The following is a 102,165-nucleotide window of genomic DNA, read 5'->3' as shown; positions in this document are numbered from 1 at the left end:
ATCTAGGATGATCGGGGGCCTGAGCGGGTAACTCCTCGACGAGAGGGCAGCACGGTGGTGAAAGTGGTTAGCATTGCAGCCTCACGGGGCCGAGGTCCCAGGTTCGATCCCGGCTCTCGGTCACTGTCCGTGTGGAGTTTGCACATTCTCCCCGTGTTTGCGTGGGTTTCGCCCCCACAACCCAAAGATGTGCAGGCTAGGCAGATTGGCTGTGCTAAATTGCCCCTTAAATTGGAAAAAATGAATTGGGTACGCTAAATTTATTTTAAAAAGTTCTGAAGTTTAGACGGTTTGGAGCATAATTAGGCCAGTTGGCCCATCGAGTCTACTCCTCCATTCAATTACGGCTGATCTCATCCTGGCCTCAATGCCACCGACCTGCCACTTTCTCATTACCCTCCAACCCATTACTAATTAAAAATCTGTCTAACTCCTCCTTAAATTTATTCACTGTCCCAGCATCCACCACACTCCTTTTGCCCTTTTATTGGACATCATGCTTTCAGTGGTCTAGGCCTAGGCTCTGGCATTTCCACTTCAAATCTTTGTTTCCCCGACTTGGCTTGTCTCCATTAAGATGTTCTTTAAAACCTACCTCCACGACCAGATATTTGGTCACCTGTCTTAATGTCATCTCCTTTGATTCAATGTCAGTGTTTCTCTGATTACCTTCTTGTCAATTGCCTTGGGGATATTTTTCTACATTAAAAGTACTATATAAATGCATTTGTTGCTGCTACCTGCTAGTGCAGTTTTGCGTGGGTTTTGCCCCCACAACCCAAAGATGTGCAGGCTAGGCAGATTGGCCATGCTAAACTGCCCCATAATTGGAAAAAATGAATTGGGTACTCTAAATATTTAATTTTTTTAAAACAAAAAAAAACTCCTCAACGAGGCCACTCTTAGCCCCATTTTCTGCACGAGGAGCTCCGCCCACCAGAACTCCTCAGTGCAGTGAGATCGGGACACTATTTTTAAATGGCCTCTCGTGCTCCCGATGCAACCCTGGAACCACCCCCCCCCCCCCCATCCCCCCCAAGTCTCAACTCAGTATATGGAGGTCCCCAGACTCTCCTGCACCCCACCACCCCCCTTCCACACACACACGCGCAGGGCACACCCTGGCCCGATCATTACCACGCAAAGAATGTCAGCTTGGCACCCTGACATTGCCCCTGCCAGCTGGCAGCAGCACCTGGGCACCTTGTATCCCATGTCCGAAATAAAGTGTAGTGTCTGCAGTCTGGCATACATTTCAATTGCAAGACTTTTATACCTTTTCATATGCATTAAAACGTCCTGTATCAAATTGGTTCCGTTTGTAGCGCTGTTTGCCTTTCGGGCAAAAGGTTGTAGAACTTGACATGAAAAGCAAAACCAGCTTAACAGCATAGTACAAATCATGTGCCGCATTGTTGAAGATGCGGTTTTTTTGGATGACTTTGTTAGTCAAATTAATAGCTTTTGGGTACCGTAATCATCTATAAATTGATGCAACTCTGCATCATGGGCACCTGGGTTTTAGAATTTAATCATACAGATGGATAATCCTTTTTTCATTGCTGTGGTATAAAATGCAGTCACATGGGTTTAGAAAAATCTATTTTTTTTTAAATCACCAGACGTGGTTTAAGACCTTTTTATTTTGTTGTACCCTGCTTTGCACATTGGAAATTACTGTGCAACTCGATTCAATACTTTGTGCCTACACATTTGTTTAATTAAAGAGAGCTATATACTGACAATATTATTCATCAGGTCTTTGATTAGAGAGTAGTTATTGATATTACACTACCTATTTTCTCTTGCTTTTTGTGCCATTTTAATCCTGCTGTCTTGCACTTTTCTGTAAATTAAACGGTTCAGTAGATTTTTTGATAAAATTATGAAATGAAAATAGCTTATTGTCACAAGTAGGCTTCAAATGAAGTTACTGTGAAAAGCCCCTAGTCACCACATTCCACCGCCTGTTCGGGGAGGCTGTTACGGGAATTGAACCCGTGCTGCTGGCCTGCCTTGGTCTGCTTGAAAAGCCAGCTATTTAGCCCTCTGCTAAACCAGCCCTTTAACGATTAAGCTATAGTATTTACTGATAAACTGACTTCTGTGTTAACATTTGCGGTCTGCACTAGCAGGTAGCAGCAACAAGTGCATTTATATAGCACTTTTAATGTAGGAAAATATCCCCAAGGCAATTGACAAGAAGGTAATCGGAGAAACACCGACATTGAACCAAAGGAGATGACATTAAGACAGGTGACCAAATATCTGGTCCTGAAGGTAGGTTTTAAAGAACATCTTAATGGAGACAAGCCAAGTCGGGGAAACAAAGATTTGAAGTGGAAATGCCAGAGCCTAGGCCTAGACCACTGAAAGCATGATGTCCAATAAAAGGGCAAAAGGAGTGTGGTGGATGCTGGGACAGTGAATAAATTTAAGGAGGAGTTAGACAGATTTTTAATTAGTAAATGGTTGGAGGGTAATGAGAAAGTGGCAGGTCGGTGGCATTGAGGCCAGGATGAGATCAGCCGTAATTGAATGGAGGAGTAGACTCGATGGGCCAACTGGCCTAATTATGCTCCAAACCGTCTAAACTTCAGAACTTTTTAAAATAAATTTAGCGTACCCAATTCATTTTTTCCAATTTAAGGGGCAATTTAGCACAGCCAATCTGCCTAGCCTGCACATCTTTGGGTTGTGGGGGCGAAACCCACGCAAACACGGGGAGAATGTGCAAACTCCACACGGACAGTGACCGAGAGCCGGGATCGAACCTGGGACCTCGGCGCCATGAGGCAACAGGGCTAACCCACTGCACCACCGTGTTGCCCTCTAACGTCTGAACTATGGAAGCGGGGAAACAGGCCAGGTTTGGATAAATGAGGTGTTCTCGGAGAGTTGTAAGGTTGACGGAGGTTACAGAGATGGGAGTGGGTGAAGCCATGAGGTGGGGGGGGGGGGGGTTTACGAGGGTGAAAATTTTAAAATTGAGTCTTTGTTGCATCTGGAGCCAATGTATGTTAATGAGCAGAGGGGTAATTGATGGGTGAGTGAAAATTAATGCGATTTAGGATTTTAAATTCAATTTTGCTGGTCAGTGCTGTTTGTTCTACAGCTTAGATACTGTACCAGAAAAATGTCCACACCCAGTTCTCATGCTATTGGAAAGTAAATGAGTAACAGGTTTAGCGCAGATGCTTATTAAACTTTAAATCCACCTATTGTCCTCTTGCAATTTCTCCCCAGCAAGCTGACAGGCAAAGCCTTGCCACAAAAAAGGATTTTGCTTTCAATTCGGGTAAGATTAGCTCCACTGAACAGCTGGTTTGACAGGCAATGTGTCACTTCTGAGTTTCCACCGTCTACATTCTGTGACTCGACTGCCCCCAACGCAAGCTCAAAATGGGTAATTCTAGAAGACAATATAAGCTACTTGAAATAACATTTGTCTCAGTTTATCTACCTGCTTGCTTCTCAGTTAAGATAGGGAGTGTTGGTTTGCCATTAACTCCATTGCCAGTTTTGCTGAGATTTAACACAGGAAAAGGCATTATAATGTAAACTAAGGATAGAAAGTTAGATAGAAAGTAAGAACTTGCATTTACACAGTATTGTTCAAGACCATACAACATCCCCAAGCCATTCAGTTAATTAAGTATTTTTAAGTCACCTTGGGAAAGGGAGCAGTCAGTTTGTGCATGTCATGTCACACAAACAACATTGCAATCAATGACAAGATAGTCTTTTATAATTATTTCTTTTGGGGATAAAGAAGACTGTCTTTGTAGTTCAATTTTCTTCTTATTTGAAAGCATTGGATGTTTGGCTATATGGGTTAGTGCTTCCACACCCATCTTTGTAATATAATTTGGCATGTTTCTCTGAAAGAATTTGCTGCAGTACGTTACTTGCCTTAAAGTTAGTTCCAGCCGCACTGCCGAATCTGTGTAGCTATTACTGGGCAGCAAACCGGTCAATGATTTGGAAGTGGATGATGGAAAAGACTAGAGGTGGTGTCTTGTGTAGGTACTTGTCTGTGGGCGGCACCGTTGCCGCCTCCGCCTCCGCGGTATACCATGAGCCCGGTGGTGACGGCGACGCTGAAGAATTTGGGGCAATGGAGGCAGCACACGGTGGAGACGAGGGTCTCAGTCTGGTCCCCGATACAGAATAACCATAGGTTTGCCCCGGGCAGGATAGATGGTGGGTTCCGAAGCTGGCACCAGGCGGGAATTAGAAGGCTGGGGGGATCTATTCATTGACGGGACTTTTGCCAGTTTAAAGGCACTGGAGGAGAAATTTGGGACACCCCGGGAAATGCCTTCAGGTACATGCTGGTTCGGGCATTTGTCAGGAAGCAGGTAGGAGAATTCCCGTTGCTGCCTGCCCGAAGGATACGGGACAGGGTGATTTCGGGTGTGTGGGCCGGAGAGGGTAAGATCTCAGAGATATACCAGGAGCTGCAGGAGGCGGAGAAACCTTTGGTGGAGGAGTTGAAGGGCAAATGGAAGGAGGAGCTTGGTGAGGGCCTGTGGGCTGAAGCCCTGGGCAGGGTCAATTCCTCCTCGTCTTGTGCCAGGCTCAGCCTGATCCAGTTTAAAGTGTTACACAGGGCGCATATGACAGGGGCGAGGATGAGTAAGTTTTTTGGGGTGGAGGACAGATGTGTGAGGTGTTTGGGGAGCCCAGCAAACAGCGCCCATATGTTCTGGGCGTGCCCGGCGCTTGCAGAGTTTTGGAAGGGCTTTGCAAAGATCATGTCCAAGGTCTTGGACAATCGGGTAAAACCAAGTTGGGGGATAGCATTATTTGGGGTATCGGAGGATACGGGAGTGCAGGAGTCGAAAGAGGCCGGAGTTCTGGCCTTTGCCTCCTTGGTAGCCTGGAGAAGGCTCTTGTTATTGTGGAGGGACGCGAAAGCCCCCAAGTGTGGAGGCTTGGATCAATGACGTGGCGGGGTTTCTTAGGTTGGAGAAGATAAAGTTTGCCTTGCGAGGGTCCTTGCAGGGGTTCTCCGGGCAGTGGCAACCGTTCCTTGACTTTCTCGCGGGACGTTAGGTGGAGGCCAACAGCAGCAGCAACCCGGGGGAGGGGGGGCTGACTTCTCTTCCTTTTTGAAAGGGGCGCTTGTCCTATTTTGTTTTGAGTTGGGTGTTACAGAGTGTTCTGTAAAACTTTTTGAAAAACTTTGAATAAATACATTTTTTAAAAAAAAGTTAGTTCCAGCCACCGCGTTTCCCACTTTTGGTTCTTGTATCTCTAATTTGGCTTGTCTCTTAACCTGAACAAATTAAATGGGCTTTCTGATAGAAAAGTTAAGATGCAGAAAGTGGCCACTCAGCCCATGTTTATTCGGACAAAAAAAGAGAAAAAATAAACTCGCCATTCATTTGAATCCAATTTTCCGGCACCTGGTCAGATCCAGGTACTTTTTAAATGGGTTGAGCATTTTGGCCTTAAACACCAACTTGGTCAGTGAATCCTAGATGCCCACCACCCTCTGGGTTCAAAGTTTTTTTCCTCAAGTTCCCTCTAATTCTACTTTGTCTCCTCTCTTCTAAGGAAAACCAATTTCCTCGCTATGGTGTTATCATAAATGTAAGGACTGCAAGGGCTAATGAAATGACTAGATTTAGAGCTGCAAGTATATAAGACATTGATGCTAAGCCTTGTGGGGAGAGAAGTTAAGGAGTTAGCTAGAGTACAGACTGAAGGAAAGATAGTGTGAGTGAGAGCAGATCATAAGTTTATTATAGTGTAGAGATTAGCTATAGGTGAGTGCAGAGTATATGTTAATTATCAACTGTGTATTATTTAGGAGTATGTGTCAAATCCAGATTAATAGTGTTCATAAATTTATAGCTTTGTTCAAGTTCAAGCTATTTTATGGTCTTTGTGAACACCATGCCAACCATCCTGAATTTAGCAACACCACACCCACCAAAAAAAAAGTCTATTGGTGAGTATACCTGATGCACATGGGAGAAAAGGACAACTCCCTTTCTCTCAGGTGACTAAACCTCCACAGGTCCACACCCCTCCCCCCACTATTTGTTCCAAAAACTGCCAATTCTGTCGCCATGCAAAGGACTTGGGACTCGATCTGTCCGTCCTCGGGTTCAATACACATTTGAAGTCTGCCCTGCCATGATCAACCGATGAGAGGCAAGGTGGGGGATGGCCAGAAATAGCTTCTTCATTAAATCTACGTTGTCAATTTGGAACCTATATGTTGACTAAAACTACTGGCGCCCCCGCCAAAACCCTACTCGCTATCATATATTGCCCCCCCGGGTCTGTCAACATACTGGATGCTCTAAGGGCCTCCCTCTTGTTATACAAGACCGCCACCCCTCTTGACTTTGGAATGGAACTCCTGCCCCACCCATCCCTTCCTTGGCCTCAACTGATCCCTAACCCTCCGATACATCTCCTGCAAGAAGATTATGTTCGCTTTCAAGCTCTTCAAGTGAGCAAACAGCCACATCTTTTTACTGGACCATTTAATTCCCATTCTGACACAGGGGGCTGAATTCACCACCGTCGGATTTCTCCGTTTTGCCGACAGCCTGGGATTTCCCAACAGCCTGGGGCTGCCCCACAATGGGAAACCCCATGGACCAGCCGGCAGGACTGAGAATCCTGCCCAGGGTCTCTGAACCCCCCCTCTATTAGGAACCGCCATATCCACCTCATGAGGCGATGCAACCAAATCCAGTTCTGCCTCGGCTCCAGGCACACACAAAATGGTTGCTGTCACCACCCACATCGAATCCAACCACAAAGAAACCTGTGTCACCAGCAATCTCCTCCCCCGCCCCCTCAACTTCCTAATCACCACCCCTTCCCCTGCCCCCTCCCCCACTCTCCTTTGATCAGTCAGCCAACCTACCCAACTACAATAAACACCCTCCTCCTCCTCCTCCCCCCCCCCCCCCCCCCCCCCACGCCCAACAAAGAAAACTCAGCCACCCTCGGCATGTTACGCCCCCCCCCCGCCCCCCCCCCCCCAGCCACCACCAACCAGACAAATCACATCCATCCCCTCCCCTTGACTACCAGCTGCAGCCCCCTCCCTCACATTTGTTCCCATGCTAGTATGGTGGCCCCTACTTAGAAAACACCAAAAGGAACCCAACTCTAAGCCCAAACTACCCCATACCCCACTCCCTCCTCCAAAATAGTGCGTACCAGGAAGAACGAACCCAAAACCCTCGTTGACGGTGACATTATTCAAATGTACAGCATGTGAAGAGTTATGTTACGTTAAAACTAACCAGTAGATGGAGCTAAGGGACAGCACTATAAATTTCACTGACTCTTGGATTTCTGAGAGAGATGATGCAGTGGGTTAGCCCTACTGCCTCACGGCGCCGAGGTCCCAGCTTCGATCCCGGCTCTGGGTCACTGTCCGTGTGGAGTTTGCACATTCTCCCCGTGCTTGCATGGCTTTTGCCCCCACAACCCAAAGATATGAAGGGTAGGTGGACTGGCCACGCTAAATTGGCCCTTAATTGGAAAAAATGATTTGGGTACTCTAAATTTAAAAAAAAGATTTCCGAGAGAGTGAGCTGGAGAGGGTAGATTAGAATTAGCGAGACTGGAGTAGAGTGCATTGTAGAGCTAGTACGATAGAGTATAATTGTAGTTAGGATATAGAGATGGTGTTAGTGAGTGTAGTTTAATAATATACTGGTTGGGGCAGCACGGTGGCCTAGTGGTTAGCACAACCGCCTCACGGCGCTGAGGTCCCAGGTTCGATCCCGGCTCTGGGTCACTGTCCGTGTGGAGTTTGCACATTCTCCCCGTGTCTGCGTGGGTTTCGCCCCCACAACCCAAAAAAGTGCAAGCTAGGTGGATTGGCCACGCTAAATTGCCCCTTAATTGGAAAAATGATTGGGTACACTAAATTTATTAAAAAAAAAGAAAAAAAAAGAAAAAAAAATGATAATATACTGGTTTACGATAGGAATAAGTGTCGAGCTCTAAATCAAGTAATGTAAATAAAATTAGTTTTGTTCATGAAAAGAACTTCAAATGTCTTTGTGATCACTACGCTTTCCATCCTGAAGTCAACCTGACAAAGATCACCACAGACGGGACAAATTAACCCAATTCCCCATGGAGAAGAAACACGGAGCCCAAAACAGCAACAACATGAACAATAATGAACAAGGGGCAGCACGGTGGCACAGTGGTTAGCATTGCTGCCTACGGCGCTGAGGACCCGGGTTCGAATCACCGCCCTGGGTCACTGTCCGTGTGGAGTTTGCATATTCTCCCCGTGTCTGCGTGGGTTTCACCCCCACAACCCAAAGATGTGCAGGTTAGGTGGATTGGCCACGTTAAATTGCCTCTTAATTGGAAAAAATAATTGGGTACTTTAAATTTATTTTTAAAAAATAAATAAAATGAAAATCTTTCAATAAAAAATACATAAAAGGCAAAAAAAATTATTTTTAAAACAAAACAATGATGAAGAAAAAACACTCAGTGGCACAGTTTTAGCACAGCTGCCTCACAGCGCCAGGGACCTGGGTTCCATCCTTGTCTGTGTGGAGTTTGCAAGTTCTCCCAGCGTCTGCATGGGTTTCCTCCGGGTGCTCCGGTTTCCACCTACAGTCCAAAGTTGTGCAGTTTAGAAGGAATGGCCATGTTAAATTGCCCCTTAGTGAACAGAGATGAGTGGGTTAATTGGGCTACAGGGTTGCAGGGAGAGGGCAGGAGCCTGGTTAGAGTGATCCTTCAGAGGGTCGGTGCAGACTTGACAGGCCAAATGGCTTCCATCTGCACTCTAGTGATTCTAACCTGTAATCCTTCAAATATTCAAACAAAAAAGCTCCATAACTGTACATACCCACCATCAATTTTCCCCCAAACCACATTTTCCTCACAAAATCATTTGCCTCCTCCGGACTATTGAAATAATGTTCGCTGTCTTTAAAGGTGACCCACAGTTTCCCCGGGCACAGCATTCCAAACCGAACTTTGTTCCTGAAGAGCATATTGGCCTTGTTAAACCCAGCTCAACATTTAGCCAGATCAGCTCTAATATCATGGTAAATTTGTATGGCGCGTCCCTCCCAGCTACACTCTCGCGTGGTTTTCACCCACTTCAAAATTCGCTCCTTGTCCAAATACTTACATAAATGAATGATTACTGCTCATGGCGGATCCCTGGATCTTGGCTTCTGGTACAGCGACCGGTTGGCCCAGTCCACCTCGAGGGGGAGGGGGGGGGGGGGGGTGGATTTCATGAAGGCTCCCTCCCTGACCAGATCCCTGTACATCTTTGCACATATTTGGTGGCGCCCGTACCTTCGATTCCCTGTGGTAACCCGACTATCCTCCGGTTTTGATGCCTGGATGGGTTCTCTTGGTCATCCGCCCTGGCCTTCAAGGCTTTGTGGGCCTCTGCCAACATGCCGATTTCTGTCTCTAAAGAAACAATCCGGTCACTGTGGTCCGTGACTGCCCTCTCCATCTCCCGAATCATCGCACTCGGCGATTCCTATCGCTGCAGTTTTCAAGCCCTGGCAGTATTCCTGTAAATCTCCTCTGCACTCTCTTTAGGACAAATATGTCCTTCCTATAATGTGATGACCAGAACTGTACACAACATTTCAGCTGTGGTCTAACCAACGATTTATACAGTTCCATCATTACATGGCTCCTTTTGAATTCAATACCTCACCCAATAAAGGAAAGTATTCTATATGCTTTCTTGACCACCTTGTGCACCTATCCTGCCACCTTCAAGGACCTGTGGACATGCGCTCCAGATTTATCACTTCCTCGACCCCTCTCAATATCTTCCATTTATTGATTATTCCCATGCTTTGTTTGCCACCCCTAAATCCATTACCTCACACTTTTCCATATTGAATTAAATCTGCCACTTCTCTGCCCACTCAACCAAACCATTGATATCATTCTGGAGTCAACAGCTATCCTCTTCACTACATGGCCAATTTTTGCATCATCTGCAAATTTCCCAATCATGCTACCCACATTTCAGTCTAAATCATTAATATATACAACAAACTGAAGGGCACCAACACTTTCCCTTGTGAAACACCACTGGAAATTGTTTTCCATTTGCAAAAACATCTATTGGCCATTACTCTTTCTTTCTAGTCACCGAGTCAATTTTGGATCCAACTTGCCACCTTCCCCTATATGACATGAGATCTTGCTTTTCTGAACAGCCTGCCATGTGGAACCATGTCAAATGCCTTCCTGAATTCCATGTGGAAATATAGACTGTACTCCCCTCAGCAATCCTCCTTGTTACTTTCTCAAAAACATTATTTTAAGTTAGTACGATACGATCATCTGCGAACAAAACCATGAAACAAAACCATGCTGACTATCCGCGATCAATCCATGTCTTTCTAAGTGACCATTAATCCTGTCTCTCAGACATGTTTCCAATAGTTTACCCACTACTGAAGTCAGATTCACCAGCCTATAATTTTCTGACCTATCCTTTGCACCCTTTTTAAATAATGGCCAGACCTCCAATCCTCTGGTACCTCCCCTGTATCTAGTGATGATTGGAAAATGATCTTCAGAGTATCTGTTATTTTCTCCCTGGCTTCCTTTAACAGCCTGGGATACAATCCATCTGGTCCTGGTGAGTTATCCACCTTCAAGGATCCCAGTCCATCCAATACTTCCTCTCTCACTATGCTTATTTATCTAATATTTCACACTCCTCTTTGACTAGAATGTTTGAATCGTCCCTCTCCTTGGTGAAGACAGAGGCAAAGTACTCATTGAGAACACTGTCCACATCTTCTGAATTGACCCACAAGCTATCATGTATGTCTATGATAGACCCAACCTTATCCTTAGTTACTTTCTTGCTCTTTATGTATTGGTAAAACATCTTAGGATTTTCTTGGATTTTACCTCCCACTTTGTTTTCATATCCGCCTTTTGCTTTCCGAATTTCTATTTTTACTTCAGCCCTGTAGTTTCTAGACTCCTCTATGCTTTCTACATTATTAAATATTTTGTGACTGTCATAAGATTTATTTTTCTGCTTTATCTTGGCCTGGATAACCAGGGGGCTATAGATTTGGCAGCAACACCCCATTGTGCTGTGGGGGTATGTCTACACTGTGCACATAAAATTTCACCTTTGAATGCCTCCCACTACTTTGACCCAGTTTTTACCCTTCAACAGCTGTATTCAATCCACTTTTGCCAGCTCACCACTCAGCTTTGTAAAATGTGTCCTCCCCCAATTTAGAGCTGTTACTCCTGTTGCATCTTTGGCCTTTTCCATTATGATATTAAATCTAACTATATTATGGTCACTATCTCCAAAATGGTCCCTCACTGCTACTTCATCCACTTGCCCAGCTTCATTTCCTAAGATTAAATGTAGAATTGCGTCCCCTCTCATTGGTCTTGTTCGTGCTGGTTGAAAAAGTTCTCTCGAATGCAGTTCAAGAATTGTGCATGCTTTGTGCCCTTTACACTGTTTACATCCCAGTTGATATTGGGGTAGTTGAAGTTCCCAACAATCGCTACTCGATTGTATTTGCACTCAGAAATCTGTCTACATATTTGCTCTTCTAATTCCCTTCCACTGTTTTGGGGTCTACTGTCCAGTCCTAACAATGTGGCAGCTCCTCTTTTGCCACTGAACGCAGCCTATATGAACAAAGAACAAAGAAAAGTACAGCACAGGAACAGGCCCTTCGGTCCTCCAAGCCTGTACCGACCATGTTGCCCACCTAAACTAAAATCTTCTACACTTTCTGGGTCCGTATCCCTCTATTCCCATCCTATTCATGTATTTGTCAAGGTGCTCCTTAAATGTCACTATTGTGAACTCATTTAGATGCTGCATTTCATATATTATCCCTCCTCACAGTTGTAATTGATTCTTTAACCAATAATTCTACATCCCCACTTTTTGTATCCCCCTTGCTTTCCTACTGGAACACCTGTATCCAGGTGTGCTAAGCTCCAATTTTGCGGCTCCTCAACCCAAGTTTCCATTATAGTGATGATATCACGCTGTCGGTGTGTCTATTGGTGCCTTTAGCTCATCAGCTTTATATGTTCCTTTGCATTTACATATATGCCTTTTAACACTGCCAAATTCCTGTGCTGTACAATTTGTAACCTGTGCTGCGTCAGTCTTTCAGAGTCACTCAATAAGTCTCCCATTTTCTGCTCTGAATTTTCCCTTGGGTTCCCATCCACCGAACTTGAACTCCCAATTTCTGTTACGGGCAGAAGGGGGATTAATTTAAAACGGCCCTGATTTCTCCTCTTACTACCCATCCATAAACAGAAAGGTGTTTCTGATTTTTGAGTTTCCACTTTTATAGGCGGTAGCGCATTTTCCCCAACCCTTAAATTGGGACTGTTCCAATTCTCTATGAATGACTCGCACAACAAATTTGAGATAAGATAAAAATAAAAGGGTTTGTTTATTTCGCACACGCAACTTTCCGGATAGGGATTTCGCAATGTCTGTTCTTTTTCATTTGTGCATTGAAAAGAAACTTAAGGGAACAAACGGGTACAGAACAAGACAGCAATAAAAATACAAGCTATGGTTTCATGTGAGTTCAGAGTCCAGAATCAAAGTCTAATGGTGTATTGCAAACACTGGGAGAATGTGCAAATTCCACACAGAGACTGACCCAGAGCCGGAATCGAACCTGGGTCCTCGGCGCCTTGAGGCGACAGGGCTAACCCACTGAGCCACCGTGTTGCCCCATATATTGCATTTCAAGTTTGTAAAACATTGGAAATGCCTAAAGAAAGTGAGCACAGTAAGAAGTTTCGCAACACCAGGTGATGAAGGAGCGACGCTTCACCCTGTGAAGGATCAGCGCTCCCAAAGCTTGTGATTTCAAATAAACCTGTTGGACTTTAACCTGGTGTTGGGAGACTTCCACCCCAGTCCAACGCCGGCATCTCCACATCATAAAGAAAGTGAGGAAGCGGCTGAGTTTTAAAGACCTAAGATGTGAAGTGTTGCTTCCTCTGGAAGCTGGAACAGTTATGAAACAATAGCTGATGAACACTTTCAAAATATTGTTCAAGTATGTTGCAACAATACCAGTTAAACAACTGTTGCTCCTGTCTGGCTTTCAGAAAACACTGGCGCTCTGAATTCAAAGCACATCAACTGCTTCCCCGAATTGGCAACATCACCGAATATTTTTTGCTCTGTACTATTTATTTCGTGCATTACATTCATCAGGCTGGTTAACTGAATGCAAAGAAAAATGACATGAAAACTCTTTTAAAGTACTTTTCATTTACCACTTCTCAGAAATGGTAATAATAGTTCAGTGATGAAAGACCAGGAAGTACTAAATTGCGCCCCCGAAAGAGACAAAATGTCATTAACATTAGTCACATTCTACTGTGGGAAATGTGTAGGATGAAAGATGAGATTCTGCGAACAGTAAATATGAAGGCAGTATTCAACAGCTTATCATTAGACCTAGATAATGTGATGTGCACTCAGTCACATCGACCAGAAGATTCCCTGGTTCAATCCTTCACGTCTGCTGACTATTCCCATACCAGATCACTATCCTCTGAACTCTTCTGGGACCTAGGTGTGCATAAGTGCATATTACAGAAAGAGCAGACTTGGGGTCAGCTCTGATGTTTCCATGATTAAAGAGCCTGATAATACACACTATCCAAGTTCACATGTGTTGCTATTTGAGAAAGAGACAGGGTAAAGGATTCAAAGCCAGAATTTTACTGTGAAAATTTGAGAAACCAATAGAAAGTTAGACAAAACATATCGAATCAATGATTTTTCATATCAAAATAGTTGGTTTGGATAATAGAGTAGAAACGTAGAGTGGTGATGGAAGCCATTTAGAGTGCTCGAGGTTTATAGCGTGGGAACAGGCCCTTCGGCCCAACTTGTCCATGCCACCCAATTTTTACCACTAAGCCAATCCCAATTGCCTGCATTTGGTCCATATCCCTCTATACCCTTATAACTGTCTAAATGCTTTTTAAAAGACCAAATTGTACCCACCTCTGGCAGTTCATACCAGACACTCGCCACTCTCTATATGAACAAATTGCCCCCATGGACCCTTTTGTATCTCTTCTCGCTCACCTTTAAACCTTTGCCCTCTTGTTTTAGATTCCCCAACCTTTGGGAAAAGAAATTGATTTTTTCCTTATCTATGTGTAACGAAAAGGGTTTCCTTTACTCCACAAGAGGCTGGTATTGGGTGTCACAGATAACTGTGGGTGTCTCTCTCCTGCAGGTGTTAAAACCACGGCCCGGAAGTGTCGCACTGGGACAGCTTCGCAAGAGAGAGGGAACAAGTCTCACTGTTTATACCTAACTAGTGAGGTTGTCCTTATGCCACACCAGTTACCTTGACTGCCACCTACGCCTGTGTGAGTCTCTCTCCTGTGATGGTGAAATGCCACCCGGAAATGTCCCTCTCGTGCAACTTCACTAGCGAGAGAGAGAGGGACCACTGTTTATTCCTAACCAGTAGCCTCTCTTGAGTGAATTAGTTCTAAGCGCTCAGATTCCCTTTGGGTCCTCGACTATGGGATTATGTCTTGGCAATTATTGTGACTCAACCAGAGCAGACAGTGAAAGGAACGTGAGACTACAACAATGGTAGATTTAAAATGAAACAATTTATTCAAGAGAATTAGGTCTTCCACAACTCAGACTATAATGCACAAACACCGGTTATGAAATACTATGTATAAAAACAAGAGGCTAAATGGCACATCGAACATTCTGACTGTTACACAAATTTACTTTAATGCCCGCAAATGTAGATACACAGATATATCCACTCACCCACCCAAACCTCAACAGTCTATACAAATTGGGAATTTTCTGTGGGCTGAGGGAGTATACTCTCCATTCCAGGAAGGAAAGTTAAAAAAACACCAGCACAGATGACTCTGGTTCTTCCTCCAAACTGGCTGGTCCGTGTGGCTGGTGTCCTTCCGGTCTTCGTGGTCTGTTCGCAGCAAGTGAAATGTGCTCCAAGCAGGAGAGAGTCAGAACAGTCCCTCAGTCTCGTATTTTTAAGGGCAAAAAGCCTGGAGCAGACTGACCCCTCCCACAGGTAAGTTCCAGGACAAAAGCCTGCTGATTGATATAAGCAGTGTCCCAACAAATAGGTGGCATAATGTAACTTGATTTAACCAGTGTCCTTACAAAAAGTTCATCATGTCGCTGGAGACTGCTGATCGCTTGACAATAGTTCAGGTAGATGCTGGGGACAACTTTAATCGTTTTCCCATTAGGGTAATGTGATTTTGTCTGGCCAGGGCAACGAGTGATTTACATTGTTTTACATCTCAATTGTTTCTCTTGGAGTGAGTTCTGGCCGTTTAATCTTCCCGTATAATTTTCCTGTTGGTTCAGTCATCACTGCTGGCCCGGCTTATTTTTTTTTTGTATATTCTGTTGTCTGCCTGCAGACATGATCTGTACAGCAGTTTGTCCTTTTAAAATGGAATGTGTCCTTTTCCAACTTTGTCCAGTTCATTTTTGCTCCGCTGATGAGTTTGCTGCAACTTACATACGGCCCTCATTATTTTCTAGACCTTGATAAGATCACCCCTAAGATTTGGCCTGTTGAGTCTGTCCGAGTCTCTGCAAGAACAATTCAGCTAGCCCCACTCTCCCGCCCTTTATCCGTAACTCTGCACATTGTTTTGTCAATGGGTGTTTATCCAATTCTCTTTTGAAAGCCATAATAGGGTTTGACTCCTCCACCCTCTTAAGCAGCGCATTCGAGACCCCAACTACATATTTAAGACGTTTACATAAAAAAATGAGTATGATGATCCCGAGTGCTTTTTCTCCAGCTATTCCAGAATTGTGAAAGTGCCGGTCCTGATGGTGCAGAGGTGCTGAACAGGGGCTATTATAAGCAATGTTTTTTTTAATGTTCCTGTTCTCTGCTTCCCTCTCCTGAAGCCTCACTTTGAGCACAGGCTCTGGAGATGGGTGGTGTGAGGAAGGAGGAGACGATTCAACAGCCGAAGCTCACCATGAGCATTCAGGAGAGGGAAGCAGGTGAGTTGGAGAGCAGGAGGTTCTGTGAGAGCAAGGATCGACATGAGTCAGGGAGCAGGAGAGGTCACAAATTAGCAGGTCTGCACCAAGAGGATGCATTAAATCATAGGATCATAGAATCCCTACAGTGCAGAAGGAGGCCATTTGGCCCATCGAGTCTGCACCAGCTCTTGCTCTGATGATCGACCCTACCTTGTCCCAATCTCCCACCCGTAACCCCACCTAACTATTGGAAAATTTAGCATGGCCAATCCACCTAATCTGCACATCTTTGGTGCGTGGGAGGAAACCTGAGCACGCGAAGGAACCTCACGCAGACATGGGAAGTACTCCATACGGACAGTAGACCCGAGATCAGAATTGATCTTGGGACCCTGGCACCACATCAGGGCCACACTTGGGAAATCTTGCACCAATTCCCGCTGGGAGGATTACCGGTTGTGGGGGTCAGTGGGGATTGGAGATTAAGGCTTCCAGCCAATTAATCAGATGCAGATGGGGGAAAATCAGCGGAAGACCGAAGCATTGGAAGTGTATAGATCCTGTTTTTTGGCCGATGGTCCATTCTCCGCCGGATCGAGGAACCCAATACTGGCATTGGGCAATGGAGAATCCACCCCCAGTGGTATCGGCCATCAAAGTTAAATTGGATTCAGATTCCAAATTAACTAACTATACATGCTTACTGAAATTAAGCAAATAGGGCATCTACAAAAAAGCACAAACCTATGTACAATCATGGCAGTAAATTTACTTTGGGTTCCATATCTCACAGAACCATCCTTATTCTCTTGCTTTTCGAACTGAATGAGAATGAAAATCTGATTAATTGACAGCCATATGTTTTGACGCACAGTCATTGTTATTGTTACATTTGAATGATTTTTTTAAAAAATTAGGTTTCCATTTAAGTGTTTCTGAACTCCACTCTTGGAAAGACCTGCCATAGAATTTTCTTTCAACAATGCTTTCTCTCAGCTGTTTTCAGCAAGGATCCATTTCCAGGAGTCCCAACTCTCTTTTCAATATTTGTCTGCCTCGAATTGTCATTTGCATTCAAGCTTGCACACAATCTGTCAGGTATTCAACCACACTAATGCTGCTTCACGGGCTGTACTTGGGATTACTTTCTTGCTAGCTAACTTCACCAGGTCTGCAACTAAAAAGAAAATGCCGGAAAATCTCAGCAGGTCTGACAGCATCTGTAGGGAGAGAAAAGAGCTAAAGTTTCGAGTCCAGGTAATTACTTAAAACTACCTCCATTTTCTGACTTTGCATATTCCTAATAAGGTATGGTTGTTACCTTCTTTGGTTCAGCATTGAACCCCAAATCCCTAAGCGTTCCAAATATACTCCTAATATCTTGGGGATATTTAGTGATCCCGGGGACTGAGCAAATTACGATTGCTGACACATTTCAGCTATTGGTTAGAAAACATGGCATCAGGGCAGCACGGTGGCGCAGTGGGTTAGCCCTGTTGCTTCACAGCGCCGAGGTCCAGGTTCGATCCCGGCTCTGGGTCACTGTCCGTGTGGAGTTTGCACATTCTCCCCGTGTCTGCGTGGGTTTCACCCCCACAACCCAAAGATGTGCAGGGTAGGTGGATTGGCCACGCTAAATTGCCCCTTAATTGGAAAAAAATTAATTGGATACACTAAATTTATAAAAAAAAAGAAAACATGGCATCAAGCTATCTTTCACGACTTTAAAAGATAGATAGAATAGGCATTGCTCTCGATTGTAGTTATAAACCAACAAACAAATCTACCAGTGAAAGATAACTACCAGTATGTAAATGGTGTGGTGATCCACTGTGTTAACTGTGTGCACCTGTAATGGGGATGTACAGTAGGACCTACACTACAGGTTTGCCGGTAGCCCCTGCCGGCTAGCTCCGCCCACAAGGAGCCACATAAATAGGCATGACTCCTCCTGATCAGCCATTCTGCCAGCTGCAGTAGGAGGCCACGCGTCTGACTGTAATAAAGCCACAGTTGTACCAATCTGAGTATTTCGTGCAATTGATAGTGCATCAATTTATTACAGTCAGATGCGTGGCCTCCTACTGCAGCTGGCAGTCCTTTCTGGCATCTGGTGAGTGCGGATCCAGCTGCAGGCGATCAGATTGAGCTCCAGCGTGTTCCCGCTAATCCAGGATGCCCCGAATTACGCAGAGGCTATGGCTCTCCTTAAATAGAACTACGTTCAGAAGACGAACACACTCTTTGTTAGGCACGTTCTCGCCACTCACGTACAACTGCCTGGTGAGTCGATCGAAGACTTCTGGCGGGCTCTTATCCCACTCGTACAGGACTGTGACTGTCAGGCCGTCACGGCCACGGAACATTCCAATCTCCTCATGCGACACGCATTTATGACGGGGATTGCGTCGGACCCCATCCGACAACGACTGCTGGAAGGGGCCACGCTCGACCTAGCGGAGCCGAAAGCTTTAGCGCTCTCCATGACGGTCGCATCTCGCAACGTCCAATCCTACCCCGCTCGCCGCGCGGCCCACCCCTCCTACTCCTCTTGGACCCCGCAAATGACCCCCCCGGCTGGGGCCACTCCTGCTCAATATGCCTGCGCCGTCCGCCACACCACGCACCCTGGGGGTCCCCGCTGTTACTTCTGCGGCCAGCAGAAGCACCCCCACCAGCGCTGCCCAGCCCGTGCCGCCACTTGCAAATCCTGCAGTAAGAAGGGCCACTTTGCAGCGGCGGTGTGCCAGGCCCGAACAGTCGCCAATATCGCGCCTGAATTCGCTCACTTCCCCCAGCCGATCGCACAATGGGCGCTGCCATCCTCTACTCCCAGGGCCACGTGCGACCAGTGGGTGCCGCCATCTTCTCCCCCCAGGTCCACATGCGGCCCGTGGATGATGCCATCTTGCCCCGCCCCCAAAACGTGCGCTCCGGACACCGCCTTTGCCACTATTTGGTCTTCCCCACGGGACTGGAACACTGGATCCTCGGACGACCACCCGGTGCTTGCCTTTATGACACTGGATCAGTTCCGTCCTCACAACCTGGCCACCGCTTCGACGACAGTGGAAATCAACGGCCACGCGACCTCTTGCCTACAGCACAGTGGCACAGTGGGTTAGTCCTGCTGCCTCACGGTGCTGAGGTCCCTGGTTCGATCCCGGCTCTGGGTCACTGTCCATGTGGAGTTTGCCATTCTCCCCGTGTTTGCGTGGGTTTCGCACCCACAACCCAAAAATGTGCAGGGTAGGTGAATTGGCCACACTAAATTGCCCCTTAATTGGACAAAAATGAATTGGGTACTCTAAATTTATTTTTTTTAAAAGAGGGAGCTAGGGCTTTTCTCTTTGGAGCGGAGGAGGATGAGAGACGACTTAATAGAGGTTTATAAGATGATGAGGGGATAGATAGAGTGGACGTTCAGAGACTATTTCCTCAGTTGGATGTAGCTGTTACAAGGGGGCATAACTATAAGATTCAGGGTGGGAGATATAGGAGGGATGTCCGAGGTAGGTTCTTTACTCAGAGTGGTTAGGGTGTGGAATGGACTGCCTGCTGTGATAGTGGAGTCGGACACTTTAGGAACTTTCAAGCGGTTATTGGATAGGCACTTGGAGCACACCAGAATGACAGGGAGTGGGATAGCTTGATCTTGGTTTTGGACAATGCTCGGCACAACATCGAGGGCCGAAGGGCCTGTTCTGTGCTGTACTGTTCTATGTTCCACATTAAGAAGCCTTACAACACCATGTTGAAGTCCAACAGGTTTGTTTCAAACACGAGCTTTCGGAGCACTGCTCCTTCCTCCGAAAGCTCGTTTTTGAAACAAACCTGTTGGACTTCAACCTGCTGTTGTAAGACTTCTTACTGTGCTCACCCCAGTCCAACGCCGGCATCTCCACATCATGTTCCACATGGACAGTGACCCAGAGCCGGGATACAAACCCAGGTCTTCAGCGCCGCAGTCCCAGTGCTGACCACTGCGCCACGTGCCGCCCCCTCGGGACCAGATCTTTTACCATGCACAAGATCATTGCATAGTCATAGATGAGGCAAATCATATTTCCCATCTTTCACTCACCCATAAAGTGATACGGCACTCCCTTCCGGCCATTGCTGTATCCAAATGTTTCTTAAATTATGATAAGGTAAAGGCCTTACATAAATGCAAGTTGGTATTGTATTTTTGGGTTCACTCTTACCAGTAGCAATTTGGTACAGTTCGCCACCGAGAGTTTTAGCTTAGCTTTTTAGAATTGCAATAATACCCTTGTTTGGTTAATTCATTTGTTTAAAATAAAAGTTTCTCAGAATTAATTTCCTGGCAACAATCACCAGGTTAGTACAAAAACCACATCCAGTAAGGATCAGGTTAGCATTTAATAAGTGAGTGGTGTATTATTATTGAAGGTGCTGCAAAGTTGCTCAAAAAGGACTGAACTGACTAGTTTGTCTGCTGAACCTTTTTTTTCATGGACAAAAGTTGAGCTGTCCAACAACAGACAATTTAAATGCTGACCATGAATAAACCTGGTCCTAAAGTGTCTGGCTGGTATTATTAATCGTCCTCATACGTAATGCGGGTGATTAGTAGGCATTGTAAATACAAATCCAGAAACAATAAATCACTTCCATTGTTTACCCAGGACACGTTATCTCGGAATACTTGCGATTCGAGGTCAAGATTCAGTTCATAGGGAGTGGGATGATTTCCTTTCGGAACCAAGTTTTGCATGGGGCACAGGCAAAATATTGACTGGTAAATTATAACAGTGTATTTCAGTGATACACTATTACAGCTGATGAACAGTTGTAGAGCTTAACCACTGTAAATTGGTGTAGATTAGGTCTGACGCAAATAGTAACATGTTGTGTTGCAAATTCAAAAAAAATGCAAAAAACATCAATCAGGTTCTACTTCGTGTGTGGAGAGAGGGGTCAAGGCAGATTCAAGTACTGCACCCCGGCTGTGATCTCAGTGACTCCATTAACATTTTGAGTCCAATATAGAATTCATACAGGAGGCTATTTGGCCTGAATAGTCTGCACCGATCCTCTGGAAGAGCACTTTAAATAGGCCCACTCCCCTCAACCCCCCTCCCCCTAACTTAACCTGCACATCTTTGGGCGCTAAGGGGCAATTTGAGCTTTGGATTAATCTTCTTCCAATATTGCCCCCAAAACAATAACACGGCGTCTCTCTTCCACAGACGCTGCCAGACTTTCCCAGCTTTCCCAGCACTTTCAGTTTTTATATTTATTGTCACGTGTACCAAGGTATAGTGAAAAGTATTGTTCTGCAAACATTCCGGGCAGATCGCTCTGTGCATGGAAACATAGAACAAATGATAAATACGCAAGGATATTTTTTTCCTGAAATTTGGAGTACCCAATTCTATTTTTTCCAATTAAGGGGCAATTTAATGACAATACTAATTTTTATTAGTGTCACAAGTAAGCTTACGTCATGAAGTTACTGTGAAAATCCCCGAGTCACCACATTCCGGTGCCTGTTCGGGTACACTGAGGGAGAATTCAGAATGTCCAAATTACCTAACAGCCCGGGACTTGTGGGAGGAAACCTGTGCACCCGGAGGAAACCCGTGCAGACACAGGGAGAACGTGCAGATCCCGCACAGACAGTGACCCAGCCGGGAATCAAACTCGGGTCCCTGGCCTTGTGAAGCAACAGTGCTAACCACTGTGCTTACAATTTAGCGTGGTCAATCCACCTATCATGCACATCTTTGGGCTGTGGGAGGGTGGGACCCATTCAAACACGGGGCGAATGTGAAAACTTTACACATAATAATAACAATCGCTTATTGTCACAAGTAGGCTTCAACGAAGTTACTGCGAAAAGCCCCTAGTCGCCACATTCCAGTGCCTGTTCGGAGATGCTGGTACGGGAATTGAACCCGCGCTGCTGGCCTTGTGCTGCATTACAAGCCAGCTGTTTAGCCCACTGTGCTAAACCAGCCAGTCCTCTGTGCTAAACCAGCCACACCAGCACGGTGAGGCACCCATTACACCAGAATACGTAATGAAAATGCACGAAGAGACTACAACTGTTTTATCTACAACTATAGAATATAAAATATTGGGCCTCACGGTAGCATGGTGGTTAGCATCAATGCTTCACAGCTCCAGGGTCCCAGGTTCGATTCCCGGCTGGGTCACTGTCTGTGTGGAGTCTGCACGTCCTCCCCTTGTGTGCGTGGGTTTCCTCCGGGTGCTCCGGTTTCCTCCCACAGTCCAAAGATGTGCGGGTTAGGTGGATTGGCCATGCTAAATTGCCCGTAGTGTAAGGTTAAAAGGGGGGGATTGTTGGGTTACGGGTATACGTGTTACGTGGGTTTAAGTAGGGTGATCATTGCTCGGCACAACATTGAGGGCCGAAGGGCCTGTTCTGTGCTGTACTGTTCTATGTTCTATGTATAGATAAAATGCTTAGAAATTTGAGTTCAATCCATAAGAGGGCATCTCAAGAGAGCGGTAACAGCCGCTTTTTAATCTATTGGTGCGTGTTCTCCCACGTCTGCATCTTCAGCCCATCCAGCATTTCTACTCAAAGGGACTTCGTTTCTGGGGCAAGGTCGCATGTGGTGTGGAGGGAGGGGTGTGAAAGGTTGGCTAGTGTAGAGCTGAGAAATGAACTGACACTTCCAACACTGATGAAGGTTCAACTCAATTTTATTAACTAACTTCTAACCAACTAACACGCAATGACTGTGGGTCTAATTGATGCTAACTTAAACTAGAAACGTAAGCCTTGTCCGAACCAGTTGCTGCTCAGCATGTGGTGTGAATCTGCTGGGCTGGATGAGTTATTGTTACACTCAGAGGCTGCACCCAGAATGAGTGGAACCGTGGTGCCCTTTGCCTTTATAGTGTGTGTATTCTAATTGGTGATTGGCTGTGGTGGTTGTACATGTTGATTGGTCCCTGTGTGTGTCCATCAGTGTGTGTCTGCACCATGATATACTGGTATATGTCAGGGTGACAGGGTTGATGTGGGGGGGAGGAGAGCAGCGGGCGCGTGCGCCTTGCGATTGGGGGAAGGTGTGGACGGGGTTATTTGATAACGTCACCGCGGGGGCGGGGTTCTTTGCTGACGTCACCACAGGGCGGGGTTCCTTGTCGACGTCACCACGGGGCGGGGCTCTTTGTGAACGTCACCGCATGGGCGGGGCGTGTCGACGTCAGGGCGTTTGTGCGGCCGCGCGTGCTGGGTTCCGGTTCAGTCCGGCGACGGCGGAGGCGACGACTATCATCATTGACCACCATGGGGAAAGTTCAGGAGTTGAGCGTCGCCCTGAAGAACAACAAAGTGGTCTACAGCCCCGGCGAGTTCATCAGCGGCGAAGTGAAGATCAAGCTGGCCGCGCATCTCAACTTCAAAGGTCAGTTCGCCTGACCTCTTACCCTCCTCCTCCCCCCCCCCCCCCCCATCCCGGCTGGAGCAACCTGCGGGGGGCGGTGAAGGTTGTCCCTGGAGACGGTGGGTGGGCCAGGCTCCGGGTCGGCGGGACGGGTCGAGAGGTTTTGGGGGAAGGGAAGGGGTTGATTAAATCCTGGGGGCGGGAGTGGAGGGGGCTGGAGGAGCAGGAACCTGTGGAAAGAAGCGAGAGCTTTACAGGTGTGCAGGTGAGACCAGTAACAGGGGGAAGGGAGTGAGCCGAAGCAACCAGCAGAGAGTCGAAAGGCACCGACCGGACCGCAAGCCAGCGACACTAGAAAAAAGAATGAGAAGTGGAAGAGGAAACGCAGAAACATTAATCTGCAGAGAGAGACCTATAGAATGGGTGAAAGTCGTGTTTTCTTTTAACTGGAATTGGGGGGAGGGTGGGGGGGGAGGGAGGGAAGGAAAGTTTGGAGATAGTCTTGTCAGATTTCTTTTCACTACCCAGAGTTGCGGTGGCAGAGAGATTTTGGAGGGATTAAAGAGGGATTACTTATGCAATAATGCACTGTACTTAGGAAGCTTTTACATTGTTTCAAATGAGAGATAATGGATGCTCCTGAGTAATCACAGCAGTCATCTGTGTATTTAACTGTAACGTTTGAACGTTTAATAACTTCTGAGTTCCAATGGAAGACTGGCATGTTGAAGCCGTTTTAATACTTGTATCTCATTTAATATATTCGAAATCTAATATGCATTGTTATTTTGGATTTGATTTATTGTCATGTGTACCGAGATACAGTGAAAAAGTATTGTTCTGCGTAAAGTTGAGACAGGTCGTTTTATACATGGGGGAAAAAAAACAACATACATAAATACACAATGTAAATATGTAGACACAGGTATTGGGTGAGCGTACAGAATGTACTACTCAGCAGAGAAGATGTGTGAAGAGATCAGTTCAATCCATAAGCGAGTCATTCAGGAGTCTGGTAGAGGTTTTATTGAGTATTTTATGCAGGATAATATTTGTAACGATCAAAGTTTGCATAGTGTTAATTACTTTGTTATTGGAAAATAATGGTTAACATTGGAAATAACGTGAAGGATCATATAACGTTTAACAAAGGTTTGATCACGGACTATGAGCAAGCTAAGTGCAGGGTTTTGGTCAGATAATTAGCAAGAGAAATATTTGAGAGATTTGTCACTTGAACAGAACTGTTAATAGACTTATAAATATTTTGTTATAGTCGAAACTGATTGTAACTGATTTTTGAATGTAGTATGTGGGCATGATGGAGGATGTTAAGGTTTTTAAAGAAAATACCATTTAAAATCTGTATGAATTTGGGTTGGGACTATTTGACCAGTGTAGTTTTGAGCTGATAAATGCAATAATGAATGTTTCTAATGTTATGTTTTGTGTTGAATGATGCGGGGAAGTAATTTTTGATACGTGCACAGATGAAGTTGTATTTAATTACTTGAATGCAAGAAACATCTGACTTAACAATTGTGTATGAAAATTGACAGTGGACCTAAGAGAAGAGATTACGAATTATCCCCTTGATCGGTAAAATGGTTCTACAAGGCTTGTATTCACTGAGATTCTTAAAACACTTGAGAAGTTTGGAGCATTTGATTGGGGGAAGAGAGCTGGAGGAAATTGGAGATGGGATGAAGCATTATAGTATTTAAGCTGATTAGAGACCGGGTGTTAATTTTCTGCAGAGTCACTGTGACAAACTTACTGGAGCTGGAAAATCAACATGCTGCTGTGGGTTTGGTTTGTACAATTTGTAAGGTGCATACTGCACCTTACGTTAGTGAGCTCAGTCTTTTCAGCTCTTACACTTGGAGCAAATAACCTTATCTCTATTTTACTCATTGTTCCAAAATCAACATTGAGCCTGTTGAACTTGTTCTGCCATTCAGTTCCTTCATGGTGAATCTGTATCTTTTACTCCTTCGTTTTCTGAGCCCTTAATATCTTTGCCCAACAAGGTCTGTCAATCTTGGTTTAGAAATTTTCAGTTAAGCTAGTTGCAATTTTTGGGAGTGGAAGGGAGGAAACTTCCAGATTTCTACTGTTGTTTGAAGAAATGCATTCTTGCATTACCCATGCCTCCTTGTGCTCTCTGAACTTAGGAAATTGTTTATTTCTCTCTGCTATCAAATCCTTTGATCATCTGAAACAACTCTGTTAAATCACTGTTATTCATCCTGATTTGAAGGAATATGATCCATGTATCCTGTTCTCAATCTTTTTATGCCAGTATTATTCTGAAGGGATGACAGTATACCCTTCAACCTGTCAGAGCGGCACAATGGTTAGCACTGCTGTCTCATCACCCGAGATCGAGTTCAATTCCTGCGTTGGGTGACTGTGGAGTTTGCAGATTCTCCCTTTTTTTAACGTTGGTTTCCTCTGGGTGCTCTGGTTTCCTACCACAGTCCAAAGATGTGCAGGTGGATTGGCCATGCTAAATTGCATTTTTCTCCAAAAGGTTAGTTGGGGTTACCGATTTGCGGAGGAGTGGGTCTAGGGACAGTGCTCTTTCAGAGGATTGGCCTCATTCTGCACTGTAGGGATACTATCCCAGAACTGAATGCAGTTTTCCAGATGGGATTTAATACAGTTCTATACAGCTGTGACATAACTTTCAGTCCTCTTGAAATGAAGGTCAGCATTCCATTCGTGTTAAGATTATTTTTTTGAATCTGCCCATAAGCTTTGTGATTGCTGTTTTTGGACCACTGAACTTCTCTCTGCTCATATTTTCATAGCCTCTTGCCATTTGAAAAGTACTTTGATTGATCTTTTATTAGGTGCTTTCCCATCTCCATCTGCCACAGTTAAGTCTGCTTTCTCAACTGGGTTGACGAGAGATATACGTTTGTTGTGCCTGACTCTAAACTGTTAGACAACAACCATAACTTGCTACAATATCAAACCTTTAATGTAACAGGGAGTACGTTCTCCATGTGTCTGAGTTGGTTTCCTCCGGGTGCTCAGGTTTCCTCCCCCAAGTCATGAAATACATGCTGTCAGGTGAATTTGACATTCTGAATTTCCCCTCCGTGTACCCGAACAGTGTCAGAATGTGGCAACTAGGAGATTTTCACAACAACTTAATTGCAGTGTTAATGTAAGCCTACTTGTGACACTAATAAAGATTGTTATAAAACAAAGTCACAAGGCACTTCACAAAACAAGTGTAAGAAAAAGATAATTGCTCAGCTAAAAAAGATCATCTTAGAAGATTTGACCAAAAGGTTGTGGACATGAGTTTCAAAGGGTGGTGGTGGGGACAGATAAATGGAGAAGCAGAGTGGATTAGGGAAGGAATTCAAGAGTTTAGGTTTTTGTGTCTGAAAGCATGACTTCCAATCCTTCGACAAATAGAGGACAGGTGCATACGGTGCCATTGTGTGTGGAATGGAGAGCTTTTGAGGGGGCTGTGATGAGGGTGTGTGGTGGATTAGAGTTATGGGAAGGGATGAAGCCATGAATGGATTTATACAAGGTATTACATTTTAAACCGGTAATATTGAGGGACTAAGAATCAAAGTAGATTTGCAAAAACAGGTGATGACTGAGCATGACTTCGTGTGAGCAGGTTAGAAATGAGTTTCAGGTCAGCTGAATGTTATGGAGAGTGGCAATTGGGATACCATTCAGGAGAACTTTGAATAGTATTAAAATGACAAAGCTATGTATGAATGCTGAGCAGCATATTGGCTGTGGCACGGATGGAGGTAGACAGTGTTAGTGCTGAGTATCAGTAATCTTTGTGGTTGGAAGAAATCGGGTCGGAAATACAGCTTGAGGTTGAATGAAATGTCAAAAGTTACAAACAGTCTTGTTCTACCTAAGGACAGTAGCCAAGAGGTGAATGGAATTGCTGGCAAGAGGGTGGGGACAGTGGCAGAAGCAGGAGGTATTGGCTATGGTATTTGCAATATTTAAGTGGAAGAAATTGAGTTTGTTGGAGCCTAAATGTCATGTAAAAGTCAGCTAAACAGTCTACCAATATAGAAATGGTGGCGGAGGTTAAGAGACAATGGAGAGATGGGTGTTAACAACGTACGGCATTTGAACCCATGCCTGATATTACCATGTGGCAGCATGTTGGTGGAACTCCGGCAATAAAGATAATGTACAGGAACTGAAGCCTTGGTTAGTGTTACTTTGGCTACAGTTGGATAAAGAAGATTGGAATCAAGCACGTGTCATGCTATGAACTGGACAATGAAGGAGAGATGTTTGACGAGGGTGATGTGGTTTTGGTGAGGGCTATTTTGATGTTTGGCTGGGGTAGGAATGAAGTTTTGGGAAACATCTGGGGCGTGAGAATGCACTCATGCTTTTGTGGAGGAGAGAGATTAGAAATGGAGCCATAATTTATAAGAATAATATCTATGGGCACTATGCTTCCTTCAAGGAAAATAAAATTGAAACCAGTTAATGAAGCAATATATTCCTTCGATCTGTTGCTTGCGTATTCAAACATAATTAAATGAGTTGAGACTCTGTACTCAATGATGCACCAGATAAACTTATTTTATTTGGCTTTAAAGGACATACTGTGTGGAATATTACAACAGTTTTCAAGCGTATATTTGAAGATTCGGTAAACCTCTTTCGTAGGTAGCTGTTGACTTGCTTTTCAGTTCCTTTATTTTGGGTTGCTCTTGCCAACAAGCAATGACCTAAGTTTGTTCAAACTGAAAACCACAAAGTGTACATTGAATACTTGTCAGTCGGCCAAGTCATGGCCCTCAAATAAATTTAACAGTAATGGATGTGTGATTTTGTGTTAAGGGTATTAGCAGCTTTACAAAAGGGGTATTGCTTTACTGCTATACTATGAAACTCATTAGTTTTGTATATTTGGTTAAATTCAAAGCAGTAGAATTATGTTTTACACAACCGAAGCTGGCCCCAGCCTTGTATTCACTCTCAATTCCCTGACGAGCCTTCTGTGCATCACCCTACATGCTGTTTGTCCTCCAGTGAAAAAAATATTCCATGGCAATATTCAAGCAGTAGGGGACATAATCTCTGTGTACAAGCAAATAGATATCAGTGTAACAACTAATATGTAAAACAGATTGTTTATCTCATTGCTGTTTGTGGGACCTTGTGTGCCAATTGGCTGCTATGCTTCCTACATGGCAGCACTGATTTGATTGGAAATATTAATTGGCTGAAAAGTATTTGGGGATATCCTGCAGATTGGAAAAGGGTTTGACGATTATCTGATGATTTAAAAAAATTGCAGGACTGTGCGGCAAAACGGGATGAGACTAAATTAATTACTCTAGCCGAGAGCGGGCATTGACATGATGGGCCAAATTGTCATCTCCTGTGCTATAACCATTCTGTGAGTAAATGCAAGGTTTAGTTTGAGCCTTCAACCACCTCAGCTTTACTGTTTCGGACCACTTTCCTAAAGCCCAGAGCCAACACTTACGCCTTCACAACCTTCTTCAAGCTCATCTCTGTGGGATAATGAGTAGTTAGAGTGATTGCTCCATTTCCTCTTTTCCATTTTTTCCATTTTGGGGAACTGGTGAAAGGATTCCTGAGCTGATTATCATTCTATTGCACCGTGTTATGAATGCTCTCCTCGTGGCCAACAAGTCCTGGCATTGGGGCTTGAACCCAGAGCTCCTGGTGCAGAGGTAAGGCTCCTACCACTGTGCCACATGACCTCCCCATGCCAATGCCACTGTAAAGTTTGCTACGTATACTTGCATCATTGAAGTGCGATACTGAGTACCATGCAGAATTATGGCAAGCTAATTGAATAAGTACACTGCAGGTAAAAATCGCTTATGTTGAAAACCATCGCACCACAGTGACAAAAATGAGCACATCCTGTATTCCACCCCTACTCCCATATAGCAGAATTACTGATTTTTTGATGTAAACGATATGAGGAAGTTCCATTTGGAGGCCAGGTGGTTTCTCAAACAGAGACTTGATTCTTAGCTTTGGCTACCTCAACCAAGTGCTGCATTCATGTGACATGATTCATTAATAGATGTCTGGCGCTTGGGAAATGTCAGACAAGGCAAAAAGCGTCATTGAGTGAATATAGTAAATACATAGTTAAGTGAGCACCTGATGTATTTGAATTTGTTTTTAGTGTCTGGCTATTTCAAATTCAAGAGATATGTGATCAGATTACATGTTACTATAAAGAAGAAAACAGAAACTGTTCCTACAGAGAGAGTTTTTATGATTTGAATGTGGAAGAAAGGCAGAATAATTTCGGAAGTAAGGTCATTAATGCATACTGTTATGATCCTGGACCAGAACCCCAAGCTTTGATACATTCTGATTTTGATATAGTCTGGTTCAGGAACCAATAAATAACCTGTTGACAAAACTAGGGTTTAAGACACTTGCAAGAGGATGAAGCCACTAGGTTAGAGATAGAGAAATACAGCACAGAACAGGCCCTTCGGCCCACGATGTTGCGCCGAACTTTTGTCCTAGGTTAATCATAGAATTTTGGACAATTTGTCATGGCCAATCCACCCAACCTGCACATCTTTGGACTGTGGGAGGAAACCGGAGTACCCGGAGGAAACCCACGCAGTCACGGGGAGGATGTGCAGACTCCACACAGACAGTGACCCAAGTCGAAATCGAACTTGGGACCCTGGAGCTGTGAAGCAATTGTGCTATCCACAATGCTACCGTGCTGCCCTTAAGAAGTTAACCTACACTCCCTTATACTACCCTAATCCAAGTACCTATCCAATAGCCGCTTGAAGGTCCATAAATTTTCCGACTCAACTACTACCACAGGCAGTGCATTCCATGCCCCCACTACTCTCTGGGTAAAGAACCTACCTCTGACATCCCCTCTATATCTTCCACCATTTATCTTAAATTTATGTCCCCTTGTAATGGTGTGTTCCACCCGGGGAAAAAGTCTCTGACTGTCTACTCTATCTATTCCCCTGATCATCTTATAAACCTCTATCAAGTCGCCCCTCATCCTTCTCCGTTCTAATGAGAAAAGGCCTAACACCCTCAATCTTTCCTCGTATGACCTACTCTCCATTCCAGGCAACATCCTGGTAAATCTCCTTTGCACCTTTTCCAAAGCTTCCACATCCTTCCTAAAATGAGGTGACCAGAACTGCACACAGTACTCCAAATGTGGCCTGACCAAGGTTTTGTACAGCTGCATCATCACCTCACGGCTCTTAAATTCAATCCCTCTGCTAATGAACGCTAGCACACCATAGGCCTTCTTCACAGCTCTATCCACTTGAGTGGCAACTTTCAAAGAACAATGAACATAGACCCCAAGATCTCTCTGCTCCTCCACATTGCCAAGAACCCTACCATTAACCCTGTATTCCGCATTCAGATTTGTCCTTCCAAAATGGACAACCTCACACTTGTCAGGGTTAAACTCCATCTGCCACTTCTCAGCCCAGCTCTGCATTCTATCTATGTCTCTTTGAAGCCGACAACAGCCCTCCTCACTATCCACAACTCCACCAATCTTCGTATCATCTGCAAATTTACTGACCCACCCTTCAACTCCCTCATCCAAGTCGTTAATGAAAATCACAAACAGCAGAGGACCCAGAACTGATCCCTGCGGTACGCCACTGATAACTGGGCTCCAGGCTGAATATTTGCCATCCACCACAACTCTCTGTCTTCTATCGGTTAGCCAGTTTGTTATCCAACTGGCCAAATTTCCCACTATCCCATGCCTCCTTACTTTCTGCATAAGCCTACCATGGGGAACCTTATCAAATGCCTTACTAAAATCCATGTACACTACATCCACTGCTTTACCTTCATCCACATGCTTGGTCACCTCAAAGAATTCAATAAGACTTGTAAGGCAAGACCTACCCCTCACAAATCCGTGCTGACTATCTCTAATCAAGCAATGCCTTTCCAGATGCTCAGAAATCCTATCCCTCAGTACCCTTTCCATTACTTTGCCTACCACCGAAGTAAGACTAACTGGCCTGTAATTCCCAGGGTTATCCCTATTCCCTTTTTTGAACAGGGGCACGACATTCGCCACTCTCCAATCCTCTGGTACCACCCCTGTTGACAGCGAGGACGAAAAGATCATTGCCAACGGCTCTGCAATTTCATTTCTTGCTTCCCAGAGAATCCTTGGATATATCCCGTCAGGCCCGGGGGACTTGTCTATCCTCAAGTTTTTCAAAACGCGCAACACATCTTCCTGACAAGTATCTCCTCAAGCTTATCAGTCTGCTTCACGCTGTCCTCTCCAACAATATGGCCCCTCTCATTTGTAAATACTGAAGAAAAATACTTGTTCAAGACCTCTCCTATCTCTTCAGACTCAATACACAATCTCCCGCTACTGTCCTTAATCGGACCTACTCTCACTCTAGTCATTCTCATATTTCTCACGTATGTGTAAAAGGCCTTGGGGTTTTCCTTGATCCTACCCGCCAAAGATTTTTCATGCCCTCTCTTAGCTCTCCTAATCCCTTTCTTCAGTTCCCTCCTGGCTATCTTGTATCCCTCCAGCGCACTGTCTGAACCTTGTTTCTTCAGCCTTACATAAGTCTCCTTCTTCCTCTTAACAAGACATTCAACCTCTCTTGTCAACCATGGTTCCCTCACTCGACCATCTCTTCCCTGCCTGACAGGGACATACATATCAAAGACACGCAGTACCTGATCCTTGAACAAGTTCCACATTTCACTTGTGTCCTTCCCTGACAGCCTATGTTCCCAACTTCTGCACTTCAATTCTTGTCTGACAGCATTGTATTTACCCTTCCCCCAATTATAAACCTTGCCCTGTTGCTCGCACCTATCCCTCTCCATTACTAAAGTGAAAGTCAGAGAATTGTGGTCACTACCTCCAAAATGCTCCCCCACTAACAAATCTATCACCTGCCCTGGTTCATTACCAAGTACTAAATCCAATATGGCCTCCCCTCTGGTCGGACAATCTACATACTGTGTTAGAAAAGCTTCCTGGACACACTGCACAAACACTACCCCATCCAAACTATTTGATCTAAAGAGTTTCCACTCAATGTTTGGGAAGTTGAAGTCGCCCATGACTACTACCCTGTGACTTCTGCACCTTTCCAGAATCTGTTTCCCAATCTGTTCCTCCACATCTCTGCTGCTATTGGGGGGCCTATAGAACACTCCCAACAAGGTGACTGCTCCTTTCCTATTTCTAACTTCAACCCATATTACCTCAGTAGGCAGATCCCCCTCGAACTGCCTTTCTGCAGCTGTTATACTATCTCTAATTAACAATGCCACCCCCCACCTCTTTTACCATCCTCCCTAATCTTGTTGAAACATCTATAACCAGGGACCTCCAACAACCATTTCTGCCCCTCTTCTATCCAAGTTTCCGTGATGGCCACCACATCGTAGTCCCAAGTACCGATCCATGCATTAAGTTCACCCACCTTATTCCTGATGCTTCTTGCATTAAAGTATACACACTTCAACCCATCTCCTTGCCTGCAAGTACTCTCCTTTGTCATTGTTATCTTCCCCACTGCATCACTACGTGCTTTGGCGTCCTGACTATCGTCTACCTTAGTTGCTGGACTACAGATCCGGTTCCCATTCCCCTGCCAAATTAGTTTAAACCCTCCCGAAGAGTACTAGAAAACCTCCCCCCCAGGATATTGGTGCCCCTCTGGTTCAGATGCAACCCGTCCTGCTTGTACAGGTCCCACCTTCCCCAGAATGCGCTCCAATTATCCAAATACCTGAAGCCCTCCCTCCTACACCATTCCTGCAGCCACGTGTTCAACTGCACTCTCTCCCTATTCCTAGCCTCGCTATCACGTGGCACCGGCAACAAACCAGAGATGACAACTCTGTCTGTCCTGGCCCTTAACTTCCAGCCTAACTCCCTAAACTTGTTTATTACCTCCACACCCTTTTTCCTACCTACATCGTTGGTACCAATGTGCACCACGACTTCTGGCTGCTCACCCTCCCCCTTCAGGTTCCACAGGTTTTGATCAAACAAAAATAACCTTTACTATACAAGGTCAGAAAGATAACATATCTATCTTGTACTCTCATATTCAAAGTTATTATGAGGTACATGTGAATTACTAATGCTTGGAATGGGTGGGTTGTCTTCTAAGGAATGGGTGAACAGGTTAGGCTTTTATTCACAGGAGTTTAGAAGAATAAGCGGCAACTTGATTGAAACCTTTAAAATCTGAGCGGTCTTGACAAGTGGGTGCAGATAACATGTTTCCTCTTGTGGGAGAATCTAGAATGGAGGTGGGGGTCACCCATTTAAGACAGATGAGGAGAATTATTTTTCTGAGGGTTGAGTCCCTGGAACACACTTCCTCAAAAGGCAGTTGAAGCAGAGTCTTTGAATATTTTTAAGGCAGAGCCAGATAGATTTTTGATGAACAGGGGGGGTGAAAGGTTATGGGAGGTAGACAGTAATGTGGGGTTGAGGTTACAATCAGATTAGCCATGATCTCATTCAATGACAAAGCAGGCTTGAAGAGCAGAGTGGTATATGTTCATGTGATTTAACAGACAGACTGGTCAAACACATCACACTGTACTACAAATGGCAGTTATGACCCAAGATCCATTCTGCCAATTTCTCAACAACCCACCCAGGTATCAGTAAACACCATCTTCACCTCTGAAATATTCCATGAAATTCTCTCCAAAAGTCACTCTGACAGAAATGGCCTTAAATGTTGGCTCACCTTGCAGAGTTAATCTTGTCCCCTGGATTTCTCAGTGCGCATTCCAGCACAAATTCACAAGCACAACTCAGTTTGTTGACCATGCTGGCAGAATACTACAACATCAAAGGGGTACCTTTGCTCCAACAGCCCACAGCATGGAGTCTCCAGCAGTCTGCTGCCATCTTAGATCTTCATAGCTTCTCCCAGCTCCAGTTGCTTAAAGTCTTCCAACTGCAGCCCTTTTTCTACTTGGGGCCGCTTTTTTTGCTCCTCTCTTTCTTCTTAACTGGTATTTCTCAGTGTCACCCCTTTGGGCCCTCTCCGTGTTTGCTGTCTCAGTCTCTTCTCGATAATGGTGCTCTGCTACTGGGGTCACATGATCTGTTTTCTGTACTGTATCTTCTTTTTATCACAAAGGTACTCTGGGGCATTTGATGTGCCACGCTCCCATTCACAAAAACTCAGGGGCCTGTCAGGACTTGAAGGTCCAAACCTCCGCCTGACGATAAGGTAGGTCGGGTCACATAATGGTACCCGCACCCTGTCTTTATATCTGCTTACCCTGTCACCGAACTGGAAACATTTAACAACCAATATAGCCGTTTGTTCATTTGGTCATCATGAGCACAAGCAAACCAGTAGCTCTACTGCCCAGCCTGCCAATATTTATCGTGCACATGTGCAACAGCATAAGATCACCAGCCAATGCGTCTCCAACCACTTGCCCAGGTTTCAGTCTCTTAACATAGTCAGGGAAGAGATGGCACAGTGGTTAGCACTGTTGCCTCACGGCGCTGAGGTCATGGGTCATTCACTGTCTGTGTGGAGTTTGCACACTCTCTCTGCGTGGGTCTCATCCCCACAACCCAAAAATGTGCAAGGTAGGTGGATTGGCCACACTAAATTGCCCTTTAATACTCTAAATAAATAAAAAACAGTCAGGAAATATATGATATAACCCAGTAGCAGTGGATGTAGTGTACATGGATTTTAGTAAGGCATTTGATAAGGTTCCCCATTGGAGGCTTATGCAGAAAGTAAGGAGGCATGGGTTAGCCCGATGGCATCAACTCCTGACTTTTGGCTCTTACACAGCCAGCTGTGGCCTGGTTCAATCAAGGGACACCTTAGAAAAGCAGAGGGGTGTGGATGTTGGTGACAGTAGGATTTTGCTAGGTAATATGTAGGAATTAGTAGACCATAAAAGACTACAGTCCCTAGAGTTTACCACCTTCCATCCTGGTAGTTGGATAATAGGATGATGTTGACTCATCACAGCAATCAAGTAGCCTACAAAGACCTATAGATGATGTGAGGAGAACCTTAACGGTAGAGAGCTTTGGGACCCAAAGTCGACTGTTTCCTGCAAGCCTGCTATACCTGTCTATCTCTCGTAACTCAGTACCTGTGCATTACATACCAAAATGTAATTTTCTGAAAGAAATGCGCCTTATTTGCATGTGAAGAAATAATTGCTGACTTATTTTGCCATCTCCCGATAGAGTCTGTGCATATATTGACCCACCTGCTCGTTGAAATATTGTATCTGCAGCAGATTGGTTTTAAATTCACCTTCGCCTCCCCTTTCAGTGCAGGCAGTATGTCCGCTGTTCTGAACAAGGTGCAATAGCTCGTCACAGCTTGTATTATGTCCCTTTCAGATGCTAAACATAGCAATTTTCCAGTGATAACTTGCCTGATGAATGAGCTAAAATCTTAAATCTTGTGTGATCTCTCGCATCAGCCACAAAGATCTTAGCTTTGCGAAGCAGTGAACCATATATTTGTTCAATTATTGCTGGTCATCGCTTGTACAATCCATTTCAAAGAAAATATCAAGCACCACAGCTGACGTTTATCCTGAAAGTGCAAACTGTCAGGAAAATTGCATTTTCCTTCCATTCTCTCTGCTGCTACTTCTGGCACTGGTGCAATTAACAGCCATTTCCCCCCTCAGGCAATGATATAACAAATCATATTGCAGGTGTCCTTTTTCAGCTCCAGTGTAGGCACCTGGACATGAATGGAAACTGAGTCATATTAGGTCAAGAATCGGTGCTTTCGTTTCATGTTATAGATGTCTTTATTTGCCCCTGTTTTCATGTTAGACTTAAACTGTTTGTTATCTTACGTTATGCATAGGCAGCACGGTGGCCTAGTGGTTAGGACAACCGGCTCACGGCGCTGAGGTCCCAGGTTCGATCCCGGCTCTGGGTCACTGTCTGTGTGGAGTTTGCACATTCTCCCCGTGTCTGCGTGGGTTTCGCCCCCACAACCCAAAAATGTGCAGAGTAGGTGGATTGGCCACACTAAATTGCCCCTTAATTGGAAAAAATAATTGGGTAATCTAAATTTATAAAAAAAACAAAAAAAAATAAATAAAATCTTACGTTATGCATTATATTTAAAATTCAATATTTACATAACTCTTGGTAAGTCTGTAATTAAATTCAAACATTTGGTTGAACATTGGATATTACAGTACTTCCACAGTCAATTTCCTGTGATTTCTTTTTTTTTTAAAGTCAGTTTAAATTTCTTCAGAACTGTGTAGCAATACGAGCAAAGTGAGATTTCTCCCCAATGCACCAAAAAACTAGCAGATTATCATGCCTGCTCAGATTGAAATAATGCTGTAAATATTTTACATACTTGACTTTTATTTGATTTCTGACTCTCCTCCTGTCATTGGAATTTGAGTTCTTCACGAAGATGCTTCGAGATCCAATATCGTCTAATTTTTTTAGTTTGTAGCAAATTCAAGAAATCCTATTGCCCAAGTTCCGAAACTAAGCTACCGTTCTGGCAGAAAGAGGTTCAAAATCTAAGATGATATTTTCATAATCAGAAAAGGTGAAGGAAATCAAATAAATCATAGTACTGCAGATTTTATAAAATGAGATACCGCCCTTGAGCTAATTTTAGCATGTAATCAGGGTGAGGCCTATTCAACAACAAACAGTTGAGCTTGTGACATTTCTGTTTTTCACACCAGTTGTCCAAAATTGTTGCTGCAATTTTACTCATAAATTATGTGCAAAATCTACTAAAAGCTGGGTCAGAGCTGTCCAAACTCATTTCACTTGCACGACTGGAAAGAAGGAACAATGCTTCCTGTCACAGCAGTCTGAGATAGATTTGGAACCAGATTTTTCGAGCGAAAGGACGCTGTGACTGCTGACTTGTTCCTGAAATCTGCGGTACTATTTTGCAATTTTGTGAAAAACGGCCTAGGATGATTTTCCCTCCTTTTGCACAGTGACACACAACAGTGCCGTGGAAATTGACATTTTTAGTACAGTACAGAAGGTGGCCAGTCGGCCCACTGAGTCTGCATTGGCCCTCTGAAAGATGGTTGTAACCCCACAAAAGCTTTTGGACAGGGCCAATTTAGCATGGCCAATCCACCTCCCTGTGCGTCATTGAACTGTGGGAGGAAACTGGAGCTACGGATTTGTTTGGATTTGTTTTGTTTTATTGTCATGTGTATTGAGATACAGTATAAAGTATTGTTTTACGTACAGTCCAACCAGATTGTTCCATACATGAAAATACAAAGGCACAGGCATCGGATGAGCAGACGGAGTGCAGTACTACTCAGTAGAGAAGATGTGTGAAGAGATCAGCTCAGTCCATAAGAGGGTCATTGAGGAGTCTGGTAACAGTGGGGAAGAAGCTGTTTCTGAACCTGTTAGTGCATGTATCTCCTGCCCTGATTGAAGAAGTTGGAAGAGAGAATAACCTGGGTGGGAGGGATCTTTGATTATGCTGCCCACTTTCCCAAGGCGGCGGGAGGTATCGATAGTGTCGATGGACAGGAGGCGGGCCCACGTGATTGGGCTGTGTTCATGGCTCTCTGTAGTTTCTTAAGGTCTTGGGCTGAGCAGTTGCCATACCAGGCTGTATGCAGTCAGATAGGATGCTTTCTGTAGTGTGAAGACAATAATCTCTCCCTCAATGTCAAGAAAACGGAGATTGTCATCGACTTCAGGAAGCATAGTGGAGAACATGCCCCTGTCTACGTCATTGGGAACGAAGTAGAAAGTGTTGAGAGCTTCACATTTTTAGGTGACCAGATCACCAACAACCTGTCTTGGTCCCCCTGCCCATGCCGACACTATAGTTAGGAAAGCCCACCAACGGCTCTACTTTCTCAGAAGACTAAGGAAATTTGGCATTTCACCTACGACTCTCACCAACTTCTACAGATGCACCATAGAAAGCATTATTTCTGGTTGTATCACAGCTTGGTATAGATCCTGCTCTGCCCAAGACCGCAGGAAACTACAAAAGGTCGTGAATGTAGCCCAATCCAGCACGCAAACCAGCCTCCCATCCATTGACTCTGTCTACAATTCCCGCTGCCTTGGAAAGGCAGCCAGCATAATTAAGGACCCCACGCACCCCGGTCATATTCTGTTCCACCTTCATCCGTCACAAAGATACCAAAGTTTGAGGTCACCGACTCAAGAACAGCTTCTTCCCGACTGGCATCAGACTTTTGAATGGACCTACCTCTTATTAAGTTGATCTTTTCTCTACACCGTGCTATAACTGTAACATTATATTCTGCAGTCCCTCTTTCCCTATGTATGGTATGCATTGTTTGTACAGCATGCAAGAAACAAAGCTTTTTATTGTATACTAATACATGTGACAATAATAAATCAAATCATCTGGAAAAATTGGTAAGAGATTTGGATTTGTTTTATTGTCATGTACCACGGTACAGTGAAAAGTATTGTTCTGCATGCAATCCAGACAGATCATTCCATACATGAAAGAAAATAGGACATACATAAATATACACTGAAATATAAATACATAGGCACAGGCAATGGGTGAGAATTAGTGTTAGAATTAAATTGTAAAAGGTTAGTAGGGTTATAAGAGATGTAGGAAGAGGATCTGTGTAACAAAGCTTGCAGAGAGTCGCCACACATCAGTGCCATCTTGCTGTCAATGTGGGCAAGCCAAATTTTCTTAGTTTCCTGAGGAAGTATAGGTGCTGTTGTGCTTTTTGGTCAGGGTGGACTGGGACAGATTGTTGGTGATGTGCACACCTAGGAATTTGAAGCTGCCAACCATCTCTACCTTGGCACCATTGATGTAGACCAGGCATTGTCAAACTCGGGGGCATGACCCGCGGGTGCGTCGTGGGCGGGTGTCGGGAGGGTCACTGAGTTGTACGTCGCGTCGCTCCCAATCGCGCAAATTTGCACCAGCAGCCGGCTGTTAATAACGCCAGCTGCAAGTGTCCTCCAAAATGGGCGCGAACATGTAAAAAAATGCAGCCGCACTGCAAAACTATGCGCATGCGCGCCGTTGATCGGGCACGCATGCGCAGTGCGCCCACTTTCTTTTAAAAACGGTTTCAGCTTTTTTGTTTGACAAGTTCAGGGGGGGGGCGGGGGTTATTCATTTTATTCATTTACTTTTTATTTTTATCATTTATTTTATTCATTTTATTTTTTTTACAAGATCGGGGGGTGGTTTATTTGATAAAATTTTACAGGAAAAAAATGCAGAACTTTGGACAGATGGAGACTCCATACCTTCCGACACTGGATGGCTTCACCTTCATCCAACAGGTTCCATTGGAGGAGCGTGTACGAGGGCCAAAGGGACCCAAAACCATTTCCTCCATTTTTGTCAGCAGCAAACAAGGTAGGAGAAAATGGTGGGTCCCGAAGGTTGGCTGATTTGTAAAAATGGGTCCCTGGAAGAAAAGTTTGAAGAACACTGATGTAAGACGGGCGTGTACGATACTTTGCTTCCCAAAGTCAATGACCAGCTCTTTAGTTTTGCTGGCATTGAGGGAGAGATTGTTGTCATTACACTGCGCCACTAAGTTCCCTATCTCCCTCCTGTGCTCTGACTTGTTCGAGAACCGACTCACTACGGTCGTGTCATCAGCAATCTTGCAGATGAAATTGGAGCCAAATGTTGCCACACAGTCATATTGTAGGGGGCAAAGTATGCAGCCTTGCGGGGCCCTGGTATTGTGGAGGTGTTGTAATTGATCATTACTGATAGTGGTTTATGGGTCAGGAAGTTGAGGATTCAGTTAGAGTGAGAAGGCAAGTCCTCGGATTTAGAGCTTTGATATGATCTTGGCTGGGATTATGGTGTTGAAGGCGGAGCTGTAGTCAATGAACAGGTGTCTGATGTAGGAATCCTTGTTGACACGATGCTCCAGTGATGCGTAGGGCCAGGGTGATGCTGTCTGCTGTGGACCAGTTGTGGCGGTATCACTTTCAAGAAGAGCGAATCTAAAAACCCCATTCAGACATGAAGAGCATGCAAACGCCCAAGGTCAGAATCAAACCTGGGTCCCTGGCATTGTGAGACTGCGGTGCTAACACTGTGCTGCCTAATTCTTGTAATGTGTGACGATGATTATACGCAAATTTGTCTGTGCTGAGGTATGAGTGACCTAATTCTCGCCACCTGGTTGCTTACTTAGCAATCCAGTTCACCAGCTGAAGAAAGGAATGATAATAAATGAGCTGCATTGTTCAGAGCTGCATTCAATACATTTTGGTCCCACCTATACTATTATACAAGTGCAACTAGACTCATCTTGCCTTTGGTGGATATGTAAGGAAGTAAAATTGGGATGTTGATTCTAAGGACAGGCAGTCAGCTTGCTAATATAATACCAACCAACAATGCAACCCCCCCCCCCCCCCCCTTCCCCCCTTCTCCAAGCAACACCATCTTCTTTGGCAACTTAATTTCTAATCTGATATAGATTTCAATTTGGTACGGATCATGAACTTCTGACCTTGGCTGTATCGCCATGGAAATGTAATAGTGTAGATTTTCAGCTCCCCCCCCTTAGGGACAATAGGTGCAAGTGTGCCAAAGCAGTGACCCCTGTACCTTCTGATGGGGGCATAAGCAGAAGCTTGTTTGCTTGGTTAACTCTCCACCCACTCAACTGAAAATTTTTTACAAGTGTGAGAAAAGGATAGAGGCAGAAATGAATCATAAGGGAAAATAAAAAACATAGTTAAGAGACAAAAATGGTTAGCACTGTGGCTTCACAGCATTAGAGACCCAGGTTTGATTCCTGGCTTGGGTCTGTGTGTCTGCACGTTCTCCCCATGCCTGTGTAGGTTTCCTCCGGGTGCTCCAGTTTCCTCCCACAAGCCCCAAAAGATGCGTTTGTTAGATGAATTGGACATTCTGAATTCTCCCTCAGTGTATCCGAACAGGTGCTGGAGTCTGGCGACTAGGGGATTTTCACAGTAACTTTATTGCAGTGTTAATGTAAGCCTACTTGTGACACTATAGATTATTATTTTAAAAATAAACTTGTTGAGCCAGCCAGTATAAATATGCTACTATTCTGTGCATCTGGCTTTATCATTCACACTCTTTGGATGCCAAAGCAATTAATTGTGCATTTGCCATCTTTATTCATTATAAGTTTGTTGATTTGTATTGATTGAAAAATAAAATCCAAACTAGTCTGTATTGACCTTGTCCATTGTTTGTTTTGTTTGGAAGGAATACATACTGTTATATTACGTTTTGTAATATCTTGTTACTCATTTGCTTTCTGACAGAATCGTCATATGCGTGATGTTCAGTAACACACAAAGTCTTCAAATAAAGCAAATACTGTTTATTGAGCAATGATAAATTATGAGTTTGTTCACTCTTCAATGACAATAACTGTGGATTAATTAGATTAAATATATATAATGATTAACTGCACCTGCACACTAAGCTGTCTTTCTCTACCTCTGCTACTAATCACTCCTAACATGAGGAGGCGGGAGCTCCCTCTCTTTTATACCTATATCTGGTGCTGCCATCTAGTGGTTATCTAACACTTGTTATATATGTTACCCTTTACATACACTCAGATATACAGATCACTACCTTGAGGTATTTCTGCTTTGTCATATAAAGAGATAAAGGTTGGAATTTAAAGCAGTGGTTGAGAGGGCTGTGAGGAACACAGAGCGCTGGGAATACTTTTAAATTGCCCTTGCGAAGAGCTGGCACAGATATAATGAGCCAGTGGTCTCTTTCTGTGTTGTAAGCCTGTGTAATTGGTTGTTTTTGCATATGCTATAATGGGTGACTTATTATCTAAGCTTGTGCAACTTGATTATCAACTAGTTAAAAATAGGTCTGTATCTCAGGGCAGCACGGTGGCGCAGCCTCACGTGACCGAGGTCCCAGGTTCGATCCAGGATTTTGTTCCATCAATTTTTCATAAAATAATAGAAGCATTATATATACTGTAAAATTGATTTTATTTCAGATCTGAATAGCTCATTACTCTTTTTTAAAAATAAATTCTTCCTTGTGCCACATCAATTTTAGTAGGACAAAGCAGGCATTTTATTATCTGCACTCTGCTGGCGATGCTCTAAGGCTTGCTGCTCAGAACTACATAAAAAAGAGCCAAACTTATTTACCTTTTATTTCGGTAAATGTCCCACTCCTTTCGTGGAGCTTTTGAGCATCCATTGTGGCAGGGTTACATGCTGTGACACACAATATATGTACTTTGAATTTTGATAACTAATCAGTTGCCATGTTGTACCATTTTTGTGCTTTAAACTCATTTCGCTCATGCTCAGCTGTAAACATTATACCCATAAGTCATCTGTAAATCCCTGCAAATCAGAGTGTACCTTTCTTTAGCTACATATCTGATGATGTAGTGAACTCAGGATAGGACACACTCTGAGCACTGTATTGACTGGTTACTTCCTTACCCTCTAACATAGATTGCGGAAAACGTAATGACGATTACAAACTTATAAAACTAACATAAGTGGCAATAAAAATGGTTGAGGTTTTTAACAACTTAGCGTAAGTAAAGTTGCCATAGACCCAGATGACCATTGGCTGCTTTCCTCTTTTGACGGGGAGAGCTGACTGGTGGTGATTTAACCTGGGGATCATCACACCTCGGGTGAGGGGCAAGGTTCAATTCCCGTACTGTTGTCTTTGCTCTGCATCGCAAATCAACTGTCCAGCCAATAAGCTAAACCGAAAAAATTACCTTGTAGTAAAAACCATCAGAATATTGGACCTGAGGGGGCAGCACGGTGGCACAGTGGTTAGCATTGCTGCCTACGTCGCTGAGGACCTGGGTTCGAATCCCGGCCCTGGGTCACTGGCCGTGTGGAGTTTGCACATTCTCCCCGTGTCTGCGTGGGTTCCATCCCCACAACCCAAAGATGTGCAGGTTAGGTAGATTGGCCACGCTAAATTACCCCTTAATTGGAAAAAATAATTGGGTACTCTAAAATTTAAAAAAAAAGAATATTGGACCTGAGGTGGTATCCCTAATAATTTGGTGAACCCCAAGTTCCCCTCCACCCAACATAAATCATACATTCCTCTTTTTCCTTGATGCCCTCTGATGACCAGATTAATTGAGCGCATTCCCTCAAGGTCACCCAACCACCCTTTGAAGTTAATTTGACACTATTATCTTCAAATGTCTCTTTGTCTCTTGAGATGAGATGTTAAAATGTAATTTCCTGTTCTACCACATCATAACAACAGCAGGCATGGTAATCAAATTCCTCTAATATACAGCCAGCAAGGCTTTTTAAGAAGTCAGGATATACTAAAAGGCTGCAAGAACTGACCAACTCTACTCTGGGCTTCCGCCCCCAGAAATATTGAGCATAGATATTGCAGAATAACCATCCTGAGAAGAGAAATATACTGCAAACCAAGATCTTTCGGGCTTAAAACATGGTAATCTGCTCGGATTTACTACACCTCGAAAGACAGCTGATCAGAATGACCATACTGGAATCACAGCGTCGCGAACAAATAAAAGACAGTTATCCATATATTTCTTACTTTTCTTCACGAACTGTTAAAGTCTTTGTCTATTGTATTCTACCATCTCTACATGTGTGTGTGTTTGGGGGGGGGGGGGGGGGGGGGGAGGAGGCAGGGAATGTGTGTGATGTTTGAATGAGGATTAACATTTACCTATCTTTTTTTAGTTCAGGATTTAGGTTCAACAAACTGATTCCAGTCTTTAATTTAAACTCCGAAAACCTGTCCGATTAATTCTTTATAATCTGAAAGCATACATAGTGGGACTCCTGTAGTATTGACAAAACACATTCTCATTAATTTTGCAACAAAGCCTGTTACAATCAGGCCTCCAGTGTAAATTAGGGGAGTCAGCATTTACACCTACTCAGTGGTCATAACAGAAGTCATACAGAAAAGATCATGGGAAGATCTGCCACTTTCGTCTCAAAATAGCTTACTGTGGGAGGTTTTGAGGTAATTTAATTTGTTCTTTTGATCTACATAAGTCGCTTTTCTTGCAGTTGGGGCAAAAAATTAAGTGTCAATAAATGAAAATGTATATTTCCAAATGGAAGAGTTGTTTACAACACCACAGATGGTGCAGAATTCACTTTGATTTGATTTACATCGCACACTACCAGAAATCACAACTATGTTTTTGGAGCAACTCACCCAGGCAATTGCATATAACTTCCTCATTGCATGGCCTAGGTTTGTTTCACTTGAAATTTCAGTAAGGTTTGTGGGGGGAAAAACAAAGTTCTGGCAGTGGTTCAAGGCAATTCTTGGAAAGGGGTAATTGTTTACTGATCATATCTATGGCCAGTAAATGCGAGAATGATGCTCATTCAAAATTTAAAAATGTACTCTGAGCAAACCAGTTCTTTCAGTTAGACGTCCCTAGCACCACAGATGCCAGTCTTCAGCCAATTGGATTTACTCCACTTGAGATAAGAAAGGCATTGGAAACTGCAAAGGCTATGGGCTCGGACAATATTCCGGCATTGGTACTGAAGACCTGTACTTCAGAACTTGCCGCACCCCTCGCCAAGCTGTTCCAGCTCCGCTGCAACACTGGCATCTACCCAGCAATGTGAAAAATTGCCCAGGTATGTCCCGTACACAGAAAGCAGGATGTATCGAGCCTGGCCAATTGCTGCCCTGTTTGTTTATTCTTGGTCATCAGTAAAGTGATGGAAGAGGTCATCAACAGCGCTACCAAACAGTACTAGCTTAGCAATAACCTGCTCATTAGTGCTGAGTTTGGATTCCGCCAGGGCTACTCAGCACCTGACCTCATTACAGCCCTGGCTCAAACAGGGACAAAAGAGATGAGGGGAGAATGACAGCCGCTGACTTCAAGGCATCATTTGACTTGAGTATGACATCAAGGAGCCCTATCAAAACTGGGAGTCATTGGTAATCGGGGCTTCCAGGATTCTGGAAACTCTTAGCTGGTTGGATTCATTCCTAGCACAAAAGAAAATGCTTGTGGTTGTTGGAGGTCAATCGTCTTAGTTCCAGGACACCGCTATAGGGGTTCCTCGGGGTAGTATCCTGGGTCCAACTATCTTCAGCTGCTTCGTCAATGACCGTTCTCCATCATTAGTGGGGATGTTCGCAGATGATTGCAAACTGTTCAGCACCATTAACGATTACTCAGGTACTGAAGCAGTCCATGTCCAAATGCAGCGTGTCCTGGACAGAATCCAGGTTTGGGGGTTACAAGTGGCAAGTTACATTGGCGCCACACAAGTGTCGAGCAATGGCCATCTCCAACAAGAGAAAATCTGACCATCGCCCATGACATTTTCATGGCACAACCACTGCTGAACCACACTGTTAACATCCCAGGGGTTACCATTGACTGGAAATTGTATTGAACTGGCCTTATGAATACTGTGGATACAAGAGCAGGTCAGAGGCTAGGAATCCTGTGTGGAGTAACTCTCCTCCTGACTCCCCAAAGCCTATCCACCTTCCGAAGGCATGAGTCAGGAGTGTGATGGAATACTCTCCACTTGGATGAATGCAGTTCCAACAACACTCAAGAAGCACAACATCATCCAGGACAATGCAGCCAACTTGATTGGCATCCCTTCCACAAACATTCAACCCTCCACCAGTGACGAACAGTGACAGCAGTGTGTACTATTTACAAGATGCACTGCAGAAACTTGCCAAGGCTTCTTACACAGCACCTTCCAAACCCATGGCCAGTACAATTGTGGGGTATAATGGCTTAGTGGTATTGTCACTCGACTAGGAGCAGCATGGTGGCACAGTGGTTAGTGCTGCTGCCTCACAGTGCCAGGGACCTGGGTTCAATTCTGGCCTTGGGTGACTGCGTAGAGTTTGCACTTTCACCCCGTGTCTGTGTTGGTTTCCACCGAGTGCTTTAGGTTTCCTTCCACAGTCCAAAGATGTGCAGGTTAGGTGGATTGGCCAAATTGCCCCTTGGTGTCCAAAGATGCACAGGCCAGTTAGAGTTAGAGGGATAGGGCGGGCAGTGGGCCTAGGTAGGGTGCTCTTTCGGAGGGTTGGTGCAGACTCACTGGGCTGAATGACGTCCTGCATTGGAGGAATTCTACCATCTGGAAGGACTAGCACAGCAAACATAAAGTAACACCACCACCTGTAAGGTCCCCTTCATGTCCCTGGCCATCCTCACTTGGAAATATATTTCTGTTCCCTCACCGTTGCTGGGTAAAAATCCTGGAACTCTCCCCAACAGCACTGTGGGTATACCTACACCACACGACCTGCCAAGAAGGCAGCTCACTTACTTAGCCAGTGACACTCACACCTTATAATTGAATTTTAAAAATATGTTTGTTTTAATTCTTAGATCCTTGCAAATTTATCTACCCAAGTATGAAGCAATAATTTAAACCCAGAAGCCATATTTTCCCTGTAGGTTGCTGGAAGTGTGGTATGGACTGGGCAACACCTTCCACAGGGCTTCAGTGTAAACAGGGAATGTGTGTCACCGTTACACATCGGATGGCACTGTCTGCCCATGCCGGTGGTAGTTGATCCAGGATTTCAAAAAGGAATTGGGTGGACACTTGAAGAAAATAAGCTTGCCGGCCTGTAGGTAGAGCAGGGAAATGGAACACGCTGGATTGCTGTAGAGAGCAGGCATGAACTTGATGGACCGAATGGTCGTCTTCTGTGCCATTATGACATGTAAGTAAAACTGCAGAAGTGCTTCTCAGAAAAAGTTAATTGTTTGGGGGGAAGAATGAATAGTTTCACACTACTGTATTTAGCTGGAATGAGGACCACACTCGGTTACTGCTAAAAGCAGGTTTGTGGTGAGAGCAGGCCCTCTTACTGATCTCACAGTAGTATTGTAATATAAAGGTGAGTTCCATGTCTTTGCATGCCAGGAGCCAACTTTGAGTACCAGTTTGTGGTGCAAGGAACTGGAGCATAAGGGAATCAAGAGGTCTTTGTTTTGATTGTCACAAAGAAATTGGCAGTATGCAGTTATAGTTAAAAGGAGAAATTGGCACTTTGAGGTTTTCTGGTGTTGAATCCTACTCTCCTGGAGTTAGAGGTAAACATGCTTTAACCCTTTTGGAACAGCAGCTGATAGAATCATAGAGTTTACAGTGCAGAAGGAGGCCATTCGACCCATCAAGTCTACACTGACCCTTGGAAAGAGCATCCTACCTATGCCCACACCCCACCCTATCCCCGTAACCCAATAACCCCACTGAACCTTTTGATACTAGGGGGAATTTAGCGCAGCCAATCCACCTAACCTGCACATCTTTGGACTGTGGGAGGAAACCGGAGCACCCAGAGGAAACCCACGCAGACACAGGGAGAACGTGCAGACTCTGCACAGACAATGACCCAAGCCGGGAATCGAACCTGGGACCCTGGAGCTGTGAAGCAACTATGCTAATCACTATGCTACTGTGCTGCCCACTGTGCTACTGTGCTGGGAAATCATCTGACTTCATAGTGTCTCGAACACAGACCTGTTTTCTTATTGTGTATAAAATAATGTTTGTTTCATTTCTCTTTTAATTCCATTCCTTTCAATCTTTTCTTTGATTTAGTGTCTCCTACTTCTAGCTTTTATTTACATGTTCCCATTTTTCTCTCTCCTAGCTTTAAAAGTGAACTGCGTTGGATCATGTGGTGTTACCAACAAAGCAAATGACACAGTATGGCAGATGGAGGAGCAGTACTTCAGTAGCACGCTTGTTGTTGCAGACAAAGGTAAGAGTCACCCCCTCAGTCTGACTGAAGTGAAAGGTTTGAGACTGTGCATCTAACATTTGCTGTGGCTTGCAAATATGTTCATGGTATTGCTTATGTAAGGTTTACCTCTAGACATGATGCTAGTTAGTATTGTTCTGATACTGTGATCATTGTGATGTCCAATTTTGAAAGTTTAATGAGGAACTTAAACTGGGCTAAGTCAACCATCTTCGCTTTTTAAGTCTTCCAAATTGTTTAAACTTGTTAAATGAGGTATGCTGACCCGGTACAATTAATGTATCCGTGGGTTGTTTAAGACTGTGTATTTTACTTTGCAGTGGATATCTGGTTTAATGTCTACCTTCATGGGAAGGAGTAGGGGAAGAAAAGGTTAAATGATGTTATAAGATACAAACTTGAATGGCGGTGCTCAAAAATGTTTTGGGACAGGAGAGTTTAAAAACTATATATTTATGTTTTACAAGATTGTAAGTGTGCATACACAATTTAAAATGCCACATAATCAGCTTCACTGAAAGGGACAGATGTATTCTTATCATACACTTTAATTCCCAAGTTCTTTTTTTGTCAGTAAAGGCATGATCTATCCTTAACTTTAGAAGCCTGAACTTTAATCAGATCTGCTGGAATTGACTTTTATTTTAAAAATGGACGAGAGTCAATGTTTCAGGTTAATATTTTGTTCGGAGATCATTGAGCTGAACCATGAACGCTTTCACTCTGCAGATGCTGATTGACCTGATAAGAATTTCCAGCATTTTTGTTTATATCTCATCCTCAGTTTGTTTTGAATAACTGTTTGATGACTTGCATTTGCTTATGTCACAACAATCATTTGAGCCTGGAAAGAACCATGTAATGCTACAAAGCGCATCATAATTGGCGTTGCACCAACTGAAAGAGCACTCGCCTAACCATAAAAAAAATCCGTTTTCAGTTCCTATTTGGAACTGCCTGTCTCCAGAAAACCACCTCATTGTTGACTCCACCGATTGGTGACTCAGCAGTTCTTTGTCAAATTACTGGATTGTGTGCTACTTGAGAAATGAGCCATTCAGTGCACGCTAAGAAGTACGAGATTGGTGTTAACCAATTTAGATTATCGGGGCACCCCACTATAGGGACTCTGAGCCCCTCCCTCCCCTTCAGGCTCCTCTACATCCCCTTACAGGGCCCCCCTCCAGGACCCAACTTTCCAGAGGCCTCTATCTACCTGCCCTCCCCCATCCTTCATACCCCCCCTCCACTCTCCTTTCATGGGTATAGCCCCTTTAGGCCCTGACCCTTGGCACTAGCACCCTGGGAGCGTTCCTGCTGGATTTACGCTTCTACATAGGCACCTTGGCACTATGTTTCAGGGGGCCACCTTGCCCTATCACTGATCACTCAGGGACCTCTGACCCAGGAGACCTGGCCCACTGCTGGTGCCATTCAGCCTAGTCCATGTTTGTGTGGACTATTACTGAATAGTGCCCAGCTGAGGCCTCCCTAGGGAAGGTGGTAGATCCTGGGAGGCTGGTAGATTTTGGGTAAGTATGCTTAAGTAGGTTTTAAAACCCACTGGTCCCGCCCATTGTGAATGGGATTCTGATTGCACCATCTTGCAGGACTTGGATCGATCCCATGAGGTGTTGTGGTTGCCGGGAAGCCTGTGGGAGGCCTCACCTGCATCTACCGGTCGAGTCTTGCTCCTGTTTGGGCGCAATGTGATTGGTAGATCGTGCCCAATGTCTCCCAAACTGGAGCAATTTCTCACAAACGTTAGCACTCCTGCAAGTTTCTTTGTGGCCTCCCAAGATCCAATGCCTTTTCAATTTGCTGTGACTTTACTGAACAGTAATCTGCTCTGGTTCCCAGTTTCCTCTGTTCCGTTAACTCCAGACTTCTTGGAAACTTCTCTTCTTTTCACTTCTCTGGTTTCCTTAACTAGCTGGAATTTCGATTTCCGGCATCTGCTTTCTTAACCATTCCATATTATGGCTTTTCTTCTGAGATCGATTTTCCGTCTTTAGCCTTCGAAGAAAAACTGCTTCTCACAGTTGGAATTGAAGCCAACAACCACACATACAAACAACTTTGTCCAGTCTGAATCTAACTATAGGTTGTACCCTTCAAGGCACAGAATATTAAATTAAACCCACGTAAAAGTCTACATTATTTCTAATGTTTACCAATAAATCCCTTAAAACTAACTTTGGTTTCCTAGCATAGCACGCTGCACATAGATTTTATCAGGTTTTACAATTGTTGTTTTGCTTGTGTTCTGGGAATTGTTCCTTTATTTTGCAATACTAAATTTGACTTCCTCATCATACCTGCGAACTGAGGCCCTCAGCAAAACTGAACCTCTAATTTTGCTGCTGAATCCAAATGACTGTTTTTAGTAGTGTAAATGTACGGAACAGGATTTTGGATACCATTATATTGAAATCAACTAAACAAGTGCCAGTGTAAAAGTAGATTGTTATTCCATTCTTTCCTAGTCTTCTGTTTAAAAAAACTTGCTGGTAGCAGAATTTTTTACAGAGCAATACTTTATTTGTTAAATGGACAGCTTAAAGATGTACAAGGAGTTCTCCCATTATTCATGCCATTCTTTCATCAACGAATGCCATCGAAAAAAGGTCTCCCAGGCATTATTCACATTGCTGTTTGTGAGGCACTGCTGTGTATAAAAATGGCTGCCTGCACTCAGAAATTTCTCATTTTACTTCAAAAGAGTTCATTGTATTTAGAGCACTTTACTCTGCCATGTGTGAAGACATGCTTTTTTTTTCAAAATGCAAACCGTTTCTTTCTAGTTCCTACTCTTAACTTCAATGTATTGTAATTACAGAATAATTCTTTAGAATCAGATCTGGGCGACTTGCCATCCCCACAAAGAGTCAAGGGAAGCAGATTGATTATCCACCCATTGTAGTTGTTCTCTAGCAAGTGTATGAATATGAGGTCACTAGTCTTTTTGAGGGTTGTGTTGTTTCTGTGGACAATTCATAGTTACAACTCCTTAACTCTCTATTTCTCAGCAGGACACGTGAAATTGTGAGTTCAAGATGTAGAGACACTGTCATGAAAGCACATTATGGATATTGTGATTATTTTAAAATATTACTGCTATGGCATTCTATATTACATTGCTTATTGAGGATATTTAAAAAAATCAATATTGACCAGTTTGAAGTCAAGAGTGCTTCATTGGTTGATATGCATACATTGCATTGAGACACCGCTGCGGCTGCTGATTACTCACAATTTAATTCCTCCTCTTTGTGTACCTTCTCTAAATAGTTTGCTATCTAGTTATAACTTCTATAAATATAGAAAGCAATATGGGGAAATTTGATGGCAAACTATTGCGAATAATTTCCTTGTGTCACTACAGTAGAAGCAATCTGGGGTCATAACTTTTGGCCTTCTACAAGGTAAAACTGAGCATTCAGATACAAGTGAAATTGGCACGACTCAAACTTGGTTGACACCAAATTCAATTGTCAACCATTGCTGCTGGCAGAATAGCAAATGCAATAATGCAATACCCCTGATGAGCTGACATTTCAAAGAACAATACAGCACAGGAACAGGCCCTTCGGCCCTCCAAGCCTGGGCCGATCACATGTCCTATCTAGACCAACCGCCAGTATCCTTCTATACCCCGCCTGTTCATGTGCCTATCCAGATAAGTCTTAAAGGTCGCTAATGTATCTGCCTCAACCACCTCACTTGGCAGTGCATTCCAGGCCACCGCCACCCTCTGTGTAAAAAAAAAAAACTTCCTCTGCACATCTCCACTGAACCTTTCCCCCCTCACCTTGAACTTGTGCCCCCTTATAATTGCCATTTCCACCCTAGGGAAAAGCCTCCAACTAACTGTTCACCCTATCTATGCCCCTAATGATTTTATAAACTTCTATGGAGGTCGCCCCTCAGGCTCGATCTCTTGAGGGACAACAATCCTAGTTTATTCAATCTCTCCTCGTAGCTAATACCCTCCATACCAGGCAACATTCTGGTAAACCTTTTCTGAACTCTCCAAAACCTCCACCTCCTTCTGGTAGTTCAGTGACCAGAATTGGACACAGTACTCCAAATGTGGCCTAACCAACATACTATATAATTGTAACAATTTGAGCTTTTATATTCGATATCTCGTCTTATGAACACAGTAAGACGTCTTACAACACCAGGTTAAAGTCCAACAGGTTTGATTCAAACACAAGCTTTCGGAGCGCAGCTCCTTCCTCAGGTGAATGTCTTATGAAGGCAAGCATGCCATATGCTTTCTTTACCACCATTTCCACCTGTGTTGCCACTTTTAATTTCACATTGGGAACTTGTCAAATTACCGCGCTGACCAATAAGAGTGGAGTTGGCCAATACAAAATCATGGTGTGCTACGAAAGCCATCATTTGACCAAGAGATTGTCTTGTGAAAGGTCAATCAAAACCTGTGAGTATGTCTAAACCAGAGAGAAAATTAAAATATTGATTGGGGAGTGGGTGAAGTTGTTACAGCAAGTGGAAACCTGTGGCGTTAAGCAGCAAGTGGACGTTGCGAAGGAGTGTGAGATTCTACCATCAGGTTGGTTGATCATTATAAAACACAAGGTCAAACATCTTGGAACAGTCCAACATTCCTTGAACAAGAATGAGGATGAAAACAGCTGGGTATCCCTTCAGACTCTGAAGAAGCTCTGCTAACTTGGTTCAAAGCAGCCCAAGCAGAGATCTCCTGGCCCAATCCTGCAGGAAAGGGGAGTCGATCTGGCAAAGAAGTTGGGCCATGTGCCTCCAGCAATGGATGGCTGGATTGATTCAAGGCAAGGCATAACATTGTCTTCCATGTGATAAGCGATGTGGGTGCTGCAGCAATGGTTCCAAAATGGTCTCGCCCACTTCTTGAATGAGTACGTACCATGAGATGTTTTTACTGCGGATGAAACTGGATTTTGTACCGCCTTTTACCAGACTGCTGTTGAACCATGTAATGATGGAAAGCAGAGCAAGGAACATGCCACTGCTATGGTCTGCCCCTTCTTGTGATGAAAAAGTCCAAGAAGCCACACTGTCAAGTCACTACCCATACAATGTGAGGCTAACAAAAGCTGCCTGGAATTTTTCCAAGTGCTGAGCTATAACCACTTTAATAAACTACTCTTAACACCTTTTAATGATGACGTTTGAAATTGGGTAGTTCTGTGTCAATAATGAGGTTGATATCTGTGTAATATTTAGCTAAAATTATTTAAACTTGATGGTAAATAAAAAGGAGTTTAGCTTGAATTTTGGATAAATTTGACGTTGAATGGAAACTTTTTAAACCTGGGGCGGCATTCTCCCCTACCCGGCGTGACGGGGGGTCCCGGAGTAGGGGAGTGGCGCCAACCACTCAGGGGTCCCGCCTCCCCAAAGGTGGAATTCTCCCCACCTGTGGGGGCCAGCCCGCGCCGTAGCGGTTAGCACCAGAAGACTGGCGCAAAGAACCGGCGCCCCCGGCAGCGGGGCTGGCCGAAAGGCTTTCGCCGGTCAGCGCATGCGCCGGCAGTGACGTCAGCGGCAGTTGGCTGCCATGGCGGAGGTTGTGGCGGCGCGGAAGGAGAAAGAGTGCAGCCAGGGCACTGGCCCGGAGTCTGAGCGGGGGGCCCCGATTGCGGGCCAGGCCACTGTGGGGGCACCCCCCCCCCCCCCCCCCCCCCCCCCGGGGTTCGATCGCCCCCCAGGACCCCGGGGGCCTGCTCACGCCGCTGAGCCCGCCGTTCCAGAGGTGGTTTAAACCTCGGCGGCGGGAGAGGCCTCCCAGCGGCGGGACTTCGGCCCATCCGGGCCGGAGAATCACCGCAGGGGCCTCTCCAATCGGAGTGGCGAGATTCCGCCGCCGCCACTTCCCGGGTGGCGGAGAATCTCTGCCACGGCGGGGGCGGGATTTTCTGAAGTTGGAACCATACTGCGAGCCATTCTGGTATCAGCTTTTCTACAGGAAATCAGATAGTGTGGTTTAATTGGGTTAGTGGGTGCATTTAATGAGTAACTTCCCTGTCGTTCACCAAATCTGGCAGCCTCTCCCAAAGGAATTAGTTCCCATGCATAGATGTATTTTAGCAGATGTCATTTTTGCTGCACATTTTGTTTTGATTGTTATATGTTTGCATACCTTGGGAATGCTGATTTTCTCCCTTTGCGTTGCCTTTCGGATCATTGCTCTTGCTGAGGTTGACAAGATGGAACTCTATTTTTAAAAAATCTTATTTGCTTTGATGGTTTATGTTTAAATGACTGAAAAGCAAATGTTGGAAGAAATGTCTTCTCAATTGGTAGTGATTGTTGGCAATGACCTACTAGCAAGGTAGTAATATTAAAAAGATATGGTAATATTTTGATTGTGAACTTGTGAGATGAGCTAGACAGCATGAATTAGACTTTACCTATTCTTGACTCTTACAAATAGTGCTGTGTTGATAATGGCCTAGTTCATAGTTTTCTGCCATGACCAACAGGCAAGAAAGGTGTCGGGATTTGTTCTCTGGCTTGTAGGAGTAGACTAACTCTAGTCATTTTGCCCGTGTGAATTTGAAACTCCCTTAATTGCATTCAACCTTCCTAAGAGACTGTAAGAATGAAACAGGAGACGATCTGTGCTCCAGAGTAATCTCTTCAGAAGAATTAAGTACAATCCTTTGTTTTAGAGGTATAGAAGAGGATATAAAGCAGGTACTGTTAGACTTGGGAAATGCGGAGTTTTAACTTGTGTTGGACCTTCAGGTTCAAAGCCTCTCATCTCTGTTCACTGTAACGCACACCTCACAACAAGCTAAAACAGGGAATGTTGGAAATAGGCAGCAGGTCTAAGCATCTGAAAATATCAAAAAAATCAAGCTAATGTTTCTAGTTTCGTCTTGCACCTTTTTGAGGATTAAACTTCATTCCTTTCAGACAGAGTGAAAAAACTGGTGGAGAATCAATTTTTAAAAAATGCTGGCTTGAGCTCTGCTTAAAGGGGGCAACAACAATACTTGATAGCGCATTAGGTATTTTGTTCTTGCTGGAGTCTTCTTCGTATCCCAAACTGGATGTTGTCAATCAATTATTTTCTCTTCTGATCAGATTACATTGAAGTTTGGATGACAAGAAAATTATTTTCTATACTGACCACTTGGTGATCAAACTGACTCCTTTACCTCTGGGGTAGAGCAGTTGACCTCAACAATATAGGTCTACCATCTCTGGTAGGAGAATGATTTTCTGAATGTGAACACCAGGAGGTGCTGGAGAATGAATATCACTTGCCTACAATCTGGATTACAAAAATCTAACTGGAAATGTGCCAAACTCTACTGTATGATTTTAATTGCAATGATCCTTAATAACGGGTAGGATTTTCAGATTGTGATCATTTTTTCTGTTATTCGAATTGCCAAATATATTTGGAGCGGATATGGATCCTTGCCCAAAACTTTATTTTGGATCAAACAGTTGGGTTAGATTCATACTAGTATCAGACCTTGAAGGGATAATAATCCGGAATGTTCTGTAAACAAAGACATTTCTGTTTTAATAATTAGTGAATCTATTTATCCTGAAACTAGGGTTGATCCTCCGTTACAGCTTATGTTACACTTTAATGCTCTGTGTTTTGTTTTGGACTCTCTACTGCTATCCATCAGAACATTTTATTTAATAATTTTAAAAATACTTTTTGTGACATTCACTTTAGATCAGCTTAATAGAAAAATGTGTATTAATAAAAATATTAAGTGAAGACGCATTTGTTTTGCAAATTAAGCTGACATTTTAAGGTAAAGCTGATCTTGAATTCTCACTTAATGTATGCTGTCAAAGTAGATGAACACTTGCAATGGAGTTTGCCTTAAAATGGCTGGTAACGGGCAGCACGGTGGCACAGTCTTTAGCATTGCTGCCTACGGTGCTGAGGACCCGGGTTCGAATCCCCGCCCTGGGTCACTGTCTGTGTGAGTTTGCACATTCTCCCCGTGTCTGCGTGGGTTTCACCCCCACAACCAAAGATGTGCAGGATAGGTAGATTGGCCACTCTAAATTGCCCCTTAATTGGAAAAAATAATTGGGTACTCGAAATTTTTTTTTTACAAATGGCTGGGATGAGGAAAAGATGGAAAAAGTGTCAATGAAAATATCTGAGAATATATGAGCAAAGGAAATAGGAGCATAATTCTGCCTTTCATCCCCTTCAGCTAGATCATGGCTGATGATCTATCTCAACACCATTTTCTCAAGCTGTTCCATATCTCTTATCTTTAATCACTAGAAATCTGTCAATTTCAGTCTTGAACATATTCATCATGGCCCTCTTGGATAAAGAATTAAAAAGGTTCCACCACCCTTGAATGGAAAAAAATTCTCGTTAGTAAGTGAACTGGCCTTTTATTTTGAGACCGTGTCCCTTGGTTTGAGCCAACCACTCCTCCTCCACCTCTTGCAATCAAAACCAACATACCATTTGCCTTCCTAATTGCTTGCTGCACTTGCATGTGAATAGCTGGGGCGTAAGCACTGATCCTTTTGTGTTCCACTGGTTTTAGCCTGCCAACTTGAGAATGACCTGTTTATTGCTACTTTTTTTTAATGAAGGCAGACACAAAACATTTGTTTCGTTTCTTTACTATTTCCTTATTCCCATCATCAATTCTCCTGTTTCTTCCTTTAGTGGGCACACATTTGTCTTTAATGCTTCAAATCCTTGGACATACTACTATTTTGGCAATTTTATAAGCCTCTTCCTTTGATTTAATGCAAAGTGTAACTTGTTGGCTGTGGTTGGATCACTTTTCCTGTTGAGCTTTTGTGCTACAGAGGACTGTATAGTTGTTGTCTGCCACATATTAATTATTTTGTCATAGCAGAAAGATCATCCACTCTCAACAGAGATGATGGGAATAATGTGATATTATCCAATTATTTTAAACCTTCTGAGGGACAGTGCTGGAAATTGACTTTGTGGTCCACAAAGGTAAAAAAGTGCAAATCATCTATGAATCCTTTGTCTTCCAAATGAAAGCTTAGTTCGGTGCTTTCCACCGATTTCATTCAGACGATGTGAGCAGTACATAGAGTTAGTCACCATCTGTATTTATTCCCTCATCCTAATCCTCATCTATTATATTTATCCAGCATTTTCTAAAGTAGTTGATCAAAATAATTCTTGCTAATGTTTGAAGAGAATTACTTTACTTAGCTGCTTGTGAGCAAGACGTTGTTCAAATCTGTAAATCTTGTTTGAGTTAGACATGAGCCTTTTAATTTCAATTTATAGCCCAAGTTAAGTGGCTGATTTAAGTTTATATAATTTATGCATCTTTAATGTTTAGAGGACCGGCATTTTGTCTGCTCTTCTGTGAGGCTCTCCTTAAAGCTTAATGCACTAGGTCTCAGATCACACTTGCCATTCTTCTCTTACTTATTCCTAGTGGGCCAACCTACTTTTGAAGCTAGGATACATTAGTCATAAATATAATTTTGTGACGGTTGATTAACTTGTTTTGATTTCGAATCAAATGCCCATTCAGGTCTTGATTAATCTTAGTAAGAAGTCTAACAACACCAGGTTAAAGTCCAACAGGTTTGTTTCAAATCATTAGCTTTCAGAGCACTGCTCATTCCTCAGGTGAATGAAAAGGTAGGTTCCAGAAACACATATATCGACAAAGTCAAATATGCAAGACAATGCTTTGAATGCGAGCATTTGCAGGTAATTAAGTATTTACAGATCCAGAGGGAGGGGTAATCCCAGGTTAAAGAGATGTGAATTGTCTCAAGTCAGAATAGTTGGTAAGATTTTGCAAGTCCAGGGGAGGGGGTGGGGGGGGGGGGGGGGGTGAATGTAATGCGACATGGGTCCTCACGGTAGCATGGTGGTTAGCATCAATGCTTCACAGCTCCAGGGTCCCAGGTTCGATTCCTGGCTGGGTCACTGTCTGTGTGGAGTCTGCACGTCCTCCCCGTGTGTGCGTGGGTTTCCTCCGGGTGCTCCGGTTTCCTCCCACAGTCCAAAGATGTGCGGGTTAGGTGGATTGGCCATGCTAAATTGCCCGTAGTGTAAGGTTAATGGGGGGATTGTTGGGTTATGGGTATACGGGTTATGTGGGTTTAAGTAGGGTGATCATTGCTCGGCACAACATCGAGGGCCGAAGGGCCTGTTCTGTGCTGTACTGTTCTATGTTCTATGTAAGGGCAGCACGGTAGCATGGTGGTTAGCATAAATGCTTCACAGCTCCAGGGTCCCAGGTTCGATTCCCGGCTGGGTCACTGTCTGTGCGGAGTCTGCACGTCCTCCCCGTGTGTGCGTGGGTTTCCTCTGGGTGCTCCGGTTTCCTCCCACAGTCCAAAGATGTGCGGGTTAGGTGGATTGGCCATGCTAAATTGCCCGTAGTGTCCTAAAAAGTAAGGTTAAGGGGGGGGGGGTTGTTGGGTTACGGGTATAGGGTGGATACGTGGGTTTGAGTAGGGTGATCATTGATCGGCACAACATTGAGGGCCGAAGGGCCTGTTCTGTGCTGTACTGTTCTCTGTTCTATGAATCCAAGGTCCCGGTTAAGGCCGTACTCGTGTGCAGAACGTGGCTATAAGTTGCTGCTCGGCAATTCTGCGTTGTCGCGCCTCCTGAAGGCCGCCTTGGAGAACGCTTACCTGGAGATCAGAGGCTGAATGTCCTTGACTGCTGAAGTCTTCCCCAACTGGAAGGGAACATTCCTGCCTGCCGATTGTCGCGCGATGTCCATTCATCTGTTGTCGCAGCATCTGCATGGTCTCACCAATGTACTTCGGGATATCCTTTCCTGCAGCGTATTAGGTTGGCCGAGTTGCACGATTATGTACTGCATACCTGGTGGGTGGTGTTCTCGCGTATAATGGTGGTACCCATGTCGATGATCTAACACGTCTTGCAGATATTGCCATGGCAGGGTTGTCTGATGTCGTGATCGCTGTTCTGAAGGCTGGGTAGTTTGCTGCACACAATGGTTTGTTTGAGGTGAAAGAAAAAATACTGGAAAATCTCAGCAAGTCTGGCAGCATCTGTAGGGAGCGAAAAGAGCTAACGTTTCGAGTCCGATGACTCTTTGTCAAAGCTCTTAATTTGCTTTTATCCAGTGGTTTGTTTGAGGTTGCGCGGTTGTTTGAAGGCAAGCAGTGGGGTGTGGGGATGACCGTGATTCTGCGGTTTTTTGCTGTGGCATGTTGGAACTGTCGATCAATCAGTCGGGCGCAATATCGCATTTGTATGGTGGCACCTTTCAGCGTCTGTAGATTCCTGTTACGCTCTTCCTCGTCTGAGCAGATCCTGTGTATACGGAGGGCTTGTCCATAGGGGATGGCTTCTTTAATGTGTTTAGGGTGGAAGCTGGAGAAGTGGAGCACCGTGAGATTATCCGTGGGCTTGCGGTAAAGCGAAGTGCTGAGGTGACCGTCCTTGATGGAGATGAGTGTGTCCAAGAATGCAACCTATTTTGGAGAGTAGTCCATGGTGAGTCTGATGGTGGGGCGGAACTTATAGATGTCATCGTGTAGTCGTTTCAGTGATTCTTCTTTCCAAATGAAAAAAATGTAATTGATGTATCTGATATATAACGTTGATTGAAGGTCCTGTTGGTGAGGAGGTCTTGTTCAAACTTGTGCATAAAGATGTTGGCATATTGCGGTGCGTATTTGGTTCCCATGGCTCTTCCGTGTGTCTGGATGAAGAACTTGTTATCGAAGGTGAAGACGTTGTGATCCAGAATGAAGCGGATGAGTTGCAGAATTGCGTCTGGAGATTGGCAGTTGTCGATGTTGAGTACTGAGGCTGTTGCTGAAAGGAAAGGTTATCCTGAAGCATGGTACATTGGTGAGACCATGCAGAAGCTGTGACAATGGATGAATGGACATCGCGCGACAATCGGCAGGCAGGAATGTTCCCTTCCAGTCGGGGAACACTTCAGCAGTCAAGGGCATTCAGCCTCTGATCTCCTGGTAAGCGTTCTCCAAGGTGGCCTTCAGGACGCGCAACAACACAGAATTGCCGAACTGAAACTTATAGCCAAGTTCCGCACACATGAGTGCGGCCTCAACCGGGACCTTGGATTCATGTCGCATTACCTTCACCTCCCCACCACCTGGCCTGGGCTTGCGAAATCCCACCAACTGTCCTGGTTTGAGACAATTCACACCTCTTTAACCTGGAATTACCCCTCCCTCTGGATCTGTAAAGACTTAATTACCTGCAAATGCCGCGTTCAAATCATTGTCTTGCATCTTTGACTTTGTCTATATATAATATATATAGAACATAGAACAGCACAGAGCAGGCCCTTCAGCCCTCGATGTTGTGCCGAGCAATGATCACCCTACTTAAACCCACGTAACCCGTATACCCGTAACCCTACAATCCCCCCCATTAACCTTACACTACGGGCAATTTAGCATGGCCAATCCACCTAACCCGCACATCTTTGGACTGTGGGAGGAAACCGGAGCACCCGGAGGAAACCCACGCACACACAGGGAGGACGTGCAGACTCCACACAGACAGTGACCCAGCCGGGAATCGAACCTGGGACCCTGGAGCTGTGAAGCATTGATGCTAACCACCATGCTACCGTGAGGCCCATATATGTGCTTCTGGAACCTACCTCTTCATTCACCTGAGGAAGGAGCAGTGCTCTGAAAGCTAATGATTTGAAACAAACCTGTTGGACTTTAACCTGGTGTTGTAAGACTTCTTACTGTGCTCACCCCAGTCCAACGCCGGTATCTCCACATCTTGATTAACCTTAACAGTGACTTCACAATGTCTGATACTTCCAGTGAATGGTCAATAGATTTTCTACCAGTAGTAATGAGCAGCATTCTCATTGTGTGCATACATCCTGCATTGGAATGTATCACGTGCCCTTGACTACTTTTAAACTAATTTTCCCTTTTTGGTCTGGTTTCAGAATTAACACACATCCTGTTGTAGTCACCTTCCTTGTACTTATAACTTGCATTTAACTGAAAACAACTTTGAACTGTTCAAAATGTTAGAAGCATGGTATGCGCAGTGGTAGGAACAGTGTACAGAGCAGACCTGAATTATTGCTCTAAATAATTATTTTACCATTTACCATTGATTTCTGTAACTGCCAGTTTTATTTATTTATTCATTCAATGCGAGCATTTCTGCAACTACCTACATTTCTTGTCCATCCCTAAGTGTCCTAGAAAAGCTGATGGTGAGCCATTGCCGTGAGCCATCGCAATCCATGTGGTGAAGGTACACCCTCAGTGCTGTTAGGCAGGGAATTCCAGGATTTTAATCTCGAGGCAGTGATGGAACTGCAACATAGCGGTATTTCCAACGAATTGCTGCCCTTTTCCATCTAACTAGTACAGTTCACGGGGATTGGATTTCATTTCGACTGGATATTTCATGATTAATGGCTGTTCATATTTAAAAGCCTCACTCGGAACCTCATTGGCTGCATTTTGAATTTTTTTTATTTTCAGCTAACAATTCATTCATTTACTCAAAGTGCTTAGTAGGATTGTGAAGATGATCTTTATTACTTTTGGTGTCTCAGGTAACATTGCTGTAAAATGATCTTGTGGTCTTTCTTCAGTAGAGATATTAATGTCTATTTGGACAGCCTTTCACTTTCTTCAATGCTTGGTTACATCTCTAAAAATGATTAATTAGAGGCTCAACATATAATCTTTGGGTAAGGAGAGAGGAGATGAAGTTATTTGTAGACATAAATGTGGCTTAGCTTAATTTTACCCCTCTCCCTCTTCTTCCTCCAACTCCCCTTTTTCAACCTACCCCATGGATAAATGATTCCTGGGTTTTTACTCTGTTCTGTCAGGCTACTATGTATCAACTTTTCTGTGTAGAGAACTTCCTGACATCAACCCTAAATCATCTTCTTAACTGTTTGAACTATTGTCCTCTTCATAGAATCCCTACAGTGCAGGAGGCAATTGTGCCCATCGAGTCTGCATTGACCCCCTGAAAGAGCACCCTAACCAGGTTCTCACTCAGTCCTGCAATCCCGTAACCCCACCTAACCCGCACAATCCTGGACACTAAAGGACAGTTTAGCATGGCCAGTCCACCTCCCCTGCACATTTTTGGACTCTGGGGGGAATCTGGAGCACCTGGAGGAAACCCACGCAAACATGGGGGAGAATGTACAAACTCCACGCAGTCGCCCAAGACTGGAATTGAACCTGGGTCCCTGGCGCTGAGGTAGCAGTGCTAACCACTGTGCCGGCCTTCTTGTTCTATTCCATGTAATAATTGAGTTAAAATCATTTTCGAGATACGCCTTTTCCGTTTAATTGACCATTCCATTTAATTGACTGTGTCACGTAGCTCTGGAAGATTACCTTTCGGGTGCCTTCTAAAGCCGAAAGGCCCATGAACTCTAGTCTTTTTACATCTGTTGACTACAATCAGGAATTATTTTGGTGACTCCTCTCTGCATTGCCCCCAGACGTAACTTAAAATTTGGGCTGATCAAATAATGTATTTTCCATCTGCTTTCATTTAATACATCATTGTGCTCAACTAAAAGTACTCTCTAAATCCTGAGATGTTTACTTACGTTGATGGTGAACTGTTCTTTCTCCCATTGTCATACATCAGCAACGAATGAAAACAACCACCTTTCTGCATCAAAAGCTCCCTGAAATTATTGCTTGGAAGTGTGTGAATTACTTGTAAAAGGGTAACTCATTTTGCTGTTTCTCTTTGGACTGCAATGAGTGCGCTGCACCCCCATAAAAGACAGCTGCTGCAGTTTTATTTTAATTTCTCAATTTGAGTGTGTAAACTGGCTGGAAGAAAATGACATAAACATTGCCACTATACAGAAATATCAAATGAAGGAATTAAAAAAAAAAAAGAATAGTGCAAGAGAAGTATTAGTGATGAAGTGGAAACTTAACTGTCTTTCAAAAAAGTATGCATTGTGGCACAATTTTAGGATGGAAGTAACTAAACACTTTTGCCGAGAACTGCCAATCTCTGGGTGGTTGTATACCACCCAGGCCTGCACCCCCCCCCCCCCCCCCCCCCCCCCCGTCCACCCCCCCCCCCCCCATCCACCCCATAATGCATTGGGAACACTTCAGAAGTCCTGATGCATTGACTACGTCGGAATTGCTTGGGAAGTTTAAATTTCAGTGGGGCAATTCCCCTGCATTTGGAGCCGTCCGAAACTCTAGGCTAAAGTCAGAGGCATCAGATGGTTCCAATTTACTCGACAGAATAGTTACCCGAGAAAACTTAGTGACTAAAACCAATTCTAACTCCTGGGTAGTTACTCTACTTTTTGTTTTCTTTTTCATGGGATGTGGGTGTGAGTGGCTAGGCTCTAATTGCCATTGAGATGATCGTGATCAGCCACCACCTTGAAAACTACAGATGGGAATACTCTCCACTTGCCTGGACAAGTGCCACTCCAACAACACTAGAAGCTCAAAACCATTAAGGACAAAGCACGTTTGATTGGCCTTCCAATTTTTTTAAAAAGCCCATATTTCATGGATATATGTATTCATCGTGTCGCGTCTTTTCGTCCGACGTCACTTCGTCCAACGACACTTCGTCCACGTCTTTTGGTCCAACGTCTTTTTGTCCGCCCGTCTTTTGGTCCAACGTCACTTCGTCCAATTATCCAATTACAAATTAACTCCGTATAAAACCATTTAATTGATAAAATGCAAGTACAATACAGCAAGTGAATTTAATTGCTAAAATGCAAGTAATTGATAAAATGCAAGTAAAATGCAAGTTGAAAAATGCAGTTAAAAAGTTAAAAAATCTAAAAATGCAGTTTAAAAAATCTAAAAGTTTACTAATTACTTAAAATTCCCGAAATTACTTAAAATTGATGTAAATTGTAAATTCCCGAAATTCCCTAAAAGTTAGATTTCCAGAACTGTACCCGAGAGAGAATAATGGGGAGAGGACAAGATGATTTGATATTCTACAATTCCGACAGACACAGATATAAGTGGGTGTCTAATTGGATTTAGACAATGAGTGCAGTTCTGAAAGAAGCAGGTTTAAACTCTATTTTCGTCGAGTGATTAAAACCTCTGGTTGGCAGTGGGTTCTGACATTACAGGTCTGAAATGATCAAATATTCCATCAGATACAATGGCTCTCATCACACTGGAGCATACATGGGTGAATATCCTGCAGCTTATCTTAATAATGTCTGGAGATCAAGCAGCACAAATGCAGAACTCAACCTCAAGAGGCGAAATAGGTGGAGAGGATCCTTGAGCAGTAACATTGAAAAACTAAATTAAACTATTTGTAATTGGATAATTGGACGAAGTGACGTTGGACCAAAAGACGGGCGGACAAAAAGACGTTGGACCAAAAGACGTGGACGAAGTGTCGTTGGACGAAATGACGTCGGACGAAAAGACATAGCACCGTATTCATTGTCGGACTGTTGGGCCATTGCCGTTGCTGTATCCAGTATCTTCAACTGTTTATTGATGGCACAGAGCAAATCAAATTGGCTGAATCTGACTTCTGTGAAAATGAAAATTGCTTATTGTCACGAGTAGGCTTCAATGAAGTTACTGTGAAAAGCCCCTATTCGCCACGTTCCGGCGTCTGTTCGGGGAGGCTGTTACGGGAATCGAACCGTGCTGCTGGCCTGCCTTGGTCTGCTTTCAAAGCCAGCGATTTAGCCCAGTGTGCTAAACAGCCCCATGATGCCGGACACCTCAGGAAGGGATCAAGATGGATCACCCACTTGGCTAAAGATGATTGCAAATGCTTTGGCGTCATCTTTTCCATTGATGTGCTGGACTCCTCTATCATTGAGGATGTTGATTTTTATGGAATGTTCTCCTCCAGTTAGTTGTTTAGTTGTTCCCCACCATTGATGACTGGATGTGACAGTACTGCAGAGCTTGTTGCTTGTGGGGTTGCTTAACTCTGTCTATTGCATGCTTCCTCCGCTGTTCGGGCAAGCAACGAGTACTGTGTTGTCGTTTCACCAGGTTGATACCTCATTTCTAGGTGTGCCTGATGTTGTTCCTGACATGCTTTCTTGTGCTCTTCATTGAACCAGAGTTGAACCTCAGCTTGATGGCCATGGTAGTGTGTGTAATATACTGGGCAATGAAGTAATAAATTGTTTTGTGGACAATTTTGCTGCTGCTGCTGGTCCCCAGTGCCTTGTTTTAAGTTGCTGTATTAATGCCACACAATACTGGAGGGTATCGTGTGAAGAATGGACTTTATCTCTCCAAGGAATTTGTGGTGGGTACTCCGACCAATACTTTGATGCGGAGGTGCATATGCAACATGTAGATTGGTGTGGCCGAGATATAGTAAGTTTTTCTCATTTGTTGGCTCCCTCACCACTTTCTACAGACCCAGTCTAGTAGTTGTGTTGTTTAAGATTGACCAGCTCGATCAAACTACTCTTGGTGATGGTCTTTGAGGTTCCCCCTCCTAGAGTGCATTCTGTTGCCTGGGAACTCTGTACTTCAAATTGGTGTTCACCATGGAGTGCTGATTTGTCAGCTGAGTGTGGGGATAGATGGTAACCGGCAGGAGGTATCTTTGCCCATGTTTGACTTTGCTGGGTGTGGAGTCATTGTTGAGGATTCTCAGGATAGCTCTTTTCTAACTGTTTACCACTGTGCTGCTAACTCTGATGCCCTGTCTCAACAATAGAACAGACACATCCAGGGATGGTGATGTCAGGGATATTATCTGTACGGTATGATTCTGTGGGCCATTGCTTGTCTGGTCTGTGGGACAGCTCTCCCAATTTGGCACAAGCCCCCAGGTATTATTCAGGAGAACTTTGCAGTGTCAACAGGACTGATGTGCTGTTGTAGTTTCTGGTGCCTAGGTGATGCTGCATTGTCCATTTGGTTTCCTTTGGTCTTCGAAGCATCTTGATACAACTGTGTGGCTTGCTTAGGCCATTTTGGGGAGCAGTTGAGAGCCAACCGCATTATGACCCGTGATTACCCACGACATGATTAATCTTGTACCTACCCCCTCGCCCATACACTTATCTTGCACGCTTTGCAATCTTTACGGAATACGGCAGCTAGTACTGTCAAAGACTTAGCTTCTCCTGCTAACCCAGCCAGAATAAGTACCCTCTGCATTTCTGAAGAAGGTTCATTCAAAAATTCGGAGCTCCAGTTCAAGGTAACAAAATTATTGGCAATCCAATTTCACCACTCTTGGAAGATTTGGCCCATTTTTGTTTGTTGAACTCCAGTGCACTAGGATAGAGTTCTGTTACCTGTTTAAACTCTGGCAAAACTTTAGGATGAAACTTTAAACACCGAGACTGTCTTAGCGAAGAAGTATCCAATTTCATGAAATTGCTGATTGCTTTCCGAAAGCATTTCCTTTACCTATATCTTCAAATTTGCAACTGTTGCTAACGTAAGAATGTGTTATAATTTGCAGAGTGTCGAGTTAATAAGCATGTACCTTGTACCATTTGTGCAACATCAGCCACAAAACAAAGCAGTACATTGAGAATAATGCTGCCAATAGTTCATAAATGGCTACTGTAAGCAGAGCGTGGGAGTCCAAAATGTCCTAATAAATCTGTCTCTGTTTGGAGAGTTCATGCTAGTCTTCCGTCATTTTGGAAAAGAAACAAAAGCACCACTTAAGATTCTTTGTGTGGGAATGTGGTCAGAGTGTTGTGGCATTGTTTCTATGTAGTAGGCTGTAATAATTAGCATACGCTCCCAATGCTGTGTGGAAGGGTTCCAGTTCAAAACTGAAACAATGGAGTTATGTTTTCTTGTGCATCATGCTATAATATAGGTGCACAAATGGCTGTGCTGCCATCTAGGATTAGATATGCCACTTAGGGTCATCTAGAAATTAGTTACCTACACAATTTTAGTCAAAAACCTGCCCTTTAATGGTGGAAACCCTTTGTAGAGAAGTGGCTAGACATTTGAAAATGGTTGAACCTGTAATGGAAAGTGACTAAATGGCCAGCTTACAGAGCTATGACAGGGATAATGAAGTTGTGATCTCATCCTTTTGACTACTTTGAAGTTACTTTGTGGTGCTTGAAAAAGCACAGACAAGGCCTGCTTATCTCATTGGGTGTAGCAGCTAAAACTTCATGCTCTCCACAGGCTACATTTCCTTCAACACAGGCAAATTATCTTCATTTTGACTCAAAAATAAGCTAGGCATGATAGATGACAAGGGATCAGGAAAAAACAGCCTTGTAGTGATTTAGTAGCTACTGCTTCTGAGGAATGGAATTTAATTTTAAAAATCTTTTAAAAACTACTTACTATGTAAAATGAACTTTTAATTTTTTCAGACACATATTGTGCCACAGTAATTTCAAAATGAAATCTATAAGGAGTTCATGATAACTTACTACAATTTTTGCATGGTTAATGACGTTTTTGGTTAAAAATCATGTTGTTTTGAAATTGAACCAAACTTCCAGCTTGCCTACAGTTAAATCCAGGCTGTAAATCTGACACACAGAAATAAAAAAGTTATGCCTTTTAATAATAATCTAAATATTTATTAGTGTCACAAGTAGGCTTGCATTAACCTGCAATGAAGTTACTGTGAAAATTCCCTAGTCACCACACTCCGGCGTCTATTCGGGTACACAGAGGGAGAATTCAGAATGTTCAATTTACCTAACAGCACGTCTTTCAGGACTTGTGCAAGGAAACCGAAGCACCCAGAGGAAACCCACACAGACACAGGGAGAACACGCAGACTCCACACAGACAAGTGACCCAAGCCGGGTCCCTGACGCTGTGAAGCAACAGTGCTAACCACTGATACCGTGACACCCATGTTTATGTAGCCCCATTCACAACCTCATCACATTCCAAATCACTTTAGCCAGTGAGTGTAGTAACTGGTGTAATGTAGGAAACGCAGTACCCAGTTTACACCTCAGCATTTTTTAGATTCATTCATGGGATGTGGCCATCTCTGGCTAAGCCAGCATTTGTTGCCCATCCCTAATTGCTTTGAGAGGGTGTTGGTGAGCCACATTGTTCATTCGCTGTAGTCCATGTGGCATTAGGAAGGGAAATCCGTGTTTTAACCCAGAGACAGCGAAGGAACTGCAATATAGTTCTAAGTCAGGATGCTGTGCGACTTGGAGTTGAACTTGCAGATAGTGGTGTTCCCATGCATCTGTGCCGTTGTCCTTCATGGTGTTAGAGGTCACATGTTTGGAAGCTGCTGTTCAAGGAGTTGCACCTTTTAGTATGCACTGCTGCCTCTGCATCTGTGTTAAAGAGAGGGAGTGTATTTTTTTGCTTGTTACTTTTCTATTCTTCTCATTGTTTAATTGGCTCTTCTCATTATTTAATTTTCTTTGAGGTTACAACACAATAGTTATGCAAGTAATTAAGGAATATGAATTTTTGGCCTTATGACCATGAGGTTTTGACCCATTTTTAAAGCACCTATTGCAGCAAAAGAGGATGCACTTCAGATGAACATGTGCATGAAGCACAAAAAAGCAAAATGCAAGTGCAGCAAGTAATTAGCAAACTAATAGTGTTATCATTTATTGCAAGGGGAATTGATCACAAAAATAGAGGGGGCGGCAAGGTGGTGCAGTGGATAGCACTGCCTACAGCACTGAGGACCCTGGTTTTATCCTGGCTCCGGGTCACTGTGTGGAGTTTGCACATTCCCCCTGTGTTTGTGTGGGCCTCACACCTCTTTCCCCCCCCCCCCCCCCAAACAACCCAAAGATGTGCATGGTAGGTGGATTGACCATGCTAAATTGTCTCTTAATTGGAAACATATGATTGTAAATTCGAAATTTATTTTAAAACAATTACAAAAGAAGAGAGGTTATGCTTCAGTTGTACAATGCACTTATGAGACCATGTGTACACTATGGGTCTCCTTTTTTAAGGAAAGATGTAAATGCTTTGGGAAGCAGTTCAGAGAAGGTTGGTTTACCAGACTAATATCTTGAATAGGTGGATGGTCTTGGGAAGAATGGTTGGACAGACTAGGCTTGTATCTGCTGGTTTAGAAGAGTAAGAGGTGATTTAATGAAATATAATAGATCCTGAGGGATCTCGACATGTGGATGTGGGGAGGATGTTTCCTCTTGTGTGAGAATCTAGAAGTAGGTGTGTGTCCCTTTAAAATAAATAAGTGATCATCTATTTAAAATGGAGAGGTGATTTTTTTTTCCCCTGTGAGTTTAAGTCTTTGTACTCCCTTCCTGGAAAGATGGTTGAAGCAGAGTCTTTGACTATTTTTAAGGCAGAGGTGGGCGGATTCTTGGTAACACAGATAATAGGTTATCGGGGTAGGCGGAATGCAGATTTGAGGTTACATTCAGATCAGCCATGGTCTTATTAAATGGTGGAGCAGATTCGAGTGGGCCAAATAGCCTACTCCTGCTTCTTTGTATGTTGACGATTCGGAAGCCAACCTCCCAGGGTGTAATTTCAAGGCAGTTGTTCCCAGAAAGAAATATGGTTTATTGGTGTGATGATATTGGCCGCTATCTCTTCAGAATGGGCTGTGTTACCATGAGAATGGTTGATTAGTCACATTGAAGCTGAATGAAAAATATGTATGCTAAAATATGTCTAATTTAACCAAAAATGGATTAATAAGAAGCTTAAAGCTATTGAGTTTCCTCATTGGCTTCATAGGGTTTGCAGGGTTTTTCTTCTTTCTCACAACACTCACATTTTTTTTTATTCCCTGCTTTACTTTGTGTTGTTAGATGCCACACCCACCAAAAAAATTGCCTCTTTATATCTTCCGAGGTTTGTTTTCAGCTGCTTCTGCTCAGTCCTCCCTCTGCATTTTTGTTGCAGACTCCACTTTCTCAAGATGAGGCAGGCGAATAGCATTAAGTGAAATGATCATTTTGAGAGCGGTGCAGGCATGGTGGCCTCCTGCGCTGTAACCAATTTTCTGATTCAGTTTCACATGGCAGAACGACAGAACTCAGATCTGATCTGTTGATTGTGGGATTGCTTAGCTCTCTATTGCATGCTGCTTCCACTGTTTAGCATGCAAGTAGTCCTGTGCTGGAGCTCAGTGTTTTTCAAACTTTTTTTTCGGTCACCCATTTTTATCAACCGGCCAACCTTTGAGACCCATGCCAGCCGACCTTCGAGATCCATGCCGGCCTACCTTCGTGACCCACCCTTTAGTGCGAGAGGTGAGCATGCTTCGTCCTCACAATCTCTCTCCAGTCAGGTTCACAGGAAGAGAGGGCTATGCACATATCGGGTGCAGGATTCAGCAAGTTCCTTTGAGCCGTCTTCGTGTTTGTGAGGACGGAAAATCCAACCTCGCACATGTAGGTCGTTGTGAAGAGTAAAAGCAACAAAATTCTTGGTTTACTCAGCTCTGGATACTCCTCAGAGACGCCGCTCCAGAATGCTAACAGCCTCATTGACTTGTGCAGTGTTTATAATATGCTGATTCGCAGAAGCTCAGTTTCTTCATTAGGAGTCAGCTGAAAGTTAAGAACTGATTCTGGGGTCTCAAACTCAAAAGGGATTTTTCACCCACCCAGCTCTTCTCTCTCAAAATCCTAAACGTCTCCTCTGGAAGTAGCGACCAAAATTGTTGATCAGTGTAGCCAGATGCAACTGAATAAGGCTTGCCAGTCAATTTACCAGTTTTCTTACTAACGTTGTTTTCTTCGATGTGTTGAAGCAGTGTGGGAAACATGGAGTATTGGCTTTGCATTCGCAATTGCCAAACTTTCAGTGTCTTTTGGAAAGCTTCGATTTATTCCCAGTGCCGAAAGCAATCATCCTCCTTCCCTTGCAATTTGGTGTTCGGTTCACTTGGAATTGAAAAGATGTCTGCAAGGTAAGACATTGTTAGCATCCAAGTTTCATCAGCAAAAGAATCAGCCGGGACAATTTCTTGAGGTGGAAAGCGTGGATATCGTACCTCAGGTCGTAAATTCTGAGTTGCACCCAACCCTTTGACAGCCAACAACAAACATACTGTTTCTGTGTGGAACAATAAATGTGTGTGCTCAGGCCCCATATCGGAACACAAGAGTGTCAAAAAAGTCTGACATTGAGTGTGCTGTGTGTAATGAAATTCACAACTTTCACAATTCCTTTCAACACCACTTCAAGATCAGATGGAAGTCCTTTCGATGCCAGTGCTTCACGGTGAATAAAACAATGATTCCAAACAATGTCCTGACCAGCTGCCTCCTTAATCCCTACTATAACTCCGCTGTTTTTCCCAGTCATGTTGGCTGCTCCATCACTTGTGATTCCTCTGCAACGAATCTTCAACAAATTCATTGTGCCAAACATATCTACCATAAATTAGCAAGGTTGCACAATCTGAAACGTCTGTACTTTCACTCAGTTGTACTGAGAACACCTGCCCTCATTTTAAACAAGAAATAAATTGGCTTCTAAATTCTCAGCAAAATCACAAATTTGGCCGCATTTTTAAAATATGGTTGCGGCTGTCGTTTTGAAGGCCGCTCGCAGCTGGCATTGTTAAAATCCGCCTGGTGCCGTAGCTGTTGCGCTAGAATTTGCACAATCGGATGGCTCTGCGACCCTCCCAATACCGCCCGTGACCCACCTGCGGGTCGCGACCCCGACTTTGAAAATGCCTGCTGTAGCTTCACCAGGTTGATACCTTATCTGTAGGAATGTCTGGTGCTGTTCCTGGTATGCACTCCGACACTCTTCATTGAACTGGGGCTGAGTGCCCGTTTTGATAATGTTAGAGGTGGGGATATGTCGGGCCGTGAAGTTACAAATTGTGGTTGTATACAATTCTGCTGATGCCCACAGCGCCTCGTGGATGCCTCTTTTTGAGTTGCTAGATCTGTTCAAAATGCAGCATGGGATTCATGCCACACAATATAATGGAGTGTATTTTCAACATGAAGACTCTACTTCATCTCCACAAAGACTGTGCAGTGGTCACTCCTGCTAATACTGACATGGGCAGATGCATCTGCAGTGGGTAGATTGGTGAGGATGAGGCCAAGAGTCCACAGATAGTAATGTAATCATGATGAGTTGTTTTAATGTTTTAGGTTGAAGGATAAAAATTCCCCAGGAAATGGGTGGAATTCCCCTGCTGCACTTTGCTACAGCAACATGGGATCTTATTACATCTGCCTCAGGCAAGCCTCAGTTTAACGCCATCTGGAAGGTCTGATTAATCTTCTGGCATAAGGTACCTCTGACAGTGCAGCACACTCAGTATTGCACAAAGGCTGCCAGATGAGTTGTTAAATTTGTCAGCTGTAATAGTTCGCCATTACAAGATCACATGGGGAAAATTTTAATGTTACCATTGAAGATTCACCATTTGTGCCAAAAACTGAATGTAAATGTACATCAATTTCTGTGCACTAACAAAATAACTTTAATGTCCTTTTAATTTGTGTTTTCTTCAGGCCAAAAGACCAAGCAGCCTAAATTTTAGGCCTGTTGCTCATGCAGGCTATTGACTGAGCTTACAAAGGAAAGCAGTGTGCAGCTTAATACTTAACCTTCCTGTGTATCCCAACCAATGCATGTCATTAGAGGGTTAGAACCATGCTCCACCTAATCATTATACAGTCTGTATTCAGCTGCTGTTAACTTTTTAAAACTAGGAACGTAAGCACAAATTAATTAATATTGAAATTCCAGTCTTTATTTTATCCGCTGCCTTGTTAATTCACCGTTAACATTTTTGAACTTTCATCAATTGATTTCAAGATTGATGCTTTATGCAAAGTATTAAATGCATATATACTTTGCATATTGTCTTATTTAAATAACTTTCAGCGGTCTATTTTAGGCTGTTGATGTATGATAAATTCGGAACAAATCTACTGAAGGTTTTGCTGAGCATCGTAGAGGAGAGATAACTAGAGAAATGTAATAAGGGAATGCCAGTGTTTGGAACGGGAGGCTGAATGTACAGCTGCCAGTTGAAGAAAAACAGGAGTGCTGACAAGGCAAGAGTCAATGTAACGCAATGTTAACGTCTGGAAAAATGATGAGAAGGGGCAAAGCCATGAAGGCTTTAAACACAGGGATGAGAATTTTCAATGGGAGTAGATTGGCGATGACAAGTGTGATGAACGGGACGTGGTGTGTGTTTCGGATGAGCTGAAGTTTGGAGGGTGGACGATGGGAGGCTGGCATGGGGAACATTGGAATAACGGAGAAGAAAAAATAGCTTGCATTTATATTGTGCTTTTCAGAACCAATGGACCTTGAAGCATTTTACGTACTGTTATAATGTAGGAAAGTCAGCAGCCAACTTACACACATCCAATGTCTCCCCAACAGCAATGTGAAATAAGTCGATACTTGTTTTGTGATATTGATTGAGAGATAAATATCACGAAGGATAACTCCCCTGCTCTTTTTTGAAATAATGCCAAGGAAACCTTTGGGTCCACCTGAGAGGGCAGACAGAACACCAGGTTAATGTCTCGTCTAAAAGACCGCCAGCGGAATTCTCCGTCAGCGGGATCCTTCATCCGCCAGCAGTGCACCTACGCCCATGGTTTCCCAACGGCGTGGAGTGGCCAAAATGGGAAACGCCATTAGCCAGTTGAGGGAACGGAGAATCCAGCTGCCGGTTGGGGCGCGCCATGCTGGAAAATGTGGTTGCCGCAGTGGAGAATCCCGCCCAGCATCTGCTAGTGTGCAACACTACTTCTACTGCACTGGAATGTCAACCTTGATTTTTGTGTTCAGGTCCTTGTCCAATGTGGAACCTTGAGTGCTGCTGACTTAGCCATGGCTGACAAATGTAGAAGTAACAAAAATATATTTTATCAGCTGGACTTCTAAGTTAGGGTGTTGGGGACTGATATTATAGAAGCAAAAATAGGCATTCTTGGTAATGGAGAGGATTTATGGGTTCAGAAGATCAGCACCAAGTCAGGTCGGAGGCCAAGGTTGCATACAGTCATTCCAGTCTGAGAAAGTGGCCAGGGTGGTAGGTCAAATCGGTAGTTAAGGAATAAGTTTGCAGCAGGAGCTGAATGCGGTGACTTTATTCTTCCTTGTGTTTAATTGCAGGAAATGGTAGAACTATTTGTGTAACGTCTTACAGGAACTTAACAGCTGTGGTCAGAAGTCAAATGAATAATTGGACATCCTGTAGTAATGCTACGTGATAATTCCCACACATGATACATGAGAATAAACATGTCAGCTCATGAATGTTAAACATGTGGGGAGGATTGCTGACATTCTAAGAATTTACAATCTAAAGGTATTCAAGGGAAATGCCTCCGCAATGAACAGATTTTTGAGTAAACATTACAGAAACTGTACCTCAAGACTTTATTTACTAATGCAGGCTGGATAGCATATTATAAAAGATTATTTGGCCTAATGGAGATGTAATGCTTCAATATTAATGTTGCCATTCTTCTGTATTTTACATTGCAAAAAAAAACCCTCTCATCTGTGTACTGGCTTAAGTAATGGAGTGCAATTGAGTGTATTTCTGCTCAGTAAACAGGAATTGATCTGGTTACCACAAAGCAATGACCAAAACCTTGAAATGCAAGGAATTCCGCAAAGTGAGCATTCTTTGTGAAGTTACAAAAATACGTAGTGATCACTGAATGGTGGCGCATTACTGATTCTCTTCAATCTCAACCCTGATTGCGCTTTCTGACGTGGTTTATCACACCAACTGTGGTTAGCACTGCTGCCTCACAGCTGTTATGGGAGCAGCGTTTTCAGAACCCCAAAATGTATCATGGAGTTCAACCAACCTCTCCCTTTAATGTATTGTTGCTTTTGAAGCGCACGGCTTGGTCTCCAGGTGTGGTATTACAATTATGGACACGTGGGTTTTTAAACACAAAACAATGTTTATTCCATGAATTCAACTTCACCTTTTAAAATAAACATTGGATCCCTTAACACCCCTTACTTCAAAGATAACCCCGAAAATAATACAACACTAAATAATCCCTCAAAATGTTCCTTCAAACCTTAAACAGAAACACATCATGCTAAAGACATTACTATTATGAGTTTAAATCACCCAAATGATTCAGAGATATTCTTTCCTGGCAGAGATCACAGCAGATCCAACTCATTGCAAACACAGACATACACAAGCTCTTTTTCTTCATGCAGCTCTCAGCAAACCAGCCAGGCACTTTTCAGCTGCTCTCTCAAACTGAAACTAAAAGCAGAAGTGAGCTCAACTCAGCTACCCCCACCTTCTGACATCACTTCAGTAATATGAGCTTCTCCATCTCTGAAAGGTACATTGCTTAAGCATTCATTTCTTAAAGGTACTCTCACATGACACAGCGCCAGCCATCTGGGTTCAATTCAGGCCTTGGGTGACTGTCTGTGGGGTTGTACATTCTCCCCGTGTCTGCATGGGTTTCCACCAGGTGCTCCGGTTTCCTCCCACAGTCTAAAGATGTGCAGTTTAGTTGGATCGGCCATGCTAATATTGCCCAAAACGTTAGGTGGAGTTATGGGAATAGGAGCAGGGGGTTGGGTCTAGATGGGGTGCTCTATCAGAGCAAGGGCCAGTGCACCCGATGGGCCAAATGGCCTCCTTCTGCACTGTAGGGATTCTATGATTCTTCTGTGAAACCTCTTCCAATGCGTCTCCTCTGTTGTCTACCTGGGTTGGGCTGCCCTTGTATGATTCCATTCTCACCTATACAGTCATTACCAGAGAATCTTCTGCAGTGGCTTTTCTTTTTGTTCCTGGGCCATTAGATGCCCCCAAGGACCTTTCCTGAACCCTTCCCAATTCTCATCTACCTGATGTCCGTTGGTGACATTATCTGAAAACACAGATTCCATATGCTGACAACACTCTGCTTTATCTCACCACTATCTCTCTCAATCCCTCTGGGGCCTCCAAACTGACATGTTATGAGAAATAATATCTACCAATTAAATAAGTAATCGTTTTTGGTCTCTGCCAGGAATTGCTTATAATAATCTTTGTTAGTGTCACAGGTAGGCTGACATTAACACTGCAATTAAGTTACTGTGAAAATCCCTTAGTTGCCACATTCCCCAGAGCCTGTTTGCGTAAACTGAGGGAGAATTCAGAATGTCCAATTCATCTACCAAACATGTCTTTCAGGACTTGTGGGAGGAAACCGGAGCACCCAGAGGAAACCCACGCATGGGAAGAACATGCAGACTCCGCACAGTGAATCAAGCCGGGAATCAAACCCGGGTCCCTGGCGCTGTGAAGCAACCGTGCGAAGCACTGTGCTACCGTGCTGCCCACTTTTCTATCCATTGACCTCAGGCTCTTCCCTGACCGTCTAAGTTAGAACCAGACGATTTGCAATCTCTGCATCCTGAGCATCCTGAGCTGAAGTTTCAATGCCATGTTCTGTCCATCACAAAGCCTGTCTACATTCACTTCTGGTGATATCTGGCAATTTCACTGTGCCTTCATCCTGCCTCAGCCCAGCTGCTTCTGAAATCCTCATCCATGCTTTTGTCACGTCACACTCAACTATTGTAATATTCTCCTGGTCAGCCTCCACCGTCACAAATTCCATTCTCCCATCACTTATGCAACTTGCTGACCTCCATTGGCTCCCTATTCAGCAACACCTCAATTTTATATTTCTGAAACTTATCTCCCTCATTGCTTTGTTCCTCCCTTTCTCTGTAATCTCATCCAAATATACAAGCCACATGAGGTTCTGACCTCCTGCACATCCCCGATTCCATTCATCCCACCATTGATAACCATGTACTCTGTTGCCTAGGCCCTAAACTTTGGCATTCTCTCCATAAACCTCTTTTTGCTTCTTTCCTCCGCTCCATTGAAGGTGCTCTTAAAACCTACCAAGCATTTGATCATCCCTCCCACTATCTCTCAATTGCTCTGTTAAATTTTGACTGATGCTGCTGTGAAGTTTTCAAGACATTTAGTTGTGTAGCCTGAATGATGTTTACTCATAATGATACTAATTGTAATATTTAACCTTTTTTTGATCAATTACCCACAAAAAAGTCTTGCTATAAACTATAATTCCTGATGAAGTTATGATTAAAGTTATTACTGTAAACAAGATAGCCACAATAGTACTGATTTTAATAACTTGATGTCTTTGGTTAATAAAATAGTTTCAAAACTTTCCCCCTGTCTCTACAGGATCCCTGAATGCTGGAGAGCATACTCACCCCTTTCAATTTCTTCTTCCTGGTAAGCATATTTTATGGATTCCTAGAGGTGTCGATCTGCTTTCATAATTACATTGCTATATGGAGTAAAACCGTTCCATCATTAAAGATGCCAGTAGCTGAGACCGTTTGACCCGTCATGCCTTTGCACGTGCTGCCCTGTAATAGACTGTGTTGGAGTTATTATCCAAATCCCATTCCTCTGTCTTTGCATGTTTATTTAATATTTCTATTCCTCTTCAATTCCTTTTTTACAATTATGCTTTTATGTGCTTGGTAAATAAGGATGCGGCATTTATTTTCAATAAGACAGGCAATTTTTAAACTTTCATCTTTTCTCGAAATATTTGACCATGTTGAGTGCTAACTGTCTGGATCTCTTTCAGTCATGCATCTGCCTATGGCTGTGCAAGTTTATTTACATACTGAGAATCCTGCTTTGAAGTAGGACTACCTCGGGTAGTGTTCATTTACTAACTTCCATTGGCTTGCTAAAATTTGTTCTGAAATGTGACAATTTCAGACTACATCAGTAGATGAACTTCATTCTCATTTCTTATTCACTCAAACCTGCATTAATCCTGTGTTTTAATTTATTGAGATGCATGCATTGCTGGCAAAACTACAACAGCTTTTATTGCCCAACCCCAATAGTGTCACTGAACATGGAAGCAGTACGATGGCACAGTGGTTAGCACAGTTGCTTCACAGCTCCACAGTCCTCGGTTCGATTCCCGGCTTGGGTCACTATCTGTGTGGAGTCTGCATGTTCTCCCCGCGTCTGCATGGGTTTCCTCCGGGTGCTCCGGTTTAATTCCACAGTCCAAAGGTGTGCAGGTTAGATGGATTGGCCATGATAAATTGCCCTTAGTGGCCGAAAAGGCTGGGTGGGGTTACTGAGTTGCGGCGATAGGGTGGAGGTGTGGGCTTAAGTGGGGTGCTCTTTCAAAGAGTCGGTGCAGACTCGATGGGCCGAATGGCCTCCTGCACTAAATTTTATGATCTATGATCTAGTTGGCACCTATAACTATTATTCTTCATTCTTTTAAATTAGATAGATGTATTTATTTGCACTATAGTCAATAAACATTGGAGTTCTTGAATAATCCTTTGTGGGAAAACTCCCTCGAGCTAATTTTTCTAATGGTTCAAATTACATATGTTTAAACCTGCCCTGCAATGCCTCACAATTTGCACTCCCCCCTAAAATGACAATCACCCATTCGCAAGTAGTTAATACAGAAAAAACTGATAGTTTCAGCAGGAATTATCTCCTTGCTGCTCTTTTAGCATTTTGTCAAATAATGGAAGCATAAATTAAGCAAATCCATCTGTATGTAGCATAAACAAATCTTTAAAATTCTAACTGTTTTTGACCTCTTGTAGCTGATCCAGTTGCTTCAAGTCTGATTATTTTTGCAATTCCACAGTATTGACTACACTAAAGAAAAGCTATGTGTATTTGTAAATTATTGTAGTTCTTGGTTCAGCAAGCCATTGGTGGCTGAAGGAAGGTAGGTTGATAATTTGCCTTCAGGCCTCTTCAAAAGGTGCTGTAAAACAAGCCACCAGAAGGTAGTTCAGTTTGTTCCAACGTATTTCTTTTAATTTTTTTTTCCCATTCTGTAACATCCACAATTGTACTTCAGAGGTTAAAAGATCTACTTTGTGTTACTAATCTAGAACACAGTGGTTATCAAACTTTCATCCTGAGAAACAACTTTATGAATGTTGGTATATCCCACCCACCTTTGTCTAACTTGGTGCTAGCTACTCAAAAGAAAGTGGTTGCCATTATTTTAGAAAAAACTGCAATACAGAATTGTTGAATTTCAACTTGCGACTTGAAATAATACCCAGCCTCAGATACAAATAAGATGATCTTGCAACCCCTGGTTTGAAATCCTTTAATCTTGTGAGGAAAATATGCCTTGCTTGCCAGTGTCCTGATCTTCATGCTCTTTAGCATTTCTGTTCCAAAGATAGTAAAGGATATGAGGCAAAGGCAGATATATGGAGTTAGGTTACAATCTTGACTTTTAGTTAATTACCTCCAGAATTATTCACTAGAAACTATGGCATAGCTTGCTCCCTTTCCTTCAGGTAAACATGTTTCCCAGAAATACCTGAATGAGACTGGAAATTGACAAATTTGGGAAATTCCTGAGGAGGATATGAATTTTGCTGTTTAAATGTCGTCAGGGAGCAAACCACTGTTTAAAAGCACTTTGGATTGAAAAGGAATGAAATATGTATGATCACTTAACTTGCACAACCTTTTTCTCTTTCAAAGCAACTGCTCCTACTTCATTTGAAGGTCTCTTTGGGAAGATAAGCTATCGCATCAAAGCTACAGTAGAAACTGCACGATTCTCAAAAGACTATAAAGCTGAGAAGGTGTTTTACATTCTTAACCTGCTGAATCTGAATGAAATCAGTGATATTGAGGTAAATTAATTGATTTAGATTGCAACATGACCAATGTCAGTTATTGCATATAATTTTATTTAACATATGCTGTCATAAGGAAAACCTTTTTTTACGTAGCAAGTGGTTAGGATCTGGAATGCCTTGCTTGAATGTGGTGGAGGCAGATTCAATTGAGACTTTCAAAAGGGAATTGAATCAGCTCCTGAAGGAGAAATGTAGGGTTATGGGGAAAGGGTAACTTGACAGACCACATGTCATCCTCCTATCCTGTAACCGCTTTGATTCTGTAAGCGTTGAAGGATAGATTTATTTTATAGCTGATTATTTTGCACATCTAGTTTTTGGTTGGAGCAAAGCCTGTACATACGGTTATCAAATGTAAATTATTTTAAAATAAACTGTTGGAGTCGATTGGAAAAACGATGCACTTTGTATTAAAAGGAAACCGTCTATTAGCTAACCATATTGGTGCTCAGTTCTGATTTGAAGAAAATCTCATAGATCTGAAGCATTAACTCTGTTTCTGTCTTCACGGCTGTTCCCAGACCTGCTGAGTATTACCAGCATTTTCTACTTTACTCCTACTTTGACAATAGTTACATAACATGCTTTATTTTTAAGTTGGAATTAGTTTCACAAAGGGTCTTTTCAGCTGGAAGCAGTTGGGGAAACAGGTGATTAAAAGAGTTTTCAGAATAGATCTCGAGTAGGATTGTGAAATGACCAACTGTACCACCTAGTTCTCTGCTCTATTATTCAATAAATGTTGTGCCATTGTTTTATTGAACAGATGGGATGCAAGCACTGCTCACAAAAGGAAGTCAAGTGACCCCTCAGCAGTGGAATGCTCTCCAGTTGTTTTTTGATATCTTTTTCAAAAGGCTAACTTTTGGTCTTTATTTTCTTCACAGAAACCAAATGTAATATCCATGTCCAAAAAGTTTAGCTACCTGATTGTCAAAAGCGGAGTTGTGGCTTTAACAGTGAGCACTGATCTTAAAGGATACACATCAGGACAGATCATACAGCTTACGACAGCCATCCAAAACAAGTCTGGGAAGGATATAGGCACTATTATTGCCAGTCTCATCCAGGTACTCTATAGATCTTTACAAACTTCTGCAATCTTTTGAGTTTTCAGTTAGTGTGCTTAAGTGACAGTACTTAAAATAACCATTTGCCCTTTATGATTATTAATAGTGAAAACTAGCTGTCTGTACAAAAAGCATCAGAGTAGCATTAAAATCTAAAATTTAATGTTGTTGAAATTGCATTGAATATGACCCATGACCATCATTTTATTTTGTCCAGCAGATGTCCTGTTTCTTAAATTCTAAAAAAATAGCAGCAGGAGCTGTCAGCAATAAAAATCAATCACTTTACTTAGAAAACAGGAATTTGGCTGAACTAATAGACTGTTCAAATTTCAGGGGTTTTTTTGATTTATAAAAAGCTTGGAGTAAAAAGCTAAACATGTGACAAAGTTATATTCGTTTATAATGGCTGGAAAATACCTTTTGTCCTAACTCCTTTGTGAGGGAGCAGCTTTGATTTATTGCAAAACATGATGAGAAAAAATACTGTAATTACTGGTTGAATGGTCAAGTTAGTAAGTAATATTAGATTTAGAGTAAGTCATAGACCATCCAAGGGATGACACTCTGGCTAAATGATTAATTTCCAGCTCTGCTTCAATAGTAATTGTTCTTCTGTTTGTGTCCAGCATTTATTATTGTTCAATATGCCCATGCACATAACTTGGCACTTTAAAGATTAACCCCATTTACCTCCATAGTCCAAATCTGAAACAAAACATTCAGTGAAAATAGGCAACGTGTAGCATTTTCTGCTTTGGTGTTCTGAGATTTGTGCAAATGGGATAGACTCCCCAAGCCTGAAGGTATATTTCCAGATTAAAAATGGTTCTTCCTGGGTGCTTGCCTTAATAGCATCAAGTTTGTATTTGTGTTGCGGCCAGTTGTGAAACCTATATATTTGGGAACACCGATAGCCTGCTAGATATTCTGTTGGTTATTGCTGTCTGATAAAGGTCTGTTTCCCCCAAGCTTTGTTTTCCCCACGCTGTCTCTATCTGTATTACCTCACAAACCTGTTCCAGAATTATTTTGTAGGAAACTGATTGTGTCTTTAGTGGAGGCTTTGTCTCCTTTATAACCTATTATTAATGATTTAATATTCAGCTCGACATAACAATTTGAATCAAAAAGCGACAGGCAATATGGCAAAGTATAGATGAAGAAATTTATAATCAGCTCCTTTAAACTCTTGCCTTGCATGAATATGCAACACTGTTCACTTGATCAAAATATGCATTCCTTCCTACCCCCTTCTCCCAACTGTAATAATTATGTTTAGCTTTATTTCTGTTGGTCTTGTTTGAAGTTTGCCTGTTGCTAATTATGGAAGGCCAGATTGTGTTGGGAAGAAGGTGCAATGTGTTCACATTGGGAGACGATGGCAGCAGCCTTTGTTTACAGTGGTTAGATTGTTAATCTCCGAAGTCCCAGGAAGATGTAAAGAATGTCAGGTTGTAAAGTTATGCTTCACCTGTCTATTTAATTCCAAAATAGAATAGAATTGTGGTCTAAAGAATAGCTAATCTGCATTTTTACCTAGATACAGGGTCCGTGTGATTCACGTTGCCTTAGAGAATGGAATGGCTTTGCGAGGGGAAGGGTTTCTAAGGTATTGCTGAAACACTCGGGCACAGGTAGTCTGCCAGGATCTACGAGAGAGGAAGCAGCTGGAGTTTCCTAGTCTCCTATGGGTCATTGTGCAGGAATGTGGATGGGGATTTGCGGTCTAATTAAAAGGACCAAATTTGTGGATTTGGAGCTCGGCTGGAAGAATTGCCAGTTTGCGCTAGAGGGAAAATTAAAAGGAAAGCTGTTACTGTTAAACACGGTTCTGAAATTCAAGGTTCCCTGGCTGGAAGAAAAAAAAGAGCTTAGAATCACATTGGACTGGGTCTTGGAAAATCAAATGACTTCTTCAGGGCAGTATACCTGTGAAGTGGGTTTTTTGGTTGCATTAAAAGTGAAAGGGGCAGTTCTGTTCTGTGGTTTAATGTCTTAAGTTGTCTACAACAATAGTATTCAGTTAACAATGCTTTAGTTTGGTTGTTTTAGTAAAAGGCTCAATAGTAAAAGGTGAAATGTTGTGTCATTCTTCTAAGCTATCGACTGTGGGTTCAAACTTACTTTCAAGTTATTGGTCTCCAAAGTGGTAGTGACATTGTTTTGGCATTTTGTTACAGAAAGCTACGTATAAATCAAAGCGATTAATCTATGACTTACGGACAATTGCGGAGGTTGAAGGATCAGGAGTAAAATCTTGGAAACAAGCTGAATGGAAGGAACAGATCATCGTACCAGCCTTACCTCAGTCATCTCTACATGGTTGCAATTTAATACAAATAGATTATTTCATTCAGGTGAGGATAATGATTAAGTATCTTTAACTCAAAGTAAAGTCAATAGAATAGGCTGTTTAGCACAGGGCTAAATCGCTGGCTTTGAAAGCAGACCAAACAGGCCAGCAGCACGGTTTGATTCCCGTAACAGCCTTCCCGAACAGGCGCCGGAATGTGGCGACTAGGGGCTCTTCAAAGTAACTTCATTTAAAGCCTACTTGTGACAATAAGCGATTTTCATTTAGTCTACTCAACCCTTTTCTTTCTTGTCTGCAAACATCTGTTAGTTGCTGACCTTGACAGTAGCTGCTGAAATGCATAATGTAGAATATAAGGCACAGAGCTTTGGCACTCAACAAAATCTGGCATTTATATAGTAAAATGTCCCCACATGGCTTCACTTGAACATAAAGTGACACAGAGCCTGCGGCTCCTTCACATCTAGCCACTTGCCTATCCTCCTGTACGAGTACAATTTTGTCTCCTAAATTGATACAAACTCTAAACTTCTGACCGGGCTGGACACAATGGATGCAGAGGTAATATTGCCTCTGGCTGGCGGACCTACAGCAAGGGGTCACAGTCTCAGAGTACGGGGTAGATCATTTAGGTCTGAGGTGAGGAGAGTGGTGAGCCTGTGGAATTCTCTACCTTAGATGGCTGTAGAGGCCAAGTCCATAAGACATAGGAGTGGAAGTAAGGCCATTCGGCCCATCGAGTCCACTCCGCCATTCAATCATGGCTGATGGGCATTTCAACTCCACCTACCAGCATCCTCCCCGTAGCCCTTAATTCCTCGCGACATCAAGAATTTATCTATCTCTGCCTTGAAGCCATTTAGCGTCCCAGCCTCCACTGCATTCCGCGGCAATGAATTCCACAGGCCCACCACTCTCTGGCTGAAGAAATGTCTCCGCATTTCTGTTCTGAATTTACCCCCTCTAATTCTAAGGCTGTGCCCACGGGTCCTCGTCTCCTCGCCTAACGGAAACAGTTTCTTTGCGTCCACCCTTTCTAAGCCATGTATTATCTTGTAAGTTTCTATTAGATCTCCCCTTAACCTCCTAAACTCCAATGAATACAATCCCAGGATCCTCAGCCGTTCATCATATGTTAGACCCGCCATTCCAGGGATCATCCGTGTGAATCTCTGCTGGACACGCTCCAGTGCCATTATGTCCTTCCTGAGATGTGGGGCCCAAAACTGGACACAAATGGGGCCTAACCAGAGCCTTATAAAGGCTCAGTAGCACATCGCTGCTTTTATATTCCAACCCTCTTGAGATAAATGACAACATTGCATTCGCTTTCTTAATCACAGATTCAATCTGCATGTTTACCTTTAGGGAATCCTCGACTAGCACTCCCAGATCCCTTTGTACTTTGGCATTATGAATTTTCTCACCGTTTAGAAAGTAGTCTATGCTTGGATTCTTTTTTCCAAAGTGCAAGACCTCACATTTTCTCACGTTGAATTGCATCAGCCATTTCCTGCACCACTCTCCCAAACTGTCTAGATCCTTCTGCAGCCTCCCCACTTCCTCAGCACTACCTGCCTGACCACCTAACTTTGTATCATTGGCAAACTTCGCTAGAATGTCCCCAGTCCCTTCATCCAGACCATTAATATATATGGTGAACAGCTGTGGCCCCAACACTGAACCCTGTGGGACACCGCTGGTCACCGGCTGCCATTCCGAAAAAGAACCTTTTATCCCAACTCTCTGCCTTCTGTCAGACAGCCAATCCTCAACCCATGCCAGTAGCTCACTTCGAACACCATGGGCCCTCACCTTACTCAGCAGCCTCCTGTGTGGCACCTTATCAAAGGCCTTTTGGAAATCCAGATAGACCACATCCACTGGGTTTCCCTGGTCTAACCTACTTGTCACCTCCTCAAAGAATTCTAACAGGTTCGTCAGGCACGACCTCCCCTTACTAAATCCATGTTGACTTGTTCTAATCCGACCCTGCTCTTCCAAGAATTTAGAAATCTCATCCTTAACGATTGATTCTAGAATTTTACCAACAACCGAGGTTAGGCTAATTGGCCTATAATTTTCCATCTTTTGTCTTGATCCTTTCTTGAACAAGGGGGTTACAATAGCAATCTTCCAATCGTTCGGGACTTTCCCTGACTCCAGTGATTTTTGAAAGATCTCAACCAACGCTTCCGCTATTTCTTCAGCCACCTCCCTCAGAACTCTAGGGTGTAGCCCATCGGGGCCAGGAGATTTGTCAATTTTAAGACCTTTTAGCTTTTTTAGCACCATCTCTTTTGTAATGGCAACCATACTCAACTCAGCCCCCTGACCCTCTATAATTTTTGGGATATTACTCATGTCTTCCACTGTGAAGACAGACGCAAAGTACTTATTAAGTTCTCCAGCCATTTCCTCGTCTCCCATCACTAGCCTTCCGGAATCAGTTTGAATTGGCCCAATGTCTACTTTGGCCTGTCGTTTGTTTCTTATGTATTGAAATAAACTTTTACTATCATTTCTTATATTACTGGCTAGCCTGCCTTCATATTTGATCATCTCCTTCCTTATTTGTCTCTTTGTTAACCTCTGTTTGTTTTTGTAGCCTTCCCAATCTTCTGATTTCCCAGTGCTTTTGGCCACTTTATAGGATCTCTCTTTTTCTTTGATACATTTCCTGACCTCCTTTGTCAGCCATGGCTGTCTAATCCCTCCCCGGATAATCTTTCTTTTCTTGGGGATGAACCGCTGCACAGTGTCCTCAATTATGCATACAAACTCCTGCCATTTTTGCTCTGCTGTCTTCCCCATTAGGGTCTGCTTCCAGTCGATTTTCGCCAGTTCCTCTCTCATGCCCTCGTAATTACCTTTATTTAACTGTAACACCATTACATCCGATTTTGCCTTCTCTCTTTCAAACTGCAGACTGAACTCAACCATATTATGATCACTGCTTCCTAAGTGTTCCCTTACTTTAAGATCTTTTATAAAGTCTGGTTCATTACATAGCACTAGGTCCAGCACCTGCTCCCTTGTGGGCTCCATGACAAGCTGTTCCAAAAAGCCATCTTGTAAGCATTCCATGAATTCCTTTTCTTTGGATCCACTGGCTACGTTATTTACCCAATCCACCTGCATATTGAAGTCCCCCATGATCACCGTGACCTTGCCTTTCTAACATGCCTTTTCTATTTCCCGGTACATGTTGCGCCCCTGGTCCTGACCACTGTTAGGAGGTCCCATTATGGTTTTTTTGCCTTTGTGGTTCCTCAATTCTACCCACACAGACTCCACATCATCCGACCCTATGTCGTTTAGTGCCATAGATTTAATTTTGTTCTTAACTAACAAGGCAACCCCACCCCCTCGGCCCACCTCCCTGTCTTTTCGATAGGTTGTATATCCTTGGATGTTTAACTGCCAGTCCTGAACCCCCTGCAGCCATGTCTCTGTGATGCCTACCACATCATAATCATTCACGATGATCTGTGCCATTAGTTCGTCTACTTTGTTACAAATGCTACGAGCATTCAGATAAAGTGCCTTAATGCTAACTTTCTTATCATTACAGATATTGGAAGTCCTAAGATGTCCAAAGTTATCCTTCCTTTTTGTTGAATTCCTAGTCTGCCTCAAGCTTAAATCCACCTGCCTACATGTTATCCTCCTGCGTATCTTGCCATTTAACTCCCTACTCCCTGTCGCTTTCCCTTTCCCTTTCACCCGACTCAGAAGTTTAAAGTCCTACTGACCACCCTATTTATCCTCTTCGCTAGAACACTGGTTCCAGATCGGTTCAGGTGGAGACCGTCCCAACGGTACAGATCCCCCCGGTTCCAAAACTGATGCCAATGTCCCATGAAGTGGAATCCCTCTTTCCCACACCAATCCCTTAGCCACGTGTTTACTTCCCTAATTTTCTTGTCCCTATGCCAATTGGCACGTGGCTCGGGCAGTAATACTGAGATTATGACCCTTGAGGACCTGTATTTCAATTTTCTTCCTAGTGCTTGATAGTCCCCGAACAGGTCCTCCACCCTAGCTTTACCTATGTTGTTAGTCCCAACGTGGACCACAACAACTGGATCCTCCCCCTCCCGCTCCAATATCCTTTCAAGCCGGTCACTTTCAAGTCACTGAATATATTTAAGGAGGAAGTAGATTTCCAGGCTCCAAAGGCGTCAAGGGGTATGGGGAGAATGCAGGAGTATGGCATTGATATAGGGGATCAGCCATGATCATATTGAATGTTGGGTAGGCTCGGAGCCAATGATGTGCTTCAGTTTTCTATATTATGTGCTCAGATACGGTTCTGCAGACATTCAGCAATTGTTTTTTAATGTGTCGAAGAGACCCTTTTTCATGTATATCGCAAAACAGTGATTGTTGATAGGCTGGTGATCATGAAGAGGTGCCCAGCTGAACACGATCCTGCTGCCAACAGATAGATGCCTTCACATGTAGCCTTTCCAGAAAAGGTCACTGATTAGTGATCAAGCATGTAAATCCTAGCTGCTGATTTTGCTTGGCATCTTATTCTCACTAACCCTGGGCCTGGATTTCCCAAGCCCTGTCTGTTCAATACAAACCAGGATATAAATGTGGCACTTTATTTTCTGTCACTTAGTTTTGCATCAGGAAGCAATACTTTGCTCACTGGGTCATTTGATCTCATTGTTTTATTTATTTCTAGCTTTAGAATTTAATTTTATATAATATTGTTTCAACTTTTCAAAGATTGTGAAAAAACTGGCAAAACCATTTTTTTGTTTTGGCAGGTTTCTATCCGATCTCCAGAGATTTTAGTCAGCTTACCGATCTATATTGGAAATATTGCGGTGAACAGTCCCCCACTGACTCCATCCAGGCTATCCCAACCTACGCAAGCCACAGTGATGCCCACAGCTCCACCAGCTGAAGATATTGGGGCTACTGGATATCAGCCCATGGATAGTGTCATTCTTCCAACCAAAAGCCACTCGCAGCAGCAGACTTTATCACCTCACACTTTTAACTTTGCATCTGGCTTTGAAAACAATACTAGTGAGCAACTTCCTGGTCCTGTGCTTTGTATTTCAACTGGTGCTACAGTCCCTTACTATGCAGATGGACCTGTTGTTGCAGACCTTAGTGAAAATCCTCTGATTTTACCTCCTGAATATAGCACGTGGGCTTATCCATATGGTAGGTTTGCTGTTTTTAATAATTCTGAGACATGTAGAGCTAGTTCAAGTTTACTCATCTTTTCTTTTGATTATATTGATCTAAACTAGTAATATCTTATGATAATCTGTATTAGTGTCACAAGTAGGATTACATTAACCTGCAATGAAGTTAGTGCAAAAATCCTCTAGTCGCGACCGGCGCATGTTCGGGTACCCTGAGGGAGAATTCAGAATGTCCGATTCACCTAACAAGCTCATCTTTCGGGACTTGTGGGAGAAAACCAGAGCACCCAGAGGAAACCCACACAGACACAAGGAGAATGTGCAGAATCCGCATAGACAGGACCCAAGCAGGGAATCGAACCCGGGTCCCTGGCGCAGTGAAGCAACAGTGCATATCTTGCTAGCAAATGCAACTCTGGTTGCAAATTTCCTACTTCAACTGTTGGCATTTTTTGTTAAAGTTTTCTAACAACTGAGAAAACCAATGAATAAGTTTTCTCACTAAACAAAAACAAACCATCTATTTTCAGATTTGATGGATAATTTAATTTATTTTGTCTTTTAACAGATCCTCCTCCAACTTATGAAGAGAGTTGCAGCAGTGCGAACTCCAGCATGAGTGCAGGGCAGTAAACTGCTACAAACTTTCAAGAGGTAGTGCTGTTCATGTACAGAAATGCCTTTTAGCTACTTTTTACTGGGAAACACAGCCAAACTTTACACGTGCAGCACTGCAAATGTGTTCTGAGAGCGAAGAAGCTGAAATGTTGTTATCGAAATGCATTATCAAGGACCACAGCTACTTCTGCAGCTTGGAATGGTCTGCACAGACTACCTATTTACTGCTCCCATGGTGGACTGTATTCATTTGTGTTCACTTTCCTTATTGATCCTTAATTTTGGGAGAACGAACACCGATGGGCATAGATATAAATGTTAAATGCCTTTGTGTATATAAATAATAGATGCATTTTTACTCCTGTTAAACAACTCCACCTTATAATTGTGAATCGAGAGGCTGTTTCTGCAATTGGTCTCACTTCTGTGGAGCAAGCTGGAGGAAGCTTTGTTTAAACAGCTCTGAGCCTTAAAGTTCAAGGTGCAGTGATAATGCTTCTTATTAATACTCGTTGCTAAGGTCCAGTTACATGTGGGCTTTGTGCAGAAGAAAATCAATCCCAATTCTAATCAAGTTTGAGCCTTCTTTTTAGGACATTTTGTACTTAACCTGTGTAGTAGTTACATGGATCACAGCTTTATGGCCAAGTTTCATGAATGCTGATCTTTTTAAAGAACCAATACTAACCAAAATGGGTTAAAGATCTTATCACTTTGAAGTGTTATGTTGCACACCTTTCTATAATATGTTGTTTCACAAGAGAGAGAGATGTCTATATATACAATATTTATAAATTTTAGTATGTTTGGTAAAGTTGTGGCACACTCTTGAAACTAGCACAGAAAAATGACCGATTTGAAATCCTGCATGTTTATTTCATATTTGCAACTTGAGCCTTATTGAAGTCAGATAATGCCAAACCACTCACGGATGATTACTTAACATAATGCAATTTTCTACTACTGTATTTGATAACATTCAGGATTAAAATTTTAGGTGCAAAGTTTAAAGAGGTGCTGAAAAAAATTGTTTCACCTCCATAAGGACAGCTTTAATATGAAAGGGTACTTGAATGACACACTGAAGGATTCTGCAGCGTGAACTCTTACAGGGAGATGGTTTCTCTGGAATTAACGGTCTATAAATGCTGAAGAATGGGACAGTGCACATGAGAATCAAAGTAACAACTCAAACTAGTTCTTCACATTAACGTAATACGTCAGATTTTGCATATTAATTCTGGACGGAGGCAATTCCTATCCAAGCTCTTGATGAACCCATGTGCTGCAATGCTGCCAGGAGTACATGCTGCCAGCTGCTTTTCTTACTGGAGGCAGGAGCTTCCATCTGTACTCTGGATAACTTGTTTACAAAAGCATTTAGGTTTCTGAAGGGAGTGAATGTGAGATAGACAGGGGAGGAAGCTTGGCTGACGGGCCTAGTAGAAATGACTGGAATTCTTTATTTTAAAAGAATGGTGGGCGAAGTAGGTGATGAGCTGAATCCAAAAACTATCTGTTTATTTGTCTCGCACCTTGTTGCACTCTTAGTGAGCTTAATTCAAGGTTAACAGCATCAGGTTCTTAAAAAGAATGAAGCAAAATATATCAAGTCTGTGATTTGTATTGATGTCTAAACAATTGGTAATGCTAGTGGTCAAGCTTGCTCTCGTACTGCTGCTATTCGTACGTCATTTGAATTTTATTCTGGAAACAGTTCTAGTAGGACAGGTTTGTTCACTGAAGTGTATTTGCATTTGGAGGGGGCAAAGAATGAGTTTGGAACAAAACTTATTTTGAGCCTAAATATTGAGATGTAATTTTAAATTGATTTGCGTAAGAAAAACGAATGAAGGGAATGAATGAATACAAGGCATTTTTTATTTGAGTTTTTTTTTACTGTTTAGCCCATTAAGTTCCAATATTTCCACCTCGTTATTTTGGAACTTTTTGTTCCATTGTATGTATATATTCTAGGTACAAGTTTATAATTTTTTTAACTAAGTGCAATTTGACTAAACATTTGTTCAGTACCATGGGTCAGTTAGAAATTTGCAGAGCATCTGGATACATTCCACAGTGATTATTAAAATTTGTGGAACAAGGCTCCACATCCCTGAAGTTATTGCCCACTGCTTGATGAAATCTTTAGTGCAGGAACAAGAAAATCTTTCACATTCAGTGAAGCGATTCCATGTTTTACAGTTGGCCTTTTTCGATAATGCTTCAGGCTTGGGCAAAATTTCAGGAAATGCATCTGTTATTTTGTGAATTACCACACACATCTTGTCTATTGCACTACTATGGGCACTGCAGCCTGATGAGAAATAGACGTACTTTGGGCATTGTGGGAGTGAGCACATGGGTGGTCCAGTGACTCTACCATGGAACAACTGGATGTAAATTTGTAATTCTGCATTGGAGCTTACTGCAACAATAGCTCGCTAGTCTACCCCACAGGGCAGGAAAGCAAATTGGCTGTGGGGTGTGTAGCAAAGTCTTCTGCACTTTCTACCTTCAAGTTTATCGAGCAGCATTGGCTAATGCTTGAATGCAGGTTAACTTGTCTGTACTTGACCAGGGATGAGAAAAGCATATAAAGGGAAGAAGATATTGCCTCTGGACTGGTGTCACTGGCCATTGAACAGAGGCAGTTGGTCTGTGCTTTTTTAATATTTTGCAATGGAGAAATAATCACCTGCTCAGCTGATCTAATAATTGCAAAACAGTCAGTCTAATTTTTTAATGCACATTTTATTAGAAAATCTCAGGACTTGTAGATCTTAAACTGTAGAAAATGAAATATGCAGAATTCCACTTGTCCTGCATACGTGTGACTACATGATTTGAAGGTTCTAGGAAGAAAAGGGACATTTAGTAAATGTAGTTGACCTAGAATGAAGGCTCTTTTCATTTTAAATTGTAATACTTTTATTTGAACACTTTTTGGTCTTTAGAGATTGTCAGTGTTTCGACTTTTTAAATAACTCTTAGCATCATTACTTTGTCTTGAGCGAAAATGTGAACTAATCTGCAGAATCTGATTTTCTGAAATGTCTTCATGCTAATAAACTGCTCAACTGGGTTTGAAAATATTGCCCAGAATATTTAGCTGTAAGAATTCTGCAATGTGAAAGATTAGATTTTCTTCAGCATCAGACATAAGAACTTGGCAGGACAGAGGCCTTATCACAATATTGAATATCAGCATATCGCTCTTTCCACCATTAAAATAAAATGGTGAGCAATTATGCAAACAGGTGATCCACCCTGCAAAGCTATTATATTCTGAAACTGAAGAGGAAAATTATCCTTAATTGTGTAAATGCTGTTTCCCTCATTTAGGTCAACTTTCAACTGCAGAAAGGTGTGTTCATTCATCCCAATTTCTGCTGCTTTCCCGCTCCCTTGATGTCGTAAAATTAAAGTAACAGGAGGGAAGAGGTGAGGTACCCCTGAGGAAATGATGTACCCCTGAGACTGATGCACAGCCAGAAAGTCAGAGGGTCTTTGCTTGCACAAGATAGCTTGTGGTGCTGAAGAGTGATTGATATTTGCGCCAGTCATTTAAAAGGGAGAAAATTGTGCTCTGTAACTCCAAACTTTTGCTGCACTCCAATATTTACCAGAGAGAATATTGTTTCAAATTTTAACTTATCAGTATTGTGTGCCTTTTTGTACAAATTTGGATGTTAAAAGTTAGTAAATCATCTTGCAGGAGCACTCCCCTCATTCTGCCTCATTAAGAGGTACAAATCCAGTGAGAGTTTTAATAAGTGCAGTTTTGTCTAAAGCATACATTTAATTGTCTATGTTTGACATCGCTACAACTAGCAAAATAATTTCTGCTCGTCCCAGTACCATCACTCCTTGACATTAGCTTTGAGGGGCCTCAAACATGAATTTTAAACATAATTAAGTCTTATCAATTATTGTCTAATGCACTGGAGCAAATTATTGCCTTACCAACATAATGTAGTATGATTCTATTTACTGAACTGACTACTTAAATCATGCAATTGTTTTACTTCACTATTCTTAAATTCAATGTGATTATCAACCAATCCTGCATTATGTTCCTGACAGAAATGAAAATCTATTTGCCTTTTCCGAATTAAGGGCTGTACTGGATGTATGTTTTGAAATATGTGCTCACTTTGAAAAGTACATTTCCTTGGAAATAGAAGAAAGCAAATAGTATGCCAAAAAATATTCACACCCGTCCATCGACAGCACCAGTACTTGTCAGTAGAGGCTGCCCTACTAAAGGATTGTCTGAGACACAAATTACTTCTGTCAGTGTTGGTGTGATTCAATAAAATAATACCAAAAATGACCATATTTTAAAAACTGTTTAATGTGTTATGGTTTGTGTATAATTACATTTCCTAAGTTCTGCTGTATTTTGTGATTCGTTCTTTTAAGAGCATTCTGTGAGTACTGAGGATTTTGAATGCCAAATTTCATAGCAACATGCATCATTGCTTTGATATAAAAGAGCTTTTGTGTCATCTGACAGTCTGAAGTAAAAATACTGTCCTTGTAAACTTTGCACAATCCGTTTTTAGAATGTGGACAGACCTGAATTACAATCGTCATTTCACATCTGTTTCAGTTTACAACAGCACCAAATCTTGTGCATCACTGTGTCCCAAATTATTGTTTCATTGGATTGTTTTTCCTACTTCCCCACCCCACAGCAACCAAATGTTTCATTTTTTACAATCCATGAATTATCTTTTTATTAAGCAACTGCAAAGGCTTAAATTGTTTCGAAAATCTGGTAGTTAATTCCCTCAGTACTCGAGTAGCACTATTTGTTATTGAAAACAAATCTTTCTGACTGTGTATCATAACGTGTATAGCTGTGACTTATGCTGTATTTAGAAGGAAAATAGCTTTGAAACTTACAGATGCACACTTTGTTTCTAGCCTTATGAGTATTTTCATCGTTTTCATGTAGAAATCATTCTTTTGAATTTTCATTGTATGTATTCAGTTTTCCCCCCAAATGTTTTTATAATTGTTGATTTATTAATGCACCTTGGTGATTTAGAATTTCATATTATTTGAAAATGTAAATTGAGTAGTCAAGCACCATATTAATAAAATGTTCTTTCGAAGAAATATGACTGTGTTTCTGATATTTTGCAGCGAGGTGGTGTTGGTGCTTGAGTGAAAATCAACACTGGATCGTGACGCTTCAGATTTTCAACAAGCAAAAACAAAAGTTTGTGGCCTAGATTTTTGTCATCTCATGTTAGTCCCAGTCTTAATTTGCATAATTAATTGCAAATACTGTATATGAAGTCGGTGTTGGAGGAATAGATGGAGGCACTGGCTTTGCAGAACACTTGCTTGCCCTGACTCTCCTCAAATGAAAAAAATGGCCGGATGGAGAATTCTCCATTTGGGTCTGTCGAAGGTGGTTCCTTTTGTATCGGGATCCAATTCCTGAGGTTGATCTACAGATCGTCTTTTATCTAAGTTTGAAACATTCTGAGATATGGGATCCTGTGCTCAAATGCTTGCTGTCAAGTACTTGCTTTGGGGCTCTCTCTCCTCTCCTCTCTTCACCCCCCCCACCCCCCTCCCCTTCCCGGGTGAGTGTATAATTGGGATCAGGGACTATGGGTTGAAGGCAGGAGAATGGAGATGAGAAATCTATCAGCTATGATTGAATAGTGGAGCATGCGCGATGGGCCGAATGGCCTAATTCTGCTACAATGTCTTATGGGAACCACATGACCAACCCAGCGAAACTCAGCTCTGCTGAGCATACTGCCAATGCCAGGTATGCAGCACTTTGTAAGAACCTCTGTTTGGGGATTTTGTCTTGCAATCTGATGTTACAAATAGATCACACAGCAAAGAAGGAGTGCTTCTAGTTGGTTTACCTGATGCCGATAGGTTATCACTAATGTATCATCCATAAAACGTGATACAAGAACCAACGCCTGGTAGACTTTGTTCTGCGACAAACTCGTGCTCTTTTCAAAGTCTTGCTTTTGCTAGGCGATGGTTGATTTCATCATTCAATAGTGTGTTATTCAAGAGGATCCTCCCAAGATAACTTCTGTACTCAATGGAGAGGTGAGTTTAAAAAAAATATTTTATTGAGGCATTTATATACATCAAACACGAGTATAAAAAAAGCAAATAAACAGGAACACAAATATCTAATATCCGACTCCCCTACCTCCTTTTCTGCCCAACCCCCCCTCCACTGCTGACACCTTAAGTATTTTCGAAGAAGTCGATGAACAGCTGCCATCTCCGGGCAAACACCTCCACAGACCCTCAAGGTGAACTTTATCTTCTCCAGCCTGAGGAACTCTGCTAGATCGCTCACCCAAACCCCCGGTTTCGGCTGTCCCAAGTCGCGCAACACAACCCTGAATAGCAGCACTCACCCGCTTACAAACCTCCTTATCTGCCAACATCCGGGCTCTGGCACCCCCTACCCCTCCCGATTCACCTGCAAGTCCACCCAATGTGGCACGTGGTCCGAAACTACAATCGGCAAATTCTCTGAACGACCACCCCCGCTACAACATTCTGTCCAACACAAAATAGTCCAAGAATACACCCTATGTACATGGGAGAAAAACGAAAATTCCTTTGCCCTCGGCCCACCAAACCTCCATGGGTCCACTCCTCCTATACGGTCGAAAAACCCTTTCAATTCCCTTGCCACCGCTTATACTCTCCCAAATGTCTGACTCGACTGATCCAATTTTGGCTCCAGAACTGTGCTAAAATTCCCCCCATTTTCAGCCGGTGCGAGTCCAGGAAGGGCTCACCCCCCACCTGCCTCATAAACTCTACATCGTCCCAGTTTGGGGCGTAAACATTCACCAACACCACTGGCATCCCCTCCAATTTCCCACTAGGCATAATTAACCTTCCCACCCCCCCTCCAGAATCTGCCATTATGTTCCCCATTTCAAACGCTATCCACTTATTAATCAAGACCGCCACCCACCTCAAATCTAACCATGAATGAAAGATCTAATCAACCTACCCTTTCCGTAGCCTGTTTTTACCCTGATCTTCAGGTGCGTTTCCTGCAATAATGCCACATCCGCCCTTAAGCTCCTCAAATGCACGAATACACAGGATCTCTTGACTGGCCCATTCAACCTTCCTACATGCAATGTGATCAGCCTGGACAGGGGACCCCCCCCCTCCCCCCAACCAAATCAACCATAGCCCTTCCTGGGCCAGCACGCGTCCCGCAAGGCACCAGGCTTGCCATCTGATGTCCACCGTCATTGACCCCCCTCGTCGACGTGTCTTCCCCTCCACACGCAGAACAACAAACCCAACCCCCATCAACACACTAACCACCTGCTCACACCCCACTGCTCTTCTGTTAACTAGCCCTCCTGGCACCTCCTGCCCGTGGCGCCTAGCATCCTACCCACCCACTGGTCTCCCCAACCCCCGCTCACTCACCTCAGTGCAAATAATAATATCAACCATCAAAGACAAAATAAAAAAACTGAACCCAATGCACTCGCCCGCGACCCTCCCCCATCCCCACAAAACAGCCTTGAATGCAGTCCACAAACCAAACCCACCCCCCCCTCCTCCCCAGGGAGATGAGAACATTGCAGCCATGACACTCGCACAAGAAAAAACAACCCCCCCACCCCCGCCCCCGGCAAGAGAAACAAAACAGGTCCAAACACCCAAACCCTGGCCAAGGGGACCGGGAGAACCATCCTCCCCAAACACCACCTCCAAAGTTCAAATTCCTTCCTTTCCTGCCAGTCCATTGTCTCGCAAACACCATCGCTTCCACCTGTGTCCCAAAATAATATTCCTGGCCACTGTAGGTCACCCAGAGGCTGGCCGGTTACAGCATCCCGAACTTCAACCCCTTCCTAAAGAGGGCTTCCTTCACTCTGTTAAAGCCCCTCTCCTCTTAGCCATCTCCGCCCCCAGGTCCTGGTACACCCGAACCTTGTTGCCCTCTCGGGTACATCGCCTCGTCTGCCTGGCCCACCTCAAGAGCTGTTCTTTATCGAGGAACCAGTGCAACCGCATCGCCCTTGGTGACTTGTTACCCTGCGGCTTTACCCCTCCAGGGGATGTTTGAAGACACCCCACCTCCCCCAGCAACTTCTCTAGCATTTTGGCTACAAACTAGCCAATGTCCACTCCCTCAATGCCCTCCGGAAACCCCACAATCCTCAGATTCTGTCTCCGGGAGCAGCTCTCAAGATCTTCCACCTTCTCCTGAAGTCACTTCTGAGTATCGCTCAACACCCCCATCTCAGCCGCCAAAGAAGCAAGATGCTCCTCATTCTCCCCCACTTTCTTCTCCACCTTCTGGATCGCCTGGCTTTTAGTATCCAGCCTCAGCTCCACACAGTCGATCCCGGCCTTGGTCTGGTCCACCGTCTTCACCAGGTCTTCCAGAGATTCCTTTCTCTGCTGGGTGAACTTCTCATTCAAGAAGTCCACCAGCTGCTCCATAGACCATTGAGAAGATAGGGCTGATTCCTTGTCCTCCGCCACCTTTACCTGTGTCACACCAAACATTTCTTGCTCCGACAACTCCTTTCGCCTAAAACCACTTCTTGTCCACAAATCCACCTACAGGTGGATTAAACTCTTCCTCCACAACTGCTGCACCTTTTTCCATCAAAACATGTGCCCGTTGATCGGGGAAACGGCCCCATAGACAGGAACCTTCAAGGTGAATTGTTGATGGTGACTGTGGGGTCTTGTGGTTATGTGGCCAGGTGGGTTGAGGCAAGATCTTTGTCATCTTCAGACTTGCTGTCAGACCAATGTGTTCTGAGGCTAGGGCAAAGCGATCAACAAGCAACTGAATGTTCTCTTGAGTGTTATGAGAGCGCAGTTGTCTTGTGAACAAGAGTTCACTCAGTAGCTATTCAGTAATTTATGTGCTCCTTTGCAAGTTGAAGAGATTGCCATCAGGCCTGAATTGAATGTGTATACCTGCGTCAAGGTCTTCTGAGTGCACACTGGAGCATGAAATATATAGCAAACAAAAGTTTGAACCAATACACAGCCCTGCCATTGATGACAGGAAAGGCATCTGATGATGCACTACTTTGCATCATGCTGCCCATCTCGCCTTGTGGAACAAAGAACAATACAGCACAGAGACCGGCCATTCGGACCTCCAAGCTTATACCGGTCATGATACCAACTAGTGAATTGCATTGATCATCTATTCAAGGCAGCCATATTTTTTTAAATAATTTTTTATTCTCCTTTTTCACATTCTCCTAAATTTACACCCAACAATAACCAATAATCAGTAACTAATGTAATGTCAATCCCCATATCAATAACAACGATCCCATCCTCTCACCAAACCCCCAAACATTAGCCTGCATGTTAACATAAACAAATGACAAAAAGGAATCTGGAATCACCCACAGTCACCATTAGCACATACAGTCCCCCTCTCCCAGCCCTCAAACATCCGAATGTTCGATGTGATGCAATTAGAACATTGAAAAATACAGCACAGAACAGGCCCTTTGGCCCACAATGTTGTGCCGAACTTTTGTCCTAGATTAAGACCAAATTAATCTACACCCCATCATTCTACCATAATCCATGTACCTATCCAATAGCCGCTTGAAGGTCCCTAATGTTTCTGACTCAACTACTTCCACAGTCATTGCATTCCATGCCCCCACTACTCTCTGGATAAAGAACCTACCTCTGACATCCCCCCCTATATCTTTCGCCATTCACAAATGTATGTCCCCTTGTAATGGTTTGTTCTACCTGGGGAAAAAGTCTCTGACTGTCTATCTATTCCCCTGATCATCTTATAAACCTCTATCAAGTCGCCCCTCGCCCTTCTCCATTCTAATGAGAAAAGGCAATTCTTGAAAGTGCATAATGCATAACGCCCATGAGTTGTAAAACCCCTCCATCCTTGCCCTCAGTTCAAATTTGACCTTTTCAAGCGTCATGAATTCCAACAGATGCCCGCCACGCCAGGGTACAGGGGAGAGGTTGATCTCCACCCTAACAGGATCCGCCTTCAGGCGATCAACAAGGCAAAGGCAACAACATCTGCCTCCGCCCGTTTCCAGCCCCGGCTGGTCCGGCACCCCGAATATGGCCTCCCGAGGGCCCAGGTACAGTTTCACGTGCACAACTTTAGAGATTACTCATACACCTCCTTCCAGTATTCCTCCAGCTTTGGGCAGGACCAAAACATATGAAAGTGGTTTGCGGGGGCACCCCCTCGCAATGTTCACACATCTTCTACCCCCTCAAAGAGCCGGCTCATTCTCGCCCTGAAGGTGTGCTCTATACATCACCTTCACCTGTATCAGCCCCAACCTCGCACACGAGGTGCAGGCGTTCACCCTCCGGAGCACCTCACACCAGAACTCCTCCTCCATACCCTCTCCCAACTCTTCCACTTTGCCTTGATCCCTTCTAGTGGCACCTTCTCCTCCAAAATAGCCCCGTAAACCGCCAATACTACACCCTTCTCCAGTCCCCCTGTTGTCAGCACCTCATCCTGCAATGTGGAAGCCGGCTCTTCTGGGAAGCTCTATCTCCTTTCTGGCAAAGTCTCGAACCTGCATGTATCTAAATATTTCCCCCTGCTCCAGCCCATACTTCGCTCCCAGCTCCTTCAATCCCACAAAACGACCCCCCAAGAAACAAATGTTTTAGTGTCCTAATTCCTTTCTCCTCCCATCTCTGAAAATATCCATCCCACTTCCCTGGCTCAAATCTATGGTTTCCCCCCAATCGGCATTTCCCTTGACACTGACGCCAACCCGAAGTGCTGTCGAAACTGCCTCCAAATTCTCAATGAAGCTATTACTACCAGACTCCCCGTGTACCTCCCGGGGCCCGTCGGGAGCGGCGCTGTCGCTAGCACCTTCAATCCCAACCCCCTACCCAAACTCTCCTCCATTCTGACCCATTGGGAGTCAACCACTCTGACCCAGCTCCTTACCTTCTCCACATTCATCGCCCAGTAATAATACATCCGGTTTGGAAGATCCAAACCCCATGCCTGCCTTCCTCCCTGTAGTATCACCTTTTTAATTCTGGCCACCTTCCTTCCCATACGAACGAGGTAATCTCTTTAAAAATTGCCTTTGGCAGGACAATTGGCAGGCATTAAAAATAAACAGGAGTCGCGGTAGCAAATTCATTTTAACCACCAATACCCGACCCGCCAGTGACAGAGGGTGACCATCCCACCTTGCCAGATCAGCTTTCACCCACCCCACTAAACTAGAAATGTTGTACCTACGGAGCCCCCGCCCCCAATCTCGAGCAACCTGCACCCCCAGGTATCTAAAGTGAGTCCCTGCCTTACGGAATGGCACCTCTACAGAATGCCCCCCCCCCCACTCTTCTGCCCCCATCCCAGACCGAGACACGACAAAACATTCACTCTTGTCTAGATTTAATTTGTACCCTGAGAAAGACCCGAAGCAGCTCCTGTATTCCCCCTATTGACATACTTGGTTCCGACACGTATACGTCATCAGCATATAAGGACACCCTATTCTCTATCCCCCCCGCACTATCCTTTTCCATACCTCCGAATTCTTAATGCAATGGCTCAATCGCGAGTGCAAACATCCCTGCCCAGTCCCATGGTGGAGATGAAAGTATCCTGAGCTGATGTTATTTGTGCGAACACTGGCCCTCGGCTCCTTACATAATAGCTTTGCCCAGTCACACATCTGGGTCCAGTTCCAAACCGCTCTAGAACTGCCATCAACTAATTGGTCAAATGCTTTCTCGGTCCAATGCCACAACCATCTGTTTCCTCCCCCTCCACTGGTACCATAACCACGTTAAGACAGCCATATTTGAATAGTACCTTCCCCAGGTCTTCCCAGTTTACTGAGTCAAAAGCTTTGCTCAGGAGGACTTTCGGTGGCGGCGATGCCCGAGTGAGTCGCACATTCGGCGGGCTCTCACTCCGGCGGGCGTTTAGGGGCTGATTCCCCGCGATAGCGGGACCACGGACCTGTAGGAAGGCGGCAGCGAAAGTGCTGAGGAGCGGGCTGCGGCACATGGAACAGCGGGAGTCCAGGAGGCAGAAGAGAAAAAGGGACAGAGGCAAGGACCGGAAGAAAATTACCTGGGACCTAAGATGGCGGACACACGGACCCCGGACTCAGCAATCCAGCTGGCGCTGGATAACATGCTCCAGGTAATGAAGTCCAGTTTTGAAGCGCTGAAGCGGGACAGCTTGGACCCAATCCAGAAAGCGGTGGATCAGCTGAACCAGTGGCTGGATGCGCAAGATGTTAAAGTTAAGGAGCTGGGAGAGGCGGTGGAGGAGCAGGTGGATGCGCAGACGGTTGCGGCGCTAGAAGTTGACGGGCTGAAGGAGCGGCAGAGAAGACTGCTGGACAGAGTGGAGGAGTTGGAGAATAGAGCCCGCAGGAATAACCTGAGGATGGTCGGCCTCCCGGAGGGGGCTGAGGGAGCTGATGCCGCAGCGTTTGTAGCAGACCTATTGATGCAGCTGATGGGGGCCGAAGCCTTTCCGCGACCGCCGGAGCTGGAGGGGGCATACAGAGTGCAGGCGAGGAAGGGGCGGCCGGGCGGACCCCCGCCTGCCCGATGGTGATTAGGTTCCACAGGTTCGTGGACAAGGCGCGGGTGCTGCAGTGGGCAAAGAGCGCCAGGAGCAGCACGTGGAACAACAGTGTCCTCTGCATTTACCAGGACCTAAGCCAGGAGGTGGCTCGGCGGCGAGCAGCCTTTAAGAATGTCATGGAGGTGCTGTTCAAGAAGCACGTGAAGTTTGGTCTGCTGTTCCCGGCTCGCCTATGGTTCACACACCAGGATCAACGCTACTACTTCTCCGAGCCTGAAGAAGCGATGGATTTTGCGAGGGATCAGGGGCTGGTCCAGAAAAGAGGCCCCACGGACGCGAATTAGGACCCGAGGACTACTGTGGGAAGGTACGCCGAATGGGCCTGGACTGCTGTTTAGCGGTTTGCTGGGTCAAAGGTGCCAAGCGGAACATTTGGGACTCTTTCCTTTGTTCATGGACATTGTTTTGGGGTTTTTTTTTTCTCTTATGTTTTTGTTTTTTCCTCTTTTTTTCTGTTTTTTTCCTTTTTGGGCGGATTTGTACTTTT

General features: G+C 43.7%; 1 protein-coding gene across 1 annotated transcript; it reads left to right on the top strand.

Moving 5' to 3' along the window:
• The first annotated feature begins 23,255 nt into the window (after positions 1-23,255).
• On the top strand, positions 23,256-94,159 carry arrdc1b (arrestin domain containing 1b). Its single transcript, XM_038781538.1, has 8 exons — positions 23,256-23,451; positions 48,120-48,230; positions 77,374-77,424; positions 79,696-79,850; positions 80,744-80,926; positions 83,110-83,286; positions 88,025-88,430; positions 88,983-94,159. The coding sequence occupies exons 1-8, from the start codon at positions 23,334-23,336 to the stop codon at positions 89,045-89,047; spliced, it is 1,266 nt and encodes a 421-aa protein (XP_038637466.1). The 5' UTR covers positions 23,256-23,333; the 3' UTR covers positions 89,048-94,159.
• The last annotated feature ends 8,006 nt before the right edge of the window (positions 94,160-102,165 follow it).

This window comes from Scyliorhinus canicula, chromosome 21 (genome assembly GCF_902713615.1).
Source record: "Scyliorhinus canicula chromosome 21, sScyCan1.1, whole genome shotgun sequence".
Classification (NCBI taxonomy): domain Eukaryota; kingdom Metazoa; phylum Chordata; class Chondrichthyes; order Carcharhiniformes; family Scyliorhinidae; genus Scyliorhinus; species Scyliorhinus canicula.
This window is presented reverse-complemented; position numbering and strand designations above follow the sequence as displayed.

What these genes read in the sequence shown, in the direction of transcription:
- arrdc1b (XM_038781538.1), top strand. Translation starts at nt 23,334, where the DNA reads ATGGGGAAAGTTCAGGAGTTGAGCGTCGCCCTGAAGAACAACAAAGTG. An exon ending in CGCGCATCTCAACTTCAAAG is followed by an intron (nt 23,452 to 48,119) that starts GTCAGTTCGCCT and finishes TCTCTCTCCTAG; the next exon opens with CTTTAAAAGTGAACTGCGTT. An exon ending in TTATTGCCAGTCTCATCCAG is followed by an intron (nt 80,927 to 83,109) that starts GTACTCTATAGA and finishes ATTTTGTTACAG; the next exon opens with AAAGCTACGTATAAATCAAA.